Source organism: Pipistrellus hanaki, assembly GCF_964339955.1.
Source record: "Pipistrellus hanaki genome assembly, chromosome: 15".
NCBI classification, from domain to species: Eukaryota; Metazoa; Chordata; class Mammalia; order Chiroptera; family Vespertilionidae; genus Pipistrellus; species Pipistrellus hanaki.
The window spans coordinates 50985572-51107467 of NC_140517.1; the positions used below are offsets into that span (position 1 = coordinate 50985572).

Here is a 121896-nt window from a genome sequence, read left to right on the forward strand (position 1 = left end):
ACGCACGCGCACCATGCAGGAGGAACCACGCACGAGACACGACGCACGCGCGTCACGCATGCGCACCACGCAGGAGGAACCACGCCCGAGACACGATGCACGAGACACGATGCACGAGACACGACGCACGCGCACCACGCACGCGCAGTACGCACCCGCTCCATGCAGGAGACACGACGCTCTAGACACGACGCACGCACACCACGCACGCACACCACGCACGCACACCACGCACACGCACCATGCAGGAGACACGACGCTCTAGACACAACGCACACACACCACGCACGCACACCACGCACACGCACCATGCAAGAGACACTACGCTCTAGACACAACGTACCACGCACGCGCACTACATACCCGCTCCATGCAGGAGACACGACGCACGCACACCACGCTCACGCACCACGTAGGGGACACGACGCACGAGCACGACGCACGCGCACAAACCCTTTTCTCTATTCCTATTGAACTCCAACCCCTTTGTAGCCGCCAGAACCCCCCTTGCACGGCCTGCTCACCGCGATGCAAAAAATAAACGTAAAAAACGTGATTCTTGCAATGGTCACGCCAGTGGGACATCTCAGGGAAGCTCATGGCATCAAACAGCATACCAACAGGGAAAATGGGCACCTCCGACTCCATGCATGTTGGACACACATACACACTGAGAGGCCAGATGATGAGGATCTCTGATCGCATCAGCATCGGGCCCCTCCGTGCACTGAGGTCTAAGGGAAAGCTTGCAGATCTCTTTTAAAATATATTTTATTGATTTTTTACAGAAAGAAAGGGAGAGGGATAGAGTTAGAAACATCGATGAGAGAGAAACATCGATGAGAGAGAAACATCGACCAGCTGCCTCCTGCACACCCCCCACCGGGGATGTGCCCGCAACCAAGGGACATGCCCTAGACCTGAATCGAACCCGGGACCTTTCAGTCTGCAGGCCAATGCTCTATCCACTGAGCCAAACTGGTTAATGCAAGCTTGCAAATCTTGATATGTCAAGGGACCAAGAGATAGTGGCCCCCAGCTTCGGGCTAGCAAGTCCTCTGCTTCTTTCTAACTACCCACAATGCAGTTCTACATGGCTCTGCTTCTTTCTGACTACCCACAATGCAGTTCTTTTACATGGAAAAACCTTATTTGAAAAATCCCAACTCTGGGGTCAGTCCACACTGAGTGGCCAGATGATTATGCATTCAGAGATCATCATAGTCTGATCTCTCTCTCCCTCTCTCTCTCTCTCTCTCTCTCTCTCTATATATATATATATATATATATATATATATAATCACTCAAAAAATGAGCAAACGCACCACAATAAAAATTCCGTGGCTAACACACAGAGTGAAAACAGGTCCCAAGGTTGTAGGATGGAAGACCGGCCAAAGGTTGGGAAGAAGCTCATGAGTCAAAGAGAAAAAGCAAATGATCGAGAAATATGCCAAAGCTATTCCACTCCTAGGCCGACACACTTCCATTAAAAGAAGAACGAGCCCTAACCAGTTTGGCTCAGTGGATAGAACATCAGCCTGTGGACTGAAGGGTCCCAGGTTCGATTCCAGTCAAGGGCATGTGCCTTGGTTGTGGGCACATCCCCAGTGGGGGGTGTGCAGGAGGCAGCTGATCCATGTTTCTCTCTCATCATGGATGTTTCTCTCTCCCTCTGCCTTCCTCTCTGAAATCAATAGAAATATATTTTTAAAAAGAAAAGAAAAACAAGATGCCATTTTCCATCATGCAAACAGAAAAAGATGGAGGAAAAAAAAAGAATGCTCAGTTGTTAGGATCGCCGAAGGAGCAGCGCTCCAGGCCAACGCGGTGAGGGACTGTGAATGCATTAGGTCATCTGGATGCCAGATGGTCTGAGCCCCAGAATGCCGTCAGCCGCCAAAGACGGGGAGCCGGGGGTTTTTAAGGGACCCTAGGCCGGCTTTCTGTGGGAGGAGAATTCCCTGCGCAGTCTGGGTGCTGGGAAGGCCGGGAGAGGGGAGAATGGTCTTAGCAAGTGGCGTGTGGTCTCGGCGAAAGGGAATGTCCATTGCGAAATGGCCCAAAGGTCCGTTCCAAGGGGAGGGGGTACCAATCAGTCAGTTATTCGATCAGACCTATCAGTGGTGTGGGTCAGGGTCAGGGTCAGGGCCAGGGCCAGGGTGGGGGGCTGGGTTCATTCGCAGGCTGGTGGGCGGGGGTGACATTTGTGATTCCGATTTTAGCATTCAGTTTCAAGCAACGTTTCCTCTGGGAACTTCTTTCATTTTGTTATTGTTTTCTAAATATATTCTTATTGATTTCAGAGCCGAAAGGAGAGGGAGAGGGAGATAGAAACATCCATGATGAGAGAGAATCATGGATCGGCTGCCTCCTGCCTGCCCCCTCCCGGGGATTGAACCCGCAACCCAGGCGGAATCGAACCTGGAACTCTTCAGTCCGCAGGCTGACGCTCTACCCACTGAGCCACACCAGCCAGGGCGAACTTTTCTCTCTCTCTCTCTCTCTGTCTTTTTTTTTTTTTTTTTCCCCTTCTTTTTTTAAATATATGTCATTGATTTTTTTTACAGAGAAGAGGGGAGAGGGATAGAGAGTCAGAAACACTGATGAGAGAGAAACATGGATCAGCTGCCTCCTGCACACCCCCCACTGGAGATGGGCCCGCAACCAAGGTACATGCCCTTGACCGGAATCGAACCCGGGACCCTTCAGTCTGCAGACCGACGCTCTACCCACTGAGCCACACCAGCCAGGGCGAACTTTTTTCTTTTTTCTTTTCTTTTCTTTTCTTTTTTTTAATCAAAACTGGAAGACAACATGCCAACCGGTCGGCTCTGGCAGAGCGAGCGCAGGTGGGCCCTGCGGGGGAACAGATGGAAAGCGGTTGCAGAGGCGGCCGGGGGACCGTCGGTGTCCAGAAAAGCCGGAGGAAGCTGAGCGCTCCCCGTCGTCCGAGGTTCTCAGGGGGGCGGCCCCTCGCCTCCCCCAGCCGAGGGGGTGGAGCTCAGTACTCTCGGCGGTGTTTGATTGTCACGGCCGGCGGGGAGCGGGCGCCGTGGCATCTGGCGGGGGCCGAGGAGGGACACTGCTGCCTGACATCCCGCATCCACACGTGGCCAGCCCCTGGCTGAGCACCTGCAGCTGGCGGGACAGAGCGTGCCAACTGCACGTGGTGGGAAAAGAAGAATTGCCAACCAAAAAAAAAAAAAAAAAAATCATACACTTCCTGGGACAATCTCTTCCCACCCCCCACGCCCACCGGAAAAATAGTAACTGGCCCAACAGGTCAACTTTGGCTCCTGGATGTTTGTCCAGGCAAGGGGGACACCTGTCTCTTCCCACAAGGACTCAAACGCCAAATTCACGTGGCCGGGCTGGTGTGGCTCAGTGGGTTGAGCGTCGACCTAGCAACCAGGAGGTCACAGTTCGATTCCCGGTCAGGACACCTGTCCGGGTTGCGGGCTGGATCCCCAGTGTGGGGCGTGCAGGAGGCAGCCGATCCACGATTCTCTCTCATCATGGATGTTTCTCTCTCTCCCTCTCCCTTACTCTCTGAAATCAATAAAAATATATTTTTTTAAAAAACATTTTTTTTAGATATATTTTATTGATTTTGTACAGAGAGGAAGGGAGAGAGAGAGAGAGAGAGAGCCAGAAACATCAATGAGAGAGAGTCATCGATCAGCTGCCTCCTGCACACCCCCCACTGGGGATATGCCCGCAACCAGGGTACATGCCCTTGACCGGAATCGAACCCGGGACCCTTCAGTCCCCAAGCCGACGCTCTATCCACTGAGCCAAACCGGTTTCGGCTAAAAAACATTTTTAAAGCCCTAACCCCGTGGTCGGCACACTGCGGCTCGAGAGCCACCTGCAGCTCTCTGGCCCCTTGAGTGTGGCCCTTCCACAGAATACCACGGCCTGGGTGAGTCTATGTTGAAGAAGTGGCGTCAGAAGAAGCTTAAGTTTTAAAAATGTGGCTCTCCAAAGAAATGTCAATCATTGTGCTGTTGGTATTTAGCTCTGGCTCCATGAATAGAGTGTCGGCCTACGGCCTGAAGGGTCCCGGGTTCGATTCCCGTCAAGGGCATGCACCTTGGTTGCGGGCACATCCCCAGTGGGGGGGGTGAGGGAGGCAGCTGATGGATGTTTCTAACGCTCTCTCCCTCTCCCTTCCTCTCTGTAAAAAAAAACAATAAATAATTTTTTTTAAAGAAAGAAGAACAGCTGAGTGTGTGTGTCCCTGCACTCAGATCGATCCCATGTGGGCAGCAGCCCTGGCAGGTCTCCCCCTCACCCCCCACCCCCCTCAGCTTTCTCCTGGGGACCCAGAGCTTCTCCTGTGAGGGTGCAGCGTCTGTGAGCTTCTCGAATGCCTCTCACGGTCTAACAAGCAAGGAGCCCGGGGTGAGGGCCTGCTGGCTGCAAACCGAGGTGGACACACACCTTGCGTTCCCACGGAGACCAGCATAACCCCACCCCCATCGGTAGGCAGGGGGAGGGGCTCCATCATGCATTCCTCCACATGCTGCGATGATGCACCCACGAGACCCACCTGGCAGTTTTTTAATATATGTTATTGATTTTTTTACAGAGAGGAAGGGACAGGGATAGAGCGTTAGAAACATCCATGAGAAAGAAACATCCATCAACTGCCTCCTGCACAACCCTCACTGGGGATCCAGCCCGCAACCAAGGTACATGCCCTTGCCCGGAATCGAACCTGGGACCTTTACAGTCCGCAGACTGACGCTCTATCCACTGAGCCACACCGGTTTCAGCTATTTTGTTTATTTTAATATATTTTTATTGATTTCAGTGAGGAGAGAGAGAGATAGAAACACCAATGATGACTGCCTTCTGCATGTTCCCTGCTGGGGATGGAGCCTACCTGCAGAGCATGTGCCTTTGCCCGGAATCGAACCCGGGACCCTTCAGTCCGCAGGCCGATGCTCTATCCACTGAGCCACACGGGTTAGGGCACCACAGGCTCTTAGTATGCACCCACAAGACTCTCCTGGCATATTTTTCATTATTTTTTTTATTTTTTATTGTTTTATTGTTTTATTATAATATATTTTTATTAAATTATTATTTTTGTACATATACCAATGCCCCCCATTACATACCCTCCCTCCCCAGAGTTTTGTGTCCATTGGTTGTACTTATATGCATGTGTACAAATCCTTCAGTTGATCTCTTATCTCCCCCAGATCTCCCCAACCTCCCCGCTGTAATTTGACAGTCTGCTTGTTGCTTTACTGACTCTATATCTATCTTTTGGTTCTTCAGTTTATAAAGTTCTTTATCATCCATAAATAAGTGATCACCTGGCATTTTGAATGCACGCACGCGTGCGCGCACGCGCACACACACACGTACACACACATAAGGGCACACACATTCACACACAGGCACACACACGCATACACACACAGAGACACATACACACATGCACACACACGGGCACACACATTCACACACAGGCACACACACGCATACACACAGAGAGACACATACACACATGCACACACGGGCACACACATTCGCACACAGGCACACACACGCATACACATAGAGAGACACATACACACACACACACACGCACACAGGCACACACATTCACACACAGGCACACACACGCATACACATGCACGCAGACACACGCACAGACACACGCACACGCACGCACACACAGAGACACGCACAGAGACCACAGGCCCGGAAAATTCCAGCCTCTGCGGCAGCAGAGCCCTCCCCAGCCTCCCTCCTTCTCGCTCAAGCTGCAGTTTCTATGGCAACGGCCCAGCCGCCCGCTTCTCCGGAGCAGCTCATTGCTCTGGAAGGAAGAGGCGGAGGCTGGGGGGGGAGGTGGGGGCGGGGGAGGCTCAGCCCCCAGCCCTCCTGGCGCCCCTCTCTTAGCACACGGGGGGCTTTGCAGAGTCACAGGGTGGGCTGTGAGGTCCCTCCAGCCCCAGGGACAGGAGCAGGATGGGCCCTGCCACATGGCCATGGGTTTGTTCGTTTATTCAACAGGAGGGGCAGCTGGCGAGGCAGGAAAAAAAAAATGAGGGGTGCCCTGGCCGGTGTGGCTCAGTGGATAGAGCGTCGGCCTGCGGACTGAAGGGTCCCGGGTTCCATTCAGGCCAAGGGCATGGACCTTGGTTTCGGGCACATCCCCGGTGGGGAGTGTGCAGGAGGCAGCTGATGGATGTTTCTAGCCCTCTATCCCCCTCCCTTCCTCTCTGTAAAAAAATCGGTAAAATATATGAAAGCAAAAATCTGAGGGGGAAACAGGAGAGGCGGCTCTTTGCGCCCGCGCTGACGTGGCAGAGACGTGTTTTCCTGGAAATGAGACGCCGAGATCCACGTGTCCCCGGGAGGACCAGCCCGCGAGGGCATGCGGGTGGGCACAGGGCGCGGTGGGAGGAGGGCGGGCCCGCCGGGCATGGCTCCGGGGAGAGCCTCGGCCTGTGGACGGAAGGGCCCCGTTTGGTGGGGGCCACGGGCACCTGCCTCAGGGCAGGCTGATCCCCAGTCCTTGTTGGGGCCCGTGGGGGTGTCTCTCTCACACCGATGTTTCTGCCTCTCCCCCCGCTTCCTCTCGCCCTCCGAAAATCACTGAGAGAGACGAAGGCAGAACAAGCAAAAAATGGGTAAAACCGTTTGCAACCCAATGAGAATCACAGAAATGATCGTTTTTCTTTCTTTCTGTTAATTGATTTGAGTGAAGGAAGGAGGAAGGGAAGGAGGGAGGGAGAGAGAGAGAGAGAGAGAGAGAGAGAGAGAGAGAGAGAGAGAATATCTAGTTGCTGTCTCATTCGTTGATGCAGTCACTGCTTGATTCTTGATGTGGGCCCTGACTAGGAATTGAACCCACAACCTTGGCGCACCAGGATGATGCTCCAAACCACTGAGCTACCCATCCAGGGCTAGAAATGACATTTCATTAGTCTATTGCATTTACAAGAAATTGTTGTTGTTTTTTAATCTATGTTATTGATTTTTTACAGAGAGGAAGGGAGAGGGAGCGAGAATCAGAAACATCGATGAGAGAGAATCATCTACCACCAGCTGCCTCCTGCACACCCCCCACTGGGGATGTGCCCGAAACCAAGGCACATGCCCTTGACCAGAATCGAACCTGGGACCCCCCTCAGTCCACAGGCCGACGCTCCATCCACTGAGCCACACCGGTCAGGGCAAGAGAAATTAATTTTTTTTTAAATGGATTGTGTGTGGTGGGGGTGGGGGGCCTACACTTCAAAATCCATGCGTGGGCAGAAAGATAGAATAGAAATGTTCCAAAAAGCCTAAACATGTCCCAACCTCTTTGTACCTAGGAGGAGGAGGAGGAGGAGGAGGAGGAGGAGGAGGAGGAGGAGGAGGAGAAGGAGAAGCCCTAACCGGTGTAGCTCAGTGGATAGAGCATCGGCCTGTGGACTGCAGGGTCCCAGGTTCAATTCCCGGCAAGGGCATGGACCTTGGTTGCAGGCACATCCCCAGTGGGGGGTGTGCAGGAGGCAGCTGATGGGTGTTTCTCTCTCATCGATGTTTCAAACCCTCTATCCCCCTCCCTTCCTCTCTGTAAAAAAATCAATGAATATATGAAAGCAAAAATCTGAGGGGGAAACAGGAGAGGTGGCTCCTTGCGCCTGAGCTGACGTGGGAGAGACGTGTCTTCCTGGAAATGAGACGCCGAGATCCACGTGTTCCCGGAGGACCAGCCCGCGGGGGCATGCGGGTGGGCACAGGGCACAGTGGGAGGGCAGGCGGGCCCGGCCGGCATGGCTCAGTGGATAGAGCGTCTCCCTGCAGACTGCAGTGTCCCAGGTTCGATTCTGGCCAAGGGCATGGACCTTGGTTGTGGGCACATCCCCAGTCGGTGGGGGCGGGGGGTGCAGGAGGCAGTTGATTGATGTTTCTAGCTCTCTATCCCTCTCCCTTCCTCTCTGTAAAAATCAATAAAATATATTTTTTTAAAAAGAGAGGAGGAAGAGGAGGAGGAGGAGAAAGAGAAGGAGAAGGCCTAACCTGTGTGGCTCAGTGGATAGGACTGAGGGGTCCCGGATTCGATTCCGGTCAAGGGCATGTGCCTTGGTTATGGGCACATCCCCAGTGAGGTTTATGCAGGAAGCAGCTGATGGATGTTTCTCTCTCATTGATGTTTCTAAGTCTCTATCCCTCTCCCTTCCTCTCCGTAAAAAAAATCAGTGAAATATATTTTTAAAAAGAGAGAGAGAAGGAGAAGGAGGAGAAGAGGATAAAGAAGAAGCAGGAAACTGGAGGAGGAGATGGAGGAGGAGGAGGAGGAAGAAAATGGAGGAGGAGGAGGAAGAAGATGGAGAAGGAGAAGGAGGAGGAGGAAGAAAATGGAGGAGGAGGAGGAAGAAGATGGAGAAGGAGGAGGAGGAAGAGGAGGAGGAGGAGGAGGAGGAGGAGCAGGAGCAGGAGGAAAATGGAGAAGGAGGAGGAGGAGGAAGAAGATGGAGGAGAAAGAGGAGGAGGAGGGAAATGGAGAAGGAGGAGGAGGAGGAGGAGGAAGATGGAGGAGGAGGAGGAGGAAGAAGATGGAGGAGGAGGAGGAGGAGGAGGAGGAGCAGGAGCAGGAGGAAAATGGAGACGGCGGAGGAGGAGATGATAAAGACCAGGCTGGCAGTCCCTTCTCCCCATCCCCGATGGACAAGGACGGGAGCACATGTGGGCCCAGTGCTGACCTGGCTGCCTCTCGGGGCAGCGGGAGGGTCAGGCGGCCGTGGCTGTTTGTCCCGGACTTCAGAGCGGGGCCCGGCGGCCCCTGTGACCCTCACACACACACAGAGGGACAGGGGTCAGGGCAGGGGGCAGGCGGAGCGGTCAGTGGCCCCGAGACCCGCGCCCCGGGCTGCGAGGTTTTGCAAAACAAACCCGCTGGCTCCGGACAGAGGCTTTGAAGGCGCGTCTGAGCCAGGTCACATTCCAGGCCCGGCCCCCCGGCCCCCGGCCCTGCGGCTCCTCGGCTCCAGCCCCGCATTCCGAGGGGCCCGGGTCCGAGGGCAGATGGCCATCGGGGACATGTCTGTTCTGGCCGAGCATCTGCTGCCGGTATCACCGGGAGAACATGCACCTCGGGCTGTTTTTTGAAAGCACCTGGCCCGTCTCCAGGAGCCTGGCGGCTGCAGGCGGGAGGCAGGGGCCTGCAAGATCCCTGGATTGGGGGGCGGGCGGCTGAGGGGGCCAAGGAGACACAGAGTGTGAGGACATTCACTGCCAGGGAAGGCAGGGGAGGGCGGGGACAAAGGGGAGAGATCCCCAGAGGACTTGTGTGCACGCCTATGGGCCTAACCAGAGGTCACGGACAAACAGGGGGTGGAGGGACACATGGGGAGGGGGGTTTGGGATGGGAACGGGGGGAGGAGGACAATGATGGGACTCCATGATCAATAAAGAAATTTAAAAAAAAAAAAAAAAAAAAAAAAAAACGCATGGCAAACAAAACAAAACAAAAAAACATAGGAAGCCGAGACCGGTTTGGCTCAGTGGATAGAGCGTCGGCTTGGGGACTGAAGGGTCCCGGGTTCGATTCCGGTCAAGGGCATGGACCTTGGTTGTGGGCACATCCCCAGTGGGGGGTGTGCAGGAGGCAGCTGATCGATGACTCTCTCTTATCGATGTTTCTAACTCTCTATCTCTCTCCCTACCTGTCTGTACAAAATCAATAAAATATATTTATATATATATATATATATATATATATATATATATATATATATATATTTTATTATTATTATTGGTTTTTCACAGAGAGGAAGGGAGATGGAGAGAGAGTTGGAAACATCAATGAGAGAGAATCATGGATCAGCTGCCTCCTGCACGCCCCCCACTGGGGATGTGCCCACAACCAAGGTCCATGCCCTTGACCGGAATCGAACGCAGGACCCTTCGGTCCACAGGCCGACGCTCTATCCACTGAGCCACACTGGTTTCGGCCACATATAGTTATTATTCAAAAAATGAACTCCTGTCCTCGCCGGTGTGGCTCAGTGGATAGAGCGTCGGTCTGCGTACTGAAAGGTCCCGGGTTCGATTCCGGTCAAGGGCATGTGCCTTGGTTGCAGGCACATCCCCAGTGGGGGGTGTGCAAGAGGCAGCTGATCGATGTTTCTCTCTCACGGACGTTTCTAGCTCTCTGTCTCTCTCCCTTCCTCTCTGCAAAAAATCAATAAAATATATATATATATTTTTTTTTAAAGTAAACTTCTGTTCATGCAGAGGAAGCCTAAATGGCCATGAGCTTGGTCTAAAGCAGCTTCCAAGGAGCACAGCATCCGTGAAAGAGAAAAATAAAAGGAATGAAAGGATAGTGGAAGGACTGAGGAAGACATCACTAAGAAATTGTTAAAAATAATAATAATAATAATAATTAATAATAATGTGAAGTGATAGGAACAAATAGCAAATAAAGTTTCAAGGCATGTAACAGAGAACTGAAATGCATGAATACGTCATAAAATATGCTTATCTGCTGCAGGCGATATGATATGATATGATATGATATGATATGGGCTGGAGCGCCAGCCTGCAGACTGCAGGGTCCACGGTTTGATTCTGGTCAAGGCCCTGGACCTCGATTGCAGGCCGGATCCCTGTCCCTCCTTCCTTCCTTCCTTTCTTTTTTTTTTAAAAATAGATTTCATTGATTTTTTTACACTCAGCAGTGTAAACAAACTCCGAGAACAGACAGGAAGGGAGAGGGATAGAGTTAGAAATAGCAAATTTTAACAGATTTTATTGATTTTTTTTTTTTTTACAGAGAGGAAGGAAGAGGGATAGAGTTAAGAAATATCAATGAGGGAGAAACATCCATCAGCTGCCTCCTGCACACTCCCTACTGGGGATGTGCCTGCAACCAAGGTACATGCCCTTAACCAGAATCGATCCTGGGACCCTTCAGTCGGCAGGCTGACACCCTATCCACTGAGCAACACCAGCCAGGGTCCATATTCCCCTTTTGTTTTTTTTTAATAAAAAATATTTTATTGATTTTTTTTTTTTTTACAAAGAGGAAGGGAGACAGACAGAGAGTTAGAAACATCCACCAGCTGCCTCTGCACACCCCCTACCAGGGATCGAGCCCGCAACCCAGGCAAGTGCCCTTGGCCAGAATCGAACCCGGGACCCTTCCGTCTGCAGGCTGACGCTCTAGCCATTGAGCCACACTGGCTAGGACCACTCCGTGTATTTTAAAAAGAAAGAAAGGCTGAAACTGGAGTGACTCAGTGGATGGAGCGTCGGCCTGCGGACTGAAGGGTCCCGGGTTCGATTCCGGTCAAGGGCATGTACCTTGGTTGCGGGCACATCCCCAGTGGGGGGGGTGCAAGAGGCAGCTGATGGATGTTTCTCTCTCATTGATGTTTCTAGCTCTCTGTCCCTCTCCCTTCCTCTCTATAAAAAAATCAATAAAATATATTTTAAAAATAAATACGGTAAATAAAAATAAAATATATTTTTTAAAAATAAAAAGAGTCAAAACCGGTTTGGCTCAGTGGATAGAGTGTCTGCGGACTGAAGGGTCCCGGGTTCGATTCTGGTCAAGGGCGTGTACCTTGGTTGAGGGCACATTCCCAGTGGGGGGTGTGCAGAGGCAGCTGATCAATGATTCTCTCTCATCAATGTTTCTAACTCCCTATCCCTCTCCCTTCCTCTCTGTAAAAAATCAATAAAATATATTTTAAAAATAAAATATATTTTAAAAAAATAAAAAGAGCCAAAACCGGTGTGTCTCAGTGGATAGAGTGTCGGCCTGCGGACTGAAGGGTCCTGGGTTCGATTCTGGTCAAGGGCATGTACCTTGCTGGGCATGTTTCTAGCTCTCTATCCCTCTCCCTTCCTCTCTGTAAAAATTCGATAAACTATATATTTTTTTTAAATAAAAAGAAGGAAAGCAAGCACATTCCTCCCCCCGCCGCCCCAGGACAGGACTCAGGAGCCGCCTGGAATGCCGTCGGACCTCCTGCCCCAGGACGGCCTGTCCCGGGCGCCCGCAGGCCTGTGGCCTGTGACCTGGTCTGGGGGCGCCTGAGGGCCCGTCCCTCTGTGTCTCCACCCGCCCAGCCGCCCTGCCGCCCGCAGGACCGTCCCTGCCTGATGACCCCGCCCGCCCTGCCTGCCTGTCATTCCTGCCCCCCCAGGTGCCTGCCCTCCGCCCGGGAGGGGCAGTGAGTCACGGGGGTTGGGGGGGGGGTGTAAGGGGGACTGGGGGGGCCCATTTCCCCGTCTGACCCGCCGCCCACCTCTCCCGCCTGCAGGGTGGGCACAGGCTCACGGGGACCGGCCTGGCTCTGCGGGCCTGGCCCCCGGAGGGCGGGCGGCCCGGCCCTGGGCTCTGCTCGGTGCCCCGTCCCCGGTGGGCAGCCACGGGGTGGCCCTCGCACGACCGGTGGGCGGGGGGCTCGGAGGCGGGGGGCACCCCGAGGTGGCTGGGAGCTGAGGCTCGGGGTTTGTGCCAAGGGCCTTCCTGCCTGCCTGACACCTGACTTTTATTTTTTTTATTTTTAAATCTATTTTTATTGATGTCAGAGTGGAAGGGAGAAGGAGAGAGAGATAGAAAAACCTCCATGGCTGAAACTGGTGGTGTGCCTCAGTGGATGGAGCATCGGCCTGCAGACTGAAGGGTCCCGGGTTCGATTCCGGTCAAGGGCATGGACCTTGGTTGGGGGCACATCCCCAGTAGGGGGTGAGTGGGAGGCAGCTGGTCGATGATTCTGACTCTCTATCTCTCTCCCTTCCTCTCTGTAAAAAATCAATAAAATATATATTAAAAAAAAAAAAAGAAAAAAAAAAAAAAGAAAGAGACCTCCATGATGAGAAAGAATCATGGATCAGCTGCCTCCTGCACACCCACCACTGGGGATCCAGCCCAAAACCCAGGCAGGTGCCCTGGACCGGAATCGAACCCGGGACCTTTCAGTCTGCAGGCCGGTGCTCCTGGCCCCTGGCTTTTCCTCTGGATTCTGGCTGCCGGTCCGAAGCAGCATGAGGTGTCTGGCCAGAGGGCTAGGCGGTGGGCCTGGCCCTGCAGCACCAGGGCATGGGGGAGGGTGCGAGGCTCAGGGCACAGCCGGGGAGCTCCAGCCCCAGTGGGGGGCGGGCGGGAGGCAGCCACCAATGATTCTCCGTCATCGGTGTCTCTGTCTCTCCCTCTGCCTTCCTCTCTGAGATCAATAAAAACAAATTTTTTTTTATAAAAAAAAAAAGAGAAGATGCATGAATCAGACTGTCTCTTTCTGTCTCTCCGTCTCTCTGTGTCTCTATTGGTCTCGCTCTGTGTCTCTCAGTCTCTCTGTCTCTGTGTGTGTGTGTGTGTGTCTCTCTCGCTCTCCCTCTCTCCCTCTGCCTTCCTCTCTGAGATCAATAAAAACAAATTTTAAAAAAAAAGAGAGAAGATGCATGAGTCAGACTCTGTCTCTTTCTGTCTCTCTGTCTCTCTGTGTCTCTATTGGTCTCTCTCTGTGCCTCTCCGTCTCTCTGTCTCTGTGTGTGTGTGTGTGTCTCTCTCGCTCTCTCTCTCTCCCTCTGCCTTCCTCTCTGAGATCAATAAAAACAAATTTAAAAAAAAAAGAGAGAAGATGCATGAGTCAGACTCTGTCTCTTTCTGTCTCTCTGTGTATGTGTCTCTCTGTCTTTGTGTCTCTCTGTGTCTCTGTCTGTATTGGTCTCTCTCTGTCTCTCTCACTCTGTCTCGCTCTGGGGCTCTGCTCTCTCTCTCTCTCTCTCTCTCTCTCTCTCTCTCTGCAGTTCTGTAGCCCCCCCCCCCCTCCCCGTTCCCGCCAAAGGCAGTTTCCATGGCAGCGGCTGAGGGCCTTTGTCCTGCCCCAGGGGGGAGGGGCTGGAGAGCGGCCGGCGGGAGGAGGCCAGCGGGTGGGGTGGCCCCCCCCCCCCCCCCCCCCCCCCCCCCGGGCCCGGACAGCTGTCCAGCCGCTAGGCCGCTGCTGGGGGGGGGGGGGGCGGAGGAGCCGCTTCCCAGCCCCTGGCCCCTCGCCGGGCTCCACCGCCCGCCGGCAGGGGCAGGGCTGGACTCACTCACTCACTCATTCCTTCACTCATTTATTCACTCACTCATTCATTCCTTCACTCATTCATTTATTCCTTCACTCACTCACTCACTCACTCACTCATTCCTTCACTCACTCATTTATTCACTCACTCATTCCTTCACTCACTCACTCATTCACTAACTCATTCATTCCTTCACTCACTCATTCATTCATTCCTTCACTCACTCACTCATTCACTCACTCATTCATTCCTTCACTCATTAATTCATTCCTTCACTCACTCACTCACTCATTCCTTCACTCATTTATTCACTCACTCATTCCTTCACTCTCTCACTCATTCACTCACTCACTCATTCATTCACTCACTCATTCATTCCTTCACTCACTCATTCATTCATTCCTTCACTCACTCATTCACTCATTCATTCCTTCACTCACTCACTCATTCCTTCACTCTTTCACTCATTCACTCACTCACTCACTCATTTCTTCACTCACTCATTCATTCCTTCACTCACTCACTCATTCACTCACTCATTCATTCCTTCACTCACTCATTCATTCATTCCTTCACTCACTCATTCACTCACTCATTCATTCCTTCACTCACTCACTCATTCATTCCTTCACTCACTCACTCATTCATTCCTTCACTCACTCACTCATTCACTCACTCATTCATTCCTTCACTCTCTCACTCATTCACTCACTCACTCATTCATTCACTCACTCATTCATTCCTTCACTCACTCACTCATTCCTTCACTCTTTCACTCATTCACTCACTCACTCATTCATTCCTTCACTCATTTATTCACTCACTCATTTATTCACTCACTCATTCCTTCACTCAATCATTCAATCATTCCTTCACTCATTAGTTCATTCCTTCACTCATTTATTCACTCACTCATTCCTTCACTCACTCACTCATTCCTTCACTCACTCACTCATTCCTTCACTCACTCACTCATTCCTTCACTCACTCACTCATTCTTTCCCTCACTCATTCATTCCTTCACTCACTCATTCACTCATTCACTCACTCATTCATTCCTTCACTCACTCATTCCTTCACTCTCTCACTCATTCATTCATTCCTTCACTCATTAATTCATTCCTTCACTCATTTATTTACTTACTCATTCATTTCTTCACTCACTCATTCTTTCCCTCATTCATTCCTTCACTCACTCATTCATTCCTTCACTCACTCAAACCATTGATTTGATCCAACAGTGATGACAGATCCCCTTCTAGGAGATGAAGGGGGAAAGGGGGGCAGTTTTGCTTCCCAAGGAGGAGTTTGAAAATATTTTTTTTTAATATTTTTATTGATTTCAGAGAGGGAGAGAGGGAGAGAGAGATAGAAACATCAGTGAAGCCCTAACCGGTGTGGCTCAGTGGATAGAGCGTCAGCCTGTGGACTGCAGGGTCCCAAGTTCGATTCCAGTGAAAGGCATGGACCTTGGTTGCGGGCACATCCCCAGTGGGGGATGTGCAGGAGGCAGCTGGTCGATGTTTCTTTCTCATCGATGTTTCTAACTCTCTGTCCCTCTCTCTTCCTCTCTGTAAAAAAGTCAATAAAATGTGAGGGTTTTCTTAAAAGAAAGAAAAGAGAAAAAAAACATCAGTGATGATAGAGAGTCATGGACCGGCTGCCTCCTGCACGCCCCGCACTGGGGATCCAGCCCACAGCCCAGGCCTGTGCCCTGGCCGGGAATGGAACCCGTGACCTCCCGCCTGGTTCATAGGTCAAGGCTCAGCCCCTGAGCCACGCCAGGGGGAACAAACTATTCTTCTAAAGAGAAGAACCCAGTCGGCGTGGCTCTGTGGCTGAGCGTCGACCTCGGAACCAGGAGGGAGGTCACGGGTTCGATTCCCGGCCAGGGCACAGGCCTGGGTCGCAGGTTCAGTCCCCAGTGCGGGGCGTGCGGGAGGCGGCCGGTCCATGACTCTCTCTCATCATTGACTAGAAGCCGGGGTGCGTGTCCCTCAGCCCAGCCTCTCCCATCTGGGACCCCTCAAGGGATGTCCCTCTCACAATCCAGGACTGCTGGCTCCCAACTGCTCGCCTGCCTGCCTCCCTGATTGCCCCGAACCGCTTCTGCCTGCCAGCCTGATCACCCCCTAACCCAGTGTTTCCCAAACTTCTCTCACGATGAGAATCCCCTGGTGGAGTTGTTAAAACACAGATTCCTGAATCCCAACTAAGAAGTGCTAAACTAGAATTTTTGGGAACATATAGGTAAAATTGTATACTTAACTAGTGCTCTAAGACAGATGTTATATATACAGAGCACTAAGTTAGGTATGCAATTTTACCTATATGTTCTCAAAAATTCTAGTTTAGCACTTCTTAGTTGGGATTCAGGAATCTGTGTTTTAACAACTCCACCAGGTGATTCTCATCATGACAGAAGTTTGGGAAACACTGTCCTAACCACTCCCCTGCCAGCCTGATAGAAGCCTAGCTGCTCCCTTTCCAGCCTGATTACCCCCAACTGCCCTCCCCTGCTGGCCATCTTGTGGCAGCCATCTTAGGTCCATATGGGGCGGCCATCTTGTGTGTTGGAGTGATGGTCAATCTGCATATCCCTCTTTTATTCCATAGGCTGTTTCTATCTCTCTCCCCCTCCCTCTCCTTCCCTCTCTGACATCAATAAAAACAAAAACAACAAGACCGAGGAGAAAGGGGTGTGGGAGAGACAGTACCTGGGGGGAAGGGGTGGGTGGTCAGAGACCTCGCTCAGGCTGTGCTAACTGAGGAGAGAGGGAGGAGGGATGGGGAGAGGGCCTTCCAGGGGGCGGGCCCGGCACGTGCAAAGGGCCTGGGGTAGAGACACGCTGTGTGCATGCGGAGAAACACCAGGAGGCCCAGGTGGCCGGAGAGGTCTGCGGAGGGTGAGGGAGAGAAGGGGGGAGGTGTTTGTGGGAGGGGAGAGAGGGTGGGGGGCGGCTCCACCAGGGCCCCGTAAGATGGTAAGAACCCTGGGACTTAATAATTTAACGATGGAGCCGAAACCGGTGTGGCTCAGTGGATGGAGCATCGGCCTGCAGACTCAAGGGTCCCGGGTTCGATTCCGGTCAAGGGCATGGACCTTGGTTGCGGGCACATCCCCAGTGGAGGGTGTGCAGGAGGCAGCTGATGGATGATTCTCTCTCATCGATGTTTCTAGCTCTCTCTCTCCCTCTCTCTTCCTCTCTGTAAAAAAATATATATATATATTTAAAAAATAATAATAATGTAACGATGGGAAGGACTCCTGTACCCACGGAGGGTTTGGACTGAGCTGGGCTTCCCCCAGGACCGGGGGTCCATGGGCAACAGGGCAGGTGTGGCGGCTGCTCTCACAGCCCAGGCCACGGGGGACGGGGGACGGGGACGAGATGGCGCCACCCGCAGAACAGACACTGACCCTGCGGCCTCCGGGGCCGGCAGGCGGGCGGGCGGCCTGAGGGAGCGGCCAGCAGAGAGGCCCACAGGGACGCGCTGTGCGCACGGAGGAGCGAGTCACGGGATGGACAGGCCTCGTACGCGGACGTCACGCGTGTGGCACGCTCAGGCCGTCACGGGGCAGGCACACAGGTGCACGTGGATGCGGCCGGGAAAGAGCAGGAGCTCCGGTTTCCATGGAAACACAGATTTATTTTGATAGAGACGCGCCGAGCACAGAGGGCTGGGACAAAGGAGTCGTCCTCAGCCGAACAGAATAGAACATTGTTTTATTGTGTTTTTTTTTAAATTTCTTTATGGATGAAGGTGTCACCTATGTGTCCTCCACCCCCCATTCCAGTCCCCCTCTTCCCCCCACGCATGCCCCCACCCCCCTATTGTCCTCGACCCCTGGTCAGGCTCCTATGTGTGCACACAAGTCCTTTGGCGGATCTCTCCCTTTTACCCCCACCCTCCCTCTGAGGTCCGACCGTCTGACCCGAGGCTCCTTGTCTCTGGATATAGAACATTTTTTTTAATATTCTTTTTAAATATATATATATATATCGATTTCAGAGAGGAAGGGAGAGGGAGAGATAGAAACATCCATGATGAGAGAGAATCATTGAACGGCTGCCTCCTGCATGCCCCCCACCGGGGACCGAGCCCACAACCCAGGCCTGTGCCCTTGATGGGAATTGAACCCGGGACCCTTCAGGTCACAGGCCGACGCTCTGTCCACTGAGCCACACCAGCTAGGGCTAACTTTGTGTACATATTAAAAAAAAATTAAAAAAAAAAAAAAAAAAAACATATGTTTTTATTGATTTCAGAGAGAGGAAAGGAGAGGGAGAGAGAGTTAGAAACATCCCTGATGAGAGAGAATCAGTGACCGGCTGCCTCCTGCACACCCCCCCTAGGGAATCGAGCCCGCAACCCCGGCCTGTGCCCTGACCGGGAACGGAACCCTGACCTCCGGGTTCCTAGGCCGACGCTCAGCCACGGAGCCGGGCGGCCGGGCCAGCGCCCTTTGGGATGGATCGTCCATCCTCTCGCTCGTTGTCGATGGAACGTGTCCCGGGGCGAGGATCTGGGTGACCCTGAGGCCTGGTCTGAGGGCGTCCATTCGGGACACGGGAAATGGCCCGCTCTCGGCCTCGGACGGGGTCCCGCTCTGCGCCCCGTCGTCCTCGGCGACAGGAGGCCGGCCATCGCCTTCTGCCCCAGGCCGCCCTCCTCCCCCCGCCCCTCCCTGCGGCCACTTCCCGCTTCCAAACCTGTCTGTGGACATTCTCTGAGGGCCGGGATGGAGCTGCCTCAGGGCTGGCAGATTTTTTTTCTTTTCTTTTATTGAAAAAAAAAAACTTTTTTTTATCTGTTTAAAATATATGTTATTGATTTTTCACAGAGAGGAAGGGAGGGGGATAGAGAGTTAGAAACATGGATGAGAGGGAAACACCGATCAGCTGCCTCCTGCAGACCCCCCACTGGGGATGTGCCCGCAACCAAGGTACATGCCCTTGACCAGGAATCGAACCCGGGACCTTTCAGTCCGCAGGCCGACGCTCTATCCACTGAGCCAACCCGGTGAGGGCAAAAAAAAATTTTTTCTTTTTAGAGAGACAAAAGGACAGAGAGAGAGAGGGAAGCATGGATGTTAGACAGAAACATGGATCAGCTGCCTCCCAAACGCACCCCACACTGGGAATGGAACCCACAGCCCGGGCCTGGGCCCTGACTGGGAATCGGACCCATGACCTCTTGGTTCATAGGTTAATGCCCAACCACTGAGCCATGCTGGCCAGGCCCCTTTGAATTCAATAGGCATGAGACATGTCCTCGAGGCCAGCGGTGTGGCTCAGGGGCTGAGCATCGACCTGGGACCCAGGAGGCCCGGGTTCGGGACTCAGTACCCGTGTGCGGCGTGCAGGAGGCGGCTGATGAGTGACTCTCCCCTTTGTTGTTTCTCTCTCTCTCTTTCTCTCTCTCTCTCACCCTCTCCTTCTCTCTGAAATCAATAAAAATATTTCCAATCCTCCCCTGAGGACATTTTCCCACTGATTTTTTAGGGAGAGTGGGCGAGAAAGGGAAAGACAGAGAGAGAAGCATCCATTTGGGCCGGAACCGGTGTGGCTCAGTGGATAGAGCGTCGGCCTGCGGACTGAAGGGTCCCGGGTTCGATTCCGGTCAAGGGCATGGACCTTGGTTGAGGGCACATCCCCAGTGGGGGGGGTGCAAGAGGCAGCTGATGGATGTTTCTCTCTCATCGATGTTTCTAGCTCTCTCTCCCTCTCCCTTCTTCTCTGTAAAAAAATCGATAAAATATACATATTTTTTTTTAAACAAAAAAACATCCATTTGGGAGAGAAGCACCTGCAGGTGCTCCGACCGGGGCCCCGGGCCTGGGAGGCACCTGCAACCGAGGCCTGTGCCCTTGACCGGCATCAAACCGGGGACCCTCGGTCCCGCCTGCCGAGGCTCTGTCCTCTGAGCCGCCGGCCAGGGCCAGGAAAGTACGAAAAGCAGAAAAACCAGAAAGAAGGAAGAATGTACGTGAGCCCCAGCGACCCGGCCTGCAGCTTCGGGAGTTTACGATAACCCTCCGCCCCAGGGCCGGCTCCACCTGATAACAGAGGAGCCTGTTTTCCTTGAACCTGATGCCCCCCGGGCTGTTGCCGTGGAAACCATGGGGGCCAGGAGTCAGGGAGGCTGGGGGGTGAGGGGGGGCAGGAGCCCGGGAGCCTGGTGAGGCCGCCCGGGACTGGGCGAAAGGTTGTGTGTGATGTCAGCGTCCCAGCAGGACGGGAAGGAGTGCCTGGAAGGGAGAGAAGGAATGGATGGATGGATGGATGGATGGATGGATGGATGGATGGATGGAGGAATGAATGAGTGACTGGCTCTAGGAGGCGGGCGTCACAGACCTCAGGTCTGCTTTGGAGGCGGGTGGGCATGGGTGTAGTCAGCATTGGAGTCCTTCCTTCCGCCCACGGAAGCCCCCGGCTTGCCCTCCCGCCCGCCCAGCTGTATTATTTATTTTTTTATATAAAATATATTTTATTGATTTTTTTACAGAAAGGAAAGGAGAGGGATAGAGAGTTAGAGACACCTATGGGAGAGAAATATCGACCAGCCGCCTCCTGCACACCCCCTACTGGGGATGTGCCTGCAACCAAGGTTACATGCCCTTGACCGGAATCGAACCCGGGACCCTTCAGTCCGCAGGCCAACGCTCTATCCACTGAGCGACACCGGTTTCGGCCTCTCGTGTGTTAATGGGTCAATGCAAGACAGATAAATGGGATTGGTGAGCGACCTCGATGATGAGGTTTAATGAATGGATGTAGGTACGTGATAAACAGGTAGGGATACATGATGATCAATAGGATCGATGATCAATAGGTAGGATAGATGATCAATAGGATAGATGATCAATAGGTAGGGATAGATGAGATCCATACATGGTAGGAAGCTAGGCAGATGTGTGTGTGTGTGTGTGTGTGTGTGTGTGTGTGTGTGAGAGAGAGAGAGAGGGGAGGGGAGGGGGTCCCAGGCCGGACCCCACGCTCCCTGCAGAGCCTGGAAAATTCCTCTCTCTGCACCAGGCAGAGCCCCCCACCTCCAGGTCTCCGTGGCAACGGCGGGCGCTGCGGGGGGAGCGTGTGCGTCAGAGCTCCTGCCAGCGCTCCGTGTGCGTGGGCCCGCATCACCATCACCGGAGCCCCTGCAGGCGGGCGTGGGTGGAATCCTAAGCATCTCGTCTGCGCCAGCGCGCGCCTGGCGGCCTCAGCACAGGGGCCACCGGGGAAGGAGGTGGAGCAGCCTGCGCCCCCCCCCCCCCGCCACCCCCTGCCGCCCCCGCCATGCTCTGGACACGGAGAATAAAACAACGAGAAAAATAAAATTAAAATAACTGGTCGGCTCAGTGGGTAGTGCATCACAGCCCAGGGACTGCAGGGTCCCGGGTTCGATTCCGGTCCAGGGCAGGCACCTGGGTGGCTGGTTCCTCCCGGGCCTGGTTGGGGCACCTGCCGGAGGCAGCCCACCCAGGAGCCTCTCTCTCTCACGTCCATGATCCTCTCTGTCTGCCTGCCTCTCCCCCTCCTGCCACTGTCTCTCTGAAAGTCAGTGGACGTGGAGTAGGTCCTCGGGTGAGGGTGGACAACAAAAAGAAATACTGATGGGTCCTGACCGGTGCGGCTCAGTGGATAGAGCTTCGGCCTGCAGACTGAAGGGTCCCGGGTTCAATTCCCGTCAAGGGCATGTACCTTCGTTGCAGGCACATCCCCAGTGGGGGTGTGCTCGAGGCAGCTGGTCGATGTTTCTCTCTCATCGATGTTTCTAACTCTCTGTCCCCCTTCCTTCCTCTCTGTAAAAAAAAAAAAAAAAAAGAAAAGAAAAAAAAAAAAAAAGAAGAAAAAGAAAAAAAAATCAGGCCTGGCTGGGGTGGCTCAGTGGTTGAGCATGGACCTAAGAACGAGGAAGTCATGGTTCAATTCCTGCGCAGGGCACATAGCCGGGTTGCAGGCTCAGCGGACCCCTTGTGGGGGGCGTGCAGGAGGCAGCCAATCAATGATCCTTTCATCATCGTGGATGTTTCTCTCTCTCTCCCTCTGCTGTCCTCGCAATAAAAATATATTAAAATTTAAAAAAATCAACCAAGGAATGCATCCGTGAGTAGAACAACACATGACGTTTCTCTCTCTCTCAAATCAATGAAGAAACAAAAAAGAGCAGCCCAAAAAATCTGTCACAGAATGCAAGACTCGTTAAAATAACAAAGTTTAGCCCTGACCGGTGTGGCTCAGTGGATAGAGCGTCTGTCTGCGGATTGGAAGGTCCCAGGTTCGATTCCGGTCAAGGGCACGTACCTTGGTGGCGGGCACATCCCCGGTGGGGGGCGTGCAGGAGGCAGCTGACCGATGATTCTCTCTCATCCATGTTTCTAGCTCTCTGTCCCTCTCCCTTCCTCTCTCTAAAAAAAAATCAATAAAATATATTAAGAGAAAAAAATAAGAACATTTAATGAGAAACCTGTGTGTTCTTTCGGTCAGCCCTGTGGCTTTCTGTTAGGCTGCTTCGGAAAAAGACTTCCCAGCTGCCCGGGACCTGTTCCCAGTGTTACAGCTGCCGATACTTTACCACCGGGTGGTTCTGTTACACATTGTTTTCCTGGGTGGGAACTTTGGCGTTTTCGGTGGAATTTCCCCCCACGAATCACCCGTCTCTTTAGGGTAAAAGCTATGGCCCAGGGGGTCTGTGGGTGTGACACTGGCTAGGTGAGGGCAGGTGAGCAGAGTAACCTGGTGTCTGTAAGCTCGTGTGTAAAGGCCAAACTCTGTGAAGGCCACGTGTTAACAAAATTCCGAAGTTCCCTCCATATTGAGTCCCTTGGTCTGCCAAACTTTAGTTTCCCGGTTTTGCTGGAATGTGAACTCACATTTACAAGTGCTGAGGCAGCTGAAGAAGGTTTTTTTTGTTTTTTTTTCATGTATTTTATTGATTTTTCACAGAGAGGAAGGGAGAGGGATAGAGAGCTAGAAACGTCGATGAGAGAGAATCATCGACAGCTGCCTCCTGCACACCCACCACCGGGGATGTGCCCGAACCCAAGGCACATACCCTTGACCGGAATCGAACCCGGGACCCTTCAGTCTGCAGGCCGACGCTCTATCCACTGAGCCACACCAGTTTCAGCTGTATTTTTTATATATATATATTTTTTCCGCCCTGACTGGTGTGGCTTGATGGATAAGGCGTCTGCCTGCCCACACTCTATCCACTGAGCCACACCGGTCAGGGCTAAAATACATTTTTATTGATTTCAGAGAAGAAGGGAGAGGGAGAGGGAGAGAGAGAAACACCCATTCTCTCTGATTGGCTGCCTCCTGCACACCCCACACTGGAGATGGAGCCCACCACCCACCGGGCATGTGCCCTGATGGGGAATCGAACCCGGGACCCTTCAGCCCGCAGGCCGACGCTCTATCCACTGAGCCACACCGGTTTCGGCCTCTCTTTTGTTAATAGGTAAATGCAAGACAGATAAATGGGGTTGGTGAGCAACCTCGACGATTAGGATTAACGAATGGATGTAGGTACGTGATAAACAGGTAGGGATCGATGATCAATAGGTAGGATAGATGATCAATAGGATAGATGATCAATAGGTAGGGATAGATGAGATCCATACATGGAAGGAAGCTAGGCAGATGTGTGTGTGTGTGTGTGTGTGTGTGTGTGTGTGTGTGTGAGAGAGAGAGAGAGAGGGGAGGGGAGGGGGTCCCAGGCCGGACCCCACGCTCCCTGCAGAGCCTGGAAAATTCCTCTCTCTGCACCAGGCAGAGCCCCCCACCTCCAGGTCTCCGTGGCAACGGCGGGCGCTGCGGGGGGAGCGTGTGCGTCAGAGCTCCTGCCAGCGCTCCGTGTGCGTGGGCCCGCATCACCATCACCGGAGCCCCTGCAGGCGGACGTGGGTGGAATCCTAAGCATCTCGTCTGCGCCAGCGCGCGCCTGGCGGCCTCAGCACAGGGGCCACCGGGGAAGGAGGTGGAGCAGCCTGCGCCCCCCCCCCCACCCCCTGCCGCCCCCTCCATGCTCTGGGCACGGAGAATAAAACAACGAGAAAAAAGTAAAATAACTGGTCGGCTCAGTGGGTAGTGCATCACAGCCCAGGGACTGCAGGGTCCCGGGTTCGATTCCGGTCCAGGGCAGGCACCTGGGTGGCTGGTTCCTCCCGGGCCTGGTTGGGGCACCTGCCGGAGGCAGCCCACCCAGGAGCCTCTCTCTCTCACGTCCATGATCCTCTCTGTCTGCCTGCCTCTCCCCCTCCTGCCACTGTCTCTCTGAAAGTCAGTGGACGTGGAGTAGGTCCTCGGGTGAGGGTGGACAACAAAAAGAAAGACTGATGGGCCCTGACTGAAGGTCCTTCAGCTGCCTCAGCACTTGTAAATGGGAGCTCACATTCCAGCAGAACCGGGAAACTAAAGTTTGGCAGACCAAGGGACTCAGTATGGAGGGAGCTAAGGAATTTTGTTAACACGTGGCCTGTACAGAATTTGGCCTTTACACACGAGCTTACAGACACAAAGTTACTCTGCTCACCTGCCCTCACCTATCCAGTGACACACCCACAGACCCCTTTGGCCATAGCTTTTACCCTAAAGCAGGGGTCCTCAAACTTTTTTTTTTTTAATCAATCTTTATTGTTCATATTATTACAAATGTTCCTCATTTCTTCCCCCCTCCACCAGGTTCCCACCCCACCCTCTGCCCGTGGTCCTCAAACTTTTTAAAGTGGGGGCCAGATCACGGTCCCTCAGAGAGCTGGAGGGCCGGACTATATGAACTACTAATCCCTACTGTAAACACCTCGGCTGCGCTCACTGCCCAAAAAACCTGGCGGGCCGGATCAGACTCCTCTGCGGGCCGCATGTGGCCCGCGGGCCGTAGTTTGAAGACCCCTGCCCTAAAGAGATGGGTGATTCGTGGTGGGGAAATTCCACAGAAAACGCCAAAGTTCCCACCCAGGAAAACAGAAATGTGTAACAGAACCACCCAGTGGTAAAGTATCGGCAACAGTAACACTGGGGACAGGTCCTGGGCAGCTGGGAAGTCTTTTTCCGAAGCAGCATAGCAGAAAGCCACAGTGCTGACCGAAAGAACACACAGGTTTCTCATTAAACCTTGTTATTTTTTTTTCTTAATAATTTATTGATCTTTATAGAGAGGGACAGAGAGGGTTAGAGAGTTAGAAACATCCATCAGCTGCCTCCTGCACACCCCCCACTGGGGATGTGCCCACAACCAAGATCCATGCCCTAGACCAGAATTGAACCCAGGACCTTTCAGTCCGCAGGCCTACGCTCTGTCCACTGAGCCACACCGGTTAGGGCTTAGCTCTATATTTCTTACGTGGTAACGCTCTTTTTTTAAAAAAAAAAAAAATAGTGTGTGTGTGTTTTTTCTCGTGCATCTGATAAACGCTCAGGGTGCCTGCAGGGGGGGCTCAGGGGTGAGCTTGGGAGGATGGTGCGTAACCCCGGATGGAGGCGCCTCCATTCCTGCGCCCCAGCCTGGACCACGGAGGCTGTCGCCATGGAAGCCGTCATCATGGAAACCGTCACCTTAGAAACCGTCACCATGGAAACTGTCACCGTGGAAACCGCCTCTGCAGGATGAGGCAGGGGAGGGAGGGGACGAAGGGAGGGAGCCCCTGAGGGTGGAATTTTCCAGAATGGGGGTGGGGGGGTCCCAGCCCTCAGCCCTCAGCCCCGCACACAGCAGGCGCCTCATTAGTGCTGGCTGGGAGAGGAGGGATGTCTCGGGGGTCTGGGTGGGGACGGTGAACTGGGATGCAGGCCCGGCTCGCTGGAATGAACGGGCGGGGGCGGGACGGGGACCGGGAGGCCCGAGCGGGGTCATGGGGAGGCAGGCAGCTGGGTCCGGCCTCGGGTGGGTGCTGCTTCCTCAGGAAGGTTCTGGAAGCTGTGGGCAGGGAGGGTGGGAGTGGAATCCGGGGATGCAGAGCCCCAGACTGGCTCCAGGGCGCCCGCCCACAGTTACCCCCCCCACACACACACACACACACACTCTGTGTGGTCCGTGGTGCAGTCTCACGGGGGGTGAGAGGGGGACAGGTCTTTTTGTTTTTTATTTTCCTTTTTTTTCCAGCATCCATTTATTTTTCCTGGAATTTTGATACAACAACGTCAGCATGACAGTGCTCAGTACTATTCAAGCCTCCCCTTAAGGCTGGAACCTGAGTGACTCAGTGGATAGAGCGTCGGGGCCTGCGGACTGAGGGTCCCAGGTTCGATTCCGGTCAAGGGCATGGACCTTGGTTGGGGGCACATCCCCGGTGGGGGGTGTGCAGGAGGCAGCTAATGGATGTTTCCCTCTCATCGATGTTTCTAACTCTCTATCCCTCTCCCTTCCTCTCTGTGAAAAATCAATAATATATATTTTTAAATAATAATAAATATGGCCACTCGGTGTGTTTTAAATCGGTCTCACAGACAGGAGACGCAGGCCCGGCCCCCGATGAAGCCTCCAGCCCGTGCCTCCCCCCGTGTCCCCGCATCCGGCCATTTAGCTCCATCCTCCCGGGTCCTCGCGGGGGCGGCAGGCCGGCTCCCGTTGCCATGGAAACCTGTGCGTTGAACAATGAGCCGCAGAGCGGAGCGTGCACACGGGAGGCAGGGCTGCGTCAGAGACAGCGCGGTGATGGCGCTGAGCGATGCGCCCGCACGCGCCCCGGGGCCGGCGTGGGCAGGCACAGCGGGAGCGTGTCAGGAGAGCGGCGAGGGGGTTAGTGGCGCCTCCTCCCCCTTCTCTCCTGGTGGCAAGCAAATGTACCCTCCTTCTTATATTTAAATATATTTTACTGATTTTTTATTTTTTATTTTTTTACAGAGAGGAAGGGAGGGGGACAGAGAGTTAGAAACACCGATCAGCTGCCTCCTGCACACCCCCCACTGGGGATGTGACCGCAAACAAGGCACAGGCCCTTGACCGGAATCGAACCCGGGACCCTTCAGTCCGCAGGCCGATGCTCTATCCACTGAGCCACACCATCTTTTCTTTTTCTTTTTTTTTTCTTTCTTTTTTTTTTTTTTTTTTTTGGCTTCTTTGACACCATCAAATAACTTCATTCACACAAACGTCCCTTAATTTACAAAGCCTCAGTCATTCATACACATTAGGGGCCCCACAGTGTTCAAGGAACTTAAATATAATGTATCGTACCAGCCCAAGTAAACCAAGTACAAAAAATACTCATATAAAGTTGTTCACACGTAGGTCCTAGATTACCAGCTTCTGTGCAAAAAAAAGAAAATAAGGAAAATAGGTTTATTAACTGGTATTTAAAACAAACTTTAAGCCTGGGTAAATTTTCCCTCACTGAAACGGCCCCACACAACTGTTAATCATCACAACATATCCCTCTGCTCCGATGAAAAGAGGTATCCTTCTATAATAAAAGGCTGATATGCAAATCAACCAAACAGCAGAATGACTCGTTGCTATGCACGGGTACTCTAGTCCAGTGGTCTGCAAACTGCAGCTCGAGAGCCACATGCGGCTCTTGGGCCCCTTGAGTGTGGCTCTTCCACAAAACACCACGGCCTGGGCGAGTCTATGTTGAAGAAGTGGCATTAGAAGACGTTTAAGTTTAAAAAATGTGGCTCTCCAAAGACATCTCAACCGTTGTGCTGTTGATATTTGGCTCTGTGGACTGATGATTTTGCCGACCACTGGCCTAGTATATTGTATCTTATATTGGAGAGAGAGAGAGAGATTGATTTGTTGTTCCACTTACCTGTACGTTCATTGCTTGCTTCTTGTCCGTGCCCTGACCAGGGATCGAACCTGCAACCTTGAGGTATCGGGACGACCCTGTAACCAACGGAGCCACCCGACAGGCCTCTGTACCACCTCTTCTAAAACCTAAAGATGGCGGGACAGGCGAATCCAGAACAAGTCCGCCGCTGATAGAAAGAGGTCGGCTAGAGCCCGGCTGGATGGCTCAGTGGTTAGTGTTACTCTGTGAACCAGGAGGCCAGGGTCCGATTCCCGGTCAGGCTCCATCCCCAGCGTGGGAATGTTGGAAGCGTGGTTTTTTGGGACTTGGGCAGCTGGTGATCACTGGAGAGAGGGAGAGAAAGGGAGAGAGAGAGGAGAGAGGGAGGAGAGGGAGGAGAGGGAGAAGAGGGAGGAGAGGAGAAGAGAGGAGAGGAGAGGAGAGGAGAGGAGAGAGGAGAGAAGAGAGAAGAGAGAGAGGGGGGAGAGAGAGAGGAGAGAGAGGGAGGTGGAATGCACCCTTGAGCAGGAACCCACCCCGGAACCCTTGGTGCTGGGGGCGCACAGGCCGGGCCCTGACTCTGCACGGAGAGCCTGTCGGTGAGAGCCCAGGGGGCGTGGGTGCCCCTCACCCAGGGGCTCAGGGCTGTGTGCACCCCCAGCCCCGCCGGCAGCTGCTGGGAGCAGGCCGGGCGGGAGGGCGGTGGAGCCGCTCGGAGCCGGGCCCGCAGCTGCTGTGGGATTAGCTGTCGGGAAAGCGGATCCCTGAGCCACGGCTCCTGCACGTCCACCGGGCAGCTGAGCCCGGGTTCGCCTCCCGGCCGTGGGCTGGGCGCGGGGAGGCCTCCCCGGGGGACCCGCAGGCGCCCCAGAAGCCAGGAGCCAGGTGCAGAGGACACAGGGGCTGCAGACACGAGGAAGAGGCGGCGGCTTGGGGTCCACCAAGGTTGTGGGTTCGACCCCGCTCAGGGGACGTGCACACGTCCACCAATGGACGCGTAAAAAGTGGAACCACAGCTCTCTCTCTCTCATCGATAAATACAATTTTTAAAAATGAAAGCTGGCCCCCTCCTGCCTTCCGTATTTCCCCCGAGGGCAGCGAGGGGGTGAAACAGGAGAATTAACTAGGTGGTCAGACTGGCCACTTACAGAAGGAGGCGTTTGGCTGAGCAGCAGGGGCTGGTGAGCAAAAACAGATCCGGGGACAGAGAAGCATCCAACAGGCCGTCCACCCTCAGGGGGGAGGTGGGGGGGGAGGTAAAGGATCAACCAAAGGACCTGTGTGCATATGAGCATAACGAGTGCACACAGACACTAGACTAGAGGGTCAGGGGGTCAGGGGGTCAGGAGTCAGGGCATGTGCTGGGGGTGGGGGTCACAGGGGAGGAGACATATGTAAGACTACATTGAATGAACAGATTATGATGACCTCTGAACGCATGATAACGTGGCCACTCGGTGTCTATCCTATAGAATAAAAGGCTCATATGCAAATTGTCCCCTCGAGCAGGAGTTCGACCAGCAGGCAGGCCGGCCAACTGCCCATGTCCCCTCCCCCTGGCCAGGCTGGCCAGACCCCCATCAATGCATGAATTCATGCACCGGGCCTCTAATTATATATATACATACACTGAGTGGCCAGATTATTATGCGTTCAGAGATCATCATAACCTGGCCACTCAGTGTATATGACTATATGTAAGACTTTAAACAATAAAGAATTTGAGAGAGCCCTAACCGGTTTGACTCAGTGGATAGAGCGTTGGCCTGCAGACTGAAGGGTCCCGGGTTCGATTCCGGTCAAGGGCATGTCCCTTGGTTGGAGGCAGCTGATGGATGTTTCTCTCTCATCGATGTTTCTAACTCTCTCTCCCTCTCCCTCCCTCTCTGTGAAAAAAAAAAAAAATCAATAAAATATATTTTTTTAAAAGGATTTGAGAGAGAAAATAAATAAATTAAATTAAATTTGAAAAAAGAGGGATTTGGTTTCGAGTAGGAGAAGCCAGGAGAGGCGGACAGTGTGGTGGCAACCTGTGAAAATACACAAGTCAGAGTGTGTGTGTGGGGGGGGGGGGGGGAGGGGGGCGGGAGCAGAGGCAGCCACCCACAGCTCCCGGCCGCCCGGCCCCTCGCAGCCCCGAAGGCGCTATTTTTACCGCCGAGCGCAGACAGGGTGGCATTTCATCCAGAAATATCGGGGGAGCTTTAAAAAAAAAATACACACACACAATTTTTATTTTTAGTTATTTACTTTTCAGTTGCTGCTGACATGCAATATTTTTTAAATGTTTATGTATTGGTTTCAGAGAGAGAACTCTGGATTTGCTGTTTCACTTATCAATGCATTCATTGGCTGATTCTTTTTTTTTTTTTTTTTTTTTAAGTGAAGGACCCTTTATTTCATGTATTTATTTTTAAATATATATATTTATTGATTTCAAGAGGAAGGGAGAGGGCGAGAAAGACAGAAACATCCATAATGAGCCCTAACCGGTGTGGCTCAGTGGATGGAGGGTCCCGGGTTTGATTCCAGTCAAGGGCACAGGCCCGGGTTTCAGGCTCGATCCCCAGTAGTGTGTGTGCAGGAGGCAGCCGATCCATGATTCTCTCTCATCATTGATGTTTCTATCTCTCTCTCTCCTTCTCCCTTCCTCTCTGAAATCAATAAAAATATTTTATTTAAAAAATAAATTTTTTTAAATGTAAATTTTTTTTTAAATCTTAAAAAAAAAAAAAAAAATCTGGCCGAAACTGGTTTGGCTCAATAGATAGAGCGTCGGCTTGGGGACTGAAAGGTCCCGGGTTCGATACCGGTCAGGGGCATGTACCTTGGTTGCAGGCAGATCCCCAGTAGGGGGTGTGCAAGAGGCAGCTGATCGATGACTCTCTCTCATCGATGTTTCTAACTCTCTCTCTCCCTTCCTCTCTGTACAAAATCAATAAAATCTGAACCCAGGTTACTCTCACTCCAAGTCCTAAGCTCTTTACATCGACTTTAAAAATAAGCCCAGCTGGTGTTGCTCAGTGGTTGAGCGTCAACCTACGAACCAGGAGGTCATGGTTTAATTCCTGGTCAAGGACACAGGCCCAGGTTTTGGGCTCGATTCCCAGTGTGGAGTGTGCGGGAGGCAGCTGATCCATGATTCTCTCTCATCATGGATGTTTAAATCTCTCTCTCCCTCTTCGTTCCTCTCTGAAATTAACAAAAAAATATATTTAAAAAATTTTTTCAAAAATAAAAATGCTATTAAAAACAAATAAATTTTAAAAACGTAAAAATAGAAACCAATAAAAACATTTTTAAAAAAGGAACTCGGTGCCCTAGCTGGTTTGGCTCAATCTCCTTTTCATTTCCTCTCTGAAATCAATAAAAATATATTTTTAAAAAAAAAATTTTTTTTAAAGGAACTCCGTTGTATTCTCACGGCGCCCTCTGCTGGCCATTATGCGCAGCACGTGACGTGGTTAGCCAGAGTCCCTGGTACTTACTGCAGGCACCGGGCCCAGCCCTTGTCATGCAGCGTGAATTGTCATGCGGCATGAATTGCAGAGTATGAGACACTCACTGGAGAGTAAAAAATAAGTAAAACAAAAATAAAACACGCACTGGAAAATACAAGAGCGGTGACACAGGGATCGGATTTCGAAGGCGCGGTGGGAGGGGGTACGGTGAAGGGTCCCGTTAACTGTGTTTTCCGTTGTTGCCTGTGGACCCCAGGACGGCCTCTCCAGTGTGTGGGGCTCCACAGCCTGGGCCCCTCCAGTCAGCCTCACCTCGTACTTTCTGATGGGCTGCTGGGCGTGTGGAGGGGCAGGCGTGAGTGTGTGTGCAGTCACGGCTGGGGGACCGCCGGTGCCTGGCCCCCGCCCCCTGGGTGCCGGGGTGCCAGCCGGGGCGCCCTCAGACCTGACAAAGGTCTCCCGAGGCAGGTTTGCCCGGAGCGGAGGGCGAAGCCGGGCTGAGAGCGTCCGTCTGCGCATGGAAGGCTCAATTCCCGGCCGAGGGCACATTGGCTTCCGGTTTGACCCCAGCCCTGGTCAGCGAGTGTGGCCGACTGCAACTGACCTCTCTCTCTCTCTCTCTCTCTCTCTCTCTCTCTCTCTCTCTCATTTTTTCCTTTCTACTCTCTAAGAAAAATTAGTGTAAAAAAATGTCCTCCAGGGAGGGTTAACAAAACAAAAATATACCAATAGTCCACCCACCCACCCACCCACCCATCCATCCATCCCTCTGTCTCTCTGTATGTCTGTCTCTGGGTCTCTTTGTCTCTCGCTCGCTGTCTTTTTCTCTGTCTCTGTTTCTCTCTCTGTGCCTTTGTCTCTCTGTCTCTGTGCGTCTCTGTCTTTGTCTCTCTGTTTCTGTCTCTCTCTGTGTCTCTCTCTTTGTCTTTGTCTCTCTCTGCCTCTGTCTTTGTCTCTCTCTCTCTGTCTCCCTCTACACTCCATCCCCCACGCCAGCCACAGTTTCCATGGCAGCCGTTCCTGCCGCCTCCAGCGGAGACCCTTGAGCCCTGGGGTGGTCCGGGCTGGAGGGAATGGCCCCCTCCCTGCCCACCCAGGGGGTGCCCACTCAGGCCTGCAGCCTTCGTTAAGAGGGGCCGGCGAGAGAAAGGAGAGAAAAGAGAAAATGGTCCCTGCAGCCCCTGCTGACTCCTAATGAGCTGGGTGCGGGGCTCCCGGCTCCGGCCCCCATTCAGCCCCGCGCCTCCCGCCTCCCCCAGCGCTGGCGAGGCCCCGGCCGCAGACACTTGAGGATAATAGCGAGAACCCTGACAAAGGAGAGAGACATGAAAGCAGCGTCCACTCCTGTCTCTCTCCCCGCAGGGAGCCCCCGGGAGGGTCCAGTTCGCCTGGCTCCCAAGCCCCGAGCCTGTCCCCGCCCGAGGCCCCCTCGCACCCCAGGAGGGACAATGCCTTGAATGCCCCGGGGAACGGGCCCTGGCTCTGCCCCCAACCACATTGCTCTCCACCGGGAGGGAGTCTGGAGATCGCCCGCCCCCACCCCCCTTACTCATCACAGATCAGAACCTCGGACCGGTGCTCCCTGGCGGGGCTGCTTCTCCCCATTGTTGGGGTGTGTGTGTGGGTGTGTGTGGTTTTTCCAAAAGCTCTTAAAAAAAAAAAAAAATCATCATTCTGCCCTAGCCAGTGTGGCTCAGTGGATAGAGCATCGGTCTGCGGACTGAAAGGTCCCAGGTTCGATTCCGGTCAAAGGCATGGACCTTGGTTGTGGGCACATCCCCAGTTGGGGGGGGGGGGTGCAGGAGGCAGTTGATCAATGTTTCTAACTCTCTCTCCCTCTCCCTTCCTCTCTGTAAAAATTCAATAAAATGTACATTTTTAAAAAATCATCATTCTAAGTAGACGGTGGCTGTGTGGAGAGGAGACTCTAAACCAAGCGTGCCAAACTCAGAGGCTAACATGGCCAGGTAACGAGGCATGTGGCCCACGGGCCTCGAGTTTGACACGCTTGCTCCCTTCAGACAGAGTCTATGGAATGATCCCATGCCCACAGTGTTAACCTCGCACATCCATGCAGGTAGAGATGCTCATATGTGAATTCTTTTCTTATATACATATTTTATTTTCTTTACAGAGAGGAAGGGAGAGGGGGAGTTAGAAACAGCGATGAGAGAGAATCATCGATCAGCTGCCTCCTGCACACCTCCTACCGGGGATGTGTCTGAAACCAAGGTACATGCTCTTGACCGAAATCAAACCCGGGACCTTTCAGTCCACAGGCCGACGCTCTATCCACTGAGCCAAACCGGTTTTGGTGCATTCATATATATACACACACACACACTTTTATTGATGTCAGACAGGGGGAGGGAGATGAGAATCTTGGACCGGCTGCCTCCTGCACACCCCACACAGGGCATTGAGCCGGCAACCCGGGGCTGTGCCCTGCCCGGGAATCGAACCCTGACCTCCTGGTTCACAGTTTGATGCTCACCCACTGAGCCACACCGGTGGACCCAAAACGAACGGTTAAATTAAGTATGTGTCATACAATGTTTGTGACATACTTCGACTAAAAGCAGGCGTGTTGTATGTCTGGATTGCCCGTGCCTGGGGTACCGGCCGCCCCACCCCGGGCCCGTACGTCGCTGTGCGTGCTGGACGTGTCCGCCTCGGGCAGCTGCAGGGGCTCAGAGCGACGCTGCAGTGACACGTGGGTGGTGCCACTGGTTCCCTCCCCATCGCTCACCGCTGCCCCCTGCACTGTGGCTGCGGGCACCCCTGGCTTTTTAACGATAAACCTGAACAGAGAACAAACTGCTGTAGCCAGATGGGAGGGGCTTTAGGGGCTAAAAGAGGGGAAGGGATTAAGAGTCCCAGGTTCGATTCCTGTCAGAGGCATGTACCTTGGCTGCAGGCACATCCCCAGTAGGAGATGTGCAGGAGGCAGCTGATGGATGTTTCTCTCTCATCAATGTTTCTAGCTCTCTAGCTCTCTCCCTTTCTGTAAAAAAAAAAAAAAAAAAAAAAAAAATTTAAATCAAAAAAAAATTTTTTAAATATATTTTTATTGATTTTTTACAGAGAGGGAGGGAGATAGAGCTAGAAACGTCGATGAGAGAGAAACACCGACCAGCTGCCTCTTGCACACCCCCTACCGGGGATGTGCCTGCAACCAACGTACATGCCTCTGACCGGAATCGAACCCGGGACCTTTCAGTCCACAGACCAACGCTCTACCACTGAGCCAAACCAGTTTCGGCTAAATCAAAAATATTTTTTAAAAATAAATTAAAAATCAGAAAACTTTTTTAAAACATGGGCTTGTTGTCCCACTGACCAATGCATTCATTCATTGGTTGCTTCGTGAATGCGCCCTGACCAGGAATCACACCCACAACTCTGGTGGAAGGAGGGGGAAGGGGAAGGAGACGGGGAAGGTGTAAGGAGGGAGAAGGGGGGACGAGGAAGGTAGGGGGGAGACAGGGGGGGGACCAAGGCGATGCCTCCAACAGTAAAGATTTTAGGAAAAACCTCGGCATCTGGGGACGATGCTCTGCCAGCTGAGCTCCCCGGCCAGGCTGGCTCTTTCCCTCTCCCTCCCCTTCTAACTTAGTGATTTGAGAGGAAGAGGAGGGGAGAGAGCAGCATCGCCATGCCGCTGCACCCACTCGTGCGTTCACTGGTTGGTTCTCCTAGGTGCCCTCCCTGGTGGGCACGGAGCCCACATCCTGGGCCTATCCAGCGCCACGTTCTTCCGGGTGCGAGGAAGCATCGCAGCCGGCGGCCCCGGGGACCCGGCCCCGGGACAGCTGCCTTCTTCTGCCCTTACTGTCCGAGCGTTCAGGAGAAAACAGCAGCCCTGCAGTTCCTCCTGGGCGCGTCGTGTTCTCCGGCCTGGACAGTGAGCCTGTCTGAATGTTTGTGGCCGCCAATGCCTCCGGGTTTGTGCCTTTGTGGCAGTTCCGCTGCGTGGCCACTGGGTGGTGATAAAAGCCAACTATTGATAGAAGGCCCTTGTGCTCCAGGTGCAGCGGACACCAGGCGCCTCTGCCAATACACGTTCTTCTGACTCCTTCATTGCTGCTTTTATACCAATTGTTCTATCTCATTATATTAATTTGATTTCAATTTTTTTATTTGATTGGTTTTTAAGCTTTTTAAAAAATATTTTTTTATTTCATAGAGGGAAAGGGAGAGGGGGAGACAACGAGAGAGAGAGAGAGAGAGAGAGAGAGAGAGAGAGAGAGAGAGAGAGAAACCGAGACAGAGATACAGAGAGACAGAGAGAAGCATCAATGATGAGAATCATGGACCGGCTGCCTCCTGCACGCCCCACACTGGGGATCCAGCCTGCACCGGGCCCATGCCCTTGGCGGGTGGCTCGGCTGGTGACAGCCTCCTGTGCACCAGAAGCTGCCGGTTCCTTCCCACGGAGGGCGCACACGGCCGCTCATACAGGAGGCGCCGGTGGGCGTTTCCCTCTGGTCAGTAAGGAGAATTTTAAAAAGAAATCACCATAGCACACCTGCTTCCATGGCGTTTGCCCGAATCCGTCGACAGGCCGACGAGTTCCAGAGGACAGGCAGGCCCTTCCCGCCTCGCAGCTTCAGAGCCGGCGGGCAGCAGCCGCAGGGGGAGCGGCCAGGCCCCTGTCCTCCTGCTGCGCGGCCGCAGCCGCCCGGGCCCGCGCACCCGCCAGTGGGCGCCCAGCGTCCGTCAGCGGTGAAGGCTTCGGCCCGGTCAGGGTGGACTCAGCGAGCTTCCCGGAACGGGCCGCTCTGGACGTCTGCCTGTCGGAGGCTTTAAAATAAAAATAAAATAACTTCCAGATACAAACAGTAAAATGAGCCCGGCCGGCGTGGCTCAGGGGCTGAGTGCCCGACCTAGGAACCAGGAGATCACGGCTCGATTCCGGGTCGGGGCACAGGCCCAGGTTGTGGGCTTGATCGAGGCAGCCGATCCATGATCCTCTCAGCTCTGATGTCTCCCTCTCCCTCTCCCGTCCTCTCTGAAATCAACAAGTTTTTTTAAATAAATAAATAAATAAATAAAATGACCGAGGTTTGGGCATTGGCCCCGTGAACCAGGGGGTCATGGGTGGACTCCGGTCGGGGCACAGGCCTGCGATGCGGCCTCCATCCCCAGCGAGAGCTCTGCAGGAGGCAGCCGGTCCATGTTTCTCTCTACCCTTCTCCCTCCCTTTGTCTCTAGAAAAATAAATAACAACTATTTTTTAAAAGCAGCAGCACTAGCCTGGCCCATGTGGCTGGCTCTGGGGTTGGAGCATCGGATGTGCACCATCCCCAATCCAGGCATGTGCCTGGGCTGCGGGTCTGATGGATGTGTCTCTTTCACATCCACATTTCTCACCCCCCCCCTCCCTCCCTCCCACTCTCTCTGCAAAGCAACAGAAAAACAATCCTCAGGTGAGGATTAACAAAACAAAGAAAGGAAGGAGGAGGAAAAAGGAATTAAAAAGATGAAAAAAAGAAAACAGAGACCACTGACATTCCCTGTGAGGTCTACCAGGTCGGAAAGTAAAAGTCAAATTTCCCAACCTCCTCCTGGCACCTTCCTGGCCTTGTGGGGGAGAAGAGGGACATAAGTAAAACTTTCAATGTTAAAGATTTTTTTTTTAATAAAATAAAAAAGAAATTTTAAAAAAAGGTCCAGCCCTGGCCAGGTGGCTCCACTGGTTCGAACATCATCCTGTGCACCACAAAGGTTGCATGTCCGATCACAGGAAGGAAAACAATTGAGTCTCTCTCTCTCTCTCTCTCTCTCTCTCTCTCACAGACACATACAACAACAACAACAACAACACAAACGGTCCGTGCTCACTAAGTGGAACAGGAAGACAGAGGCAGGGGCCATGGGGGGAACATTCCCGGGGCCACGCTGACCTGTGAGCCCTTCGCCACCAGAAGACACCGCCCCGGGGCCCCGAGAGCATCCGTCCCAGGCCCAGCACCGGCTGCTCGGCACCAGACGGGGCTGCTCTGGCACGCGAGGCTCTGCCGGGCAGGACCGGGCCGGCTCCTCACCTGGAATCGTCTCCTCAGGGCGCTGCTGGTCGTGGTCTCGGCCCTGGCTTTCCCCTCAGGGGTCCTGGGCACCTGCATGGGGTACCAGGATCTTCGGTTCTGAAACCAATCCTAAGGAGGAAACAGGCCCAGGGTTACTGTGAGCTCTGTCCCCTGGGACTGGCTCTCAGCCACTCAGCCAGAGCTTGGCACATGGACCTTCACAATCTCGTCTTGGCATCGATTGCTGGAATGACCATTTCTTTTTTCTTTTTCTTTTTTTTAATATGTTTTATTGATTTTTTACAGAGAGTCATCCCCTACTGGGGATGTGCCCGCAACCAACGCACATGCCCTTGACGGGAATCGAACCCAGGACCCTTCAGTCCGCAGGCCAACACTCTATCCACTGAGCCACACCGGTTTTGGCAGAATAACCATTTCTAAAAGTATGTTTAACTGATTTCACCGAGAAACATGGACAAGAGAGAAACATCAACATCCATCTGCGGCCTCCTGCCCTCCACTACCAGGGATCTAGCCCCAAATTCAGGCATGGGCCCTGACCAGGAATCAAACTGAGGCCTCTCGGTGCACAGGATGACACCCAACAGTCTGAGCCTTAATCATGTTTTATGCTCTTAAATGGATGCTGTGCTGATAATGTACTGAAGGGTCAACTCAAGCCCGAGCCTGTCTGGCCCAGTGGATAGAGCATCAGTCTGTGAACTGAAGGATCCTAGGTTCAATTCCCGGTCAAGGCACGTACCATGTTTCTCTTACTTCCCTTTCACTCTCTCTAAATATCAGTGGAAAAAATATCCTCAGGTGAGGATTAACAAAGAAGTAATAATAATAAAGTGCAAGCGATGTTTGTTTGTTTTAAAACAAGAACCAACTCAAGCCCGGCGGGTACTGCTCTGGGGCTGAGCATCCACCCAGGCACCGAGAGTGGCCGGCTCCATTCCCAGTCAGGACACACGCCCAGGTCTCGGGCTAGATCCCTACTAGGAGGCGGGCAGGAGGCAGGCGATGATGCTTCTCTCTGATCATGTTTCTCTCTCTCCTGCTCTCCCTCTCTCCCTATAAGCGAAAAATTAAAAATTAAATAACAGCCTGGCCAGTGTGGCTTGATGATTGAGCGTCCACCTATGAACTAGGAGGTCATAGGTTTTTTTTGGTTTTGTTTGTTTTAATTTATTTTTATTGATTTTGTACAGAGAGGAAGGGAGAGAGATAGTTAGAAACATCGATGAGAGAGAGTCATCGACCAGCTGCCTCTTGCACACCCCCTACTGGGGATATGCCCGCAACCAAGGTACATGCCCTTGACCAGAATCGAACCCAGGACCCTTCAGTCCCCAAGCCGACGCTCTATCCACTGAGCCAAACCGGTCTCGGCAGAAGGAGGTCACAGGTTTGATGCCTGGGTTGTGGGTCTGATCCCCAGTGTGGAGTGAGCAGGAGGCTCTCATCTGATGCTTCTCTCTCTCTTCCCCTCCCCCTTCTCCTCTGAAATCAATCAATATATGTTCTTAAAAATTAAACAACAAGAAAAGATCCCCCACACGAAGCCCTCGGATCCCTGGCATGGAATACGTGCTCCGTCCATGGCCCTCCCGGCTGTGCTTCCTGCTTCCTGTTGGGGTAGAGCCGGTTACCTCGACTGCAGACTCTTCGAGGCCCAGGCCTGCAGCCAGCTTTCCACGGTAGCTTCGTCTGGGAAACAATTCTTCTTGAATGCCTTCCTGAGTGTTTCCACCTGATCCTCCGTGAACCTGACGCGCCTTCGGCGGTGAGGCACGGCTGTGGAGAGGGTAGGAGAGGAATCATGTAATGACTCTGTGCACACATTCAGGCCTCAGGTCTCTCATTTCCTCGTGGCAAGTGGTACCACCAGAACCCTCCAGGGAAGAGATCAGAAAGGCCTTAAACACCCCGGGTGACCCTCCACCTGATCTCTCAGCTGATCTGAATGCCCTGACCTGGGAATCGAGGGCACCTGTTCTGTTTTGTTTTGTTTCTATTCTCCTTTTTGGTTAATCCTCACCTGAGGATATTTTTTCATTAAATTTTAGAGACGGAGGGATGGAGAGAGAGAGAGAAACATTGGTGTGAGAGAGACGCAGCAATTGGTTACCTTCGCACATGCCCAACCAGGTCCGGGGATCCAGCCTACCTAGGAGGTGCATGCCCTTGACCGGTATGGAACCGGGACCCTGCAGTACGCAGGCAGACACTATCCACTGAGCCAAACAGGCTACGGCAAGGTTGGCCGTTTTCAAAAACCATGCAAGTCCCTACCTGGGTATCTTCGTTGATTAAATCGTTATCCCAATACCCCCACAGTGCTCATTCAATCTCTGGTCAGGACACATACAAGAAGCAAGAACCTGTTCATAGCAGCACAATTCACCATAGCTAGGATTTGGAGACAGCCCAAATGCCCCTCAGCAGATGACTGGGTTAGAAAACTGAGGCACATCTACACAAGGAATACCACGCTGCTGTAAAAAAGGAGCTCTTAGCATTTGCAGCAGCATGGATGGAGCTGGAGAGCATTATGCTAAGTGAAATAAGCCAGGCAGTGAAAGAAAAATATCACACGATCTCTCTCATTTATGGAAAATAAAGAACATTATAATGTGAGGAACAAAAAGATAGACACAGAGGCAGCAAAGCACCGAACAGACTGTCAAATTACAGCAGGAAGGTGGGGAGTGTTGGCGAGAGGGCAAAGAGATCAACCAAAGGACTTGTATGCATGCATATAGGCACAACCAATGGACACAGACACTGGGGGGAGGGGAAGCTGGGGGAAGGTCAAAGGGGGAAAAAGGAGATGTATGTACTACCATATGTAATACTTTAAACAATAAAAAAATATTTTTAAAAAGGTTAAAAAAAAAAAAAAAAAAGCAAGAACCCCTAGCCTGTTTTGCTCAATTGATAGAACCTTGGTGGGCCTGAAGATTAGGGGCCCGGATTATGGGCTCAATCTCTAGAGGAGGGGCCTGCTCGAGGCAGCAATAATTCTTTCTCATCGTTGATGTTTCTATCTCTCCTCCTCCCTTTCTCACTGAAATAAAAATATTTTTAAAAATAAAAATAAAAATGTAATAAAAAATTTAAAAAGAAATAGGTACCACAGCCAAGACGTGTGGAACAGGTTGGTCCAACACCCACTTGTGGGGCTTTTAATCGGGAGGATCTCTCCGCTCCAGAGGCCTCCAATGAGAAGCAACAGGTCCCAGCCCCAGCCCAGCCCCCCAGCCCAGGGTTACAGAGCTGGGAAGAGAAGTCCCCATAGCTTCGGGCTGTCAAAACCAGGGGGATTGAATGACAGGGAGGCTGCCAGAGACCCAGGCAGTTCCTCTTAAAGGGCCAGCACACAAACGTACATGGTCCTGCTCCCTCTGAGCTCCAGCGCTGGGTGGCAGCATCCTGTGGCAGCTCCAGCACTGGGGGGCCAGGGACAGACGGGGAGGATCTGGACTCTGTGCCTGTGGGGCAGGAACTTCCACCACCTGGTGAAAGAAAAAGACTTACAAGTTCAGGAATCCCAGAGAGTCCCAAACAAGAGGAATCCAAAGAGGCCCACCAAAACACATTAAAATTGAAATGCCAAGGGCTAAGACAAAGAGAAAATCTTAAAAACAGCAAGAGAAAAAATTAGTTACCTATAAGGGAGCACCCCTGCATATGACTGTCAACTGATTTCTCAACAGAAATGTGGCCGGCCAGAAGGTAGTATCAAGAAATAAGCCAAGTGATGAATAGCAATGACCTACAGCCAAGATTACTAGGTGTACCAGTTAATAATGCATATTTTTTTCACTAGATGGAGTTACACATATTTTGATATATATGTGATTTGATATGTATGCTATTTTGTTGTATTGACAACAAGCTTTAAAATTTCAAACATCAAATTTTTATGATGTTAACATCATAGATATTTTTACACCTAAAAATGTCAAATTTCGTGCCAAAAAAAAAAGAGCATTTGTGGGACGTTTTAAAAATATATTTTATTGATTTTTTACAGAGAGGAAGAGAGAGGGATAGAGAGTTAGAAACATCGATGAGAGAATCATCAATCAGCTGCCTCTTGCACACCCCCTACTGGGGATGCGCCCGCAACCAAGATGCATGCCCTTGACCGGAATCGAACCGGGGACCTTTCAGTCAGCAGGCCGCCGCTCTATCCACTGAGCAAACGGGTTTTGGCTTGTGGGACGTTCTAATCCATTACTTTATTTTGAAGGAGAGTGCTGCTGGAAGCGATCGTATACTTCGGGAAGCTTATGGTGAACATGCTCATCTCAAGATACTTGTGAACGCTGGTTTAAACACTTTAAAAGTAATGATTTCGATGTGAAAGACAAAGAATGCCCAGGACAACCAAAAAGTGTGAAGACCAACAATGACAAGCATTATTGGGTGAAGATGCGTGTCAAACTCAAAAACCTGAAGAAAGATTGAACGTTGCTCAGCAAACAACTTCTGATCATTTACAAGTAATTGGGAAAGATTTTAAAGGAAGGAAAATGGGCACCACATCAACTGAACGAAAGACAAATGGAAAACCGAAAAATCATCAGTAAAATGTTGCTTCAACAGCAAGAAAGTCTTTTTTGCATTGAATTGTGACTGGAGATGAAGAGTGGATTTATTTTGAAAATCCCAAATGCACAAAATCATGGGATGATCCAGGTCAACCATCAACATCGACTGCAAGGCCAAATCGCTTTGGAAAGAAGACAATGCTCTGTGTTTGGTGGGATCGGGAAGGTGTGGTGCATTATGAGCTTCTAAAACCAGGTGAAACCGTTAATACTGATCGTTACCAACAACAAAAAATCAATTTGAAACAAGCTTTGATCATAAAACGACCAGAATGTTCCAGAAGACACGGAAAAGTAATTTTGCTTCATGATGATGCACCATCACACACTTCAAAACCAGTTAAAAAGACGTTAAAAGATCTTGCCTGGGAAGTATTAACCCACTCGCGGTGTTCACCAGCCCTTGCTCCTTTGATGACCACTTGTTCCGATCGATGGCACTCGCACTTTCCGTGCAGTATTTCAAAAGATACAAAGAATGAGGAACCTTTGTAATAATATGAACAATAAAGATTGATTTTAAAAAAATCAATAAAAAATACATTTATAATACAAAAAATAAATAAAATAAATAAAAAATAAAAAAATAATAAAAAATTAAAAAAAAGATACAAAGAAATGGAAAAGAGGGTCTCTGAATGGTTTGCCTCAAAACAAGAAGTTCTATTGGGACGGTATCCACAAATAACTTGGAAGATGGGGAATGTGTAGCTAGCAATGGACATTACTTTGAATAAAGCAGGTTGGGTTTTTTTTTGGTTTTTTGTTTTGTTTTGTTGCATTTTTTAGCATATTTTATTGATTTTTTACAGACAGGAAGGGAGAGAGATAGAGAGCTAGAAACATCGATGAGAAACATTGACCAGCTGCCTCCTGCACACCCCCCACTGGGGATGTGCCCGCAAGCAATGTACATGCCCTTGACCGGAATCGAACCTGAGACCTTTCAGTCTGCAGACCGACACTCCATCCACTGAGCCAAACTGGTTTGGGCTGAATAAAGCAGTTTTGATGTTTCCCTTGAAATTATCGTGTTCTCTTTGATTACAAAATCTGCCATTATTAACCGGTACATCTAGTACTCTACCCAGCAAAGCTATCATTCGGAATTGAAGGTCAGATAAACAGCTTCACAGACCAGAAAAGGCTAAAGGAGGTCATCACCACCAAACCAGTATGGGGAGGAGGAGGAGGAAGAGGGAGAAGAGGATAGGGAGGAGAAGAGAAAGGAGGAGGAGGAGGGACAGGGCAGGGGGAGGAGGAGAGGAAGGAGGAGGATCAGTTCCCAGAACATTTTTTAAAGCACGGGGAAGGGGGCGGGGGGAGGAGGAGTCCTGGCCAAATGGCTCAATTGGCTGGAGCGCCATCTCAGGTTCCGAAAGGTGGCAGGTTCCAGCCCCAGTCAGGGTGTGTGCAGGAGGCAACTAATAGCTATAGATCAATATTTTTTCTCTCACCTCCCTCTCTCTCTAAAAATCAATCAATAAGAAATACATTTTTTTAAAGGATGATGATCATACATTTACTCATCCACATAAAAAATTGAGCAGTGCCCAGCCGGTGTTGCTCAGTGGTTGAACTTCGAGGTCTTGCTTGGATTTCCAGTCAGGGCACGTGCCCGGGTTTTGGGCTTGATCCCCAGTGTGGGGCGTGCAGGAGGCAGCCGATCTGATGGTTCTCTCTCATCCTTGATGCCAATGGATAAGGTGGAAATGAATAGGAGTGGTTAAGGAAACCAAGTGGATAAAGAATAAAACTCAGCCCTACCCAGTTTCTCAGTGATTAGAGCATCCACTATGTACTCAAGGGTTTCGGGTTTGATTCCAGTCAAGGGCACATGCCTAAGTTGCTGGCTCGATCCCCAGCAATGGGTGTACAGGAGGCAGCCGATCAATGATTAATTCTCTCTCGTCACTGATATTTCTATCTCCCCACCTCTTCCTTCCTCTCTGAAATCAATAAAAATATACTTAAAAAATATATATGTATATTTAAAAAATCAATGGGGCCCTAGCCAATTTAGCTCAGGGTTATTTCTCTCTCTCTCTCTCTCTCTCTCTCTCTCCTTCTCTCCCTTCCTCTCTGAAATCAATAAAATATGTATTTTTAAAATAAATGGAAAAAAATATATCCTAGGCTGAGGCTAACAACAACAACAACACATTGGCTTGGTTCTGATCCATAACCGAATGTCAGTCTTGACTAGTATAATTAACTCAACTGTGTGTGACTAAGGAACAGAACAGAGAGAAAAGAAACTTGAAAATTGTTTCACAATTTTGTTCTCTATAAACAGCCCTTGCTCGTTAATTCAATTGTTTGATCTCAACACTCATTTACAATCATAAAAAATATTTTCTTTTTATTGATTTTTAGAGAAAAGAGGAAAGGCGAGGGAGGGAGGGAGGGAGGGAAACATCAATGATGAGAGAGAATCGTGGACTGGCTGCCTCCCGCACACCCCACACTGGGAATGAAGCCCGAAACCTGGGCATGTGCCCTGACCGGGAATGGAACCACGACCTCCTGGTTCGTGGTTGATGCTCAACCACGGAGCCACGCTGGCCAGCTGGCTCGGGTCTTGGACATCGGCGTGTCCGTGATGTTCTCCACGCTCCAAACGCATGGGCAGCAGCCGGTGTTGGCAGCGCACGCCAGAAACCGGCTCTCCCTCCCCCAGCCGGGAGCTGCCCAGTTTCTGACGAGCCCAATCTCTCCCCGAAACCCGGGCTCGGAGACCCTCGCCAGGGATGCACTTACCATCGGGAGGGCTGCTGTGAGCCATGTCGGTTGGCAGGAGTCTTGGTCGCAGCCTGCGACCAGGAAAGAGGCGGCGTGGCGGTCAGCGGGTTTTATACCCCAGGCCCTCCCTGTCCGGGATAATGAGGAGTGATCCTACACATCCTCCTCTCCTCATCCCACCAATCTGTAGCTGTTAATGCTCACCTGAGCCCTTTATTTTCCCACAAAGAGAGGGGAAGGCGAGAGAGGGAATCACTGATGAGAGAAACAGCAATCAGCTGCCTCCTGCGCGCCCGCTCCTGGGGATTGAGCCCGCAACCTGGGCAAGTGCCCTGACTGGGAATCAATCGAAGTAACCTCTTGGTGCTTGGGGCGACGCTCACCCACCAGGCCACACGATATCTTCGCATTGTTTTGTTTTGTTTTTTTTAGAGAGTGGAAGGGAGGAGGAGAGACAGAGAGAGAAACATCGATCTGAGAGGGACCTACCGATTGGTTGCCTCTCGCACTCACACTGTCCAGGACCAGGGGTCGAGCCTGCGGCCAAGGTACGTGTCTTTGGCTGGAATCGAACCCGGGACCCTGCAGTCCTCGGCCCACTGAGCTGAACCGGCCAGGGCAACACCTTCATTTCTTAGATAGAAATGACAGAATCTAAGAAGGATGCAATAGGGCTCCTTTTCTTTTCTTTTTTTAATTTTAGAGTACGTTTATTGAAGGTGGAGACAGTGAGCCCAGCCAGTGTGGCTCAGGGGTTGAGCTATGAACCAGGAGGTCAGAGTTTGATTCCCGGTCAGGGCACAGGCCCGGGTTGCAGGCTCCATTCCCAGTGTGGTGAGTGCAGGAGGCAACCAATGGGTGGTTCCCTCCATCGTTGATGTTTCTATCTCTCTCTCCCTCTCCCTCTCTGAAGTCAATTTAAAAATCCTATATAATATAATAATGTGCAAATTGACCCTAATGGCAAAACAACTGGGAACAACCGGTCGCTATGATGTGCACTGACCATCAGAGGGCAGACGCTTAATGCAAGAGCTGCCCCCTGGTGGTCAGTGCACTTCTACGGGGGGAGCTCTGCTCGGCCACAAGCCGGGCTGAGGGCTTTGAGCGCAGTGGTGCCGGTGGGAGCCTCTCCCACCTCCTCGGATGTCCGGCCGTGGCCTAAGCTGGCGGAGGACATGCCCCGAGTGCTCCCAGGCTGCCAGAGGGATGTCTGAATGCCAGCTTAGGCCTGACCTCACGGGGAGTGGGCCTAAGCTGGCAGGTGGACATCCCCCCAAGGGGTCCCGGACTGTGAGAGAGAGCAGGCCGGGATGAGGGACCCCTCCTCCCCTGAGTGCACACATTTTCACGCACCAGGCCACTAGTGAATATATAAAGAAGGATCTTACCCTTAAAAAAAAAAAAAAAACAAAAAAAACAGGACAGCGAAACACGGAAGGGCCTAGGGCAGTGGTCAGCAAACTCATTAGTTAACAGAGCCAAATATCAACAGTACAACAACTGAAATTTCTTTTGAGAGCCAAATTTTAAAACTTAAAACTATATATATATATATATATATATATATATATATATATATATATATATATAGGTACATTGTTGCCTTGACCGGTGTGGCTCAGTGGATAGAGCATTGGCCTGCAGACTCAAGGGTCCCAGGTTCGATTCTGGTCGAGGGCATGTACTTTGGTTGAGGGCACATCCCCAGTGGGGAGTGTGCAGGAGGCAGCTGATGGATGTTTCTCTCTCATCGATGTTTCTAACTCTCTATCCCTCTCCCTTCCTCTCTGTAAAAAATCAATAAAATATATATTTAAAAAAAGAACTGCTTGAGTTTCTCTGGAGAAGAGAGACTTGAGGAGGTGGGGTACGGGGGGAAGGGATGACAAGTCGGATCAGGCTGAATGGAAGGACAGGGGCTCCCAGAGCAGAGATTCTGCATCTCATGTGGCAGCTTGGGGCGCAGGAAGGGCTGTGACAGGGCGGTTGGCTGAACCAGAGACCGAAAGGTGAGCGAAAGGGAAGTGCCCAACCTCTCTTGGTTTGATGTGGAGGAGGGATTCGGAGGCTTAGGGAGATTCGAGTGTTACAACGGGTTTGGCATTTAAGACCTATTCACTGTGGGGCTGAGGGGAAAAAAAACCAACAAAACCCCACAAACAACCTCATAGACCTAGACAACAGCATTGTGATTACAGCGGGGGGAGGGGAGGTGGGAGAGGATAAAGGGCCGACAGATGGCGATGGAACGAGACTAGACTTGGGGTTGTGAACACACCAGACAATGTACAGACGATGTGTTGTAGAACTAATGGGAGGAAAGGAGACATGTGTACTGCCATTTGTAATACTTCAAACAATAACAAATAAAATTTAAAAATACGTAAACAAAACATAAAATCAGAACTGTATACCTGAAACCTATGTAATTTTATTAACCAATGTCACCTCAACAAACTCAATACAATTTTTTAAAGGGAAAAAAGGACCTGCTCACCCCCGCTGGGAGCCAGGTGCGGCCCTCCATTGCCGAAAGGAAGGTGGCTGTGGTCACCCACAGGCGTCAACGGCCCAGGCAGCAACCGGAACAGCCGGAGGTGGCCGACCCACGGCATCGGCTGGTGCATCACGGTGTTCCTGGAAGCAAAACATGTAATCAGCCGACTCAGCGCTCACTGGATCTGTGTTAACAGAACGTCCTGGGTTTAAGCGAACAAAACCTAGCCCAGATCATAAAAACAGTCATGGTGTGGCAACCAATGCCCCGACTGGAGGCAGTTTACAGACTCAGAAGATCTTGAGCGAGCCCTGGCCAGGGAGCTCCGGAGGTAGGAGCATCGTCAGCATACACCCAGGCTGTGGGTTCCATCCCCAGTGAGTGCTCGTACAAGAGGCAACCAATGAGGGCATGAATAAGAGGAACAAATCAGTTGAAACCGGTTTGGCTCAGTGGATAAGAGCGTCAGCCTGCGGACTGAAAGGTCCCGGGTTCGATTCCGGTCAAGGGCATGTACCTTGGTTGCGGGTGCATCCCCAATAGAGGGTGTGCAAGAGGCAGTTGATAGATGATTCTCTTATCGATGTTTCTAACTCTCTATCCCTCTCCCTTCCTCTCTGTAAAAAATCAATAAAATATATTTTTTTTAAAAGAGGAACAAATCAGTTTCTCTCTCCAAAATCAATCAATAAATTGCTCTAGAGGATTGACCTGTGGACCAAAGGGTCCCGGTTTGATTCCAGTCAAGAGCACATGCCTCGGTTGTGGACTCTATCCCCAGTATGAGGTGTGCAGGAGGCAGCAGATCAATGATTCTTTCTCATAATGGATGTTTCTCTCTCCCTCTACCTTCCTCTCTGGAATCAATAAAAATATATATTTTTAAAAAGGTATAAAGCCCTAATCACATTTCTTTGTTAGCCACAAGGGGCACCCATGGCATTCCAATATGGTAACTTTTAAAATATTTTTATTGATTTTTTACAGAGAGAAAGAGAGAGGGATAGTCAGAAACATCGATGAAACATCGATCAGCTGCCTCCTGCATGCCCCCACCCCCCCACCCCCCCACCCCACCCCACCCCCCCCCCGCTGGGAATCAAGCCCACAACCCAGGTACAGTACATGCCCTCGATAGGGACCTTTCAATCCACAGCCTGACACTCTGCCCACTGAGCCAAACTAGTCAGGGCTCAATATGGTAATTTAATATTAAGTTAATACATCCAAGTGGATCATACTACATTACCCATCATGTGTATTGTAGCAATGGATCAATACCAGATTTGATCTGGTTAGACAAAAGTATATCCTTCTTTTAAAATATGTATTTTTATTGATTTCAGAGAGAGAAAAGGAGAGGGAGAGAACTGCCTCCTGCATGCCCCCCCCCCCAGGGGGATGGAGCCTGTAACCCGGGCCTGTGCCCTGGCCGGGAATCGAACCGTGACCTCCTGGTTCCTAGGTGAAAAAGAAGCTCAAACACTGAGCCACGCTGGCCGGGCTATCTTTTTTTTTTTTTGGGGGGGGGGGGGAATAAAGTATGGTTTAAGGATCTGCGTATGGCTGCCAAGCTGACAAGGAGTGGAGTATGATGGATAGTTTTACAAGTAAACTTGTCTAGGCCAGCAGTCGCCAACCTTTCGGAGCTCACCGACCACCGTTGGGCGACCGACCGCTGGTCTAGGGTGGAATTCAGTTATTGGGTCAAACCCTAAACTGGGTGTTGCGCTGAAGGGATTGTGTAGATGTGCTTACCGTCTGCAACGGCGGGCAGACGCGGTGGCCTCAGAGACTCCGATGGGCCGCGCTGGAGGCGGGAGGCCCGCTCTCACCAGGCCTCCTCCCCTCGGGCCTCCCGGCCGGCCTCGGCGGAGGGCAAATCCATCCCTCCAGTGACTTGGGCCCAACGGCGTGGATCGGGCGTCACCTGAAGGGCGTGGTTCGGAAGTTTGGGCGTCAGGGCGGCACCTGAAGGGCGCGGTTCCGAAGTTGGGGCGGCACCTGAAGGGAGTGGTGGTTCGGGAGTTGGGGTGTCACCTGAAGGGCAAAGTTCGGAAGTTCCCAGGTCACCCGTGGTTCGGAGGTTCGGGAGTCGCCTGAAGGGCGTGGTTCGGCAGTTCGGGCGCGGTTCTGTTGGCTCTGGTACCGACAAATCCGGGGTGCGGCGGCAGTGGAGCGCGTGAGGCGCGCCAGGGGCGCGAGGAACGGAGGCGGGACTTCCGGCGCCCTCCTCAGGAGGGTTTTCCGTTACGTTTCCCATCGCTGTCTCTCCCGGCGCGAATCTGGGGAGGAGGCAGCGGGGATGGGGAAGGCGCCAGATGAGCCCGGGGACCAGCCCCGCGACCTTACACCTGTCCGGACCTGGGGCGACGTTCCCTGCCTCCAGGGCCTCCATTTCCCCCTCAGCTTCGGTGGCCGGCGCGCCTCTGACTCGCAGAACGACGTCCCGGTTACGGCGTTCCTCGCGTCGTGGGCTAGAGGGAGAGCGAGGGGAACTACGTTACCCAGAAGGCCGTGTTTCATGAGCCTGACGCGGACGCTGGCCAATGATGGCCCGGGATAGAGGGAAGCATTTCCGGAAGCTCCTGTACGTGGGGCGGGACTTCCGGGTTTTTCTCCGCCGTCGCCATTTGCCTCAGCGGTGGGGGTCCCGCGGGGCCTGACAGGCCGAGCGCGGGGTCGGCGCTTCTTGTCCGGCTCGTCGGCGTGGGCGGCGGCCTTCCGGGGCGGGGGCGGCGGACAGGCCTCACCCGGCGCCGGGGTCCGCGCGGTGGCTCCCCGCCACCGGCGCTTGGTCTGTTACCCAGCAGGCCCTCCGCCTCCCAGGAGCCTGTGCGCCCGCCCTTCACCCCCGCGGTCGCCGGGTGCTCGCCGTCCCCGCGTCGCTCGAAGCGCAGGCTCGCACGATGGCGGCGGCGGCGGAGGCGGCCCCGACCCGCCCCGCGCAGGTGAGTGGACGGGGATTTCGGAACCGACGGGCTGGGGGCCGGGACCCCCGCCGCTTGGACCCGGGCTCCTACGGGCTGGGGGCTCCTCACAGCGGGTCGCTGAGCCCCCGGTTCTGTCCTCCGCGGTTGGCGCTCCTGGCACAGCCTGGCCTGAGGGGGTGTCGGTCCTGGCGGGGTTCGGGGAGGAGACGGGGCGAACGCTTTGTGGCGGGGTTTTCTGGGACTCCGGGGGAGACCCGGGGCGTGGCGGGGAGCGGGTCCCCTGACGGAAGAAGGGACCATGCCATCGTAAACCCCAACTCCCTCCCCCAAAAAATAATAATAATAAAATAAACCCCAACCCCACGGCGTCCGGCGGGGACCCGGCCCGGCCCACCTGCCTGTCCCCCTCCCGCAGGTGACGTGACCTTTCCAGGCAGAGGCGCCCCGACCCAGGGGAGGTGTGTGGGGGTGTTAGGAGGGGGGGTGGGAGGGGGGGTGGGGGGGGTTGCCTTGCCCGCAGCTGCTGAGGGTGCCAGCGGGTGATGGTTCATAGCAGCGGGGAGGGAGGCCGCCACACACCCCCACACACCCCGGTGCATCCTTGGCGGTTTGTGCCCCTGGAATCTCCTGGCCTCCGGGGTCAGTGCTGTCAGAGGTTCAGGAAGGGGAGGAGGATGATGCTTTTATATATATGAATGTGTGTATATATAGGTGCGTGTGTGTGTGTGTGTGTGTGTGTGTGTGTGTTTTATTGATTTTTATTTACAGAGAGGAAGGAGAGAGAGAGTTAGAAACATCATGGATCAGCTGCCTCATGCACACCTCCCACCGGGGATGTGTCCGCAACCAAGGTACATGCCCTTGACCGGAATCGAACCCGGGACCCTTCAGTCCGCAGGCCGGTTCTCTATCCACTGAGCAACACCAGTTTTGGGGAGGATGATGCTTTGCTGTACTATCTCCCCGGGAGTCCCTTGGGTGTGTGGGGATCGGGTTCAGGGCAGAACATGAGCAGGTAAGGGGCTGCTCTTACTGGTGTTTCTCCTGGGAGGTCCGCTGTCCCTGCTCGCAGGTGGAGTTTTAGGGGCGACAGAAACGGATTCCACAGCAAAAATGGGGGTACCCTGACCGTGTAGCTCAGTGGATAGAGCGTCGGCTTGTGGACTGAAGGGTCCCGGGTTCGATTCCCCGTCAAGGGCACATGCCCAGGTTGCGGACTCATCCCCAGTGAGGGGAGTGCAGGAGGCAGCCGACCCACGATTCCCTTTCATCACTGATGTTTTCTCTTCTCCTTTCCTCTCTGAAATCAATAAAAATAAGTTTTTTAAAAATGGATGTAAATGCTTCACTGCCTCCTTATCATGAATCTACTTTTTTAAAAACTTTTTGTTGTTGTTGTTATTGATTTCATAGACTCTATGACATAGAGGGAGGGAGAGGGAGAGGGAGAGAGCGCTTTCTGGGTTGTGGGCTCCATCGCTGTCGGGGGTGTGCAGGAGGCAGCAAAGGTCCACTCTCACCTTGATGTTTTTCTCTCCCTCTCTCTTTCTTTCTCTTAAAAAAAAAAAAAGTCAATAAAAATATTGACAATTTTTTACAAAATGAGTTTGGAAGCAAACCACAGGAGATGGAACTTTGAGTCAATTTGACCAGGAAGTGGAGCCCTCAGCTCAGGGAGGCAGTTGCAGGATCGGGGAGGCTCGGGGACACCTGTGGTTACCATCACAGATGTTCTGACTTCCTCATCCCTCTCCTGGAGCCCTCACCACCTAGTAACACTCCATTGTCTGTGTCCATTTACAATACATCAGTCCTCCCAGAGGCGGGTTCTCGTCTGTGACCGTGTTGCACCCACAGCATTGCCGTCCCCGGTCCCCCGTGAGCGAGCACAGAGCTCGGCCCAGCAGGCCCGTGGTGCTCTCTGGGCCTCGACGTCTGTCCTCGACCACGACGCAGAGACGGCCGCTGATCCCATCAGCAGCCCCAAGGCCGTCGCTGTGACCTGTCTTCCTTTCCAGGCGTCTGTGACCTTCCAGGACGTGGCCGTGACCTTCTCCCAGGAGGAGTGGGGGCAGCTGGACGTGGCCCAGAGGACCCTGTACCAGGAGGTGATGCTGGAGACCTGCAGGCTCCTGGCGTCTCTGGGTGAGTGCCCCCCCCCCCCCCCCAGAGGGGGACCTGCCACTTCTGTATCCCACGCCTGCCTCCGGGCTGCTGGTCACGAAGCCCCGGGAGCCCTCGTTCCTCCTCCCCGGCCGCAGTCACGTGCTGGGCTCCCCTCCGCTGGGCTCCGGGTCTCCTCCGGCTCCCAGAACGTGGTGGGAGGAAATGGGGGCGTTGTGCCGAACCAGAGGGGCCCTGAGGGACTGATACGGGAGCTGGGGACCCCGGGATTGTGCCCTGCCTCCTGGGTCTGCTCCTGTCATGCCGTTCAGAGCGGCTTCTGTCCTCGGCGAGTTTGCAGCAGGACTGGCCCCTCAGTCCCTGCTCTGTGGCCCCCAGAGTCCTCGTCTGTGCTTTTCTGCATGTTTCTGTTGTTTCTGCTTCTTTCTGGGGCGTCCAGGAGGCAGCAGTGGCCACCTGAGCCCATCCCTCCTGCCCTCTCCCCTCTGCCCGGCACAGAGGGGCCCCTGTCTAAGGTTCTCACTCACAGCCCGACTGAGGGAGCCTGGTGGACCCACGCGCCCCCCAGGCCAGTGGTCAGGGCCGGGAGTGCGGGCCGCTCGCCATAGAGGGGGAGCAGGCCGGTCCCAGGAGGGAGGCCTCGGCCCTCGTTGCCACCAGGTGTGGTTCTAAGCCCAGGTCTCTCTCTACGCCTCGTTACCCTCCTGTAGTGTCAGGAAGGCCTTTCCTGAGTCCAGTGCTTCCCGCCATGGCAGTTCCTCCCCCGGGAGTCACGGGGCAGTGCCTGTGGCCACTGGGAGGGTCGCAGCTGGGGTGGGGGTGGTGCTGGCGTCGAGTGGGCCGAGTCCTGTTACACCTGCGTGGGCGAGACCTCGCCCTCAGCAAAGGATGATGCCGCCCACATGTCCGGAGTGCCAGGAGCCCTGGCTGAGTCCTTGGTTGGTTGGAACGTCATCCCAATACGCCAAGTAAAACATCGCTCAGTTGCCTTACATATGTGTGCGACTAGGGATCAAACCCACAGCCGGGCAGGGGCCCTGACCAGGAATGCAGTCAGTGACCTTTCCGTGTACGGGGCGGTGCTCAGCCAGCTGAGCTGCGTCGGCCAGGGCCCCGGTTCCTTTTCCGCAGAAATCGGAGGAGATTAAAAAGTGGATAACCTTTAGGAAAAGCAGTGACGGTCCCAGCGCAGGCCCCCTGAGCGCCGTTCATGCTCCACTGTGTCCACCGGTCCCTGCCGGGCTTCCGTGTACGGGTGACTCGGTGACGGGGCGTCGGAAGTGAGTGCCGGTGATGGAGGGATTTGTTACGCTCTCAAGGGAAGGGGACCCTGCCCGTCTGCAGAGCTGCGTGAGGAATCGGTAGGAAGACCATAATGGCCCAGAGCCCTGACCGGGGCGTCTCTGAGCACCGGAAGCCAGGGCAGGTGACCGAGGGGTGGCCAGCGGGAGCGCTTCCAGCGGCCCTGGGTGTGTGGAAGCTGGGGCTTGGCTGGCGAAGGCGGGAAGGCTGGGGTTGGGAGTTACAGGGGTGGGAGGCTGTGGCTTTGGGTGTCCCGTGAGAGGTGAGCCGAGCCAGGAGTTAGCCGGCCCGGGAGGGGCAGGCTCGCAGCGTCAGAACCCTGTGAGGTGGGAACGTCTTTTAAAAGAACGATTGATTCGTTGGTCCTCACGTTAAGGAAGCTTTGGGGTGAGGATGGTGGTGTCTGTTGCCAGGAAGAGCAGGGAAAAGCATTCAGAGAGGAGGAACACAGGGGACACAGGAAGTAGCTGCAGGAGGCCCGTGGCCCATTTGTATAACTCCAGCCGAGAAAATCCATCTGAAACTGGGGGGTGCCTGACGTCCTCAGGAAGATGTGCCGCGTGTTAAAGCAGAACGTGTGCGTCTGTGTGTCTGTGTGTGTGTGCGTGCACGTGTGGTATCAGGAGGAAGTGACACTTGAGGTCTCAGCTCCAGAGTTACAGGAGGAGGAGCAAGGTGTGGCGAGAACAGCTTTCCTGTGGAAGAGCTGACACATGCAGGGGCCCTGAGGTCACGGAGAAAAGCTCCTGCCAGAGCCGAAGGAAGGCCTCCTCCCCTTCATCTCTCCTCTGCCCCTCCCCGGAGCGCTGCTCTGCACTGACAGTAGACTCCGGTGAACCTGTGCTTTGTGACAGCAGCTGGGTCCCGGACTGTGGTCAGGACCTGCCAGGGAGCCTCTCTCCGGCCTCTCTGTAGACATCCTGTCCTGTCCCTGCACCTGAGCTTGGCTCCAGTGACAGGTTCACTCATCTTTACCCTCCAGGAAGTCACTGCCACGCTAACGAAGCTCAGCGGTGGGCTGGCTTCTGTCTTGGTGGGTGCCAACCCCTGTCAGTGCCTTTGCTTCCTCCTGAGTCACCTCCCACAGCACCTACTCACCTCCCACGGCCCCCAGTCACTTCCCACAGCACCCGCTCACTTCTTACAGCCCCCACTCACCTCCCACGGCCCCCGCTCACCTCGCACAGTCCAGAATGCTGCCGGACAGCAGAGCGGCAGAGCCCCTCGTTCAGGCATTCGGCAATAAAAACCCCCGGAGTGACCAGTGTGGGTCACCTGCTACCTCAGACTATTAGCCACTTGCAGGTTGGTGGAGACCAGGACTTCTCAACCTTCTGTCAACACCAGAATGGGGTGTTAATCTCATGAGATGCAGGCCTCACCTGCAGGGCCTTGGTCTCGGTTGCCTGAGAACTGACATCCTAGGGCTGGGAGCATGGGTGGCTCAGACCCACTCGCGGTGACTAACGAGGAAACAACTGGAGGGAGGGTGGCTTCCTCGGGTCTGGGCAGCAACCCGACTGACGGGATCCATGTGACGGGGTCAAGGGGAACGGAGCTGTCTACACAGCCCTCTGCTGCCTCGTCTTGGGTCTCAGTGATGGCATTGTGTCCTGGGTTTCCAGGTCTCGTGGCATTTTTGTGTGGATGGAGGCAGCTTCCTGCCGAGGTGTCCGCGTCCTGCAGTCCTGGACCCAATGGAGAGGCCTATTTCCTCTCACAGATCCTCACGTCCTCTTTCTCCTCCGTGACAGGGTGCCCCGTGCCCAGACCCGCGCTGACCTGCCCGCAGGAGCAGGAGCAGGAGCTGTGGACAGTGAGGACAGATCTCTCCCGAGGCGCCTGTCCAGGTAGGAGCCGGCGTGGCAATGGCAGACCCTGTGCTGGAAGGCCTCTAGGAGACCATGGCCGTGGTCCCTGGGGAGCTTCTTGTGGTGGCCTGTCTGGTGGTTTGGAAGCCTGGGAGCCCTTTGACCTGTGGGCCCTCTGACCTCATGGAGGACAGAGGTATACTGGCTAAGCTGTCTGGGGCTCAGCCTGGCTTGCCAGTCACCATCTCTGCGCTGTAGCGAAGTTGCATGATCTCCTGTCTTTGTGTAAGTGAAGCCCAGCTTCCGGATCGGACAGACTCCAGCTCTTCTCACTCGGCCAGGCCCACGGGGGCGGCAGGGAGCTGACCGCACCGTTACTGAAGGACCCATGTCGGTCCTGTCGTCAGGGTGCGGCCGTCATGTTGTGCTGACGTCCTCCAGCTGGCAGAGGAGACGAGAGAGGAGGGAGGGTGTCACCCCTCCCGCAAACACCAGTTCCGCTTACACACCCCTGAGGAGAACTGGGCGTCTGGGCACCTGGGGTAGGGCTGGGAAGCGTGGTGAGGATAGTCTGCGACAGTCAGTCTGCCCCTGGAAGATGCTGGTAGTGGTGTCTCTGTTGTCAGGTTGTTTGTTTGTGTGTGCTTTTGTTGTCGGGTGGTTTGGGGTGTGATGACAGATGTAGTAATGCATGAAACTGCAGAGCACCGCGTCTGAGCCACAGCAAGTGGCTCCTGAGAAGCAAGCTGTGGGCCGTGTCCTGGTATCATGAGTGATGGGTCTCTCATTTCCCGCTGACTCCGAGGAAGGGCCTCTCTCTCTCTCTCTCTCTCTCTCTCTCTCTCTCTCTCTCTCTCTCTCTCTCTCTCCCTCTCTCTCCAGTCACTCTCCAGCTGTACCCTGCCTGCCCCGTCCCACCTTGTTCATCCCCCACCCCCTGAGTGTTAGTCAGAGACACAGGCACTTCCTGTTCCTGCCCCTCCTGTTTGGTAAAACCTCACGATGACATTGACCTTCTCTGCCCCACATGTGCGCTGAGGAGGGCACTGGGGCGTCACATCCCGTCTGTAATTGTGGCTGTGTCTCCACTCCATATCCAGGCAGGCTCGTGGTGCCAACAGTGCAGGGACCAGGAGAGAGAGATTACAGGCCTGGGAGTCGGAGGTAGCAAAGCACAGCAGACACAGAGGCACTATTTTCATTTTCATGTTTTTCACTGAACTGCTGACTTTTGTTTTTTCTGGGTTGACATTACTAACTGGCCTTTTTGTGTATTGGATTTCTTCAGGTGACAAAGAAAAATTCAAGACCACAGAAACGACCACTTGTGAGCCAACCCTGTGTGAGAGATTCTCGGCCCGGGACCAGCTGACGCAGAAAGTTCCAGGGGACTCCCGAGGAGACCAAACCAGGGACCAGCGTGGCCCATCAGAAGTGTCCCTGCAGGAAGGACACTTGAGGCCGGGGGTAGATCCACCAAGGAAGAAGCTCCCTGGGAGCCCTGACCATGGCGACTCAGGGACCCCTGAGGGTGCGGGTGTGAGGACTGTGCAGGAGCCAGTCCCTCCCGGAGGTGCTGTCCTGGACCATGGCTCACGTGAATTACGTAAAGATCCCACCATTCAAGAAGAGGAAAATACCTTTAAATGCAATGAGTGTGGGAAAGCGTTTAACAAGAAACACCTTCTTGCGGGACATGAAAAGATTCACTCTGGAGTGAAGCCCTACGAGTGCACAGAGTGTGGGAAAACCTTTATTAAGAGCACGCACCTCCTTCAGCACCACATGATCCACACCGGGGAGAGGCCCTATGAGTGCATGGAGTGTGGGAAGGCCTTCAACCGCAAGTCATACCTGACGCAGCACCAGCGGATCCACAGCGGAGAGAAGCCCTACAAGTGCAACGAATGTGGGAAGGCCTTCACCCACCGCTCCAATTTTGTCCTGCATAAGAGGAGGCACACTGGGGAGAAATCCTTTGTCTGCAAAGAATGTGGGCAAGTTTTTCGACACAGGCCAGGATTTCTTCGACATCACATCGTCCACAGCAGCGAGAACCCCTACGAGTGCTTCGAGTGCGGGAAGGTCTTCAAACACAGGTCCTACCTCATGTGGCACCAGCAGACCCACACGGGGGAGAAGCCCTACGAGTGCAGCGAGTGTGGGAAAACCTTCTGTGAGAGCGCGGCCCTCATCCACCACTACGTCATCCACACGGGGGAGAAGCCCTTCGAGTGCACAGAGTGCGGGAAGGCCTTCAACCACCGGTCGTACCTCAAGAGGCACCAGCGCATCCACACCGGGGAGAAGCCGTTTGTGTGTACGGAATGTGATAGGGCCTTTACCCACTGCTCCACGTTCATCTTGCATAAGAGGGCCCACACCGGGGAAAAACCGTTTGAATGTAAGGAATGCAGCAAAGCCTTCAGCACTAGGAAAGACCTCATTCGGCACTTCAGCATCCACACCGGGGAGAAGCCCTACGAGTGCGGGGAGTGCGGGAAGGCCTTCAACCGCAGGTCAGGCCTCACGAGGCACCTGCGGATTCACAGCGGAGAGAAGCCCTACGAGTGCAGTGAGTGCGGTAAATCCTTCTGCTGGAGCACCAACCTCATCCGACACGCCATCATCCACACCGGGGAGAAGCCCTATAAGTGCAGTGAGTGTGGGAAGGCCTTCAGTCGTAGCTCATCCCTCACTCAGCATCAAAGGATGCATTCTGGGAGAAACCCTGTCAGTGTGACCCAAGTGGAAAGGCCCTTCCCAAGTGGTCAGACTGCGCTCACTCTCCGAGAACTTCTGTTGGGGAAAGACTTTCTGAGTGTAAACACCGAGGGAAATCTGGTGCCAGAGAAAACATCCACCACAGCATCAGATTGCACCTACCAAAGAGACACCCCACAGGAATCTTCGCTGTGAGGGAAGATAATGGTTGCAGATCGTCACTTGTCACATGCAGACACGTTTTAGATACTGACGCAGCCTAGAGCCTTATTCTCACCTGAGGACTTCTCTACCAGGGCATGCACCAAGGAGACCTTCACCTATGTCTTTGACTTCATTTACATTGCAGTGTATCTCAGGAATTTCTTTTTTAGAAGAGAAAATGCAATGAGACTTCTCTGTTAAGCCTACAGCACTTTGTCGTGGATTACCTAGTTTACTTGGGGTAAGGGGAATGTTGTTTCAGGGGAAAGGCCTTGATCCTTGATGTGTTTTGTGTACATTCATTGTTGTCGAGTGTCGGGAGAGTTAGACAGTTGAGGGCAAATATTTAAGAAAAGGGTACACATATGAATGGGCATACCACTTAAGACTGTTAAGGCTTAAATTTTAAAAATAAAAAGCCACCATTCTTTATGTGGTTTTAAAATATAAAACATTTTTTTAAATTCCTATTTATTTTACTTCTGTATTTAGACTATAAATCTTAAAATTCAGTAAAGTGATCCCTTTCTATATATTATTTGAAATTGACTTAGCTTTCCTAGTTTCTTTAACTTTTCATATAAATCTTAAGGTATGTTTGTCTATTCGTACCAAAAAAAAAAATCTTACCCTCATTTTGATAGAAGTTTATTTATAACGTAGGTTGGTTTGAGAATCAGCATTATGAACAAGTATATGATATGACTACATTTAATTAATAACTTTGGATTTACTGGTATTCATTAGCATTTTATCTAGGTTTTACAGTAATAGTGGCATTGATTTTTAAATTTAAATTTCCCACACGATTGTAGGTAGTACGCAATAATGTAAATTTTTTTGAGGGGTTGTTTTAGTAGCCTGCAACCTTGCTAAACTCACCTATTAGTGATTTCTTTGGATAGAATCCTTGGGGTTCTCTTCCTTAGAAATGTCAACTGCAACTAGTTTTATTTCTTCCTTCCCCATTTGTATACCTGTTATTCTGTTATTTCCTTTTCTTATTGCACTGGTTAGGACTTCAGTATGATGTTGAATAGGAGGAGTATAATAAGGAAGGACATCTTTGACTGGTTCCTGATATTTACTGGAGGGAACATTCAGTTTTTTGCCATTAGGTACCATATTAACTAAGTTGTTTTCATAGTTTTTCATCAAATTTGTAACATTTCCCTCTATCCTTAATTTGCTGAGATTTATTGTTGTTACGAATAGGTATTGGATTTTGTCAAGTGCTTTGTCTGCATCGATTGATATGTTCATCTGATTTTTCCCCTCGATAGTCTGTTGGTACTACAGTATTGCACTGAGTATTGAATATTGAACCAGCCTTTCATTCTTGCAATAAACCTACTTGGTTATTGAGTATAATTCTTTTTATATACCATATTAAAGCATTCCATTTGAATATATCTTGTTGAGGAAGTTTTCTTCTAATTTCTTGAGTGATAATAATGTGTAGTTCTCTTTGTTTTTTTTAAAACTCATTATATGGTTTTGGTAAGTATGGAACAATTGAGAATATATATTTCATATCGGATAGTTTGTCCTCGCAAGAAATTGTTGCATTTCATCTAAATTTTCTATTTTGTTTGTAGTCCTAATTGAAGTAATCTCTTATTTTTTTTAATGGCAGCAGGATCTGTATTTATATCCCATTTTATTCCTGATTTTGGAAATGTATCCATCTTCTTAGACATTTATCAATTTCATTGACCATTTTGAAGGATCTGTACTTTACACCATTAATTTCCCCATATTATTATTCTGTTCTAATTTCTGGTCTTTATTATATCCTCTATTCCATTTGCTTTGGTTAAATTTTGCTATTTGTATTTTTTTATGTGGGTGTTGAAATTGTTGTTTTAAACTTTTCTTTCTTAATGTAAACATTAAGTACAGTTGAAAAATGGGGTATAACTAGTCATATTTAGGCAGATCGAAAATACAGTTGGCCCTTAAGTGGTCAATTGGGGGAAAAGACATTTAAACTTTAGACAATAATGAAAAAAGTTATTGAGCCGGGACCTGTTTGGGTCAGTGGATAGAGCGTTGACCTGCGGACTGAAAGGTCCCAGGTTTGATTCCGGTCAAGGGCATGTACCTTGGTTGCGGGCACATCCCCAGTGGGGGGTGTGCAAGAGGCAGCTGGTCGGTGTTTCTCTCTCATCGACCTTTCTAACTATCCCTCTCAATTCCTCTCTGTGTAAAATCCATAAAATATGTTTTAAAAAAAAAGAAAAAAGTTATTGAAAAAGAAACATCAGCCAAAACCTGTTTGGCTCAGTGTATAGGGTGTCAGCCTGCGGACTGAAGGGTCCCGGGTTTGATTCTGGTCAAGGGCATGTACCTTGGTTTCGGGCACGTCCCCAGTGGGGGTGTGCAGGAGGCAGCTGATCGATATTTCTCATCGATGTTTCTAACTATCCCTTTCCCTTCCTCTCTGTAAAAATCTATTAAAATATATATATATATTTTAGGGTGAAGGTTTACATATATGCATAAACATTATAACCAAAAAGATCACCTAGTCTCAGAACTCTTCCAAACTAGTCAGGATTTGATTTCTTTTTTTAAGACATTTTTATTTTTTTTAGAAAATACTGGTTGTTCCCTCAGAACTTGCACAAATTTGAGCTTTAACGATTTTTTAAAAATATATTTTATTTTTTGTTCTAAGTATCTCCTCTAAATACACTGGGGAAGGGAATAAGGGAGAGGGATAGAGAGAAACATGGATCAGCTGCCTCTTGCAAGCCCCCTACTGGGGATGCACCCAAAACCAAGATACATGCCCTTGACCGGAATTGAACCTGGGACCCTTCAGTCCGCAGGCCGACGCTCTATCCACTGAGCCACACCGGTTTCGGCTTTATGACGTTTTTAGAGAGAGGAAAAGAGAAGCATCCATTTGTTCCATTTACGCACTCATCGATGTCTCCCTTTCTCGCTTAAATCAATAAATTTTTTAAAATTCTATTTCCCTGCTATTTTTGCGAAGAGGTTCTAGGTTGGGAGATTTTTTTAAATTATATTTACCCAACAGTTTATCCTGTTGCCTCTCCAAAGGATTTCAACTTCATCAAATGTTGACACTTCTGTACACGTCCCCCAAAATAAATGGGTGTCTGGGTGGCCTGGGGGAGCACACGATGTGGTGGTGGGGGGGCCCCCATGTACGTGCGTGACCGATGAGGGTCCTGGGAGTGGCCCGAACCGGACACGACCTTCAAACAGGCCATTTGGGCGCACACGTGGTTCCGGTTTCGGAGTTTCCCAACCAGACCAGGTGCCCCAGCAGCTTCCCGGGGGTCGGGGGTCGCTTAACATTCCCTCAGGGGCGCGTCCGGTTGCCTAGCTACCGAAGCCTTCTCGCCTGCACGCACTTACGTCCGCGCTGCTCACCCATTGGCTGCTCCCTGACAGTTCCTCGTGCTTCCTCAGCCCCCTTGTCTTCAGCTTCCAGCACTTCCCGCGCCCACCCAAGGCCCCGCCTATTCCGGTTGGCGCCCTGCCATCTCATTGGCCCGGCGTCCTCGGTACCGGGCAGATGCTCCCACCTCTGTCCCTTCTATTGGGCACGCTGCCTGCGCCTCAGAAATGTCAACCAATGGAAATAGACCAGGAAGTCCCCGCTCAGCCAATGGGGCGAGGGCGCGAACTATAAAAGGCCTGGTCAGCTCCTCAGGGTGTGTTGTTGAGGAGCCTCCAAGGGGCGCAGCTGGTTGTGCGCCTGAGAGAGGGTCAGCCCGAGGGTAACCCCCTGAGGTTCCTGTTGGGGCTCAGCCGGACCCGCACCCCAGCTGCCCGGGGCTCGGGAGGACTTTGCGCCGCCACCCTCTCCTCTCCGCTCCCCATGAGCGCCCCTCAGTCTTCGGCCTCCAGCGATGCGCGGCCCGCAGCGGAGAGGGAGGAGACCCGGGACCAGCGCTGGCCCGGGTGGCTCTGCATGGAGCGGTGGCCTGCGGACCGGAGCTCCCCAGGTTCGACTCCCGCCCCTGGCACGTCCCTCAGCTGCAGGCCCCTCCCCCGCCGGATGGGGGCGCCTGCGGGAGGCAACCCGTCCACGTGTCTCTCACATCCATGTTTCTCTCCCTCTCTCCCTAAAAAAAAAAAAAAATCAAAGGAAAATTTTTCCTCGGGTGAGAACTAACAAATCCTGGTGTCAGCCCTGGCGGGTGTGGCTCAATGGAAGAGCCTGAGGACTCAAGGATCCCGGGTTCGATTCCGGTCAAGGGCATGTGCCTCGGTTGTAGGCACATCCCCTGTGGGGGGCGTTCGAGAGGCAACTGATTGATGTTTCTCTCTCATCGATTTTTCTAGCTCTCTATCCCTCTCCCTTCCTCTCTGTAAAAAAACAATAAAATATATTTTTTTGAATTAATAAAATATATATATTTTTAAAAACAACAACCTGGTGTCAGTGGTGGGGATTTGGGGTGGGCGCCCAGAAGAAAGCATTGACAGCTATTTTTTCTTTTTATCTTCTTTTTCCAGCAGCTGCAGAAGGCCCGCCGCTGCCCAGGGAGCCCACCAGGTGAGTGCCTCCAGGTCTGTGTCTGCAAGAGGAAGGGAGGCCGGGCTGAGGGAGGAGCATGTGGGCTCGGGGACGGAGGGCTGCTGCCCACAGACAGCCCTGGCCAGGCCCCAGAGCATGGGCAGCGGCAGAGGGACTGTGCACAGAAGAGGAAGGGGAGTCCTGGGGCTTTGGGGTCCATGAGTTTACTGTGGGCTGGTGGGGGGGATCACTGCTTGTGGCTGTCATGAATGTCCAGATTGCTTTTTGCTGTTTTAAAAAATATATAAGCCGAAACTGGTGTGGCTCAGTGGATAGAGCCTCGGGTTTGATTCCGGTCAAGGGCATGTACCTTGGTTGTGGGCACATCCCCAGTGGGGGGGAGGGCGGGTGCAAGAGGCAGCTGATTCATGTTTCTCTCATCCATGTTTCTAACTCTCTATCCCTCTCCCTTCCTCTCTGTAAAAAAAGAAAAAAATCAATAAAGTATATATTTTAAAATAATAAAAATAAAATATTTTTTATTGATTTCAGAGAGAGAGAGAAGCATCAATGATGAGAGAGAAACACTGATTGGCTGCCTCCTGCACACCTCCTACTGGCGATCAAGCGTGCAACCCAGGCACGGGCCCTTGACTGGAATCGAACCCAGTACCCTTGGATCTGCAGGCCCACGCTCTATCCACGGAGCCAAACCTGTAGGGCTTCCTTCTCATCTTTGTACTGGTGGCCAGGACTCTCCCTCCACCCAGCTCCCCAGCCCCGGCTCTCTTTCTCTCCCTCCCCCGTCAGCCGGAGCCTCACCATCGAGGACTTTGACATCGGACGTCCCCTGGGCAAGGGGAAGTTTGGGAACGTGTACCTGGCACGGCTCAAGGAGAGCCACTTCATCGTGGCCCTGAAGGTCCTCTTCAAGTCGCAGCTGGAGAAGGAGGGGATGGAGCATCAGCTGCGCAGGGAGATCGAGATCCAGTCGCACCTGCAGTAAGGCCGGCCACCGGGGGGCGCTCCCCATGGGCCCTTTGTCTGTGTGGGTGTCTTGTTTTGTTTTATTTTCACTTGAGAGAAAAAGAAACATCATTTTGTTGTTCCACTTTTTTAAAAAATATGTTTTATTGATTTTTTTTTACAGAGAAGAAGGAAGAGGGAGAGAGAGAAACATCAGTGAGAGCCGAAACCGGTTTGGCTCAGTGGATAGAGTGTCAGCCTGCGGACTGAAAGGTCCCAGGTTCGATTCCGGTCAAGGGCATGAACCTTAGTTGCAGGCACATCCCCAGTAGGGGGTGTGCAAGAGGCAGCTGGTCAATGTTTCTCTCTCATCGATGTTTCTAGCTCTCTATCCCTCTCCCTTCTCTGTAAAAAAAAATCAATAAAATATGTATTTTTTTAAAAATAAAGAAACTTCGATGAGAGAGAAAAACATCGACCAGCCACCTCCTGCACACCCCCTACTGGGGATGTGCCCACAACCAAGGTCCATGCCCTTGACCGGAATCGAACCCGGGACCCTTCAGCCCACAGACTGATGCTCTATCCACTGAGCCAATCCGGTCAGGGCCCTCTTTTATCTTTGACACACAACCCAGCATCTCCTTCCAAATGACCCTCAATGAGGCCCTTGCTTTCACCTGAAGGTTTTTGTTTTTTTTTCAATTTATCACAATTACACTGTGTGAAGCCCCCAGGATCACACACACCCAATGCCCCCTCTCTGTTCTCCCCTCTTCCACTCCCTGATCAGGCTGTGATTCCAGTGCCAGCACACTCTGCTTCTTACTTAATTTTAACATGTAAGGAACCATATATTTTTTTTTCTTTCAATATTTCCTTTCCATCGATTTCAGAGAGGAAGAGAGAGAGAGAGAAACATCACATTGTAACAAGAGAATCATTGCTTGGCTGCCTCCTGCATGCCTCCCACACTGAGGGATCCAGTCTGCAACCCGGTTCACAGGTCGACGCTCAACCACTGAGCCACCACGCCTGCGGGGTCACAACCTGCTTCCTGTGTCTGGCGTGACCAATCCCTTGTGATACCATCACGAGTCGGGCCTCGGGGAGGAGCCTGACCCTTCTCCCCGTCTGCCCTCCAGACACCCCAATATCCTGCGCCTGTACAACTACTTCCACGATGAGCGTCGGGTGTACCTGATCCTGGAGTACGCGCCTCGCGGGGAGCTCTACAAGGAGCTGCAGAAGAGCCGCACGATCGACGGGCAGCGGACGGCCACGGTGAGGTGGGGAGGAGCGAGGAGGGCGGCTGGGGCTTTGCGGTCCATGAGTTTACTGTGGGCTGGTGAGGGAGATCACTGCTTGTGGCTGTCATGACTGTCCAGTGTGCTTTTTGCTTTTTTTTATATATATATATATATATTTTATTGATTTTTTTACAGAGAGGAAGGGAGAGGGATAGAGAGTTAGAAACATCGATGAGAGAGAAACATTGATCAGCTGCCTCCTGCACACCCCCCACGGGGGATGTGCCCGCAACCAAGGTACATGCCCTTGGCCGGAATTGAACCTGGGACCTTTCAGTCTGCAGGCCGATGCTCTATCTACTGAGCCAAACCGGTTAGGGCGCTTTTTGCTTTTTAAAAATATGTGTTGTTTTTTTTTAATTGATTTCAGAGAGAGGGAGAGAGAGAGAGAGAGAGAGAGAGAGAGAGAGAAAGAAACATCCATGATGAGAGAACCACTGATCGGCTGCCTCCTGCACGCCCCACACTGGGGATTAATCCCACAACCTGGGCATGTGCTCTGACTGTGAATCGAACCTGGGACCCTTCGGTCCGCAGGCCGACGCACTGTCCACTGAGCCACACCGGCCAGGGCCCTGAGGCCGCTCTCCTCTCTGCTCACACAGATCATGGAGGAGCTGGCGCACGCCCTGGCCTACTGCCACGCGAACAAGGTGATCCACAGGGACATCAAGCCGGAGAACCTGCTGCTGGGGCTGCTGGGGGAGGTGAAGATCGCGGACTTCGGCTGGTCTGTGCACACGCCCTCGCTGAGGTGAGCCGGGCGGGGGCGAGGGGGAGGGCGAGGGCGGGGGCCGGGGTCACCCATTAGAAACGATGCACTGACTGTAACACAGTCCGGGTGTGAGGCCAGGGCACAGGCCTGGGTTTGTGACCGAGTACCCGCAAGCACCACCCAGCCATGCTTCCTTTGGTCAGGGGGGGCCCGCAGGTATGCTGGTGGTCCCCCGAGGATTACAATGGAGTTTAAAAAAATCCCTTTTAGTCGAAATCAGTGTGCTCATTGGATAGAGCATTGGCCTGCGGATTCAAGGGCCCCAGGTTCGATTCCAGTCAAGGGCATGTACCTTGGTTGCGGGCACACCCCCAGTGAGGGTGTGCAAGAGGCAGCTGATCAATGTTTCTAACTCTATTATTCCTCTCTCTTCCTCTCTGAAAAAAAAAAATCAATAAAATAAAATTAAAAAATCAATAAAATGTATTTAAAACAAAACAAAAACTTGGTGCTTCCCAGCTCCCGTGCTGGGGAGGGGATTCCCATCTCGCTGGGGCCCCCGGGCGGCGCTCACGCCTCCGCCCCCCTCCAGGAGGAAGACCATGTGCGGGACCCTGGATTACCTGCCCCCGGAGATGATCGAGCAGAAGACGTACAGCGAGACGGTGGACCTGTGGTGCCTGGGCGTGCTCTGCTACGAGCTGCTGGCGGGGCACCCCCCCTTCGAGAGCTCCTCCTACTACGAAACCTACAAGCGCATCCTCAAGGTGAGGTCCGGCCTGGCGCTCCCGGGGCAGCCAGTCGCTGTGGCTGCCAGGCCTGCCCAGCCCTCAGCGTGCCCAGAACTCGCCGCCTTAGATCCCGTGCCTGGAAGGGACTCACCGCAGACAGAACCGGGGCCAAAAAAAGTTAACCGTACTAGCCCTGGCCGGTTTGACTCAGTGGATAGGGTGTCAGCCTGCTGACTGAAGGGACCCGGGTTCGATTCCAGCCCAGGGCACATGCCTGGGCTGTGGGCTTGATCTCCAGTAGGGGGCATATGCAGGAGGCAGCGACCTATTATTCTCTCTCATCACTGATGTTTCTATCTCTCCCTCTCTCTTCCTCTCTGAAATCAATATATATACACGGAGTGTCCAAATTATTATGATCTCTGAACACATAATAATCTGGCCACTCAGAGTGTGTGTGTGTGTGTGTGTGTGTGTGTGTGTATATATATATATATATGTACATTAGAGGCCCGGTGCATGAATTCGTGCATGGATGAAGTCTGGCCAGCCTGGCCATCGGGAGGGGACATGGGCGGTTGGCCGGCCTGCCTGCTGGTCGAACTCCTGGTCAAGGGGGAAATTTACATATTAGCCTTTTATTATATAGGATACACACGGAGTGGCCAGATTATTATGCATTCAGAGATCATCATAATCTGGCTACTCAGGATGGATAGAAGATAGATAGATAGATAGATATAGATAGATAGATTTGAAATTTAACCATACTTGTGTTTCTCCTCCGACCTCCTCAGGTTGATGTAAAGTTTCCTCCCACAATACCTTTGGGGGCCCAGGACTTGATCAGCAAGCTCCTCCGATACCAGCCTTCCGAGCGGCTGCCACTGACCCAGGTCCTGCAGCACCCGTGGGTGCAGGCGAATTCTCGGAGGGTGGGGCCTCCGCCCGCCCCATCGGCTTCCTGAGCCCTGCCCGCCCGGGTTCCCGTGTGTGTGTGTGTGTGTGTGTGTGTGTGTTCAGGGAGCTCTCGTGGCCCCGCTATCGTGTCTGCCTTTTGTGTCTTCCCTGTAAAATATAAGATGCTAATTAATAAAAGATTAATCGTTTATTTTTATTTTTTTTTATTTTTTTTTGTTATACTTTTGCTTTATTTTTTTTTTTAAGTTTTTATTTTTCATATTATTACAAATGTTCCTTCCCCCCCCCACCATTGCTCTCCTCCACCAGGTTCCCACCCCACCCTCTGCCCTTTCCCCTCTCCCCATTGTCCTCATCCATAGGTGCACAGTTTATGTTCAGTCTCTTCCCACGCCCCCCTCTCCCCTTTTCCCCAAGAATCGTCAGTTCACTCCCCTTCCATACCTCTGATTCTATTATATTCAACAGTTAATATTGTTCATCAGATTTTTTTAATTTCCTTGGTTTTTAGATTCACTTGTTGATAATTACGTATTTGTTGTTCATAATTTTTATCTTTGTTTACTTTCTCTTCTGAAAGAACCCCCTTCAGAAATTCATATAATTCTGGTTTGGTGGTGATGAACTCTTTTAGCTTTTTTTTATTAGTGAAGCTCTTTATCTGGCCTTCGATTCTGAGTGATAGCTTTGCTGGGTAGCTTATTTTTGGCTGTAGGTTCTTGCTATTCATCACCTTGAGTATTTCTTGCCATTCCCTTCTGGCCTGCATGGTTTCTGTTGAGAAATCAGCTGACAATTGTATAGGTGCTCCTTTATAAGTTACTACCTTCTTTGCTCTTGCTTCTTTTAGTATTCTCTCTTTATCTTTTGCTCTTGGAATTTTAATAATGATGTGTCTCGGTGTGGTCCTCTTTGGATTCCTTTTGTTTGGAGTTCTGTGCGCTTCCTGGACTTGTAAGTCAAATTCTTTCACCAGGTGGGGGAAGTTTTCTGTCACTATTTCTTTCAGTATGTTTTCGATATCTTGCTCTCTCTCATCTTCTGGAACCCCCATAATTCTGATGTTGGTTCGCTTGAAGTTGTCCCAGAGGTTTCTTACATTATCTTCAATTTTCTGGATTCTCTTGCCTTCTAGCTTCTGTGGAGGAGTGTCTTCTGGCTCTTTATGTTCCAAATCTTTGACTTGATTCTTGCGATCTTCCCTTCTGTTTTTAGGACTCTGTAGAATATTTTTTATTTCAGACAATGTATTCTTTATTTCTTGTTGATCCCTTATCATTTCTTGTTGACTCCTTATTAATTCTAGTTGATCTCTTTTCATATCCTCATAGGCCTTATCCATCTTTTCTAGGAAATTCTTGAAAAACCTTATAAGCGTAGATTTGAACTCTATATCCAGACGCTTTTTGTCCTCCATTTCTTTCGTTTGTGATCTATTTTGTTGTCGCATTTCGCAGTTACAGATGGGACGGGGTTTCAGGGTGGAGCCTGCAGCTTTGGCTTCCGTCAGCCCCGCCCTATGCGGGTCCTTCAGTGCTCGCTGTCGGCGCCTCTGAGAGAAAGGTGCCCTCGATTTTCGCCTGCTGCCAAACAGTCTATGCTCTCCCCCAATGAGCCCGGTATTGGGGTTCAGTTCAGTTGGAAGTGGAGTTGGAGGTGGCGTTCACAGCAGTCTGGAGCCCCAGTCTCCTTCCCGTCAGGGCAATCCCACGGCACAGCCGACCGTCCCTTCTCTGGGGGCAGTGTGTGCGCCTCCGGGACCTCCTTTCCCCGCTACCCCGGGTTCCGCCTTACAGCCCAGCTCCCTATGGCTGAGCCTGAGTCCCCGGGGTCTGGCCCAGAACTGGGGTTCAGAGCAGTCAGGGGCCCAGCACAGTCGGAGTGTTTATCTCCTTTCCGCTTGGGAACGCCCGCCAGGCACTCGGCCTCCCTCCTCTCGGGCTCCGTCCTCTTGGCGTGCGCCGCGTGTCTCCGTACCTTAGGCTTTTACAGCTCCTCCGTGCTTCCTTCTGGTTTTCTCCTTGCTTCTTGTTGTAGGATTTCCAGTCAGTCGACTTTCCTGTAGTTCTGGGTAATGTCCATTTTATATTTTAGTTGTATTTTATTAAAATTGTTGTGTGCGGCTGCGGCTAGTTGCCTACCCGAGCAGCCATCTTGGATTCCATCTTAATCGTTTATTTTTAAATGTTTTCTTTATTTTTGTTTTCTTCCTTTTTCTCTTGTCCCAAGGATATTTTCCATTTATTTTTTTTTAGAGAGTGGAAAGGACAGGGAGAGACAGAGAGAAACATCGGTGAGAGAGAGACACGTTGATTGGTTGCCTCCCGCAAGTGCCCCGACCTGGGCCAGGGATCAAGCCTGCAACCAAGGTACATGCCCTTGAGCAGAATCACACCCAGATCCTTCAGTCTGTACAGTCTCTCTCATCGATGTTTCTAACTCTCTCTCTATTCCTCTCTGTAAAAAATCAATAAAATATATATTTTTAAAAAATAATAAAATAAAATAAAAATCGCCCTAACCGGTTTGGCTCAGTGAATAGAGCATTCGCTTGTGGACTCCAGGTTCCTAGGTTCGATTCCGGTCAAGGGCATGTACCTTGGTTGCGGGCACATCCCCAGTGGGGGTTGTATAGGAGGCAGCTAGCTAGATAGATATAGATAGATAGATTTGAAATTTAACCATACTTGTGTTTGGTTAAATTTCAAATTGATGAAATTTGATATTTCATTGATGTTTCTAACTCTCTATCCCTCTCCCTTCCTCTCTGTAAAAAGAAAAATTAAATATATTTTCAAAACATAATAAAAATAAAAAAATAAAAATCAGAAAACACACAAACAAAAAGACAAGAAAATAGACCCAGACCACCTGCTCCAGCAACACTGCCCTGCAGCCCTGCAGCCCCACAGGTGGTTTGCAGAGGAAAAACTACATTACCCAGAATACCGCGGGCCAGGACCGGGGACATTTTTTCCTGCTGACGGAGGCGGGAGTTCCGGTCCCTGGTGCCCTGCGTCATTTGCGCGCGCCTGTCCCGTCCACGCCAGCGGCCAGCGGCCAGCTGTGGCGGAGGAGCGGTGGCCGCTGCAGGGCGGCTCTCGGGGGAAGATGAGCGGAGACGAGGCTGAGACGCGGCCCTGGAGCGCCGAGTGCGGCCGGCGGCCCGGGTCGCCCCGCGGGCAGGGAGACGGGGACGGCGGCCCCGGCCTGTGGGCCCCGCCTCAGTCGCCGCCCGGCCCGGCCCCGGCCGCGCTGTCCCCGCGGGGCCCGGCGATGGCGGCGCCGGCGGACCCGGCCCAGGTGAGCGGACGGCGGGCGGGCGGGCGGGCGGGCGGGCGGGGCGGCCGCGTTAGTCGCGGGCCCGCTTTGTCCCTGAGGCGGGTGTGAGGGAGATGCCGTGTCACGGCCGCTCCGGGCGGCCGCCCCTCAGCCCACCGGCCGCCGCCGTCACCGGTCCTCCCCCCCCCCGGGGCTGCGGGCTGTGGGCACAGGCCCGGGGCGCCGACCAGTGACTGCGGCCCCTGTGCGCCCCGCACGGCCGGGCCTTGGTGAATAGCCACTCCTTTTCCTGATTTTTAAGAATATTTCTGTGGCCCTGACCGGTGTGGCTCAGTGCATAGAGCGTCGGCCTGAAGGGTCCCGGGTCCCGGACTGAAGGGTCCCGGGTTCGATTCCGGTCAAGGGCGTGGACCTTGGTTGCGGGCGCATCCCCAGAGGGGGCGGTGCAGGAGGCAGCTGGTCGATGTTTCTGACTCGCTATTCCTCTTTCTTCCTCTCTGTAAAAAAAAATCAATAAAATGCCGAAACCGGTTTGGCTCAGTGATAGAGCGTCGGTCTGCGGACTGAAAGGTCCCAGGTTCGATTCCGGTCAGGGGAATGTACCTTGGTTGCGGGCACATCCCCGGTAGGGGGTGTGCAGGAGGCAGCTGGTCGATGGACGTTTCTAGCTCTCTATCTCCCTTCCTCTCTGTAAAAAAATCAATAAAATATATTTTAAAAAATCAATAAAATATATATGTTTTTAAATTGGCATGCAGAAAAACGAGATGATCAATAAATAAAAAGAAAAAGAAGTCCTACCCAGTGGAGGTTGTGCAGGAGGTGGCTGATCAATGTCTCTCTCAATGTTTCTGTTATCCCTCTCCCTTCCTCTCTGTAAAAAGTCAATAAAATGTATTTCTTTAAAAATAGCAATAAGAATATGTACACAGATAATAATTTAATAAAAAAATAAAGATTTTATAAAAACATTTTGTTAAAAAATTAAATAAAATAAAAAGCAATGGAAAAAAATAAAAAAATTTTTTTAAAAAAATAGTAATAAGCCAAAACCGTTTGGCTCAGTGGATAGAGTGTCGGTCTGTGGACTGAAGGGTCCCAGGTTCGATTCTGGGCATGTACCTTGGTTGCGGGCACATCCCCATTGGGGTGGGGGGGGTGCAAGAGGCAGCTGATCGATGATTCTCTCATCGATGTTTCTAACTATCCCTCTCTCTTCCTCTCTGTACAAAATCAATAAAATAATTTTTTTTAAATAGCAATAAAAAATAAAAACTCCTAAGCAGTATGGCTCACTAGGTAGAGCCTTTCCTACAGAATGAAAGATCCCGGGTTCGATTCCTGTCAAGGGCATGTAACTTGGTTGCAGGCACATACCCACTGGGGGGTGTACAGGAGGCAGCTGATCGATGATTCTCTCTCACCGATGTTTCTAACTCTCTATCCCTCTCCCTTCCTCTCTGTAAAAAATCAATAAAATATATTTTTAATTATATGGGTTTAAAAAAAAAAGAGAATATTTTCATTGATTTCGGAGAGGAAAGGAGATAGTGAGATAGAAACATCAATGATGAGAGAGAATCATTGATCTGCTGTGACCAGCCTATAGTCTGGGCTTGTGTCCTGATGGGGAATCGGACCTCGCCCTCCAGGTTCATAGGTGGATGGTCAGCCTCTGAGCCAGGCCCAGGGGGACCCTTTTTCAAATTTTCACCCACTTCTAATTTAACCAGCTAGAGAAGTGGTTGGCAAACTGCGGCTCAGGAGCCACATGTGGCTCTCTGGCCCCTTGAGGTTTTAGCAAAGGCCAGCTTAGGAGTACCCTGATTAAGTTAATAACAATGTACCTACCTTTAGAGTTTAAGTTTTAAAAATTTGACTCTCCAAAGGAATTTCATTCGATGTACTGTTGATATTTGGCTCTGTTGGCTAAGGAGTTTGCCGACCACTGAACTAGAGAAAGCCATATACGCTGTTGCACCCTAAGCAGTTAATACAGAATGCTATGTACCGTAGTTGCATGTCAGAGAGTATATATATCTATATGTAGATATAGATATAGATATAGATGTATATATTAGAGGCCCGGTACACAAATTCGTGCACTTGTGGGGTCTGTCCCTCCAGCTGGGCCAGCCAGGGGAAAAAGGAAGTGCCCAGGTGAGGCCCAGCTGTGAAGCAAGGCAGGTGGTGCTAGTGCCGTCTTGGGCCTCTAATTGATAGGTTTGGGGCACACTGACGCCAGCTGCTGCTTGTGTGAGAGATTTTAGGAAAGTCTGGAGGTCTGGGAGCATTGAAATGGCAGATGTGCGGTGGCGGGGCTGTGCGTCTGAGAGTGGGGTGGCTGGATTGTTGGTGTTTAATGAGTGGGCCTGATCACCACTGGGCTGTCAGGAGCCACTGGTGAAAGGATGACTGGGGAGCAGTGGGGCTTACCACGTGTCTCTGGGATCTTTCATTTTGCCCCTTTGTGAGTTGTCCCGGCTGTTGTGTTGGTCCTTGGGTTCCGTGTTTCTGGACAACGGTTTTTATGGGCCAGGGTATGCACTCACCGTAGATAGAGAGGAGCTGGGACTCTCAGTCACCGTAAGACACGATGTGACTAATGTCCAAGAGGACTGAATGTCAGCGGTAACGAGGGGCTGGGGCATGGGCAGGCACTGGCCGGACCACTGAGGCTCAGGTACTTCTGTTACTACCATTCCTGATGGTTTTTATTATCATGTTACAGAGGACCGGAAAGAAAGCAAGCCGTGCTTAGAGAAAGGGAGTTACATTGTATTAAGGACAGGGCCGAGAAAAATGTGCCTTTCCAATTCTGCCCTCCTCCCAACCCCCCCCCCCCCCCCACACACACACACACAGGAAACCTTTTCTGTTCGTACTTTGCTCCTTTGTCTCCCAGATTTGGAATGAGACCTCCTGGCCTTCTGGGAAAGAAGGCCTGCATGCTGGAAAGGGGCCATGAGACCGTATCTCCAGGCCCGGCCTGGTGTCAGCACTGACAGCTCTGTCTGGGGCACAGTCCACGGCCTCTCTGGGATGGGAATACGTAGTCTTATTGTCCTTATTGTTTAAGCAAGCAAGTGTTTACAGAAGCCAGAATAGCAGGGTTAAAATTTCAAACGGTAGTTTTTATAGAAGCCGGATGCTTTAATCCTATTTCCTCCTCTTTCTGACTGCCTGGAGCCCTCACCACCTGCGTGACATTCCATTGTCCGTGTCCGTTTACGTTGGCTCCTCCCAGAGGTGGGTTCTCGTCTGTGACCGTGTTGCACCCACAGCATTGCCGTCCCGTCCCCCGTGAGCGAGCACAGAGCTCGGCCCAGCAGGCGCCTGGTGCTCTGGGCCTGGACGTCTGTCCTCGACCACTACGCAGAGACGGTCGCTGATCCCATCAGCAGCCCCAAGGCCGTCGTTGTGACCTCTGTCTTCCTTTCCAGGCGTCTGTGACCTTCGAGGACGTGGCCGTGACCTTCTCCCAGGAGGAGTGGGGGCAGCTGGACGTGGCCCAGAGGACCCTGTACCAGGAGGTGATGCTGGAGACCTGCAGGCTCCTGGCGTCTCTGGGTGAGTGCCCCCCGACTCTGCTGTGTGGGGGACTCCAGTCCCCTCCTCCACTCTGCCCTCTGGCTCCGGGCCTGCTGGTCACGAAGGCCCTGGGAGCCCTGGCTGGTGTCTGGTCGGGTGTTACCCCATGCACCGAAAGGTTGCTGGTTCGATTCCCAGTCAGGGCACAGGCCTGGGTTGTGGGCTCCACCCCCCATGGGGGGCCTGCAGGAGGCTGCCAGTCAAATGTTATGCTCCCCCTCTCCCTTCCTCTCTCTCTAAAAACCAATAAACTGTCCTTTCTTACCCACCTCCATCTGCTCCCACCCACTGTCCCTCTGGCTGTCCCCACTGTTGTCCGCCCGTCGCACTGTGTCTGTGTGCTACACATATGGTTCTAGCTTATTCCGTCACCCTCGTTCACCAGCTCCCCAGCGTCGGTGACACTGTGACGTCACAGCGGAGGTGTGGGTAGCAGTGGCATCTGGGGACAGAGCCCAGGGTGCTGACATCGCAGTGGACAGACCGGCCTCGGGCTGCGGGCCCCACACCGGGTGTTTGCTGTCTCTCCCTCAGCGGGGTGTTTGGGGGACAGGGGTCCAGTGCCAGAATCTTGTTTAATCCAACTCTGCTCCCGAAAAGCTGTGGCCGTGGGCATGTACTGGGAAAATGGTTAGTGTGGTACCTGCCTCTCGGGTGCGGCAGGGTGATGGGTGACTCAGGGACAAGGCTCGGGACAGGGCCTGCTGTGGCCGGGCTGGTGTTGGGGACCTCTGCCGCTCCCCCGCTGCTGTGACTCTCAGACCTCGTCACCCTCGGGCCTGGACTCGGCCTCCGGAGCGGGAGGTGAACAGCCAAGACAGCAGACAAGGCTGACCTCCTGGGCACGTCATGCCCTCTGCTGGAGCCTCGGTCTCGGCGTCTGTAACATGGGCTGATCGCAGTGTGTACTTGATGGTGAGCTCTGAGGAAGTCCTAGGGCGGAATCTTCATTCTGTCCATGGATCTAAAACTAAGACCTACATCCTGGCCAGGTGGCTCTTTGGTTAGAGCAGTGGTCAGCAAACTGCGGCTCGAGAGCCACATGCAGCTCCAGAGCCGAGGTTTTCCCCTCTGCTGACTAATGAGTTTGCCGACCACTTTGATAGGGGTTAATCACAAGGAACAACAACAGCCTGTCATTATTGGAATCGAGAGTCTAGGCCAGTGGTTGGCAAACTCATTAGTCAACAAAGTGGCAAACCCCGGCTCAAGAGCCGCATGTGTAGTTTGCCGACCGCTGTGTTCAAGTGTGGTCTGATACGCCAAGGTTGCGGGTTTGACCCTGGGCAGGGCACATACGAGAATCAGCCAGTGAATGCATACATAAGTGGAACAGAAAATCAGTGTTCTCTTTCTCTCTCTCTATGTCTCTGTCTTCCCCTCTCCCGCCCCTTTCTCTCTGAAATCAATACATGTTTAAAAATGGGGGCGGGGGGAGAGAGACAGATCAGTAAAGACACATGCCTTGTTTGGACAGAAGAGTAAATATTTTAGGTGTGTCAGTTGTTTACTCCATAAATCATTTTGATTTTGAAACAAAACAAAGCTTTTAAGCTGCTTGTCACCGTCCGTTGAGGACGATCACGCTCGGCATTTGACTTCGTGTTGGGAACAAACTCTCCCCGTCCGCACGGCCTGTCTGTGGCTTCGGGGCAGACGTCAGCATTTGGTGTGGATGGAGGCAGCTTCCTGCCGAGGTGTCCCCGTCCTGCAGTCCGGACCCGAAGGAGAGGCCTCTTTCCTCTCTCAGATCCTCACGTCCTCTTTCTCCTCTGTGACAGGGTGCCCCGTGCCCAGACCCGCGCTGACCTGCCCGCGGGAGCAGGAGCAGGAGCAGGAGCAGGAGCTGGAGCCGGAGCCGGAGCCGGAGCAGGAGCTGGAGCGGGAGCGGGAGCAGGAGCTGGAGCCGGAGCCGGAGCCGGAGCTGTGGGTGGTGAGGACCGATCTCTCCCGAGGCACCTGTCCAGGTAGGAGCAGCCTTTTAATTGCAGATGGTCTCCAGGCAGCCTCCAGGAGACCATGTGCCATGGCCCCTGGGGAGCTTCGTGTTGGGGCCTGTCTGCTGGTTTGGAAGCCTGGGAGCCCTTTCCTCCAGAGATTTTTTTATTGGTTTTTTTAGAGAGATGGGGAGAGAGAGGGAAACATCCATGTGAGATGCGAGAGCAGAATAACTGCATGCTCCCTCCGGGGATCAAGCCTGCAACCCAGGCATGTGCTCCGACCGGGAATCAAACCAGAAACCTTTCGGTGCATGGCATGGCGCCCAGCCCACTGAGCCACACTAGCCAGGCAAGCCATGGAGCCCTCTGACCTCCTGGAGGCAGAGGTGTGTGAGCTCCGATCTGTCTGGGGCTCACAGTCTGGCTTGCTGGTTGCCAGCTCTGTGGCTGTAGTGAGTTGCACCATCTTCTTGTGTCCTTATATTTAAGGTAAAAGTGGCTTCTGGGTCAGACAGACTCCAGAATCTCGTTGCTCAGCACACGGCAGCTCTTTTTCCCACTCACTTGGGCTCAGCGGGGAGCCCTGTACCACCTGGTTTTCAGGGACCCGTGTCGGTCCTGCTGTCAGGGTGGGGCTGTCAGGGTGTGGCTGATGTCCTCCAGCCGGCAGAGGAGACGAGAGAGGAGGGAGGGTGTCACCCCTCCCGCAAACACCAGTTCCGCTCACACCCCACCGAGGAGAACTGGGCGTTGGGGCACCTGGGGGTGGGGCCGGCAGTTGTGGCGAGGCTGCGTGTCCCGCCTCAGGCGCAGAGCATGTGGTGAGTGTAGTCTGCCATGCTCGGTCCGTCCCAGGACGATGCTGGTAAAAGTGGTGTTTTGGTCATTCATTGCGTTGTTTGGGGGTGTGATCACGTAAGGCATTACGCATAAAACTGCTCAGCAAAGCGTCTTGAGCCACAGCAAGGGGCTCATGAAAAGCAAGCTATTGGTAGTACTTATTGCATCAATTGAGATCATCATGTTGCCTTTTTTTTTTCTTCTTCATTTTTTAAAAAAATATATATTATTGATTTTTTACAGAGAGGAAGAGAGAGGGATAGAAAGTAAGAAACATCTATGAGAGAATCATAGATCAGCTGCCTCTTGCACACCCCGTACTGAGGATTTGCCTGCAACCAAGGTACATGCCCTTGACCAGGATCGAACCCGGGACCTTTCAGTCCCCAAGCTGACGCTCTATCCACTGAGCCAAACCGGTTTCGGCTTCTTCTTAATTTTGTTAATATATATTAATTACACTGATCACTTTGTGTGTGTCAAACCATCCTTGCATTATAGGAATAAACCCTGCTTGGTCATGGTGTATGGTCCATTACATGGGCCACTGGATTTTAGCTAGCCACTCTCGAGTTGAGGACTTTTGCATCAGTTTTCATGAGAAGATGTTGGTCTGCAGTTTTGTTTTCTGTTAGTGCTTTAGCTTTATTATCATGATATTGCCAGTGTGAGAACGAGCTTAGACGAGTTTGAGCAGGATTGGCATTCGTTCTTTAGAAATGTTTGATAGAATTTGCCAGTGAAGTTCCCAGGTTTTACTTCGTTGGGAGATTTTTGGTTAGTAATCCAATCTCCTTAATTATTCTAGGTTTATTCAGATTTTCTATTTCTCCATGAATAGGTCTTGGTAGGTTTTTGTTTTTCGGAATTTGCCCGAGTCACATAGGTTATCCATTTGGTTCATGTGCAATTGTTGGTAGCATTGTACTTCAGAAATTCTTTTCTTGTTTATTTTAGGTTTTCTAGCTCTTTGTTGATATTTCCATTTTGTTTAGACATAATTTTTTTTTCATTTTCTCCATATCTTCCTTTAGTTCTTTGAACTTCTTTAAGATGGTTTCTTAAATATTTTATTTATTTAATTTATTATTATTATTTTAATCCTAAAGTTCCTGGTATTCACAGGTGATTTCCCATCCAAGTACTAACCCTGCTTAGCTTCTGAGATCAGACAAGATTGGGTACGTTCAGGCGAGATGATTTTTTAAGTCTTTGTCTAGTAGGTCTACATCAAAGTGTTTTTCAGAGTTTTTGGAGGGATTCTAACATGCGTCTCCATGTCCACAGGGACCCATTAAACTCCTAGTGCTGATGTTGATGATAACATGCGTGAAGTATTTCCAACTAGGGATTCCACCTGTCTTCAGGGCTCAGAGTTTTACAGACTTATTTCATAAGCACAGCTGATTGACCAATGACCTACATGACACAGTCTCCTGCCCCCCCTTTTTCCAGAAGCCCAGTTGTTATCATATAACTCAGGGTCCCAACCCTCTGTGGTTAGCTTTTCTAGCATGACTAGGCCTTGCCCTGAGTCATCTCTTCAGCATAAACAATATCGGGTCCCAAGTGAGTTACCTGTTTGCATAAATATTCTCTCTGGAATTGACTGTTTCTTCTCATCACTCTGCCCTGTAACCCAGCTACTTCCCTTTGTCTCCCTTTCAAGGTGTCCATAGTCCAAGGACTAGGAAAGGAAAAAATTGCAGTCCTTGTATTCAGAGGTAAAACATAGCAGACACAGAAGCACTATGTTCACCTTTTTTTAAATCACAGAAGTGGTGGGGATGTGTGTGTGTGTGTGTGTGTGTGTGTGTGTGTGTGTGTTGGCGTTACTAACAGGCCCTGTTGTGTGCTGGATTCCTTTCAGATGAGAAAGAAAGAGCTGAGACCACAGAACCCGCTGCTTGTGAGCTCACCCTGCCTGAGCGACCCTCACTTCTAAAACTGCTAATACAAGGAGCCGAGCCCCCCGCAGACTTCCAGGCGGGCCGGACCGCCGGCTGGAACGGACCATGGGAAGTGCCCGGCGGACAGTCGGGGTCGGGGATAGACCTGCAGGAGGAGAAGCTTCCTAGGAGATCCCGCTCCGAGCTCGGCGGCTTCGGGACGGCGGAGGGTGTGTGCGTGAGGGCCGTGCGGGAGCCGGCGCCTACCGTGCGCGCCCTCCTGGAGCACGACCTGTGCAGGCTGGGCGCAGACCGCATGGCCCCGGGCGGGGAGGGCCTCTTCACGTGCGGCGAATGCGGGAAGGTGTTCAACAAGAAGCGCCTCCTGGCCCGACACATGTGGATTCACTCGGGGGTGAAGCCCTACGAGTGCACAGAGTGTGGGAAGACCTTCAGTAAGAGCACGTACCTCCTCCAGCACCGCATGGTCCACACCGGGGAGAAGCCCTACAAGTGCGCGGAGTGCGGGAAGGCCTTCAGCCGCAAGTCACACCTGACGCAGCACCAGCGGATCCACAGCGGAGAGAAGCCCTACAAGTGCGACGAATGCGGGAAGGCCTTCACCCACCGCTCGACGTTCGTCCTCCATACCAGGAGCCACACGGGGGAGAAGCCCTTCGTGTGCAAGGAGTGCGGCAAGGCCTTCCGGGACAGGCCGGGCTTCATCCGGCACTACATCATCCACAGCGGCGAGAACCCCTACGAGTGCTTCGAGTGCGGGAAGGTCTTCAAACACAGGTCCTACCTCATGTGGCACCAGCAGACCCACACGGGGGAGAAGCCCTACGAGTGCAGCGAGTGTGGGAAAACCTTCTGTGAGAGCGCGGCCCTCATCCACCACTACGTCATCCACACGGGGGAGAAGCCCTTCGAGTGCACAGAGTGCGGGAAGGCCTTCAACCACCGGTCGTACCTCAAGAGGCACCAGCGCATCCACACCGGGGAGAAGCCGTACGTGTGCGCGGAGTGCGGCAAGGCCTTCACCCACTGCTCCACGTTCATCCTGCACAAGCGGGCCCACACCGGGGAAAAGCCTTTTGAGTGCAAGGAATGCGGCAAAGCCTTCAGCAATCGGGCCGACCTCATCCGGCACTTCAGCATCCACACCGGGGAGAAGCCCTACGAGTGCGGGGAGTGCGGGAAGGCCTTCAACCGCAGGTCAGGCCTCACGAGGCACCAGCGGATCCACAGCGGGGAGAAGCCGTACGTGTGCAGCGAGTGCGGGAAAACCTTCTGCTGGAGCACCAACCTCATCCGACACGCCGTCATCCACACCGGGGAGAAGCCCTACGAGTGCGGCGAGTGCGGGAAGGCCTTCAGTCGTAACTCGTCCCTCACGCAGCATCAGAGGGTCCACACGGGGAGAAACCCCGTCGGTGTGACACAAGTGGGAAGACCCTTCCCAAGCGGACAGTCCTCCGTCAACTTCCAAGAACTCCTGCTGGGAGAAGACTTTCTGAATGTAAACACTGTGGAGAATGTTCTGCCGGAAGAATCTCCGTACTCGGACTCGAGTCACTCATACCAAAGAGAAACCCCAGAGTTGTCTTCCCTGTGAAAAACCCCTTGCAAGATGCCAGGGGTCTTCTCCTGAGTCATATTGGAAACGGACCCCGCCTGGATCCTTACCCTCCACGTGGGAATTCACCCAGGAGAGGGGCCCAGTGGTTATCAGGCACTTAGAGAACTTTCCGCTCTGTCTTTCTCCTTCGTTTACACTGCAGGGCTATCTCAGGAATCGTTTCTTTAAAAGGAAGGGAGAGACTTGGAAGAGAGAATGAACTATCTCCAGGTTTCTTTCAGACTCCTGGCCACGCCTGTGGCACTTTGTCATGGATTTCTCTCTCTCTTTTTTTTTTTTTTTTTTTTTTTTATATATATATATATATATTTTTTATTGACTTTTACAGAGAGGAAGGGAAAGGGACAGAGAGTTAGGAACATCAATGAGAGAGAAACATTGCCCGCAACCAAGGTACATGCCCTTGATCAGAATCGAACCCTGGACCTTTCAGTCGCAGGCCGACGCTCCATCCACTGAGCCAGACCGGTTAGGGCTGCCATGGATTTCTTAGTTTGGCTGGCAGGAGGAGAGTTTTGTTTGAGAACTGAAGGACTTGGGTCTTTGTGTGTCTTGTACATACGTTCACTGCTGTCCGGTGTCCAGATAGGAGACCTTGAAGGCAGGTCTGGAAACTTTCAATGAACATCTTTGTTCTAAAACATTGTATTCTTTAAGAAGAAGAAAAAAATCCTCACCCGAGGACATGTTCCCATTACTTTTAGAGAGGGGTGGGGCAGAGAAACACCAAGCAGTTGCCTGCCAGACACATCCCAACCTGGGATCAATCCTGCAACCTATGTGCCCTGACTGGGAATTGAGCCACCGTCTTTGGGGGTATGAAGTAGTGCTCAGTCAACAGCCACACCAGCAGGCCACGGTCTCTGCTCTTTTAAAAAATATATATATTTTATTGATTTTTTTACAGAAAGGAAGGGAAAGGGACAGAGAGAAACATCGATGAGAGACATCGATCAGCTGCCTCATGCACACCCCCTACTGGGGATGTGCCCACAACCAAGGTACATGCCCTTGACCGGAATCGAACCTGGAACCCTTCAGTCTGCAGGCCAAACCTGCTAGGGCCACTGACTCTACTCTTAAGGAGTTTAATTTTTGAGAGAAATATGAAGGCTTGAACCATAAATACTTTTTTGTTTGAGGGGATTAGTATACACGTATGGACAGTTGCATTTGATGGCGCCGGTTCACACTGGTTAAGGCTTTGATTTTTAAAAAGCAAATCTTCACGGGGTTTTAAAGACCCAATCCTTGGACATTTTTTGGTCCTGTACTGCTGGTTGATTTGATGGCTATAGTTACGTGGTAAATTTTTTAATTGGGTAAAGTGATTCTTTTGTCCACATTTTTTAAATTTGAACCTTATTTGTCACTCCTACGTTAATTTCTATGTAAAGTTTTAGATATATTGGATTTTTTTTACCCCCCAAAAATGCCAAGTTTTTATAGAAATTGAGTTAAATTGGCATGTGGCTCCATTTGTTGAGAATAGGCATCTGGACTGTGTTGTCTTCCAGTTCCTTAAAGTGGTGTGTCTCTATATGGGAGCGTTGTTTATCTCCGTACTGTCTTATACAGGGCAGTGACAGGTCTGTACAGTTTTTATAAACCTTTGGTATCATGCAAATAGAAGCATTTTTGAGTGTTATTTTGGCATCCTACAAACTGCAACCATTTATTGGGTAGAATGCTTGGGATTTTTCTACATAGAAAAATAGAGGTAGTTTTTATTTTTCCTTCTCGTCTGTATTACCTCTTCTTCTTCCCGTCTTACTGCACTCGCTGTAATCCCATGCAATGCTGAATAATAGTGGTGGTGAGAAACACGGTCTTGCCTGGTCCCTCAGATTAGAGGGGAAACATTCAGTTTCTTATCACTAAGTGTGATGCTCGTCTTAAGGTTTTCCTCCCAGAGGTTTCTCACCAAGTTCGGGTGTCCCATGTTCCTCATTTGCTGAGGTGTTTTGGTGTCTTGAATAGGTGTTGGATTTCGTCCAATGCTTTTTCTCTCTTAGTTGGCATAACATGTTTGTTTGGTTTCTTTACCTGTAGCCTGTTGGTATGATGTTTTAAATGTATATATATTTTTAATTTTATCTTGTTTCCCCATCATCATTTACCCTATACCCTCTTCCACTTCCTCTCCCCACCCCTATCCCTCACCGCTGTTTTAAATATCAAACACTTCCCTAACCTTGGAATAAGCCCCGCTTGGTCACGGAGTCTAATTATGTTTATGTATTATAGTATTCAGTATGCTAGCATTTTAATTGAGGAAGGTTTCCTCTATTAAAGGATAACAAGAGTTAGGCCCTTGTTCTTATTTCCATTCCTGGGTTTTGCGCGTTTGGCTTTTTGTACCGTCGGCGTCTGGTTTTGGTGCGTAGACGGCACTGGCCCCCAGCCCGTGCTGAGAGCGGTCCTCCTCCTGTTACTTAGAAGACAGCGTGTAGAATGATCTATTTGTTCTTCCAGCGTTGGGCGGCGTTCTCCAGAGAACCACTTAGCCCTGGGGGTGGCTCTTCTGGATGCTTTTTAACTTGGTATTTATTTTATTTAATACGGATAGAACTCCTTAGAGTATATTTCATATTGGATGAATTTTCATTGTCCTTTTCTAGGGACAATCCTACTTCATGTCAGTTCTACTTCTTATTTGCTTCAAGTATTCCTCTATTATTCTTTTGGCGGTAGAATAATCCCCTGTTTTATTCCTGATGTTGAAATGTTTCAACTCCTTTTATTTTGTCAATCTTCTTTGTATTTATCAATTTTTTTAATCATTTCAAAGAACCAGCACTTTATATTGGTTTTTGCTTGTTACCTGTCTGTCCCTAATTTCCCAGATTTCCTGACCTTCAGTATATTCTTTTTTCAACTTGCTTTTGTTGTGTTTTCCTCTGGTTTCTTGAGGTGGATGCTTAGATAAACTTGAGGTTATCGATATTTTTCTATTGTAAGCATTAAGTTCTATCATTTCCCCCCAATGCACTGTTTTAGCTTCTTCTCACAAGTTTTAATACGTTTTAATTACATTTCATTCAATTCTAAATATTTCTTCATTCGAGACTTCTTCTCTAAACCATGGATTATGTACAGAGTATGTTGTTGACTTTTTAAGTGTGTGACATATTTCATGCTCTTTTTCGAAAATACTTCTTTTAAAAAATATATTCTATTGATTTTTTACAGAGAGGAAGGGAGAGGGATAGTTAGAAACATCGATGAGAGAGAAACATCGATCAGGTGCCTCTTGCACACCCCCAATGGGTATGTGCCCGCAACCAAGGTACATGCCCTTGACCAGAATCGAACCCGGGACCCTTCAGTCCACAGGCCGACGCTCTACCCACTGAGCCACACCGGTTTCAGCTGGTTTGATTCTTAGTCAAGGGCACTGCCCAGGTCGGGACTCGATGCCCAGTCAGGGCATGCGGGAGACAGCCGATGGATGTTGCGTTCTCCCATAGATGTTTCCGCCTCTCTAAAAGTCAATAACCTTTTTTTAAATGGCCCCTGCCCCTGTCGCCTGACTCAGCATTCTCACCAGGTTCCCTTTGCCCCTTTCCCTCCCCACCCCCACCCCCACCCTGTTATTGGACCTTTCCCCCGCTGCCCTCCTCTCTGACTTCAGGGTCCTTTCCTGGGTCCCTGGTGTTCATTCCCTTCTCCGGAGCACCTGTGCCTCCCCCCTGCTGGCCCTCGTGCTTCCCGGGACCCACCCGTGGTCCCTGCTTCCTCCCGTGGGATGCTTCCTCTCGCAGCATCACCCTCACAGGGACCCGCACTTCCTCCCCCCTGTCTCCGGGCTCCGTGCTCCTCCTCCCAGTCCGTGCACACTGCTCATGCGTGAGTCATGTGGCCGTGGTGATGGGCGCACCCGTCACCCGTCACACAGTCCTCAGAGCAAGCACACACATGGTGTTACTGTGCATGGTGTTACTGTTGTGGGTGTTCTCCACATGCCACCCCTCACCTCCGCAGCAGGTCTGTGTGGTGGGTGATGCTGCCCCGCTTACAGGAGAGAGAACGTAGGAACAGGGAGGGTGAGTTTTCGGAGATGCCAGTGGGTGAGGAAGTGAGGGGTTCGGGGCCGGGCACCGTGAGGGAGCCCTCCTTGCTCCCCTGCATCTCTCCTCGGGTTCCGGTCCCTGCTCTGCTCCTTTTGCTGAAATGGGTCACATCACACCCAGTTAGCGGTACCGCCTGTTCTCACCGGACAGCACGTCTCGGATTCTCTGGGGCTGAGCGAGAGAACCAGGCTCACTCTAAAGGCTACGTGACCTGTCACAGCTGTGGGAAATGGGGGGGGGAAGGGGGTCCCAAGGCATGTGTCTGGTTAAAGGCATTGTGCTTAGGCTCATATGCATGCACACAAGGCCTTGGGTTGATCTCTCCCCCTTACCCCCACTCTCCCGCCGTCCCTCTGAGGTCCGACAGGCTGATCAATGCTTCCCTGTCTCCAGGTCTTTTCCTGTCATCAGTCTGTGTTGTTCATCATTTCCCTTAGATGCATGAGATCATGTGATACTAGAAATACACTTATAAGAACTGCAACTGAGACCAGCCACAGTGGTTATGCTGAGAGGCAGATGAATCAGTCTGTAGTGAGTTTCTTTCTGGGCCACCAGTTGAGTCCAATTTCAACGTCAGACCGTTCCTCATGTGTACGTGTCAGCCATGGTATTTCAGTTCTGGATGGTGGACAAATGGGGGTGGGGGGATACGTTTGTGATGGGAATGAGGGGATGAAGTCAATTACGTGATACCATAATCAATAAAGAATTTTTTTAAAAAGGGGGGGGGGTGGGGAAGACATTGTGTTTGAGGTGCCATCTCGGCGAACCCCGTTATCTTCTGTCTTATCCACGCCAGACCCCAGCCATCTTCCCGTCACCCCACAACCAGCCACCGTCTCACTTTGTTCACTTCGCCTTTTCATTTCCTCCGTAGATGCTGTTGTGTGTGTGTGTGTGTGTGTGTGTGTGTGTGCACGCATGCGCGCACACCTGCGTGCACATCCGCCAGAGCATGTGTGTTTATTGTGACAGAGCAGCAGGTGTGGTCCGTGTGTGGCCTGTTGGCTTCAGAGAGAAACCACAGGCTGTGACGGCCGGATCGGTAAGACCTGACAAGTCCTAATGGCCGCCAGGGGTGACAATTCACCACCGAGATGCTAAGGACTCGGCACATCAGCACACTCACCAGCTGTGACTTGTCCCAGCGAAAGAACCAAAGCAAACCCCGCCGGGGCTAAGGGTTCAAGGACGGAGGCTCAGAGGAACCAGGATATGCATTAGGAGCTCCGAGGGCTTCCCCGAGGCTGCAGCGGTGAGTCGGGGACCCTGTGTGTGGAGCGTCCACAGGTGAGCTCATGGGGAGCCCTGTCTAGAACACAGCCAGATTCTAACTTCCGGAAGCCAGAGCCGGTCCCGGGCGTCACCACGTGGCACCCTGAGCCGTCCATCCGTCCTCCGGCTCCAGACTCCCCCGGCCAGTCCCCCAGAAGCTCAGAGGATAGCAGTCTGAAGCCTGCGGTGTCAGCTCTTCCGTTGGCCAGAACGGGACGTTCAAACATCTAACAGATATCCAACAGCAGTCGGCTACAATAAAGAAGAAGTCGTAGCTCTGAGGCGAAGGCTCATGCACGTGTAAACAGTTGTAACTAAAACAATCAGACAAGTCGCAGTGGAAGTGCCTGCCAGTCCGGATTGGATTTAGAGAGGCCAGTGTGGAGAATGTGGTGACAAAGGACCTTGTCTCTGAATATATCCACACGGATACGTCTCCAAGGCATTCGACTTGCAAATACCCCCTTGGTTGGCCACTATGTCTACAAAGATGGAATGGCCAGGTTAATGCTGTGTGTTTCCACTGCACAGATGTTAGCTATTTCTCATTTACTATGTGTTCCCACTGTTGAAACTTGTAGCCTCTAAGAGAGAATTAAAGAATATGGGGTCATAATTGCTGTATTATTAAATGTGCATACCTTGGTATTAAAGATGTGTCCTTGCAGGCGTAGACACGTTCCCAGCTGTCTGTGCGAGTTTCGCCCGAGGCAGTGGCGGCTGGGGGTCCTCTATAAAGGCCATGGGGCTGGAGGTTTAGGGGAGCCTGCTCTCGGGGTGCACTCCCCTGTGTGTGCACACTCCCCCTGTCTCTGTGATGGGAAGCTGGGTTGCCTCGGGAGTGCTTGGTGATGTCATCCTGGTGTTTTTCAGGGGAAAGATACACAGTATGTTCGCTCACAGGTATGTTCCACACCGGAATCCAATGGTCTCAGCTCAGTTGTAAATGGGCAGACCACCTGGTGTGCTTCCTGGCCTTAAGGAAAGCACACCTGCTGGGCGACTTAAGGAAACATTTGTCCCTTCTGTCATTTGGAGATCCACATATACGTGTTTTTAAAACATATTTTATTGGTTTTTTACAGAGAGGAAGCGAGAGGGACAGAGAATTAGAAACATCGATGAGAAACAATCAGCTGCCTCCTGCATGCACCCCACTGGGGATGTGCCCGCAACCAAGGGACATGCCCTTGACCGGAATCCACTGGCCTGCGGACTGAAAGGTCCCAGGTTCGATTCCTGTCAAGGGCATGTACCTTGGTTGCGGGCACATCCCCAGGTGGGAGGTGTGCAGGGGGCAGCTGATCCGTGTTTGTAACTCTCTATCCCTTTCTCTTCCTCTTTCTGTAAAAAAATCAAAAATATATATTTAAAATTAAATAAACAACTAGCCAGTTCTAAGCTGTTTCCCGGGCTCTCCCTTGCCTTTCCTGTAGGATAAAACTTATGGGCGGAGTTGGAGGTCCAGGAGTTTAGTAAAGTGTTAGGGCGGGACTTTGGCATTCACTTGGAGGTTGAGTCTGGAGAGAAGTCAGTGTACGAGGATGATTCCGCGCCTGGCACTTCTCTCTCCTGCGGGCGAAGGTCTCGGGCCGCTGCCTCCGCCAGCTGTGCCCCCTGACAAGTGGTGGGTCCAAGCGGCGTCCAAGGCTTCAGGGGAGAAGGTGGGGTTGGACAGCTCCCCACATCCGGTGGTCTGGGAGGGGAAAACTACAAAACCCAGGAGGCCCCGCGGCTCTGGGCCAATCACGGCGCGCTGGTGGGGCGGGACTTCCGGTCCCTGCGGGAAGTCGTCATCTGCCTGTGCCGGGTCGCGCTCTCCGGCAGTGGACGGGACACGCGGGGGCTGAGCTCGGGGCGCGCCTCTCAGCCGAGGTCGCCCCGCTCCGGGCCGGGAGTGGGTGGCGGTCGCCTGAGGCGGACGCACCCACCACGGCCTCCGCCCGCCCGTCCGGACTGCGCTTTCCCTCGGGGTCCCGCCATGGCGGCGGCGCAGGTGCACCCGGCGCAGGTGAGCGCACGGCGGTTCGGAGCGGGCTCCCTGGCCCGGCCGAGGCCGCGTCCGCCGCAGGGTCCCGCCTGGACCCGGCTGTTTGTGTGGAGCAGCGTCATCTCGCCGCCACCGCCATCGGCTCCTCCAGACCCCCCTCTCCCCCCGCTGCCCCGCACCCCAGCCGACCTCTGACCTCCGTTCTCCGCTGACCGCGCCCCGTTCTCCTCCATCCCCGACCTTTGTCCTTGCACTGGCTTTTTAACTTACCTTAAATTTATTGCAGAAACGAAGGGAGAGAGAGTAACAGTGAGAGAGAATCGTTGATTGGCTGCCTCCTGCACGCCCCCCATTGGGGATGGCAACCCCCAGCCCTGGCCTGGAATCCAACAGTGAGGTCCTGGTTCATAGGGCCATGCTCACCCACTGAGCCACAGGCCGGATGAGACTGTGTCTCTTCTTTATTATTGTTTTTTAAAATATTTTTTATTGATTTCAGAGAGGAAGGGAGAGGGAGAGAGAGAAACATCAATTGGCCCCACACTGGGGGCCAAGCCTACAACCCAGACAAATGCCCTTGACCAGAATCGAACCTGAGACCCTTCAGTCCACAGTCCGAGGCTCTAGCCACTGAGTCAAACCAGTTAGGGCAGTGGTCAGCAAACTCATTAGTCAACAGAGCCAAATATCAACAGCACAACGATTGACATTTCTTTGGAGAGCCACATTTTTTAAACTTAAACTTCTTCTAACACCACTTCTTCAACATAGACTCGCCCAGGCCATGGTATTTTGTGGAAGAGCCACACTCAAGGGGCCAAAGAGCCGCATGTGGCTCTCAAGCCACAGTTTGCACTGAATGCGGCAAGGCCTTCACCCACTGCTCCACGTTCATCGTGCATAAGAGGGCCCACACTGGGGAAAAGCCTTTTTGAGTGCAAGGAATGTGGCAAAGCCTTCAGCACTAGGAAAGACCTCATCAAACACATCAGCATCCACACCAGAGAGGAGCCTTACAAGTGCGGTGAGTGTGGGAAGGCTTTTAGCCGCAGGTCAGGTTTCCCGAGGCACCAGTGGGTTCACAGAGGAAAGAAGCCCTATGAGTGCAGCGAGTGTGGGAAAACCTGCTGGAGCACCAACCTCATCCGACACGCTGTCATCCACACCGGGGAGAAGCCCTGTGACTGAATGGAGTGTGAAAAGGGCTTTGGTCACAGCTCATCCCTCAGTTAGCATCAAAAAGTTCACACTGGGAGATACCCTGTCAGTGTAACAGAAGTGGGAAAACCCTTCCCAAGTGGACAGTCCTCAGCAACCTCCCAGAACTGTGAGTGGGAAAACTTTGAATGAAAACACTGTGGGAAATATTTTACCAGAATCTGGTCGTTTATACCAAAGAATCCCCCCAGGTTTCCCTGTGAGAAAACCTGCTGCAGGGTATCGATCGTCATCTAATGAGTCATGTTGGTATGATTCAGCCTAGAGTCTTATTCTGCATCTGAGAATTCATCCAAGAGAGTGATCTGATCTAGCCATCTGTGCACTTAGCAAAACCTCCAGCCAGATCTCTTGCAGCTTTACACTGCGAAATTATCTCGGATATTTAAACAAAGCAAGAGGAGACATTTAAACAAAGCAAGGGGCGTTTCCTGCAGCGGGGGGCGGGACTTCCTGTCCATTTCCGGAGTCCTTCCACGGGGGCGGTTGCTGAGAAGAGAGAGACAAATGCAAGTGCCGTTTCCTTCAGACTTCCCTGAGAAGCCTACGGCAAGCTGTCATCCCTCATGTCCTAGTGGGAACAAGCTGGTTTGTTTCAGATGTCAGAAGACCTTATTCCGCCATTTGTCTTGTGTATACATTCACTGCCCTCCGGTATCAGGAGAGTTAGACGGTTGAAGGTATGTCTGACAACACTGATGGAACGCTTTTGTTCCACAACATTTTCTCTACCTGTGAGCAGCACGGGTCTATGAGAAATAGGAAGGCTTTAAGAGAGAAATGCTTTTATATTGAGATGTACGTATCGTACAGGAGAAGCCTATGAGACTTAAATTTCCTGTTGAAAATGACAAAACATTTAAAAAAAAAAAAAAAAAGTGTATGGCCCTGGATGGTTTGGCTCAATGAGTAGAGTGTCAGTCTGTGGACTGAAAGGTTCGATTCTGGCCAAGGGCACATGCCTGTGTTGCGGGCTTGGTCCCCAGTTTGAGGTGATTCTCATCATTGAGGTTTCTATTACCCTCTCACTTTCCCTTCCTCTCTGAAATCAATAAAATGTATTAAAAAAAAAAGGGGGGGGGGCGTGTATGTGTGAATTGGAAATTTTTAAAAATGTTATGGCTTTAACCACCCCAAAGGCATTCCTCATCTTTATCTACTTGGTTGGTTGGTTGTTTTTTTCCCTCTGTTTTTCTGTGGGGAGAGGATGACAGTGTGGCTCTGTAACCTTCCCTGATGGATCCCAGTTATACCCTCTGATTGTGATCTCTGAGCTCCCATCTCAACCATTTTCTCGAGGTTAAATTTGAGCCAAAAGAAAATACTTGACTGGACTAAGTTAAAGAAGAATGTTAAAGTCAGAGAAACACACAATGCCCCATTGGATGCCTGAAATCAAGCAGAGTCCTGAACCCCCCTTTACATGTTTTATTTCCTATACATATTAGCTATATATATATAGCGTGGATATGCTGAAAAGATTCACGTCCTGGGTGAGCCGTAGTAGGTACACTGTGATTTCATCCTGCAATTTAATTTATGAATTACTTCTGGACTTTTCCATTTAATATTTTTTAAAAACGTGGGTGTTTTCAAGAGAAAGCGAAACCCGCCCCAATGTTTGGAGACTCGGCTCTGTGTTTCCGGTCTGTTTCCATGGAGAAGCCGCGCATGCGCTCGGAGGCGCCATAGCCCGCCTTGCCTAGCTGCTGGGCCAATGGCGGCGCAGGAGAGGGGCGTTTCCTGCATCGGGGGCGGGATTTCCTGTCCATTTCCGTAGTTCTTCCTCGGGGGCGGCTGCTGATTGGCCCGGGACCACGTGGCCCCCGGCGCCCCCCGCGTGGGCGCGACTCCGGGGCTGAGCCGGGGAGACGGCAACGCGGCCGCAGCCCCCGCGCCCGAGCGACGGCGGCGCCCCGACCGCCAGCGGCCGCGCCCCGGGCCCTTTCGCTCCGGCGCCGGGAGGGAGCCGCGCGCCCGGGGTCCCCGCCCGGCCACCTGCCCCCCGGGACCCCTCCTCGCCGGCCCCGCAGCCGGGACGGCCGCGCTGATGACTTCCGCGCAGGTGAGGGGGGCCCCGGGGCCTCACCTGCCGGCCTTCCTGGTCCCCCCGACCCCCGCTCCCGGCGGTGACGGCGGCCCGGGTCGGGGCATCCCCGCTACGGGTCCCCTCCGGGCCGGGGCCGGCGGCCGGGCCTCGGGTGGTGCGCGGCGGGGGGGAGGCCGGGCAGGGGGTGCCCGGGGCGGGAGTCGGGGCTGGCGGGGCCGCCTGGGGAGCGGGGTTCCCCGAGGGAAAGTTCGGGGAGCGGAGGACGGGGTGGATGGAACGCTTGTCACGGTCCTCGGGGGCCCCCTGGCGGCGGAGCGGAGACTGGCAGTGAGGCTGGCGGGAGGGCGGGCGGGCGGGCGGGGATCGTGTGGAGAGATGGACGGCCTGGGAGCCCCAGTGGCTGGAGGGTCTGGGCGACCCCGGACACCGGGAGACCGGGCCGGCGGGGGAGTGTGGGGGGCCCCTCCTGCCAGACCCGCCGACCACACGGTACTGTACCCGGACCATCCGAGGGCCCCCCCCACCCCACCCCCAAAGCTTATGGGTTGAAAACACGAGGATTATCTCACCTCTCTAGAGGTCTGACCACCCGGCCACACCTCCAGGCCTCCGCTCACCGTGGGAGCAGGGAGGGCTGGGAGGGAGGCCGGGAGCAGGGGGAGCTGGGAGGGGTGTCCGTGTGGGCAGGGAGGGCTGAGGGGTCCCTTGCTGCCGGAGGGCTGACCTGTCCCCTCCCGCAGGCCCGGGTGACCTTCGAGGACGTGTTCGTGTCCTTCTCCCGGGAGGAGTGGGGGCTCCTGGACGAGGCCCAGCGGCGCCTGTACCGCGACGTGATGCTGGAGACCTTCGCCCTCGTGTCCTCGCTGGGTGAGGCCCCCTCCGGCACCTGTTGCTCCGGGGAATTCCCCCGGCTTCTGGGTTATCCCGCAGGTTCTGTGGGTCACGCATCGGGCACGTCCCATGGGCACCTGCAGCGCGAGGCCTCTGTGACCTCGGGGTCACGCTGTCCGGGCTGCCGTGTCTCCTCCCGGCTCAGGCTGGGGGCGAAGCTCCTTTCAAGGTCATACATCGAATGGGGGTGGGGGGGCTGGTCATAGCGGGTCCTCAGTTTCTTCCTTTTCCTTTTTTTTTTTTTTTAATATGTTTTCTTGGTTTCATAGAGGAAGCAAGAGGGAGAGAGAGAGCTAGAAGCATCAGTGATGAGAGGGAATCATTGACTGACTCCCTCTTGCACACCCCCCCACTAGAGATCAAGCCCGAAACCCAGGCATGTGCCTTCGACCGGAATCAAACCCGGTCGAATGGCCCGGGACCCTTTAGTCCGCAGCCCGACGCTCCATCCACTGAGCCACACCAGCCGGGGCCCTTCCGGTCCGAGATGGACTTCGGTATTTTTGTGTGATCCGTTTCCAGAAGTGACTTCCCATTGTTTTCTTGCCATCCTCTCACATGCCCCTGACCAGAATCGAACCTGGGACCTTTCAGTCGGCAGACCGACGTTCTACCACTGAGCCACACCGGTTTCGGCTGTAAATATTTTTATTGATTTCAGAGAGAAAAGGAGAGGGAGAGAGAGATGGAAACATCGATGAGAGAGAATCATGGATCGGCTGCCGCCTGTTCGCCCGCTACTGGGGATGGAGCCCACAACCCAGGCCTGTGCCCTTGGCCGTAATCAAACCTGGGACCCTTCAGTCCACAGGCCAACACTCTGTCCACTGAGCCAAACTGGCCAGGGCACCAGATGTTTCCTCATACTCCCTTTCCTCTCCCTGGGGAGGTCACCCGGGTCCCTGCCGGCCACTCACCAGCCTTCTCTCCCCTCAGGACTTGCCGTGTCCCGGTCCCCCGCGGGCACCCACGCGGAGTAGGCGCAGAGCCCGGGCTCCTGGGAAGGGGGCGCAGCCCCAGGCCCCGCGGAGGAGACGGGGAGGCCGGGCGCCATGAGAAGCGGTGAGACGTGTGGCTCAGGGCGCGTCAAGGCCGGCCCACGGGACACCAGCTGCCCGCTGCGCGGCGTGTCCCCGGGACTTCTGTCAGCGTCCATGGCTAACCATCCTGCTCCTCGGCCCCGGGGGATTTGGTGGGATTGGTTCTCAGCCTCACCTGAGGGTACGTTTGTAGAAAGAGGAACGTGGATGTGATGGAGATTTGTGGATCAGGTGCCTCTCGTACCCGCCCCCGCTGAGGATCGAACCTGCAGCCCGGTGCTGCGGCCGCTGAGCTCCTGGCCCATGTCTGGCTGGGCGCAGTCCAGCCCTGACCTGGGGTTCCTTGTCCCCATCCTCCACCCCGGCCCTGGGTCTTGTCTGCTCTTGGCTTCTTCCCTTTAACGGGCGGCTGTCCACGTGCCTGCTTTCTCCTCAAGACTTGAATGTCCGGCTGCAGCCAGACCTCTGCCGCCCTTCCACAGCACTCGGCCGTCACAGGGCCTCGGCCTTGGCCTTGGCAGACCGAGCCTCTTCTTGCACTGTTCCATCCGTGTGTGTGTGTGTGTGTGTGTGTGTGTGTGTGTGTGTGTGTAATTTGTAATTGTTTTCAGAGGAAGGGAGGGAGAGAAACATCCATGAGAGAGAACCATCGGCTGCCTCCTGCACGCCCCACACTGGGGATGGAGCCTGCTATCCGGGCCTGTGCCCTGATGGGGACTCGAACCCTGACCTCCTGGGTCAAAGGTCGGCGCTCACCCACGGAGCCTCGCAGCTGGGCTGTGTCCATCCTTACACCCTCTCCCCTGAGGGTCCCCCCCTGAGCGCCCTCCCTCCTCCCTGACGTGACGTGGGGGGAGGAAAGGAGATGTGACAGAAGGGAGAGCACGGGGGCTGCTCTCCGGTTCCCTGCGAGCCCAGGGCAGTTCCTCAGGATGCTGCTGGGGGCGGGGACAGCTGGGCTTGGGGTGAAATGGCCTCCTCCCTTCACCTGACGCTCTGCCCTCCCCCCCAGAGCACCCACGGGTGTTCCCTGAAAGCTTCCTTGGTTGCAAACGCTGTCTGGGCCGTGGGGAGCGCAAGTCTGCTCAATGTGGAGACTTCATTTATGAAGCTTTAGGGCCTAAAGCAGCTCATTTATGAAGCCCTTAGGGTAAGGTGACCAGACGTCCGACTTTTGGCGGGGCAGCCCCGATTTCCAACAATCTGTCCCACGTCCAGCGGCGTTTTAAAAAAGTCATGATTTTTTCAAAAAATTGGGACATTTTTATTTTATTTTTTAATTTTTTAAAAAATATATTTTATTGACTTTTTACAGAGAGGAAGGGAGAGAGATAGAGAGCTAGAAACATCGATGAAAGAGAAACATTGACCAGCTGCCTCTTGCACACCCCCTACTGGGGATGTGCCCGCAACCAAGGTCCATGCCCTTGACCGGAATCGAACCCGGGACCTTTCAGTCCCCAGACCGACGCTCTATCCACTGAGCCAAACCGGTTTCAGCAAAAAAATCGGGACTTTTTTAAAATGGCGCAGGACAAAATGTTAGAAATGGGGACGTCTGGTTACCTTACCTTAGGGCCTAAAGGAGGTCATCGATGGAGCCTTAGGGCCCTCAGGAGGGCTCCCTGATCCATGCTATACCTAAGGAGATAGGTCCTTACCTGTGCGGGGTGTGCTGTGCAGTGCAGTGCGGGTTAAGACCATTCAAGGCCTCCGATCCATGTATGACGTGTTTGTTGTTTTTGAGATGCTAGAATTGACACGATATTGTGTAAGTTTAAGACAGAAAGTATATGTATCCGATAGGTTTGTGTTGCACAGTGGTGGCCGTCCGGCATCAGCGGACCCCTCCATGGTGTCCTCTGTGGTGGGGACAGGGACCACGTGTGATGTTGTGATGATGTCATTGTCTGTAGCCTCTGTCCTGGGTGCTGTCTCACTCATCTCAGCGTAATGTCCTCAAGGTCCACCCGTGTTTCACATGTGACAGGATTTCCTCCTGTCTGCTGGTTGAATGATACTCCAGTGTGTGTGTGTGTGTGTGTGTATCACACCTTTTATCCATTCATCCATTGCTGGCACCTAGGCTGTCTGCACTTCTTGGCTGTTGTGAGCAATGCTGTAATAAACACGCGGGTGCATATGTCTCTTCAGTAGCATGTTTTCTTTTCCTTTGGCTCTATACCCAGAAGTGGAATTGCTGGATCATAAGACTTATTTTTAATTTTTTAAAATATACTTTTTATTGAGGAGAAAGGGAGAGAGAAAGAGAGAAACATGAATGATGAGAGAGAATCATGGATCAGCTGCCCCACACTGGGCATGAGCCCACAGCCAGGGCATGTGCCCTTGACCAGAATGAACCTGGGACCCTCAGGCACTCTACCCACTGAACTACACCAGCCAGGGCTTATTTAACTTCTTGATGGCATCCATTCTTAAAGGTGTGAGGTGATATCATGGGGGAAGGGGGATTAGTTTGTTTAACTGATTTTTAGGGAGAGGGATAGAGGGATACAAACACAAATGAGAGAGGAACTTCATCAACTGGCTACCTCCTGCATGGCCCCTCCTGGGGACCCAGGGGCAACTGGGACATGTGCCGTGACCTCCTGGTTCATAGATCCAGGCTCAACCACTGAGCAACACTGGCCAGGCCCTTGCTCAATTTAAATCTCAGATCCCTCCCCCTAAATACATACATAAATCTCGAGTGCCCAAAGGTGAGAGAGGCGAAGCACCTCTTCTGGGATTAAGGAATGGATCACCTGCAGGAAGACGTGGCACGGTCTCTCTCCCCCGCCAACCACGGAAATAGGGCGCGTCCCCTTTAAGACTCGACTCTATTCCCCACTGAAGTCCTTGGCACCGCCCTCACCAGAACCTCAGGTGCCAGGGCAACGAACTACGTTACCCAGAAGCCTATGCCTTGCGCATGCGCGTTGTGTCACGGCCACTCCGAAGATGGCGTTTCTGGCGCCCGTCAGGCCGGGCAGAGGCGGGACTTCCGGCGCCGGCGCCATGGCGTATTCAGCCCGCGCCGGGACTGTCAGTCCACTCGGGCGGGCAGTTGAGGCTCGGAGTTCGGGGCGCGGCCCGCTGGCCGCGGGGTGCTCGGACCGGAGCCACAGGGACGGTTCCGGGGGAAGGACGGCCCCGCGCGTGCGGGACGCGCCATGGTCCCCGCAGCGGGGCGGGCGGCCCTGCGCCCAGGTGCCCGCGGGGGCCGCGCTCTGCCCGCGCCCCGTCCGGCCCGGGCCCCGGCGGCGCTTCCCTGAGGAGCCGGAGCGGAGCGTGAGGGCCCGGCTCCCGCGCGACCTCAGCCCCTTCCCCGGCCGCGGGCGGGGGTGCGGCTGCGGGACCCCATGGCGGCCGCCGCGCCCGCGGACCCGGCTGCGGTGAGTGGCGGGAGGCGCTCCCTCCCCGGCGGCCCCTCCGCCGACCGGGGCGAGGCTCCGCGCCCGGCGTCCGCGGCGGGAGGTGTGCTCGGCCCCGGGCCCCGGCACCGTCCCCTCCACACCGCCCCCCGGAGGCGGGAGCGCTGCGGGAGGAGCCCCCGGTCTCCGCTGCGTCCCGTGAGGCCAGGGAGGCAGCCGAGGAGGGAGCCGGCTCCCGTCACGTCCAGGGCACCCCCGGGGCCTCTGCTGGCGGCGGTGGGAGGGTGGGACAGGGGAGGGAGGGCACCCGCCTTGGGTGTCAGGAGAGATGGGGGCGGGGGCGGGGAGGCCGAGGGAGGCTACTGCACCTGCCCCAGGGTGGGGGTGGGAGGGGGCACCAGAGTGGTTGGTGGCCCTGGGGGTCAGAGAAGCCTGTGGGCTTTGTATGTGTTGTTGTTTTTTGTTGTTTTTAATCCACCCCCACTGATTTTTTAAAATACACACACACACACACACACACACACACAGCTGGGGGCTGTGGAGGACCGGGACTGGGGGTGCCCGGGTGAGCAGGGAGGGCGGGGAGGGAGGCCGGGGAGCAGGGGGAGCTGGGAGGGAGGCCGGGGAGCAGGGAGGGCTGGGAGGGAGCCCGGGGAGCAGGGAGGGCTGGGAGGGAGCCCGGGGAGCAGGGGGAGCTGGGAGGCGGGGAGCAGGGGGAGCTGGGAGGGAGGCCGGGGAGCAGGGAGGGCTGGGAGGGAGCCCGGGGAGCAGGGAGGGCTGGGAGGGAGCCCGGGGAGCAGGGGGAGCTGGGAGGCGGGGAGCAGGGGGAGCTGGGAGGGAGGCCGGGGAGCAGGGAGGGCTGGGAGGGAGGCTGGGGAGCAGGGGGAGCTGGGAGGCGGGGAGCAGGGGGAGCTGGGAGGGAGGCCGGGGAGCAGGGGGAGCTGGGAGGGAGGCCGGGGAGCAGGGGGAGCTGGGAGGCGGGGAGCAGGGGGAGCTGGGAGGGAGGCCGGGGAGCAGGGGGAGCTGGGAGGGAGGCCGGGAGCAGGGGGAGCTGGGAGGGAGGCAGGGGAGCAGGGAGGGCTGAGGGGTCCCTTGCTGCCGGAGGGCTGACCTGTCCCCTCCCGCAGGCCCGGGTGACCTTCGAGGACGTGTTCGTGTCCTTCTCCCCGGAGGAGTGGGGGCTCCTGGACGAGGCCCAGCGGCGCCTGTACTGCGACGTGATGCTGGAGACCTTCGCCCTCGTGTCCTCGCTGGGTGAGGCCCCCTCCGGCACCTCAGTCGTTGGCGTGGCAATCACCCCACGTCTGGCGGCTCACCCCGGCGAACAGTCACTGTCTGTCGGTGCAGGGAGCCCGGTCCCAGCTCCCCCAGCTCCTGGCTCAGGCCGTCCCTGTCCAGAAGGTTCAGCCACGCTGTCCCCCGAGCCGCGTGCCCCTCGCAGGCCCGTCCGGGGAGAATCCGCTCACTCACTCACGCATCTGTGTTCACAAGGTCCGTCTCCCACGGCTTGTTGCCGGAGCAGAACTCCCCTGGCCGCGGGCCGAGGCCTCAGGGCCACCGGCCGGCCTTCCCGCCGCCCCCAGCGTGGGAGCCCTGCTCTGAGCAGAGGGGCCGCCCAGGGCGGACGCTGTTTTCTGGCCTGAAGCGACCTCCCTTCATTTCGCCTTACCCTGTTCCTTCAAACGGGTCGGTCAGTCCGTCCACAGGGAAGCTTATCTCAGGACAGAACATCCCGGGGAGTCTTCCCGGCGGCCTCCGCCTGCCCACACCCCCCGCCCTGGTGCGTGGTCCCTGCTCCCAGGGGCAGCGTTCTGTCCCGTCGGGGCCGTGACATGAACCCTCTCCCTCCCTCCCTTGGCTCGGGGGTCAGGGCTGGGTCGTGTGCAGGACCCTTCCTCTCTGAGGAGCCCCCACCTGCTGCCCAAAGCCGGCAGGGACGGGCTGGAGATGGGGCTCTCTCAGTGGCTCTGGATTCTGCCCGGCGGGCGCCCCTGGCCCAGCCCGGCGGTGCCTCTGTGTCCCGGGTTTGCCCTCGTCCTCGGCTGACATTCCCAGGGCCCTCGGCCAGAGCCTACAGGTGTTGCCCTGGTCACTTCTTGCCTCGGTCATTGGCTGCTCTGCCAGACATCAGATCCATTCTGTGATGCTCGGAGGGCCTCGGCTGACGGGGCCCTCCCTCGCCCCTCCTGGCTCCGGCGGGCCACTCCCAGCGTGTGACACGCCCGGGGGACAGGGCTGCTCTTCCCGCCGAGTCCTCGCACCCGGCACAGCGTTTCTTTGCTTCCAGGTTGCTGGCGAGACGCCGACTGCGCGGCAGCCCCTCCCGAGCAGAGCGCCCCTGCGGACGCGTCGTGGGACGGGACGCCCCAGCCGGGTCCGTCTGTCCAGAGAGCCCACCCGTGGGAGGCGTGTGACCCGCTCCTCGGGGCCGCTGTGCCCCTGGGCGACGTCCAGGGACCGCACCCCACGCAGGACCCGTGCACACGCGGCCCAGGTGCGAGAGGACCCCCGGGCCGTGCAGACGCGGACTCGCAGGAGGAGGAGCGCGGCACAGCGAGCCCCCGCGGCGGGGACGGCGGTGGGGCCGCCCGCACGTCAGGGGGGCCCGTCCCTCGCGAGGAGGAGGGGACGGACTCGCTGGGCAGCTCTGGCCTCCTCCGGCCCCGGACCCCTCACTGCGGGCTGGGCCCTCACCAGCGGGCCGGGCTCGGGGAGCAGGGGCCTCCCGCCGAGGGGAGGCCCGTCGGAGGCCTGCCCCGAGGCAGCGTGTCCCAGGAGACGGGGGCTCCGGGTCACCACGGGAGGCTTCACGGCGGGGAGGCCTTCGCCCACCCGTCCCACCTCCGGGCGCACCGGAAGCTGCACCCGGGGAGGAGGCATCACACGTGCGGCGACTGCGGCAAGGCCTTCGGCCGCAAGGACACGCTGGCCCAGCACCGGCGGGTGCACACCGGGGAGCGGTCCTACGACTGCGGCGAGTGCGGCAAGGCCTACAGCCGGAGCTCCCACCTGGCGCAGCACCGGCGGGCGCACACCGGGGAGCGGCCCTACGCGTGCGGGGACTGCGGCAAGGCCTTCGGCCGCAAGGACACGCTGGCCCAGCACCGGCGCTTCCACACGGGCGAGCGGCCCTACGCCTGCAGCCAGTGCGGCAAGCTCTTCAGCCAGAGCTCCCACCTGATGGAGCACTGGAGGATCCACACCGGGGCCCGGCCCTACGAGTGCGGCGAGTGCGGCAAGTTCTTCAGCCACAACTCCAGCCTCACCAAGCACCGCAGGGTCCACACGGGCGCCCGGGCCCACGTGTGCCCCGAGTGCGGGAAGGCGTTCGGCTGCAAGGACACGCTGGTGCAGCACCAGGCCACCCACACCGGGGCCCGGCCGCACGCCTGCGGCGCCTGCGGGAAGGCCTTCAGCCGCAAGGACACGCTGGCGCAGCACCAGAAGACCCACACGGGGGAGCGGCCGTACGCCTGCGGCCAGTGCGGGAAGCTCTTCAGCCACAACTCCAACCTGATCGTGCACCAGCGGGTCCACACCGGGGCCAAGCCCTACGCGTGCGGCGAGTGCGGGAAGCGCTTCAGCCACAACTCCAGCCTCATCCTGCACCGGCGCGTGCACTCGGGCGCCCGGCCGTACGTGTGCGGCGAGTGCGGGAAGGCCTACATCAGCTCCTCCCACCTCGTCCAGCACAAGAAGGCGCACACAGGAGCCAGGCCCTACGCGTGCGGCGAGTGCGGGAAGCTCTTCAGCCGCAGCTCCGGCCTCCTCCTGCACCGGCGGGTGCACACGGGAGAAAAGCCGTACGTGTGCGGCGCCTGTGGGAAGGCCTACGGCAGGAGCTCCCACCTGGCCCGGCACCAGAAGGCTCACGCGGGGGCGAGGCCTCACGACCGCGACGGTCTGCGGGGCCCTTTGGCGGCGTCTCTTGGACTCGTGTAGCCCCGGAGGCTCACGCCAGAGAAGGGCCTTAGGAGTGCGGGGCGTGTGCCGCCTCCGTGTTCGTCCTCAGCACCCACAGCGGAGGGCGCTGTGTGAGCACCGGGTACCGAGGGAGCACCGGCCTGCAGGGAGCCCCGTCCGTGCTTGCACCGGCCTGGGACACCCAGGGGAGAGTCTTCATGAGGGAGGGCACCGAGGGAGCACCGGCCTGCAGGGAGCCCCGTCCGTGCTTGCACCGGCCTGGGACACCCCGGGGAGAGTCTTCATGAGGGACGGGCACCGAGGGAGCACCGGCCTGCAGGGAGCCCCGTCCGTGCTTGCACCGGCCTGGGACACCCCGGGGAGAGTTTTCATGAGGGAGGGCACCGAGGGAGCACCGGCCTGCAGGGAGCCCCGTCCGTGCTTGCACCGGCCTGGGACACCCCGGGGAGAGTCTTCATGAGGGACGGGCACCGAGGGAGCACCGGCCTGCAGGGAGCCCCGTCCGTGCTTGCACCGGCCTGGGACACCCCGGGGAGAGTCTTCATGAGGGACGGGCACCGAGGGAGCACCGGCCTGCAGGGAGCCCCGTCCGTGCTTGCACCGGCCTGGGACACCCTGGGGAGAGTCTTCATGAGGGAGGGCACCGAGGGAGCACCGGCCTGCAGGGAGCCCCGTCCGTGCTTGCACCGGCCTGGGACACCCCGGGGAGAGTCTTCATGAGGGACGGGCACCGAGGGAGCACCGGCCTGCAGGGAGCCCCGTCCGTGCTTGCACCGGCCTGGGACACCCCGGGGAGAGTCTTCATGAGGGACGGGCACCGAGGGAGCACCGGCCTGCAGGGAGCCCCGTCCGTGCTTGCACCGGCCTGGGACACCCCGGGGAGAGTCTTCATGAGGGAGGGCACCGAGGGAGCACCGGCCTGCAGGGAGCCCCGTCCGTGCTTGCACCGGCCTGGGACACCCCGGGGAGAGTCTTCATGAGGGAGGGCACCGAGGGAGCACCGGCCTGCAGGGAGCCCCGTCCGTGCTTGCACCGGCCTGGGACACCCCGGGGAGAGTCTTCATGAGGGAGGGCACCGAGGGAGCACCGGCCTGCAGGGAGCCCCGTCCGTGCTTGCACCGGCCTGGGACACCCCGGGGAGAGTCTTCATGAGGGAGGGCACCGAGGGAGCACCGGCCTGCAGGGAGCCCCGTCCGTGCTTGCACCGGCCTGGGACACCCCGGGGAGAGTCTTCATGAGGGACAGTGCGCTTTCCCAGCCGTCCGGTGCGTATGGCAGAGCCATCGCTGCCGCCAGCCGCCAGAGTCCCACAGGTGTCAGTCACCCAGGATGCTCAGGGAAGGCAGACCCCTGCACACACTCATTCCCTGGAGGGAATCCGAGTGTCCGAGCCACAGAAGGTCCTCACTTCCCTCACGGGGTTCTGATGGACGTGGTCGAGCTCTGGCCCCAGGATCCGAGTGGGAGTCTGCTGGGCATTGCCCACACAGGCTTCTCTTCTCCAAGTAGCAGGGGCTCTAAACATGAGAGCCGTGAGCCACTGGTCCTCTTCCACCCACCCACCACGGTCTGCTGCCCGGCTCTGGTGTGCCGCGGGTCAGGCCTGCTGTGGGGCGTGGCAGCTCCAGGAGGCCTGCTCCCCGTGGGACGTCCACTGAGAGGAACCTGGGTGCAGCCAACACGCAGAGAGGGACACCTGTGTTGGCACCAACCTCATGTGCCTGAGAAGGGACAGCAGGAGGGCAGAGGACGGGCCTCGGTCCACGTTGGCCCAGTTTGCACTATTGTCTGAGGCTCGAGAGACGCGACTGGAGACCGTGTGTGCCTGACCCTGCGGCCTGCAAGCCCAGGCTTCCTGGAGCCCGGAGTCCACGCTGAGAAACCGCCGGTGCTTCTGGGAGCACCGTGCTTAGGAGACATCCCATCCCTCCCAGCACGTTTGGGGACCTCTGTCCCTGGATCCGTGCGGGAGCCGTCCCCGGGGACCAGAATGCGTGGGCAGGTGTCAGCCACTGGAGGGCCACAGGGCAGCCTCTGCGAGGGACTGACCGGCAGACGAGAGGGTCTGTGTCTGTTACACAGGCCATCTACAAAGGCCATGGAGGCAGAGAGGGCACAGGTCTCAGGACCTCGGGAGTCTGCGTCTCCTGTGGCTCCTCTCCTCCCTGGCCGTCACTGCCCCGCTTGAAAGGAGGCGGGAAGGCCCGGAGGCTGTGTGTGTGACGCGGAGATGGACGGACCTCACGCCTCTCTCCGGGGCTCACCCTTCTACATCCTGGGGCGCGGGACCTGGTAGCACAAGATAGCTGGCACATGTGACCTGGCAGGAGGGAGGGCAAGTACGCGTGTTTTTATCAAGGTGTGATTGGCATGAAAGACAGCACATAGGAGCGTGACATGCTTCGTAGTGTGTACATCATGTGTACAAGCCTGAGGAAACATGACCGAAACCAGGACAGTGACCATGTCCAACAGCAGCACAGGGGCCCTGTTAGAGGCCTTTCCTCCCAGGCCTTTCAAACCATTTCCCACAATTTGCAAACAGCAGCCTTTTCTAGGTTTTTGTGCTTTCTGCCGGGAATGGGATTCTGGCTCTTTTCACTAATCATAATGGTTTTCAGATGAACTCATCTTGTTACATGCACCAATGGTTCATTCATTTGTACTGTTAGGGGTTATTCCGTTGTATGGCTATTTGGGTGGTTTTCCAGTTTGGGGCTATTGCAAATAAAGCTGCTGTGAATATCATCAGTGTGTGTGATCCCTGAATGCATGGATGGACCACAGTTCACCCACCCACCCGCTGAAAGACGGCAAGGGCTACAGGTAGCGTTTTTCTTTTCATCTGATGCAAAATGTTTATTGCTTTTTAAAGTTTCCGCTTGTAATTTTTCCTTTTGCCTAGAGCAGCGGTTCTCAACCTTCCTAATGCCTCCACCCTGTAATACAATTCCTCATGTGGTGGTGACCCCCAACCATAAAATTACTTTCATTGCTACTTGATAACTAATTTTGCTACTGTTATGTATTGTAATGTGCACTGCGGGGGGGAGGGGGGGGGTCCCTCAGCCCCGCCTGCACCCTCTCAGTCTGGGAGCCCCCTGGGGACATCTGCCCTCTGTGGGGAGAGGGTCTAAGCCGGCAGTCGGACACCCTTAGCGCTGCTACAGAGGCAGGAGAGGCTCACCAGCCGTGAGCCTGGCTTCTGGCTGAGCAGCACTCCTGTGGGAGCACACTGACCACCAGGGCATAGCGCCTGCATTGAGTATCTGCCCCTGGTGGTCAGAGCACGTGCATAGCGACTGGCCATTCCACCATTATGTCCATTTGCATAATAGCCTTTTATCATGTCGGATTATATAGGGTAGTCACAGTTGGGGCCAAAACCCTGATGGTGGCCAAGGCCTCAGCAAGCCGCAGTCTCAGCGTCACTCTCCGACTGTTCACCCTCAGTGCCTCTCACTCAAAGGGCTCTGAAGTCTTAGGCCCCCCTCCCCCAACTTGTCCCGTTTCTTCTAGAGCCATTCCTGTCACTTTCCTTGGAAAACAACAAAAATCATTATCAGTAACTTTCAGCAACATCCATCTCATAAGTGTTTTCCTAGAGGAAACCTGAACTCCCTGGCAGACATTGCCGCTGCAATCGCAGATGCAAAAGATGAACCGCATCTGTGAGGTCCAGACACCCAGACCTTCCTCCCAGAGGCGAGATGCTCGCTGGGCACAGGCGCTCCAGACAGAAGAGGGACGTCCCTCCCCCAGATTCTTAGGCGGAAAGGGCCTCGGTCAGGGAGTGATGAGTCCTGGATTGGAGCACCTTCACTAACCACACAGGCAGGACAGGTGTTTTCTGCGGCAGCCGGAGGTACAGAGAGAGCCTGGCCGCTTCAGGGGGGGGTCCCCATCACAGCCCTGTCCCCAGGCGTTTCTTTGGCCCCTGACAAACCTATTGGGGGCGCTCAGTGAGCCTTTGATAACGAGGCAGCCCACGGCCAGGAGGGGGCGCGGGTGTCCTTACGCCAAGGAAATCTGAGGGGGGCCCCGGAACTCCGTTTCCCAGCGCCCCCCACTCGGTCGGTCGCTTGTCCGGTATTCACAGTCAGGACTGACCTGCTTCCCAGAAGGCCCAGGGAACGGCGAGGGAACTACGTTACCCAGAGATGGTGGCGGTCGACCAATGAGAGCTAGGACTGCGTGCAAAACGTGGGGGCGGGGTCTGGATGTCCCTATAGTGACGCACAGCCTGGGGGCGGGGCCTCAGAGACCTGATGAGTGACGTGAAGAGTTCCAGGGCGGTTAGGGTTGCGGGCCACTCGGCGGTCCTCTCGGCGGTCCAGAGCGCCGTCCCAGGTCTGTGCCTCCCTCTCCCCTCTTTTGCTTTCTTTATTCTTCTAGCTGTAAGGCTTCCGTTCAGCCAGCTTCCATTCGGGCGGTTCTGTGTTGTAGTTGTAACTTTTAAAAATATTTTATTACCGAAGCCGGTTTGGCTCAGTGGTAGAGCGTCGGTCTGCAGACTGAAAGGTCCCAGGTTCGATTCCGGTCAAGGGCATGCACCTTGGTTGCGGGCACATCCCCAGTGAGGGGTGTTCAAGAGGCAGCTGGTCGATGTTTCTCTCCCATCGATGTTTCCGGCTCTCTATCCCTCTCCCTTCCTCTGTAAAAAAATCAATAAAATATCTGTATTAATATATTTTATTATTTTTTTAAAATATATTTTATTGATTTTGTACAGAGAGGAAGGGAGAGAGACAGAGAGCCAGAAACATCGATGAGAGAGAGTCATCTATCAGCTGCCTCTTGCACACCCCCTACTGGGGATATGCCCACAACCAAGGTACATGCCCTTGACCGGAATCGAACCCGGGACCCTTCAGTCCCCAAGCTGACGCTCTATCCATTGACCCAAACCGGTCTCGGCTATATTTTATTATTTTTAACAGAGAGAAAGGAAGAGAGATAGAGAGCCGGAAACGTCGATGAGAGAGAAACATCGACCAGCTGCCTCCTGCACATGTGCCCGCAACCAAAGTACATGCCCTTGACCGGAATCGAACCTGGGACCCCTCTGTCCGCAGGCCGACGCTCTATCCACTGAGCCAAACCAGCCAGGGCTTTAGTTGTAATTTTGATGTGGTTCTGGGAGTCGTGTGTACCCGCATTTAACCTACGCCACCATCTTGGTTCTCCGCAGCATGTGTATTTGAGAAGCCCCAAGAGAGCGGACAGTTACGAGTGGGAACGTGCTGTGTCTGAAAATAACAGGCCTGTAACCTCTGTGACTTCCTGAACTGCTTCCCGAGAAATCCGAGCCTGTCCCCTTTAAAAGCAGGCAAAGCCCTGACTGGTTTGGCTCAGTGGATAGAGCATTGGCCTGCAGACTCAAGGGCCCCAGGTTCGATTCCGGTCAAGGGCATGTACCTTGGTTGCAGGCACGTCCCCAGTAAGAGGTGCGCAGGAGGCAGCTCGTCGATGCTTCTCTCTCATCGATGTTTCTAACTCTCCCTCTTGCAGGAGCCCTGGGACTAAATCTATTCCCGGCGCCCCGGACCCTGACCCTGACCCTGGCGCCTGGCCTCTATCCGCCTCTTGGGAGTGACTTAACGACGGAGACCTGACGGTTGGTGGTGGCGGCGGCGGAAACTACAACACCCAGAAGCCTGTTCGGTGCGCGAGGAGCAGCTGGGCCAATGAAGGCTTAGGGGAGGCTCGCGTCCTACGTGCGCATGGTCTGGAGGCGGGACTTCCGGCGTCTCGTGTTTTGTGTGTTTTGAGCGGGTCCGCGCCTCCGCCGTGCGGGGCCGGGGGAGAAGCCGGCGCTGAGGCGGCGTCCCCGCTGCTTGGAGGCCGTGGGTGACGGCGGCGCCCCGTCCCCGCCCCGCGGCCCCCGCTCCTCCCTCAGGCAGGCGGCGGGCCGCGCGGAGGAGCCCGACTGAGGTGGGTGCCGCGCCCCCGGGCGCCCGGTCTCCCCGCCCCGCCGGCTCCTCCCAGCCGGAGCCCGGAGCCCGGAGCCCGGAGCGGCGCCGCCCGGTCCCCGCGTCAGGTCCGTGTCCGCCGCTCCTTCAGGGGCGGCCTGAGCGCTGGGCGCCGGGGGCTTTGTGTCTGGGGGGCAGGGGCGGGGGTGTCCCCTCGGGGTCTCTGTGTCCGGGGGGCAGGGGCGGGGGTGTCCCCTCGGGGTCTCTGTGTCCGGGGGGCAGGGGCGGGGGTGTCCCCTCGGGGTCTCTGTGTCCGGGGGGCAGGGGCGGGGGTGTCCCCTCGGGGTCTCTGTGTCCGGGGGGCAGGGGCGGGGGTGTCCCCTCGGGGTCTCTGTGTCCAGGGACGAGGGGCTGGAAGCCGGGAGGCTGTGGAGGACCCGGCGCGGAGGGCGCCCCCCTGAGCAGGAAGGGGGGGCGGGGCCGGTCGGTCGGTCGGTCGGTCGGGCCAGACACTGGGGAGAGGCCGGGAAAACAGCCCCAAGGCTGCCTGTGGCCAAAAGACAACAAAAGAAACCAAAACTAAACGGTTGGGAGCCAAAGTGAGGCGGAAAGCCACGTCCCGGAGTTTTTAAATGTATTTTCATTGATTTCGGAGGCGGGGAGAGAGAGGGAGAGACACATGTCAGTGATGAGAGGGTCATGGACGGCCGCTCCCTCCCCCCCAATGGAGCCCGGACCCCTCGGTCCGCCGCCAGAGCGCTGTCCGCCGGGCCTGGCCGGACGGGGAGGGCGGGCCTGGCCCGGGCTCTGGTTGGAGCGTGTGTCGTCCCCCGCCCCACCTCAGAGTGAACTGTGGGTTCAGATCCGGGTCAGGGCACTCACCTCGGTGTGGGTGTGAGGCCCAGCCAGGGTCTGGACCAGAGGCCACACATCCATGTTTCTCTTTCACATTAATGTTTCTCTCAATCAATCAGTAAATCAATAAACGGCCAGGAGGTCCTGGATCAATATTCTCTCATTGGTGTTTCTAACTCTCTATCCCTCTTCCTTCCTCTCTGTAAGAAATAAATAAAACACTTTATACATATACATACATATTTTTTTATTGATTTCAGACATCCATGATGAGAAAGAATCATTGATTGGCTGCCTCCTGCGTACACACACACACACACACACACACACACACACACACACTGGGGATCAAGCTGGCAACCCAGGCATGTGCCCTTGACTGGAGTTGAACCCAGGACCTTTCAGTCTGCAGGCCAACGCTCTATCCACTGAGCCGCACCGGCCAGGGCTAGCGGTCCTTTTACTGCTGCATAGTATCCCGTGGTGTGAAGGTCCCACCGCTGTTGTACCCACTCGTCTGTGATGGCACCTGGGCCGTGTCTGGCTCTCAGCTGCCGTGAATCGGAAGTGGCACTGCCCGCTGAGTGGCCGGGCTCAGACCACCGGGCGGAGGTTGGGTGGCTCCCCTGTAGGGTCTGACCCTGGCGACCCCGTTCTCACGCCCGCCCTCTTCCCACAGGGTCCCATGGCGGCGGCAGAGATGCTCCCCGACCCAGCACAGGTGAGTGGAGGGCGTGGCTGTGTCCACCCGTCCCAGCTGCCTCCCCGAGATTCAGGCACTCCCATAAGTCTCTGCCCTCGGGGAAGGGGGGCGTCCTGAAACGGCTCCCATTCTTACCCCCTCGAATCTGAGCACCCTGCGCACTCACCAGCCCCAGGATTTATTTCCAGGGCCAGGCTATATGGAACAGTTCTCCTTCCTTCCTTCTTTTCATTGATTTCAAAGAGGAAGGGAGAGGGAGAAACATCAGTGATGAGTAAGAATCATTGATCCGCTGTTTCCTACGTGCTCTAACCAACTGAGTGTGTGTGTGTGTGTGTGTGTGTGTGTGTGTGTGTCGGGGCTCATTTACATATTTTCATTTTCTTTTTTTTTAATATATTTTTATTGATTTCAGAGAGGAAGAGAGAGGGAGAGAGAGAGATAGAAACATCAATGATGAGAGAGAATCATTGATTGGCTGCCTCCTGCACACCCCCCCACCGGGGATGGAGCCCACAACCTGGGCGTGTGCCCTTGACTGGAATCGAACCCAGGAACCTTCAGTCCACAGGCCAGTGTTCTATGCACTGAGCCAAACCAGCCAGAGCATCATTTCTTTTTTATTATTATTTTGTTGTCATTAATCCTCACATCCGAGGATATTTTTCTGTTGGTTTTAGGGAGAGTGGAAGAGAGAGGGAAAGACAGAGAGGAACGTGGAAGTGAGAGAGACACATTGATGGGTTGCCTCCTGCATGTGTCCCATCCAGAGCCCGGGCCGTGGAGGAGCCTGCAACCGAGGTACCTGCCCTTGACCGGAGTCGAACCCGGGAACCTTTGGTCCGCAGGCCGGTGCTCTGTCCACTCACCCACCCGGCCAGGCGAGCAGTACCCATTTCTTTTTTTCTAATATATTTTATTGCCAAAACCGGTGTGCTGTCTATCCCTCTCCTCCTCTCTGTAAAAAATCAATAAAATATATATTTTTTTAAATTAAGAATAAAAAAAAGCTGCCACTGGGCTAAGCCGTCTGCTCTCCAGGGCCGCGTGGTCTTTGAGGACGTGGCCATCCGTTTCTCCCGGGAGGAGTGGGGGCTCCTGGACGAGGCTCAGCGACGCCTGTACCGGGATGTGATGCTGGAGACCGTGGCCCTTCTGTGCTCCGTGGGTAAGGCTCTGCCACCCCTCCCTTCCCCCTTCTGCCTCCCCGCCCCCCTCCCGGGGGCCCGGGCTGGGCTCCGTCCCTCCCTTTCCAGGGGCAGCTCTGCCCTTCCCCCCGGAGGCCACGGGCATTGCTGCCTGTCCTGGGTCCTGGCACCGTTGTTGTCAGGAGCAAGGCCGGGCCGTGCACTGTCCCCACGCGGCCCCATCCCTGCTGCTCTGGGTCCTCCTGAGATGGCTGAGGAGTCTGGAGTCATGGAGGTTGTGAGAGATCCCCGTGGGTCCCCCGCAGCTGATCCCCCTGGGGGGTCCCTCAGGCCGGATGCTGGGACCTCGGTGCCAGGCCCTGCCCCTCCTCGTGCTGACATTTCTTGGGATCCGCCTGTGTCAGGAAGTTTAAACCCCAGCATAGTTACTTATTTTAGGGACGACTATGTTGTTTCTACCGTCTGTGCTGTGAAGTTTCTGATAATCATTTTAAATATATTTTATTGGTTTTTTTAGAGGAAGGGAGAGGGAGAGTTAGAAACATCGATGAGAGGGAAACACTGATCAGCTGCCTCCTGCACACCCCCCGCTGGGGATATGCCCACAACCAAGGTACATGCCCTTGACCGGAATCGAACCCGGGTCCCTTTAGTCTGCAGGTTGATGTTCTATCCACTGAGCCAAACCGGTTTCAGCCATATGTATATTTTTTATTGATTTCAGAGAGGAAGGCAGAGGGAGGGAGGGATAGAAGGGCCGACCCCTCCCACCAAAATCCACACCTGCTGTTTCTCTGCTCCCAGGTAGTTGGCGTGGAGCCCAGGGTGAGGAGGCACCTTTGGAGCAAGGTGATTCCGGGGGAGAATCGCAGGTCAGGACTCTGAAGAAGGCCCAGCTCTGTGAGACGAAAGGCATCCTGCAGCTGGCTGAGCGCGACCGAATGAGGCTCGATCGGGGCCTACGCCTCTGTGGGACAGATCTCCCCCCGCGGGACCCGGAGCAGCCGGGAGACCACGCCTCCGGGAGGGGCAGCGCCCCCCTGGCAGGGAAGGCCCTCCCGGGCGGCGAGGGCCGGGGGCTCCTGCAGCACTGGGCTCCCGGCAGCAGGCGGACGCCGCGGCGGGAAACGGCGTGCGGAGAGACCCCCGGGCCGGGCCGGGCCGGTCACAGGTGCCCGCAGTGTGGGAGAAGCTTCAGCCGGAAGCAGGTCCTCGCGCAGCACCAGAAGATCCACACGGGCGTCCGGCCGCACGCCTGCGGCCAGTGCGGCCGGGCCTTCCGCAGGAAGTTCCACCTGGCGCAGCACCAGCGGGTGCACAGCGGGGAGCGGCCCTTCGCGTGCGGCCAGTGCGGCAAGGCCTTCCCCTACAAGTCCACGCTCCTGGGGCACCAGCGGGCCCACGCCGAGCCGGGCCCCGCCGAGTGCGGCCGGTGTGGGAAACTCTTCAAGTACAAGGCCAACCTCGAGAAGCACCAGCGAGTCCACGATGGAGCGTGGCCGCACGCGTGCCGGCTGTGCGGGAAGCTCTTCAAGTACCACTACCGGCTGGTGAGGCACGGGCAGGTGCACACGGCGGAGCGGCCCCACGCCTGCGGGCAGTGCGGGAAGCTCTTCCGCTACCGCTCCACCTTCGTGCGGCACCAGCGGGTGCACACCGCGGAGCGGCCCTACGGCTGCCCCCTGTGCGGCAAGCTCTTCCGGTACCGCTCGGCGCTGGCCAAGCACCAGCGCGTGCACACGGGGGAGCGGCCCTACCAGTGCGGCGAGTGCGGGAAGTTCTTCCGCTACACCTCCACGCTCCTGCGGCACCGCAGGGTCCACACGGCGGAGAGGCCCCACGCGTGCAGCGTGTGCGGGCAGTCCTTCCGGCGCAAGGCCACGCTCCTCAGGCACTGGCAGAGTCACAGCGGGGCGAGGCCGTACGCGTGCGGCGAGTGCGGGAAAGCCTTCGCCTACCACTGCCGGCTCCTCAGGCACCTGACGGTTCACACCGGAGAGAGGCCCTTCGCGTGCAGCCAGTGCGGGAAGTTGTTCCGGTACAACTCCAGCCTCATGAAGCACTGGAGGAACCACACCGGGGAGCGGCCCTTCGCGTGCGGTGAGTGCGGCAAAGCCTTCGGCCACAGACACATCCTCGTGGAGCATCAGAAAATCCACACGGGGGAGCGGCCCTACGCGTGCAGCAAGTGTCAGAAGGCCTTCGTCAGGAAGTCCCACCTTGTCCAGCACCTGAAAGTCCACACTAGAGACAGGCCCGGGAGAGGCGTGAGGGTGAGAAACTCTTCGTCTACCGCTCCCACCTCACTGAACAGAATTCACGCTGGCAAAGAGCTCAGGGGCTCAGAGACTGCGGTAAACCTATTGGATGCCACGCCAAACCCATTCCCCTGGAGAAGGGCCTTGTGAGTTCATGCCGGGTCAGGGCCTTCCGAACACAGTGAATGCGGGAGCATCTGTAAGTGTAACCCCCAACCCTTGACACATCAGAGATTTCACAGTGGAGAAAGGCAGTGCTCGGCCAAAACGCCAATCACATTTTGGCACCCAAGGTTCCTGCCAGAGAGAGTATTGCAAACGGTGAAGGTCTTCAGCCAGATGTCTGCTACATTTCATCCCTTGGAACTACTGTAATGTAGTTTTTAATTGTGGTAAAATACACGTAACCAAGTTTACCCTCTGGCATTTTAATGGCACTGTTTAGTCATGTTAAAAATTCACACACACACACACACACATATCTTACCTAATAATAGACAAACATGTAAAAATGACTGTACCTTCCCTATGCCCACAGCCAATCAGAAGTGAGTATGCAAATTAACCTGACAAAGATGGTGGGTTAATTTGCGTATATGGGCATGGAGCCTCTGGGAGGGTCAGGATGCCTGCTATGATGGGGTGGTGGTGGTGTTGGCCTGGGGGTTGTGGCGGGGTGTGGAGGAAGCTATAGGAGCGGAGCTCCAGCTGGGAATGAGAACTTGCAAGTTCAGACTTGCAGGCTCCCAGGTGGCTGGGAGCAAAGCCAGGGGAAGGAAGGCCTATCCTTCCACTGTATATTATGCAACAGGCCTCTAGTGTTCACATATTTGTGCAACTGATCTCCAGTATTTTTTTTTTTTCCTCTTGCAAAATTGAAACTCCATACCCACTAAACAGCTCCTCCAACCCTTGCCCTACTGCCCCAGGCAACCACATTCTGCTTTCTGTCTCTCCCAATTTGACTCCTCAGGGTATTTCATATAAATGGAGTTATACAGCTTTTGTGTTTCTGTGACTGGATGCCTTGGCTGAGTGTAATTTCCCCACGCTGAAGCTTTTGTCAGCATTTTCTTCTAGTTTGAGAAGGAATCAGGGTTGACCTTGGGGACATGGGGAATGGTGCTGCCGGGATCCATAGAGCTTTGCCAGATGTTGCGATATTTCTGCAGGAAGGGAGGTCTAGATTTTATATGGACTCTTTATTTAACAGCTGTATTGATATCTTGACATAAATGGCATTTTTTAAAAGTGTAAAATATATTTTCATATGTGGGTGCACAATGGGACCATCACCAAAGTCATGGTAATGAATAGATCCATCACCCTATTGTTTTCTTTTTTAAGTATTGATTTTTTTTTTTTTTTTAGGGAGAAAGAAGCATTGACTTTGTTGTTCCACTTATTTATGCATTCCTTGGTTGATTTTTGTATGTGCCCTGACTGGGGGATTGAACCCACAACTTTGGCGTACGGGATGAGGCACTAGCCAACTGAGCTACACTGCCAGGGCCAGTTTTTTTTTGTTGTTGTTGTTTTTTAAAATATATTTTATTGATTTTTGTACAGAGTGGAAGGGAGAGAGAGAGAGAGTTCGAAACATCAATGAGAGAGAGTCATCGATCATCTGCCTCTTGCACACCCCCCACTGGGGATATTCCCGCAACCAAGGTACATGCCCTTGACCGGAATCGAACCCGGGGCCCTTCAGTCCCCAAGCCGACGCTCCATCCATTGAGCCAAACCGGTCCCGGCGTGGGGCCAGTTTTTATTGGTCCTTTTATTGTCTCTCCCAGTTCTACCCAACTGGTCATCCCCAGGTACACACTATAGTTTGCATTTCTAGAATTGTATAGAAGAAATCCTATAGTTACTCTTGTATAGCTGTTTTTATTAAGTGCGTGTATATGTTTTTTAGTATTATCCATGTTGTGTGTGCAAAAGCATGGCATCCAGTAAGTAGGGCTCCTTTCATAGAGGAAGGGAGAGGGAGATAGTGACATCAATGATGAGAGAAAACCATTGATCAGCTGCTTCCTGCACGCCTACTGGGAATGGAGCCCCCAACCCAGGCATGTGCCCTTGACTGGATTGGAAACTGGGACCCTTCAGTCCGCAGGCCAGTGCTCTATCCACTGAACCAAACCGGCTAGGGCTCACATGTCTATTTCTGACACTTGTGCTAGACAGCACCCCAGGGAAACGAAGGTATGTCCCCTTTAAGAGCTACTAAGCCCCACTGCATCCTTAAGAGAGTGGGAACTCCAATTCCCAGCGCCCCTCGCGTCATAGGTGGGCCTCTCCCCCCAAACTGAAGGAACCACCACCTCAGCCAGAGAAAACCCAGTGGAGAAACTACATTACCCAGGAGGCCCTGCGGCAACCGATGGACAGCGAGAACAGCCAATGAGAGTTTAGCATGGAGCCACTTATGCGCCCACGCGCACTGGAGACGGGACTTCCGGCGGCGTCCCTCGGGCCGTGAAAGGGATTCCTCTCCGGATCTCAGGGCGGCGGGGCTCAGGGCGGTGCCCAGGACGAAGCGAATGGAGGGCGGCGGGCGATGTCCCCGTTCCCGCCTCGTCGGCCCCGCTCCTCCCTCAGGCCGGCGGGAGGGCTGGGCCGAGGAGCCCGACTGAGGTGGGTGCTGCGCCCCCCCCCCCCCCCCCCCCCCGTCTCCTTTCAGCCGGAGCCCCGATGGGGGGGCGGGTCCGCGTCCGCCCTCAGGAGGGGGCAGCGCTCCCTCAGGGGCGGCCTGAGCGCTGGGAGCCGGGGGCTCATCCAGGGGCCAGGGGTGTCGCCTCGGAGTCTCTGAGGTCAGGGGGCAGGGGTGTCGCCTCGGGGTCTCTGTGGCCAGGGGGCAGGGGTGTCGCCTCGGGGTCTCTGAGGCCAGGGGGCAGGGGTGTCGCCTCGGGGTCTCTGTGGCCAGGGGGCAGGGGCGAGGGATGTCCCCTCGGGGGCCGACCTGAGCGGCGGGATGCTTGGAAGGTGGAGATTTCTAAGAAACGTGTATGTGGTCGTTTTGGTGACCACGATGTGTTTGGTCCCGTCACAGATGCGGGCTCACAGCCCCCCAAGCCCTGGGAGAGCCCCCGGTGTGGACGGCGACGGTGTCCTTTGGTCGAGAGAAGCGAGAAAAGCTTCTGAGCGCGGTGAGAACCGACGCTGTGATTGGCGGGCTGGGGACTTCCGGTCGGGAGAGTGACTGGCGGTTAAGTAGTGGGTCCTGTCATCAGTCACGTCTGTGCAGCAAACCCTCCATAAGCCCAAGCGTGTCAAACTCAAGGCTCACGCAGGCGGAATAAACAAGGTTTACATGCATGTGGACGCAAGAAAAACAAAAGCTTCCGTTTTCATAGAAACGTAGGTTTATTTCGAGAGACATGCTGAATGCAGAGGGCTGAAATAAATAAGTCGTTAACAATAAATAAGTCGTTAATAAGATAGTAGAACATTTTAAAAAATATATATTTTATTGATTTTTTTACAGAGAGGAAGGGAGAGACTTAGAAACATCGATGAGAGAGCAACATCGATCAGCTGCCTCCTGCACACCTCCACTGGGGATCAAGGTACATGCCCTTGACTGGAATCGAACCCGGAACCACTCAATAGAATATTTTAATAAATGTTTTCGGCAATAGTAGAATATTTTAATAAAAATTAATATTTGTCCTTGAACACGAACTTACCAGACACTGAAGAACTGCACAAATGAATAAAGGTCACACAAATGAGATGTTTTTCTTGTTCTCTGAAAGCGAAATATTTCCTGTTGAGCCCAGCAAACAAGTCAGTCCAAACTAAGGATGGGGCCATTGTCGGCTAGACTATTTGTTGCTGGTGTTAGTGGAGAGAAACGGTGTGCGGGTGCATATAGTCCAGAAGGGAAATGAATGCCACGCTATTACAGTAACCAGTCATTATCAAATGTTGTGGTTAGTTATTAATTTACTAGAGGCCCAGTGCATGAAAATCGTGCAGGAGTAGGCCTGCCTTCCCCAGGCTGCTGGCACCAGTTTCTCTCTGGGACCCAGGACCTCGGTTTCCCTCCCGGCTTCATCTGGAAGGTCATCCAGGAGGACATGTGATCTACTTAGCATACTACACTTTTATTATAGATTATGTATAACAGGATATTGTAAAAATTAAGTTTCAGAACTTTTATTACAAAGTTTCTCACATGCCTGTTATATTGCCTGGGCTGCAAAAGTATTCATTGTGAGTCGCATGCGCCCGCCAGCCGAGAGTTTGACATGCTTGCCCTGCAGAGAGGAGCAGGATGAACTCTGCCCTGTATTTACGGGAAGTGAGGTCCAAAATTTCAAATTAGATTTAAAAAGTAAGTGTCCCGGCGGTCGTGTGGGGCCCACCTGCATGTGGTGCTCCAGCAGCCAGCCGTCCTGGCCAGTTTTTCAATAAATCCTTGCCTAAAAAAATAAATAAATAAATAAATAAATCCTTGCCTGCTTTTTTAAATAAAAAAAAAAAAAAAAAAAAAAAGTGTCCCCAGTTCCAGCCCGTCCCAGCCCCAGTCCAGGTGCGTGCAGGAGGCAGCCAATGGACATGTCTCTTTTCCCCTCACACCCCTCCCTCCCTCTCTCTTGAAACCAATAAAAATAATATCCTTGGGTAAAGATTTTTAAAATATATTTTATTGATTTTTTTTTTTTTTTTTTTTTTTTTTTTTTTATAGAGAGGAAGGGAGAGAGATAGTTAAAAACATGGATGAGAGGCCGAAACCAGTTTGGCTCAGTGAATAGAGCATCAGCCTGGAGACTGAAGGGTCCCAGGTTCGATTCCGGTCAGGGGCATGTACCTTGGTTGCGGGCACATCCCAGGTAGGAGGTGTGAAAGAGGCAGCTAATCGATTCTCTCTCATCGATGTTTCTACCTCTCTATCCCTCTCTCTTCCTCTCTGTAAAAAATCAGTAAAATATATATAAAAAAAGAAAGAAAGAAAGAAAGAAAGAAAGAAAGAAAGAAAGAAAGAAAGAAAGAAACATGGATGAGAGAGAAACATGGCGTATTCCCTGCTGGGCTATGGCCTTTCTCCAGTGTGGACTTTCCAGTGTCGGATGAGAGAAGCCCTTTGCCTGAAGGCCTTCCCACACTCACTGCACTTATACGGCCTTTCTCCAGTGTGGATCCTATGGTGCTGAACGAGCACATGCTTGTGGCTAAAGGCTTTCCCACACTCGCTGCACACATAGGGCTTCTCGCCATTGTGGACCCTCTGGTGTGCAACGAGGTCGGAGCTTTGGGTAAAGAATTTCCCGCACTCGATGCACTCGTAAGGCCGCGCCCCGGTGTGAACACTCCAGTGTTTGATGAGTCTGTATTTGTGACCAAAGTATTTCCCACATTCGCTGCACTCGTACGGCCTTTCTCCGGTGTGCGCGCTCTGGTGCTGGACCAGCGTGGATTTGTGGCTGTAGGCTTTCCCACACTCACTGCATTCGTAAGGCCTCGCTCCGGTGTGAACTCTTTGGTGCACAATGAGGTTTGAGCTGTGGTTGAACCCTTTCCCACAGATGCCACACGCGTAGGGCATCTCTCCAGTGTGAACTCGCTGGTGCTGCGCAAGGATGGGTTTGCGGCTGAAGGCTTTCCCACACTCGCCGCACTCGTACGGCCTTTCTCCCGTGTGGACCCTGTGGTGCTGGACGAGCGAGTCTTTGCGGCTGAAGGCTTTCCCACATTCACTGCATTCGTAATGCCGCTGTCCGCCACGCAAGGCCTCCACACACGTGCCGTCACCGTGGGGAGCGCGGTGCTGGGAACTGCCCGAGCGGGCTGAGCAGTCCTCACGGGCCTCCCCAGGCACAGAGGGCGCCTCCCGGGGCTGGACAGGGCAGCTGTTCACAAGAAAGGCCCGGCCCTCGTCTCCTCTGAAGGGCTTCTCTCCCTGACGCTGTTTCTGGTGCTGAAGGTTCCCACTGAGCCAGAATTGTTTCCCACACGGCTTCTGCCCAGAGTGTGTTTCTTGGTGCTCAGCCAGGTGTGAAATGTCTTTCAAGACCAGGCCACCTGCCTCACGGGAATAGGCTTGCTGGGTGGCAGGGCCTGACTTGAGAGTCCTGACCTGTGACACTCCTTCTGCAGAAACCCTTTGCTTAAAAGGTATCTCATCCTCCATGCCAGGCCAAGAACCTGAAAGCAGACAAATGCTGGTGAAGTTCAAGTTAACACTTGTCTGGTTGCAAATGTGTGTCTCACAGAACTAAGAGCAAGGTCATAGCTCAAGTTGAGCAAGGTCATATAGTTCAGGTTGAGTAAAGGGCTGCCATGCAGCAGTTTACATATCAAAGGTCATAGAAGGGTCCCTCGCTGGTTGGCTCTGCAGATAGAACGTCAGCCTATGGACTGAAGAGTCCCAGGTTCAATTCCAATCAAGGGCACATGCCTGGTTGCAGGCTCAATCCCCAGTAGGGGGCCTGCAGGAGGCAGCCAATCAATGAGTCTCCTAATCAATGAGTCTCTCTCATCATTGATGATTCTATCTTGCTTTCCCCCTTTCCCTTCCTCTCTGAAATCAATAATAAAAAAAATTTTTTTAACAAAAAAATAAAGTCACAGAAGGGAAGAGGCCTTGACTGGGGGCGGAAACAAATGTGGGGTACAGCCCAGGAAAGCGAGGGTCTCCGATGACGCCATCACAGCAGCTTTCAGGAAGGCCGTGGCTGCTGGAGGCAGGTGAGAGCTGTGTACAGGTTTTTTCCCTGAAGAGGTACAACGGAATCACTGGTATTTAAGGACTCTCTGGGGGCTGTGGAGAGCTGACACATTCAGTTCAGGCAAACGTTGGAGAGCACTGCAGAGGGAGCAGTGGAGAAGAGCAGGTGTGATGTGGAGGCAGAGGCCAGGGACAGACAGGTCAAAGGGCAGAGCACAAAATACAAGTGTTATAAATGGGAAGTAAAGCCGAGACCGGTGTGGCTCAGTGGATAGAGCGTCGGTCTGCGGACTGAAAGGTCCCCGGTTCGATTCCGGTCAGGGGCATGTACATTGGTTGCGGGCACATCCCCAGTAGGGGGTGTGCAAGAGGCAGCTGGTCGATGTTTCTCTCTCATCGACGTTTCTAGCTCTCTATCCCTCTCCCTTCCTCTCTATAAAAAAATCAATAAAATACATTTTAAAAAATAAAATAAAATAAACGGGAAGTAAAGACAAAAAAGGAATGTGGCGCTAAAACAACTGTGGGCACCGAGAGGATGGGGACTGCCTGGAGCCCAGCTTGTTATGACACCCCCAACACCCACTCACCAGGACCACACCTACCCTGGTCCTGGCTGGACTCATGTGCGCCCAGTCTGACACCCAGGGTACCCATGGCTGTGACACAGGAAGGGCCAGGACTCCCCCTGGAAAACAGGAGGGGCAGAGCCCAGTCCAGGACCCCAGGGTGGGTGTGAGGAGCTCACCCAGCGAGGCCAGAAGGGCGAAGGTCTCCAGCATCACGTCGCGGTACAGGCGTCGCTGAGCCTCGTCCAGGAGCCCCCACTCCTCCGGGGAGAAGGACACGAACACGTCCTCCACGTTCACCTGTGCCTGCCAATGGGGAGAGCGGGTCCATGGGCAGACTCTCCCCCAAGGGCACTCCCTCAGGCCCCCCCATTCCTTTTTTTTAAAATATATTTTATTTATTTTTTACAGAGAGGAAGGGAGAAGAATAGAGAGAAATATAGATCAGTTGCCTCCTGCATGCCTCCTACTGGGGATGTGCCCGCAATCAAGGTACATGCCCTTGACTGTGGGCTGGCGAAGGACATGGTGGGCTCTGCCAGCAGGAAACTGTAGGCTCGATTCCCAGTAGAGGGCGTGTAGGAGGCAGCCAATCGATGATTCTCATCATTGATGTTTCTCTCTCTCTCTCTCCCTCTCCCTTCCTCTCTGAAATTAAATAAATAAATAAATCCTATATATAACAAAAGGCTAATATGCAAATCAATCGAATTGCAGAACCACCAGTCGCTATGAAGCACACTGACCACCAGGGGGCAGATGCTCTACGCAGGAGCTGCCCCCTGGTGGACAGTGCCACTTGGCCAGAAGCCAGGCTCATGACTGGCGATCACAGCGACAATGGCGAAGCTAAGCCACTGGCAGCACTAAGGATGTCCGACTGATGGCTTAGAGCAGCTCCAGGTGCTGTCAGTCAGACATCCCCCAAGGGCACAGGTTGGCTGAGGGACTCCCCCTAGAGTGCATGGATTTCATGCACCGGGTCTCAAGTAAATAACTAAATGTTAAAAATAATAACAGAGGCCTAACTCCCACCCACCTGCTTTTGATACCTGGTATTTAAGGACTTGAGAACTCCTATCCCCTCCCTCCAGGTATTTGCACCTTCCACCCCTTATTCCACCACTACCAGGAATGGGAACCCTTCCGTTCGACCCCAGGCTGGGACCAGGCACTCTGGGCTGGAACTTTCTCCAGGGTCTGCAGCCTCGAGAACTGTGGGCGTGCACGTGGCCTCTGACACCATAATCCTGGAGGCCAGGGGGGTGGGGAGGGGACCAGGGAGCACGGCATCCGCCCCTCACCTGTACAGGGTCCATCATCACTCCCGAGCTCCGGGGACCTATGGGGAGAGGGAGACCGTGAGAGACCAGCAGCCAGGAAGGGGCCTCCAGGGCTCAAGCCTGTCCCCTCAGCTTGCCCCGTCTGCCACCGAGACCCAGGGCTGCCGCCCACCTTCTGTGCTCAAGCCTTAGAGCCACCGAAGGCTGTGACCTGGGACCGGGTCTCCTTCTTGCTGTGCCTCGCTGTCCTAGTCATCCCCCACCCCGCGCGCCAAGTCTGTGCATCCCTGAGCAGCCTGGGGAATTCTTATAAAACCCTCCAACCGCAGGACCGGCGTGACTCAGTGACTGAATTTCAACCTATGAACCAGGAGGTCACAGTTCAATTCCCAGTCAGGGCACATGCCCGGGGTGGGGGCTCAATCCCCAATGTGGGGCGTACAGGAGACAGCCTTTTCACATCATAAATGATTCTTTCTCCCTCTCCCTTTTTTTTAAAAAAAAAAAAATAATAATAACATTGATTTTTCACAGAGAGGAAGGGAGAGCGACAGAAAGTTAGAAACATCGATCAGCTGACTCCTGCACACCCCCTACTGGGGATGTGCCCGAAACCAAGGTACATGCCCTTGACCGGAATCGAACCCGGGACCCTTTAGTCCCCAAGCCGACGCTCTATCCTAGGGGTGTCGAACTCAATCAGAGAAGGGGCCAAAATCTAAAATCCAGCCTAAATCGCAGGCCGAATGGTTTACTGAACAGTCATAAACTGACAATGTCATAAACTGACAGCGGAGTGCAGTGATGACAGCGCGGTGCGGGCCACATTGCAAGGCCTGGCGGGCTGGATTTGGCCCCCGGGCCTTGTGTTTGACACATGTGCTCTATCCATTGAGCCAAACCGGTCCTGGCAATATATATATTTTTTAAATAATAATAATAAAAAATAATTATAATAGCCGAAACCGGTTTTGCTCAGTGGTGGAGCTTCGGTCTGCGGGCTGAAGGGTTCCGGGTTCGATTCTGGCCAAGGGCATGTACATTGGTTGTGGGCACATCCTCGGTGGGGGGTGTACAGGAGGCAGCTGGTTGATGTTTCTCTCTCATCGATGTTTCTGACTCTGTCTCTCTCCCTTCCTCTCTGTAAAAAAATCAATAAAATATATTTTAAAATAATAACAATAATAATGAACACCTCAAACCGTTCTCTCAGAATGACAGCTGCTAGAGCTGACACTGCGGACGTCACTGCTCCTCACACTGGACCCCGCGGACACCGGCCGGTCGCCCTCCCCGGGGCCGTCACGCCACGTTTCCTCGGACTGCCGGTCAGACGCGGCCCCACGAGCGCCCCCTCGGCCCGGACCCGGCACCCCCCATTCTCGGGGCCTGAGGCTTCAGGGACGGAGGCCGGGGAGGAGCCGGGGCGCACACCCACCTGCGCGACCTCCGCCTCCGGAAGCTGAGGGCCGGGGAGGCGGGGAAGGGAGGGGCTGAGGGCGGGAGACCAGAGCTCGGACCCGGGCTCCAGCGGCGGCCCTTCTCTGTCTGGGAAGAACCGCCTCCGCGCCTGTCACCTCAGGTCTAACCCGGCGGCGTCCGGCACCCTGAGGAGGCGGGCTCCTTTGAGAGCAAAATGTCCGCCCAGGAAGGAAACCGGAAGTCCCGCCCCGACGCTTTCCCCACGCACGGACACGACCCTTCCAGGCGTCTTCATTGGTCCCGAGCCGCCGAGGCTTCTGGGAAACGTAGTTCCTACGGGCTCCAACCGTGGAGACTCGCATCGCGCGCCGCCTCCCGGGCGAAGGCAGACTCACAGAGCCGGCGGCGCCTCGAAAGGGAGGACCAGGCCCGATGACCGGACGGGGCGGGCGAGACGAGGCTCAGGCCGCCGCCCCGGGGGACCCCCGATCTGGGATCCGGGCGACCAGGTCCTCCCTCCCTCCTCTCCCCGGCCGGGTCCGCGCGCAGAGTTCCATGGCGGCGGCCGGGCTGAGGTGAGCGCGTCCCGGGCCTCCCCGCGCCCCCCCCCCCCCCCCCCCCGTGAGCGCCCCCCGCTGAGGGGAGCCGGGGGCGGGGACCGGGGGTTCCGGTGG

At 53.9% G+C, this 121896-nt stretch overlaps 6 protein-coding genes across 11 annotated transcripts; 4 read left to right on the forward strand and 2 right to left on the reverse strand.

The window, feature by feature from the left end:
• Nucleotides 1–31165: 31165 nt before the first annotated feature.
• Nucleotides 31166–49606, reverse strand: LOC311633644 (uncharacterized protein). Its single transcript, XM_084906611.1, has 7 exons — nt 48891–49606; nt 47133–47272; nt 44651–44703; nt 40664–40789; nt 38924–39068; nt 37284–37394; nt 31166–31339 (listed from the first exon to the last, which is right to left on the reverse strand). The coding sequence occupies exons 2-7, from the start codon at nt 47160–47162 to the stop codon at nt 31337–31339; spliced, it is 468 nt and encodes a 155-aa protein (XP_084762737.1). The 5' UTR covers nt 47163–47272; nt 48891–49606; the 3' UTR covers nt 31166–31336.
• Nucleotides 49607–49756: 150 nt separating this feature from the next.
• LOC311633568 (uncharacterized protein) lies at nt 49757–86522 on the forward strand. 3 transcript variants are annotated; one of them, XM_084906377.1, is made up of 4 exons: nt 49757–50083; nt 52084–52210; nt 55246–55341; nt 56591–59642. In XM_084906377.1, the coding sequence occupies exons 1-4, from the start codon at nt 50042–50044 to the stop codon at nt 58219–58221; spliced, it is 1896 nt and encodes a 631-aa protein (XP_084762503.1). In that variant the 5' UTR covers nt 49757–50041; the 3' UTR covers nt 58222–59642. The 3 variants fall into 3 exon arrangements, with proteins under 3 accessions (XP_084762503.1, XP_084762502.1, XP_084762501.1); XM_084906376.1 differs by lacking the exon at nt 56591–59642 and adding an exon at nt 78895–86522 and having other exon boundaries at nt 49769–50083; XM_084906375.1 differs by lacking the exons at nt 52084–52210; nt 55246–55341; nt 56591–59642 and adding exons at nt 74097–74223; nt 76026–76211; nt 78895–86522 and having other exon boundaries at nt 49771–50083.
• Nucleotides 63565–67532, forward strand: LOC311633642 (aurora kinase C-like). Its single transcript, XM_084906609.1, has 5 exons — nt 63565–63730; nt 64840–64978; nt 65610–65758; nt 66312–66486; nt 67248–67532. Exons 1-5 carry the CDS (start codon nt 63684–63686, stop codon nt 67416–67418), a joined length of 681 nt encoding a protein of 226 aa, XP_084762735.1. The 5' UTR covers nt 63565–63683; the 3' UTR covers nt 67419–67532.
• Nucleotides 86523–87792: 1270 nt separating the features above from the next.
• LOC311633574 (uncharacterized protein) lies at nt 87793–103144 on the forward strand. 4 transcript variants are annotated; one of them, XM_084906396.1, is made up of 3 exons: nt 87793–87917; nt 91905–92031; nt 98760–103144. In XM_084906396.1, the coding sequence occupies exons 1-3, from the start codon at nt 87888–87890 to the stop codon at nt 100412–100414; spliced, it is 1812 nt and encodes a 603-aa protein (XP_084762522.1). In that variant the 5' UTR covers nt 87793–87887; the 3' UTR covers nt 100415–103144. The 4 variants fall into 4 exon arrangements, 3 of the variants coding, with proteins under 3 accessions (XP_084762522.1, XP_084762523.1, XP_084762521.1); XM_084906397.1 differs by lacking the exon at nt 87793–87917 and adding an exon at nt 90882–91179; XM_084906395.1 differs by lacking the exons at nt 87793–87917; nt 91905–92031 and adding exons at nt 96082–96493; nt 97600–97726.
• A 3182-nt stretch (nt 103145–106326) lies between these two features.
• On the forward strand, nt 106327–111698 carry LOC311633575 (uncharacterized protein). The gene is made up of 4 exons (XM_084906398.1): nt 106327–106436; nt 107843–107884; nt 108908–109034; nt 109819–111698. The coding sequence occupies exons 2-4, from the start codon at nt 107849–107851 to the stop codon at nt 111420–111422; spliced, it is 1767 nt and encodes a 588-aa protein (XP_084762524.1). The 5' UTR covers nt 106327–106436; nt 107843–107848; the 3' UTR covers nt 111423–111698.
• Nucleotides 111699–115808: 4110 nt separating this feature from the next.
• Nucleotides 115809–121436, reverse strand: LOC311633608 (zinc finger protein 772-like). Its single transcript, XM_084906504.1, has 4 exons — nt 121239–121436; nt 119822–119859; nt 118697–118823; nt 115809–117425 (listed from the first exon to the last, which is right to left on the reverse strand). The coding sequence occupies exons 2-4, from the start codon at nt 119837–119839 to the stop codon at nt 116314–116316; spliced, it is 1257 nt and encodes a 418-aa protein (XP_084762630.1). The 5' UTR covers nt 119840–119859; nt 121239–121436; the 3' UTR covers nt 115809–116313.
• Between the last annotated feature and the right edge of the window lie 460 nt (nt 121437–121896).

What these genes read in the sequence shown, in the direction of transcription:
- LOC311633568 (XM_084906375.1), top strand. Translation starts at nt 50,042, where the DNA reads ATGGCGGCGGCGGCGGAGGCGGCCCCGACCCGCCCCGCGCAG. An exon ending in CAGGCTCCTGGCGTCTCTGG is followed by an intron (nt 74,224 to 76,025) that starts GTGAGTGCCCCC and finishes CCTCTGTGACAG; the next exon opens with GGTGCCCCGTGCCCAGACCC. An exon ending in CTCCCGAGGCACCTGTCCAG is followed by an intron (nt 76,212 to 78,894) that starts GTAGGAGCAGCC and finishes GATTCCTTTCAG; the next exon opens with ATGAGAAAGAAAGAGCTGAG.
- LOC311633575 (XM_084906398.1), top strand. Translation starts at nt 107,849, where the DNA reads ATGGCGGCGGCAGAGATGCTCCCCGACCCAGCACAG. An exon ending in TGCTCCCCGACCCAGCACAG is followed by an intron (nt 107,885 to 108,907) that starts GTGAGTGGAGGG and finishes TCTGCTCTCCAG; the next exon opens with GGCCGCGTGGTCTTTGAGGA. An exon ending in GGCCCTTCTGTGCTCCGTGG is followed by an intron (nt 109,035 to 109,818) that starts GTAAGGCTCTGC and finishes CTCTGCTCCCAG; the next exon opens with GTAGTTGGCGTGGAGCCCAG.
- LOC311633608 (XM_084906504.1), bottom strand. An exon ending in CGCCCTTCTGGCCTCGCTGG is followed by an intron (nt 117,426 to 118,696) that starts GTGAGCTCCTCA and finishes GTCTGCTTTCAG; the next exon opens with GTTCTTGGCCTGGCATGGAG.
- LOC311633574 (XM_084906395.1), top strand. Translation starts at nt 96,461, where the DNA reads ATGGCGGCCGCCGCGCCCGCGGACCCGGCTGCG. An exon ending in CGCCCGCGGACCCGGCTGCG is followed by an intron (nt 96,494 to 97,599) that starts GTGAGTGGCGGG and finishes CCCCTCCCGCAG; the next exon opens with GCCCGGGTGACCTTCGAGGA. An exon ending in CGCCCTCGTGTCCTCGCTGG is followed by an intron (nt 97,727 to 98,759) that starts GTGAGGCCCCCT and finishes CTTTGCTTCCAG; the next exon opens with GTTGCTGGCGAGACGCCGAC.
- LOC311633644 (XM_084906611.1), bottom strand. Translation starts at nt 47,162, where the DNA reads ATGGAGGGCCGCACCTGGCTCCCAGCGGGG. An exon ending in GCACCTGGCTCCCAGCGGGG is followed by an intron (nt 44,704 to 47,132) that starts GTGAGCAGGTCC and finishes TCCTGGTCGCAG; the next exon opens with GCTGCGACCAAGACTCCTGC. An exon ending in CTCAGAGGGAGCAGGACCAT is followed by an intron (nt 39,069 to 40,663) that starts GTACGTTTGTGT and finishes CCCTCTCCACAG; the next exon opens with CCGTGCCTCACCGCCGAAGG.
- LOC311633642 (XM_084906609.1), top strand. Translation starts at nt 63,684, where the DNA reads ATGGAGCATCAGCTGCGCAGGGAGATCGAGATCCAGTCGCACCTGCA. An exon ending in ACGGGCAGCGGACGGCCACG is followed by an intron (nt 64,979 to 65,609) that starts GTGAGGTGGGGA and finishes CTGCTCACACAG; the next exon opens with ATCATGGAGGAGCTGGCGCA. An exon ending in GTGCACACGCCCTCGCTGAG is followed by an intron (nt 65,759 to 66,311) that starts GTGAGCCGGGCG and finishes GCCCCCCTCCAG; the next exon opens with GAGGAAGACCATGTGCGGGA.